The sequence below is a fragment of the Mytilus trossulus genome, unplaced genomic scaffold, assembly GCF_036588685.1.
Source record: "Mytilus trossulus isolate FHL-02 unplaced genomic scaffold, PNRI_Mtr1.1.1.hap1 h1tg000103l__unscaffolded, whole genome shotgun sequence".
NCBI lineage: Eukaryota > Metazoa > Mollusca > Bivalvia > Mytilida > Mytilidae > Mytilus > Mytilus trossulus.
Window position 1 is genome coordinate 115286 of NW_026963296.1, and position 144179 is coordinate 259464.

The 144179-nt window shown below is 31.7% G+C and overlaps 4 protein-coding genes across 6 annotated transcripts; 1 reads left to right on the forward strand and 3 right to left on the reverse strand.

Annotated features, from left to right (window-relative positions):
- Nucleotides 1-22311: 22311 nt before the first annotated feature.
- Nucleotides 22312-32382, reverse strand: LOC134699886 (adhesive plaque matrix protein 2-like). The gene is made up of 6 exons (XM_063561287.1): nt 32373-32382; nt 28762-28869; nt 27697-27804; nt 25309-25416; nt 23405-23512; nt 22312-22334 (listed from the first exon to the last, which is right to left on the reverse strand). Exons 1-6 carry the CDS (start codon nt 32380-32382, stop codon nt 22312-22314), a joined length of 465 nt encoding a protein of 154 aa, XP_063417357.1.
- Nucleotides 32383-36528: 4146 nt separating this feature from the next.
- Nucleotides 36529-87101, reverse strand: LOC134699982 (uncharacterized). 3 transcript variants are annotated; one of them, XM_063561385.1, is made up of 8 exons: nt 87074-87101; nt 62266-62345; nt 59286-59861; nt 58644-58736; nt 53574-53930; nt 39915-39941; nt 38871-39406; nt 36529-36993 (listed from the first exon to the last, which is right to left on the reverse strand). In XM_063561385.1, the coding sequence occupies exons 3-8, from the start codon at nt 59851-59853 to the stop codon at nt 36958-36960; spliced, it is 1617 nt and encodes a 538-aa protein (XP_063417455.1). In that variant the 5' UTR covers nt 59854-59861; nt 62266-62345; nt 87074-87101; the 3' UTR covers nt 36529-36957. The 3 variants fall into 3 exon arrangements, with proteins under 3 accessions (XP_063417455.1, XP_063417454.1, XP_063417453.1); XM_063561384.1 differs by lacking the exon at nt 87074-87101 and adding an exon at nt 83538-83589; XM_063561383.1 differs by lacking the exon at nt 87074-87101 and adding an exon at nt 81659-81814.
- A 10802-nt stretch (nt 87102-97903) lies between these two features.
- On the forward strand, nt 97904-104952 carry LOC134699887 (uncharacterized). The gene is made up of 5 exons (XM_063561288.1): nt 97904-98097; nt 100024-100046; nt 102177-102257; nt 103360-103440; nt 104585-104952. The coding sequence occupies exons 1-5, from the start codon at nt 97904-97906 to the stop codon at nt 104755-104757; spliced, it is 552 nt and encodes a 183-aa protein (XP_063417358.1). The 3' UTR covers nt 104758-104952.
- A 76-nt stretch (nt 104953-105028) lies between these two features.
- LOC134699888 (putative nuclease HARBI1) lies at nt 105029-111131 on the reverse strand. The gene is made up of 3 exons (XM_063561289.1): nt 110989-111131; nt 106198-106455; nt 105029-105260 (listed from the first exon to the last, which is right to left on the reverse strand). The coding sequence occupies exons 1-3, from the start codon at nt 111129-111131 to the stop codon at nt 105029-105031; spliced, it is 633 nt and encodes a 210-aa protein (XP_063417359.1).
- Nucleotides 111132-144179: the final 33048 nt, after the last annotated feature.

Here is a 144179-nt window from a genome sequence, read left to right on the forward strand (position 1 = left end):
TTAAATAATAAAGTAGTTTATTTATGCATATTATTTGTTTACTCTATTTATGCCATTTATCGGTAAGTTGTGAATTATTTCTTTGAGGAGTACTCGTTGATAATGTCAGGACTCGTCGTGATACAACACGTATTGAGTTAGTTCGCAATTGACATGCACAAATGCACCGCGGAAGGATCTACTTTTTCATTCATTCACATAAACGTACGTCATTTTTTTAGCATACAAACAGTTTTTTTTTTTGAATGAAAAATATGTTTGAAACTTTTAGTAATCTGAGTTTAGCCTTTTTGTACGGTTATGTCAAATTTGAACAGAAAATGTACAAAACAAACTGTAAAGTTGTAAAAATTGCGTTATAAGCAGAATTATCATTATTTTCATGGATAGCTAACTATAATAATTCAAAAGCACCTTATCTAGCTTGTTCATGCTATTTCGATCTGACGCGATTTACTTACATATCATGGTGCTGTTCCAAGATGTCTTCTTTTCTTCTTTTTTTGAGAAGTATTTGTTAAACTGGTTCAGTCATATCTAGAACCAAAACACATAAATAATGACCAAAAAGGTGTTTAATGTTTTCAAGTCCTGTTTAAAATAGATAACATGGCACCTTAGTCGTATTTTGCACAACTTTTGTTGAATTTAGGGTCCTAAATGCTTTTCAAATTTATACTTGTTTGGCTTTCTAACTTTTTTTTATCTGAACGTCGCTGGTGAGCCTGAACCCTTTCCCTTTCACGCCGGTACAGCTTACCAGTGAATCTAATTTCAAGAGTCTTTTGGGGGAATTTAGACTTGTTCCATCGCTATTTGCTGACTTACAAATTTGGTTAAGAGCTCAAATTAATCCTCAGATAACCAGCAATGCGATTTGAAGGGTATCAAACCTCTATCATTATTTAATTTAGTTCCTCCTAGATTTGTGTAAAAATCATATATTTGGCAACCAAAAGTTTGCATATGAGCACATAATCCAAAAAGAAAACAAACTGGCTGAGCATCTTTATATTTTTTTTATTTTTTTATTTCTTCCGTAGTAGTAGACTTAAGTACTTAAATTTCAATATATGGATTACAATGCCAGTGGCACAGGGGTACGATGATTTAGCCAAAGGCGCTAAGATTGAGAGTTCGAATCTCACTGCCGGAGTTGGAAAAATAATTTCCTATATAAAATGTAACTTATTTTAACTTTACTTTCAATTTCAAAAAGAAAACCTACGATATTTTTTTAAAAGAATGTGTATGCCAAATTGCCCCCTCCTCCATTTTTTACCCCCTTTGACCCTTCGGGCTCGGTCAAGGGTATCTCCCAGATCAAGCTAGCATTGGTAATTTAATGAACTTTCTCTTGTAAAAACAAAGTTTAGGTTGCTGATTGATTGAAAACAAATTAGACAAATAACTAGGGTCCAAGTTTGAAATCGGACAAAAATGGCGTCTAAAATCAGTTATTTTGAATTTTACGGACATCTATATTTCAAGGCCTATAACACGTTATGCGTCTATTTATACCACTATGATAACTTATATGGCTTCAACAGACTGGAGGCATTGTGTTTTCATCAAAACCTGGCCTTATTTACCCACCAATATGTCACTGCACGACTTTTTGTCCAAGGATTTCGTTTATTTCATTTTTTTTCTCAAACAGTCACGCGACTTTTGAAAGTATTCCACGTGACAAAAAATGACGAATTTTCTTCAAGCTGAATTTTTTGACATATATTTTACCAATTATCTTTCATTTGAGCCCAACATGGCATGTGTATGACCATTGCAGTGAATGTAGTATTCATTTAAACTCCGATAACGTCTTTTCGATAAGTAAAGGTCTAAAATGCCTGCAAGGGAAGGGGTTAAGTAGACGAGACCTGTCGTTTTAAGTTCTAAGCAGGATACATTTGATAATTAGTTATTATAAACGGTCACCGATTTAATAGTTTAGATCTTTGTATTTGCATTTAAAAACTTTTTTTTTGTACATAACATTTGGGAGACTTTAAATAATAATTAATTTATGCCAAAGTTACCAACTGTAGGTCATCATGAGAGTTATGATCAACATTCATACCGCTTAACAACCAATTAAAGTCTCCCAAATGACAAATTTCAAACATTTCAAACAAGAAAAATAACAGTCTGACTTATGCATGTAGGACTTGAAAATGCTTGATCTGGTTCTTAAATTATGGTAATATTATATTTCCTTACTTATTCAATAAATAGGCCTTATGTTGAAAATTGTGTTATCATACCCCCATCGCTTTATTTTAAAGTTCAAGTTCACACACACATAAAGAACATGGAGGAGAGTCAATAAGAAATGTTTTACACATACATGTACATCTACTTTTAATTGCGGTTAAAAACACGTTATTCAAAAAGTTAGTGCTATGTGAAAAAGAAGGAAATATAATATTACAATAATTTATGAACCAGATAAAGCATTTTCAAGTTCTACAAGAATTAGGAAATTTTAACTACAAAATTAAGGCACTGGCTACGGTTACATGTAAATGTAACAATAATAAAAATATTATTGTTACATTGGAGTCTAAATGCCGGAATGCAAAGTTGAGTAAGGAACCGATTAATTACGTATGTAACTATAATTATTAACTTGGAATGCGTTTGAAATGAAACTGAAACAATACCAAGACACAAACTTTACACAGCTTTAACAAACACTGTTTTGAAAAAAATATGTACAGTGAACTTCTATACTGGGAACATTTGTATACATGTATCTATGGAGGACGAAAATTCGTTCATTTAAAATGTATAGGACTTACACTTGCTTTAAAAATCACTTACTGGATGTAGAAACTGTTCAATATTGTTAATAAAAAATAAAAGAAATTGTATTTATAAATGAACATGTTGAATGTATTGTAAATATAAAATAAATGTCTTTAAACTGTTATTATTTAATACATATTGATAGTGACATCGTACATTGCTGTTTTTCATGAAACAATAACGCAATGTAACCGTAGCCTCAAAAGTTATTGTTACATTCGTTTTAGTATTCACCGCAGATACTAACAAAATCTTTAAATAGACTTATTAAGAAGGGATATAGTTACGATACTGTTGTTAGGTCATTAAAGATTGCATATTTTGGCGTTAATATTGATTCAGTTATAGGGTCTTTGCATCGGAACTAAACACAATTATTAAAAAAAACAGTTGTTTGCAGAACACGGTTATATTCTTCTCATATATGTTATGATGGTATGATACTAAACCCCTAGCAGGAAGGATTATGCCTGATATTCATATGATGAAATCATAATCTTTCAATCAGTTTAATTGAAGTCTGGAGCTGGCATGTCAGTTAACTGCTAGTAGTCTGTTGTTACATATGGGTGCACTCCTAACCTGTACAGCAAGTTAACTTGATAACCAGTCATTTGGACTGGTCAAAGTTAACCCGTGACCGAATATAGGACTGCTCTGACCAGTCCTAGGACCAAAATCTAGTTAACTTGAAAAGCGGACTTGGTCCTAGGACTGTTTTGATGTCTGCCAAAAAGTTAACTTGGAAACAGTGTATATGTATAGTTGTCATTTTGTTTATTTTCTTTGGTTACATCTTCTGACATCAGACTCAGACTTCTCTTGAATTGAATTTTGAATGTACGTATTGTTATGCGTTTACTTTTTACCTTGACTAGAGGTATAGGGGGAGGGTTGAGATCTCATAAACATGTTAAACCCTGTCGCATTTTTGCGCCTGTCCCAAGTCAGGAGCCTCTGGTCTTTGTTAGTCTTGTATTATTTTAATTTTAGTTTCTTGTGTACAATTTGGAAATTAGTATGGCGTTCATTAACATTGAACTAGTATATATTTGTTAAGGGGCAAGCTGAAGGACACCTCCGGGTGCGGGAATTATTCGTTACATTGAAGACCTGTTGGTGACCTTCCGCTGTTGTTTTTTCTATGGTCGGGTTGTTGTCTCTTTCATACATTCCCCATTTCCATTCTCAATTTTATTTACAAAAATTTCGAGCAACTGTGCAACTCCCCATATCTGGAATTAGATAAGCTTCGACCCACTTAGTAAAATAGTCCATAAGTACGAATACATACATATTTTTAAACTTTGTAATGGGAAAAGGACCCGTAATATCCAAAGCTACTCTTTCTAAAGGTTTCTCTACCCTGATATTCTCCATTTCTGCCTTATTTTTCCTTGGTTTTTTTTTCCTAGCACAACAACTCGGGCAACCTTTTATCCAATCAGTTACATCACTTTGATATTAACCGAATAAAATCGTTGACGTACTTTCTGGCCAGTTTTTGTTATACCCAAGTGACCAACCGAAACGTCACCATGCGCTAGAGTCAGAATTTTCTGTTTCAACTCCTTAGGGGCAATCACTATACCAGATATTTCATCTATCTTTAATCTAAACCACTTTCTATAGAGAACATCATCAACAAATTCGAGCTGTGCCCACATATTCCAGTAGGCTTTAACAACGTTATTTTGACCAGATACATGAGAAAAGAGAGGCTTCTCCACATGAGACTTAAACATAGATATAACAAATTCTAGTTCAGAATCTGCACGTTGGGCCTCAATGACTTTTTGTGCAGTGAATCCTTGTATCTGAATACTAGAAACTTTAGGATATCTAGAGAGGGCATCTGCATTCTGATGGTGGACCCCAGGTCTTTATTAAAATTGAATATCATAGTTTGTTAAAAAATTCTAACCACCTAGCTACCTGACCATGAGGTTCTTTAAAGTTTCGCAACCAGGTTAGTGACCATGGTCAGATATTACGACACATTTTTGACCATATAGATAATGCTTAAAATGTTTAATGGACTTAATCACAGCCAGTAGTTCCTTACGAGTTGTATTATAGTTAATCTCTTGTGGAGAATGATTTGTGCTATAAAATGCAACCACTCGCACCTAACCCATCCTCAAAAAATATTTAAGAGTTTATTAGGTATAATTTTTACAGGTCTATGGCACCTGTTTATAATTTATTTAAATATGTGTTCTAGAACCAGATGTCTGACGTTCAGTACTCTCCAAGTCTCAGTTAAGAGTTACTGCTGGATTCTATCACCAATGTTAAATAAAGAAGGTCTAGTCTACTTTTAGGGCCAACCAGACTCTTCTAACCTTTGACCTTGACCGCAGTCATGCTATCCTAGTGTAAGACTAAATGAACAACTCAAATGAAAATCTGGACTATTACCAAATATAGGATCTGGCAATACCAGTTTACCAGAGAAATCACAGTCCCAACACTATAGTTTGGGTAGTAGTCCGGAAATATACTGCACCTCTATTATAAGTATGTCTAGGTATTTTTATTGCGCAAATATGTAGTACCGGCCTACGCTAATTCTATATTACAGATATGTATGGATTAGAGTAAAACTAACACATTTCCCATAAACCTGAAGGAGGTGAACAATAAATAAAGGGCAGACAGACAGACGGACTAAATGTAAATAGCCCGACCAAACAATTGTGGTCGTTTCATGTACGACACCACAAATATAACACAGAATTTTCAAACCAAACTAGTTCAGGATTTCTAAACACGTAATTAGATTTATATACCAGCAAGTGTTATTTTGCTAGTGTCACACAAATTTGAGGATAAGGAAAAACTGTTGATTGATATAAAATGGATATTATACCGGTTCAATATTAATAACAAACAACCAATCTCAAAGTCTGGAGATGACATGAATGAGAACGTTAAAAAGTATCAAACTGTGTTCAACTAACCAATTAGAGAGACTAGAGTTAATTTCTATTTTTTTTTTATATGCATAGAGTTGTGTTTTCTACCTGTCTACGGAATAAAAGATAATTTTATGTACAACAAATCATAGAGAAGAAAATTAATGTATTTTCCGTAACATGCCACCTGATAATATGTTGATTTTAAAATCTTTAATGAGTTCTTTAAAAAAATTATGTCGTCATGAGCATGTGATATGATTCAAAAGACGAGGTAAAAGATACTAAACAGGATGATTGAACTCAAGAGTAGAAATACACTGACAAACCATGTCAAAAGAAAGAAAGAAAGATTTCCAAGAAGTCTAATACTTATTAAAACATAACACAGAAAACTAATCACTTTGCAATAAATAATTATTAATAAATAATGTGTTTATTAAAGTGTCACATATTGATTGTAATAAAAATAATTCATACACAATATACATACATAATAAAACAACCAATATTCAGCCAAATACTGACTATAGCAATACTACCCCATCAATAAAACGATGGTTACATCTAGTTTTACTGGTGGGGTAAGCATATCCTGTGCCACATGTTACTAAATATTTCGCAAGTAAGTAAAAATCGGTGAAAATTCTTATAATGTGGTAAGTCCCGTTTGAGGAAAGTAAGACGGTATTGTGGAAACGTCCACTTGAACAAACATCTTTAAACGGTCATCAAATTTTGATGGGATCGAATTCTTTTTCGGATGGACGATTTTAATTGCATCTATAGAAACCCTTGGTTTATATGCTTCCTTGAAAGCAGTAATCCTCTATTTATTAAAGATAAGGGTATATAAATAAAGGCAACAGTCGTATACCTCTGTTCAAAACTCATAAATCCATGGCACAAAACTAAATCGGGGTAACAAACTAAAACTGAGGGAAATCCATTATCTATAAGAGGAGAACAACGACACAACATTAAAATGAAGCACACACAGAAACGGACTAAACACTAGACAAAATCCTATGAAAATAACAAATATAACATCAAAACCAAATACATCAATTTGGAATAGATAAGTACCGTGACACGTCGTATAGTAATGTGAGTTCACACTCCAAAAATAGAGAAAACAAACGACAAAACGGTAACACAACGTTAAAATGTACACACACAGAAACGAACTATAATATAAGAATTGCCATGATATAAAAAACATGCCATATAAAAAGTGATATGAATATTACAAAAAATGTAATTCATATTGAAATCACGCCTGCATGTTTAAAATCTGTTTACATAACTTATCGTCACAAACTATTTAGTGGTTGCGCAAAACTAAATATTTATCATGCATTGAAATACTGTACATTAGGACCACATAGTCCGGCAGCTGTTAGCAATAACAGATACCACAGCTACACAATACAATATAATGACCATGATGATTGGTAGAGATAACTTCAAAATTTAAAAAAATAATTTATATGGGGAAGACAATTTTTCAGTTACAAAAGATGGAGGAAATAAAAAAAAACATGCCACTTCTGGTTAATGCACAGGTCAGTATCGTTAGAGCGGAAACGTGGCATATTTAAAAAAAGGAACGAAAATACCAGAGAGACATTCAAACTCATAGATTGAAAATAAACTGACAAGGTCATGACTAAAAACAAAACGACAAACAGTTTAATGATATTACAGACGATACAACATAAAAACTCAAGATTAGGCAACACCAACCAAATTAAAAACTCGGGTTGATATCAAGTGATCCGGATGTGTGAGCAGATCGTGCTCCACATGTCACTTCTGGTTGAATGCATAGGGGTGTATTTACCGTAAGAGCGGAAACACGTATTGTTTTAAATGCGAGATCATCCTCTTAATGAAAAAGTGTAAATTGGTTAACTCGATTTGGTATATTTTTCATTCCCTTGACTATTTACACAACAAGATTGAAGTATTTATTTTAAATAAAGAAAATGAAAAAAACTAAACTAAAATAACAAAGACAAAAATGCATATATAAGGCTGTGTTTGAATGTTTCTTACATAATGACATACGTAAAGTAATAAATATGTCTTTAGATCAAAATCTCGTATTTATTTACCATGAAATCCTCGTTTATTGATATGAATCAAGATTCAACTGCGTAATTATCACATACATTTCAATTCTTTCAACTAATAATGTTCTGAACCATACGAGTATTTTGACCATATAAGTATCTTAGTGATTGTATGCGTATATGCATGTACTCATATATTCCGACCAGGTAATAAGAAACACGGAGAAAGTCACTTTAACTGTTGATGATAAAATCAAGTTTGACTCGTTTATTCATATTCTGATTTATCGAGAAATGTTCAAAAAAACATTACTGATTTTTTATAACGAAATATGATATCAAAGACAAATAATACATTATATATATATATATATATATATACAGTATATGTACATTGTATTATTTCAAATACTAGTGTGAAACCATTCAAAGTTCTTTACCGTTTTTTTTTAACGGAACATAATATCAGAGACAAATAAAACATTTTATTGTATATGTACCTTGTATCATTTGGTATTTACAAATGTACTAATTGACAAAATGTGTCAGGTATTGTTGGGTAATCACCCCCTACTTATTTTTAAAAATATAAATAATTTAAGTTAATAATTTGCGTCGATTTTGGTTCGAATGTCCTGCGGAGGAAGTTATAATCAACAGCATTTGTTAAGAATAATTTTATATAACTAAATACTCCTATGGTCTGACCCGTTAACAATTAACCAATTATATTCTCATATGGTCGACAAAAACGTATGGTCGACACAAGCGTATGGTCGAACCATATGAGTATAAGTATATGGTCCATCGACCCCATGATCCAGAACATAAACATTGTTATTATAAATTAGTGTCAAGAGACGATAATTCGTCTGTTTTTATTACATATAATAAATTGAAAACCTTTATAAATTAACTAATCATAGAAACCAGGAATATATTTTTACATCCGATTTTCTTTTAGCCTACAAAAGACTCATGAGTGTACACTGGAATGCGCAACTGGAATCAAAAACGATCAAAAGGCAAAATAAATTAAAAAGTTGAAAAACGTTCAGGGCTAACATTAGAATAAAAAAAAACTGTGTGGTGATTGTCAGTAGTGGAAACCCCAGTAGTAGTGAAACCCCCATCATGCAGTAGTGACATTGACAGTGTGGTTGTACACATGATTAGTTTACCAATGTGATCAGGGTTAGAAAAGTATGGTTTCCCCGGCCGGGTAATACTGCCATAAATGGGTAATACTTGGCATTACTGGGCAATATGATTTTTTTAGCTCATTTAACATAAAATAATAAAGAATTAGTGTTGTTTAATATTATAACTTCAAACTATATACTCTTTATACAGATATCTTTTGACAGTCATTTCTTGAAGAATGAAAAGATAAATTTCAATCTCTTTTTTTGTAGACAGAATACTAAGATTTGAACATTTAAGGACACCTTGTTAATTACCAAACATTGTTTCAAAAATCAAAACTTTGAAAAAGATGCATTTATTGCAGTGTTAAAGTTAACTGTTAAGTTTAGATATTATACATTCATATTGCTAAATAAACACCTAAAGGGGTCATGCCATTAATACTTATAGAATATAATGGGCAGATAATTGTTATTTAAACAAATCTATATTATAATCTGAATAATTACTTACTAATTAGTGACAGTACATATACATCATTTAAATGTTATTTTTCTTACATGTGGAAATTCTTAATTAATCGGAGTTATATTTATTTGAAAAATAACTTTTTTATGCTTTATATTTCCAGTTTTACCAATCAACATGATCAAGACAAACACAATAGATAATAAATATCTTAACTTAAGGCAACAGTAGTATACCGCTGTTCAAAACTCATAAATCCATGGACAAAAACTATAATATTTTTTAAATGTATAAAAACATTTATGTTTAATTACTGAAACCTTTATAAAATTCAAATAGTATTTTACATTACCCAGTAATGCCCAGTAAAACCCACTAAAACTCAGTTAAACCGGGGTTTCCCAGTATTTTCAACGGGGCTGGGCAATACTCATAAAACTCACGGTTTTGCAAGTCCTGAATGTGATGTCATCTGATTGGCCGGAGCATGCGTTTAAATTTGCAGAAAGACAGTCTATTTGATGATGTGTGCGATAAGGATAAATGCCGTTATCATAATTAGTGATTCTAATTACCTTCTAGTGTCAACGAACGGATAAACAAAATGACTGAGTGTATGATATGAGACGAATAACTGGACACTTCATTGATGAATTTATCCCAAAACACTTGTCTACACAAAGGAAATTAACTGGTCTTTAATTAGCGATCCGGTTATACACCGCCCAGTCAAGTGAAATAAGTCAAGAAATATAAACGTTTACGTTGAAAAGTTTTGTTAACCAGACAAGATAGGAAGTTGCTTGTTTATGGATATATTATGTAGACTTACGTTCCTGTGAAAGGTAAAATTTCCAACCTTCCGCTGAAGATGACATCACAGTATAGGTAAACAGATCTGAGTGTAAAACACACATCCCTGTAAGATTGTTGTAGAAGAATGATAAACAGCGCGCATTTGATATACATTGCATACCGCATAGCCCAACAGATCGAACATGATAGGTGTCAATGGCGTTCTCTTCTTCATACTTGTTGTCATAATCAGGTTTATGGTGCGCTGAGATCAATCTCATTCTTGGTTCACTAAGGACAGCAACGAACATCGTATGCATACATAGAAATACAATAGATATATCCATTCTCCTCAGTACGTAAAGCATTCCGATATAATTTCCTTAATAGTTTGTGCTTTTACATACTTAGATGGGTACTATACAAAGACGTCATATAATGCGTAGTATGTGTTGATTGGTCTATTCCCCCTTGGAAATAATCGAAGCTTTGTTTTAAGAAGAAGAAAAAAATATTGAACATAATAACAAAGAGATTGATAATATGACGTCATCATATGACTGCATGGTAATTCGAGTTGCAGATAGTACACTTATTGAATGGGAATATTAAATGCTGCTCTTGTGAGAATATCAAAGCATTTTACAAATCAGAGGAAAACTTTCAGGCGACTGACGATTAAGGCAATAATTTCAGTGAAAATATTTTCTTCTGCAAATCATACATTTGATGCAAATATTCAAAAATACTGTCACTATAAAACAACTAATAATATGAGACAACTATCCACTATCCACCAAAGACCAAAATTACACACACTTTAACAATTATAGGTCACCATACGGCCTTCAACAATGAGCAAAGCCCATACCGCATATAGTCAGCTATAAAGGCCCCGATAAGACAATGTAAAACAGTTCAAAGGAGAAAACTAACGGCCTCATTTATTAAAATAAATGAACGAAAATCAAATATGTAACATATAAAAAAAACGACAACCACTGAATTACAGGCTCCTGACTAAGGACAGGCACATATGTAAATAATGTGGTCAATCCTGCTAAAATGACATAATTTTTAAAGCAAAAATCTACCTTGTAATTTTAGATATTTGTCGCTTATAAGATCAGTTTTCTCAAATCCAGAGACTGAAACTCATTAAAAGTTTTGCTGTTTTATAGAGTATTAAAATCATGTCATTATTGTTTTCAATTTATTCCTACGAAATCATTCCGTGTAGACTATCATAAGTTAAAAGCGTTGAAAGTTCAAATCCACATCACACATGAAAGTCAGGATGTATGAAGACATTTTACAAGGTATTTCTGGACATCGGTTCAAACCCAATAAAGATTTTCTTTATAGACAAAAGATGTCATTTCGGGGCCTTATAGCTGTCTATGCTGTATGGGTTTTGTTCATTGTTTTAGTCCGTACGTTGACCTAAAGTTGGTAAGTTCTGTGTGATGTCGTCTATTTGGCAATCATAACACTAAATTTTACTTGTATAATCATAGCATCAGGTTTGAGTTTCTTCTGAAAGAAATATTGTCGCAGATGCTTTTATGATTGCTGAGTCAATTGATTCGTCTTATTTGAAGGATAAGACATTTAGTTTTCCTAACAGTAAACTTGCTATACGATTTAAACTGATGTATCATGCATGATTGGATGCGGTCCATAGTTGTTAGTATTGCCTGCATCGTTCAATGAATACTGTGGATTCATTTATTTTCGAGGGTTCCAATTTCCGTGGATTACGGAAAACTTGCATGTCTGTGGATATTTGATTTCGTGGTTTTGCAGAATTCTCCATATAAGCCTATAGAAATTTTGTTATTCGTTGAACATTTAAATTCGTGGTTCACCTTACCCAAGAAAGCCACGAAAATTGGTATCCAACGAATAATAATGAATCCACAGTATTCTCTTTAATACAAATGATAAAATGAAAAGCCCCTTCTACACTAGTATCAGTAGACTACGACATAGTAGAAAATCTGATATTATAAAAAAAACATAACATCAAAGTACTAATTAATAAAATGTTTTTATACCTATTCATATGAGTTAAAACATTTTTTTGTATAGTGCACTGGGAAACAAGTTGTTACAACTTATTTTAATCCATTTCTACATTTCGGGTGGAAGTGCTGCCTTGTATCGGCTCTAGTCTTCTCTTTATCAAAATCTACAAGAGTGTTTTTTATATTTCAACTCAAGTCCCCCAGATTTTCTCCTAGAATGATTAAATTATAGGCACGAACAAACATGTCTGAGAAGGTATATGTACGAAAATCAACTGTATATATTATCTCCTTTAAGCTTAACACAGTATATTACTACCCCTACTGTTGTCATTCTGAAATAAAATCTATTGCTTATTTAACTCAAGTTAGATGGTTAGTACAAATAAACATTAGCCTTTTTCAATTAATTTTTATAGTTCGTTCTTATGTTGTACTGTTATACCACTGTCCCAGGTTAGGGGAAGGGTTATGATCCTGCCTACATGTTTAACCCCGCCACATTATTTATGTATGTGCCTGTCCCAAGTCGGGAGCTTGTAATTCAGTGGTTGTCGTTTGTTTATGTGTTACATATGTGTTTTTCGTTAATTTTTTTTACATAAATAAGGCCGTTAGTTTTCTCGTTTGAATTGTTTTTCATTGTCTGATCGGGGCCTTTTATAGCTGACTATGCGGTATGGGCTTTGTTCATTGTTGAAGGCCGTACGGTGACCTATATATGTTAACGTTAGTATCATTTTGGTCTTTGGTGAATAGTTGTATCATTGGCAAACATACCACATTTTCTTTTTTATATTAAACAAAAATGAAAAACATAGTATACACCAACAAACGACAAACACTGAATATCAAGATCCTTACTTCATACAATCAAATACATTATGGTAAAGATTGCCCCGTAGTAAAAGGGACTTATAGTTGTTAAGGTTTGTGTCATTTTGTCTTTTGTGAAGAGTTGTCTTATTTGCAAAAATACCACATCTCCTTTTTTATACTGCTTGCTCCGACATATAGGTAGTGCTCTAAAAAATTAATATGTTGTGTGATCGATACTTAAAAAAATACATATTTTGTTGTGCAAATGATGTGTGCAAAATATAAATATATTCTGAACACAAATTCATTTTAAGTTTTCATTTGATAGTGCTGTCTACCAGCTCCATTCCAAAGATATTCATCAGTCATGCTAACTAGATACAGTTTTATTTTGACACCAGGTTAGATAACAGAAAAAAACAATTTTACTTCCGGCAAAATGTATTCAAATTTTTGACAGCTTTTAAACTGACACATGAACTAACATTAATCTTTATTTTGACATGAGGTTAGATTAACGAGAATCATCTCAATTGTCGCAAAATGGCATCAATTATGTACAGGTTTTTAATTGCTACGTAACACGATTTTCCGGAAGCTACTTTTTAATATATTCCTTAGACTATACTATGTTTCACATGAATATTTCGATGCATATACAAAAGAAAAACATTTCGATCCAGAAACAAATTTCTGTCTTTTGGAAAATACATAGTATTGCTGAATTCAATTGTGGTTTTTTGAAAAAAGTATGATTGGATAAAAATGTCAGGTTTTATATGAACAGTGCAACAGCTCTCCACAAGCGAACAAATTTAATATAAGTTGACAATAGATTTAAGAAGATGTTGTATGAATGCCAATAAAACAACTTTATATCTAAGTCACAATAAATTTGTAAAAGTAAACCATTATAAGTCAAAGTACGGTCTCAACACGGAGCATTGGCTGACACCGGACTTTAAATAAACTTTTTTAAAAGACTAAAAATTGACATGTTTTAGTGTATTCAAACGAGAAAACTTACGGTCTTGTCTATATAAAAATCGAGAAGCACAAAACATTCATAAACCATATAAAAACGATAACTACTGAACATCAGATTCCTGACAGGTGCAAACAAATGCAGCGAGTTTAAAAGTTTTAATATTTGCCATTCTTCGCTCTTATCTGTAACAATAGTGTAATATTATAACATATTAACCCACACTAAAAAATATGGGTAAGCTTAATCAAAAGACATATCAACATAAGCATTTTTTTTTTAAATGTAAACTTTTAGTTATTTATTGGAAAGTAGAATGCTTCTGCTACATGAATGTGGGCTGTTTGTGACAATACAATACACATATATCGGGTACTGGCATCATTCAGTCATGCTAAATAACTGAAATCTTTACAATTTTAGCATTTTAGTTAAAATTTAGACGGTGTCCGTCTTAAATGAAAGCGGCCTCATTCGTGTTCATTCTTAATATTGAAATTAGGGTTGTATTTGGTGATAATACATAACATATCTAAAGGTTGAGGATGAACACGGATGCATCCACTTTCATGTTTGACAAAAACTATCTGAAAAGTGACATTTTTTGCCATATTTGATTTTTTTTTGCAAAAGAATTGATTCTTGTTTTTCTATTTAACATGAAATTCTTGAAATTACCTGATAAACTTGCAACTTTTCCTTTAAAATTAAGGGTTTTCTTCGTAGTTGTTATGTTTTAAATCACAACGTCATCAATCTAAATGTGGTTACATTTTTATATTGACCACCAATATACGTAGAAATCGAAATATAGCGTCAATATATGTAAAAATGGAAACAAGGCTTCAGATACGTAAAATAACATTTGAATGCTACACCATATGTAATATTAGAACAGTATATCAAAATTTATTAATAAAAAACAAAAAAAAAACACATTCAAATCAAACACATATGTAACTTGAACAAAGAGTCATAAAATTACACAACTCGTGTATAACGATATTTCACGACCATGAACAGTTAAAGTATACTAATAAAAAAGATTCGGCAAGCCTTGCGCATTTAAAATCAAATTTTCAAAAAAATATATCGTAATACATCTTTATTTCCCTAACTGATGTATGCTTTTATCCATTTCTTGCATTTGTAGAGTGCAATAAAATAACGTGATACGAAAATCTGCGTTCATTTTTTAGGCTTATGCATTATCTTTAGCAAGTTCGAATGTCATGTTTAGGAATTTTTGTCAGATTTTCGGAATCCTCTGGTTTTACCCATTTAAATGACTTATCAAATTTTGCTCATTGAGCCCCATTTCTCTTTTTACATCTTTTACATGTATAATAAATCATCTGTTAAAGGGGCACAAGCTGTCAAATTCATGTTCACCAATTTGACTCAAATATCATATTTTATTTATCACATTATAAAATATTTTTCCAAACTGTCGAAAGTATCAAATAAGCAATTTAAAGGCCATGGTCTAAATAAAATTCTGCTTTTTTTGTGTAGATTTTAGCTATGACGTCAACTTACTTAATTTCGAGTTGACCTTCTATGACCATATAAGCGATGTAAACATTAACATAGATATAGATAGATTAAACAACTCGTCCTGTTTTATAGGTCTACTAAATTTTGTATTATAGATTAAAACAAAATTTTATCGTCGTTTTTTCCTAAATAAGAATGATTTTTGTGAATCGAATAAGTCAATTAAATTATTTAACTTTGTTTCGCTTTTATTGTTCACATTCTTTTCCTTTAAATAACCGTACACGGATTATGCATGCGTTATCCTATTACTTTCTACGGGGTGTATTAGAGTTCACATGAATACAATTTTAGTGAGGTCGAGTTATTCACTTGCAAGTGAATAATTCAATATCAATTTTTATTAGCTTAATTTGACAAAATTAAACTATTTTAGCTGCTAAAAGTGAATTATTATTTCACTATTTCTTTGTATATCTCGTAGCTAGTGCTCTTTTAGAGTGTAATAAAATCTTAATTACTTTTCAAGAGTTTTTGAGAAACTAAACTTGTCAATGATAAAGCTATGAAAAGTCAAGAGAAGACATTTGTCTGCAGAATTTTCAATGGCTAATATATCGAAAACAAGCACATTGATCTTCATAATATTGTTTGTTTTGCTCTTATTGTTCCTTTATTAATCACCTATTAATAAATGATAGTCTTTTAGAAAGTTAATTATTTTGAAACTGAGCAGCAAACTCCCTGAAGATGAAATTACGGCATTTCTATTGGGTATTTGTTAGGCCGTTAATGACTTTCAAAGGTTAAAACTTAGTATATTTCAATTCGTTCGTGAAATCGAAGATTTTTTCTTTTTTACTATGCAAAACACTTAAATTTCTAACCTGAAAACATTTTTTTCTCAAATTTTATAACATTTTCTGAAGCGTACAAAAAATCTTTAAATGTCTGATTTTTACAATAGAAACCAAGAAAAAATATTATGACGTCATACGTGAATGTGCAAAAGACAACACCAACGATAAACGAAATTTTAAATTCGACATAATGAGAGTGTAGATCATAAAAGTAAGAGGTTCAACAACTTGTCATAATTATATCTCGCTTAATATCAACTCTTGTTATTTAAGAATGTTCGCTTGTCATGTTTAGGGATTTTTGTCATATTTTCGGAATTCTCTAGTTTTATTCATTTGAATGATGTAAAGGTTTGACCAATGTCTCCAATTTTTCTTTTTTTTGATATCTTTTATATGTATAAGTATACGCCTTTTTTAAGGTCTTTTACAAATATTTTTGAATAGTTTTTGTGAATTTTAATTTGTCAATGATAAAGCTTTGAAAAGTCAAGAAAGTAAATTTCCCGCCAATATTTTAATGGCTTATATCTCGAAAACAATAACATTGACAAGTATATCATATTTTGCTATTTTGATTTCTTTATTAAATCCCTATCAATATATACTAGCGTTATGACAAGCTTGTTTTTTTGAAACTAAGTTGCAACCGTTCTTAATTCAAATAGCATTAATAATCGACTTCTTTATTATTATATCAAAATTAAATTACAAGAGTTGATATCAAGCATTATTTTACCTCAGTTATCATTTCTATATTAAAGAAGTACACAATATTTCGGCTACGCCTCAGGACAGTAGTTACACCTCGGGGACAATCAATGTACTATTCAACTCATACCCTGCAATAATTATTTTGTTGTCCATCTGTAGCACGGTTTTGATTGTGATAAAACTCATCTCTTGGTAAGAATTATTTTTAGAATGATTTAGATATCAGGTGCCCGTTATCTCCTGCCTATCAAATAATTCCTGCAAAGGCCAAACCAATTTAATTTCTCTACGCTTTTATATTCCAAAAATATGGGTGAAGGAGCGATTTGAACATTTTTATATCACAAAAAATAATTCGTAATTCTTTTAGACGAAGCTTTAAAATAAGGGCTAGCGATTATATATTTTGTTGGTAGACATAAAATATTAGATTTTGACCATATTAATAAAAAAACAAGATGGTATAACACTTGATATACAACTGGAACTTAGACGTGTCAATTAACAACCCTCCAAATGAGTGAGTCCTTAATGTAGGACTGGAGGTGAACACATTGTCAATTGTTCTGAAAGGAAAACGATGAGCAGTTCCTGCTTTTAACAAGACAGCTGCATGTTGTTTGTTTTAAGTCATGACAGATGAAAGAAACAAAAGATATTTATGACAATTCAATCATTTGAAGCAGTTAAAATAATTGTTCAATATTTTACCTCCAGTCCATCATTTAAGAGAATACTCATTTGGAGGGTTGTTCCCAACCTGATATTAATAACGTACAGTATTCAAAGTTAATACAATTACAGGTCATAGACATATCACGGCATTCAACACAGGACTTTGGCCTTCACCAAACAGCAAGCTAAAACAGAACCCAAAATTACAAGTATAAAATAATTCAAACAGGAAAATGATCTTGTCTATATACAAACGGAGACATATCTATGCACCACACCAACAAACGACAACGTCTGACGACAGGCACATAAACATACAGCAGGGATGGATATTAATGTTCCGGTGGTTATTCATATTGCAGTTGAAGGTAAGACTTCTCCGTCTGAGTACTTTATTGTAACAACGAACAACAATATGATTTTGCAGGGTTATGTAAGAAAGGGGGAACAAATTAATGTTAATATCTTAATGAAATGATTTTTAAAACATAATTCGGCGCAGTAAGTATACATTGTTAAAGTCATGTTCGAAACAGAACTAATAAAACTAACTCAATAAAAAATTTCAATACTTGTACAAGAGAACACCATTGTAAATATAACGGAATCTGATGACACTGTTATACAAAGTGAGAGGGTAAGCGCTATAAAACCAAGGTTAATCCCCTATTTTCTACATTTAAAAATTCCCGTACCAAGTCAGGAATATGAAAGTTGTTGCCCATTCGTTTTGTATGTGTTTTGTCGTTTGATTTTGCCATGTGATAAGACACTTTCCGATTTGAGTTCAGTATTTTTTAGACTTTACTTTTTATGTTGATTGTACTTGTATTTGTAAACTAAATTATCTGAAGAAGCTTAAATACATGTCACTCAATGTTGGGCTATTTACTTTCGCTTATAATTTTTTGTATTTCGAAAGTCATGTTATCTATGTTAAACAGAACTTGAAACATTAAACATCTTTCGGTCATTATTAATGTGTTTTGATTCTAGACATGGCTGAAAAAGTTTAACAAATTCTTCCAAAAAAGAAGAAAAGAAAACATCTTGGAACAGTACCATGATATGTCAGTATAGGGGTAAATTCAGTAAATAAATATACGTCATCAGGGACCACCCATTTAGGGGAGAGCTTTCTGTATAACACTGAAGTTATATGGTCTTCTTATTGGCAGATAATGTTTGTAATAAATATTTTTTGGTAGATGGATCAAAACTAGAGTTGAAAAAAATAAATGCTGAATGTACTATTTTTTTTCTTCAGGGTTGAAAAGTAATGGGGGTCAGTATGGGAATTCAGTGCGAATCTACATTGTTTGTAAACAAGGCCATGTGAATGCACAAAAATGCCGCATGACCCTAAATTTTATTGTTGCAAAAGATAGGGCTACATTTGTACTTTCATGAATGATATATGGAAGATTTTAATTTCTAAAGGTAAATCAGGTATAAATTTATTTCCACACATAGATTAGCATTAAAGTCAATGGAAATGTTTTACTGAATTTACCCCTATAACGCTTCAGATCGAAATAGCATGAACAAGCTAGTTAAGGTGCTTGTGAATAGTTAGTGAAGCTATCCATTAAAATAATAATAATTCTGCTGATAACGCAATTTTTAAAAGTTTATAGTTTTTTTCGTACATTTTCTGTTCAAATTTGACATAACCGTTCAAAAAGGCTAAACTAAGATTACTGAAAGTTTCAAACATATGTTTCATTCAGAAAACAAAAACCTGGTCGTATGCTTAAAAAATAACGTACGTTTTTGTGAATGAATGAAAAAGTAGATCCGTCCGCGGTGCATTTGTACATGTCAATTGCGAACTAACCCAAGTGTTGTATCACGACCTGTCCTGACATTATCAACGAGTACGCATAAAAAAAATCACAACTTACCGATAAATGGCATAAACAGAGTAAACAAATAATATTAACAGGTAAACTACTTTTAATTATTTAAGTAAGAAGTCGCTGTGAGAATGATATACATATCCTGACAAAGATAGCCGAATTATATAGTTGTTGTGATGTTTTTGTATGGGTATTCTGAATTGGATTTGACAGGTTCAAAAAGCCTTCCAAATATTGTTCTATGAATAAAGCAAGGAAGCAACCATTTAAATATCTCCTTATATTAGTTACACTAGTCATAGAAACAGCTCTTCAGACGATACATGTGATACAACTACAATCAGCCACAGTATATCACTTTGTCAACACAACAATTCCCATATGTTAAGCATTTGGCATCGCATTGACAATTGTACGAACCACTGACAGTTCCACACCGACCATGGCAGGAGTTTTTATTTTCTAAAAAAAAAATATTCAATTGGCTAATAAGAACTACATTATTATCGTAGATTACATTTCTACTTATATACATTTATGTTTTATATTTTCGTGCAATTATTTAAAATCAATGTAATTTAATTCAAGTAGCGTTTTTCTGTTTCGAAAATAATCTTGTTTGTCAAATGTATTAAACGTATTTAAAGGGGCACTAGCTACGATATATATACAAAAAAATCAAATTCGATTTTGTTTTGTTCTATCATTTATGAAAGTGTAATAGTGAAATAATGATTTGCTTTTAGCAGCCAGTATAGTTCAATGTTGCCAAATTTATCCTTTAAAAATCGTTGTAGTGCAAATCCAAAGGTGGAATTGTCTACCCAAAGGAAGGCATTACCTAAGATGAATTTGATTAAAAATTATACCATGCTTTGCCCTCTTGTTTTCCACATAATTAATACTACATGTAGTTCCGGGTCGAATTCGATACAATACCAATACTAAGTTTTACATATTACCTAATGTGTACGTTCAGATTCTGTCAGTCGTCAGTCGCTCCACCTAAAGATGGATTTGTTAATTGCAATATACAATGTACATTATTTTGGTTATGATAATTAATTACTTTCTTTCTATTCGTCTTGGAAAATTGCTAGCATAATGTCAGCCTCTATATGAATTAAAGTTTCCACAATATTTTGACATGTTTGATAAGGTTAAATTCCAAAACATGTACCTGAACGTTCTGGACAACAACAAAAAACCTACAATATGCTTTATATGCTTTTTTAAAAATGTCCGGAACGCAGGGTACAATAATCATACTCCTTAACGACAAATAAGAAGTTTAGCTAGCTTAACAAGGTTGTTCAATTCACAATGTTCTACATCAGAAAATGTTTCTACCAAGTCAGAAATATGACAGTTGTTATCTATTAGTTTGATGTCTTTGAATTTTTGATGTTGCCATTTGATTAGGGACGTCCTTTTTTGAATTTCCCTCGGAGTTCACTATTTTTGTGATTTTACTTTTCACGAGTATTTATAAAAATTAGGAAATGAAATGATTGCCAATGAGACAATAATACACCTAAGGAGAAACAAAACACTACAGCGAGATAACTCTGTAAAGTCAGCTAAACGTTTTAATTACTTTGTGTTGTAAAGAAAATATTAAGCTTCTCAATGATCAAAACTGGTGTTTGTCAAACTGCTATATCGAGTGTAATTTTTCTGACAAAACGGTTGGTTCAAAATTTTTGAAATTTTCATATTTTTGTTAAAGGATCAAGGTTAATACATTGCCAAAATTTTATGAAAATTAAAGGAGCCAAATTCATTTTAGTGAAAGTATTAAGTACCAACTTAAGGTGGTATGGGTGTCTTTCGCCATCTTGGATTGTAAAAAAACAGAGAATCTAAGGTCCATATTTTCTATCAAGTTAGCAAACTTTGATGCAGGAATGCAGATATTTAATGTGAATTTTCATTTAAAAGAACCAATTTATAAGAATATAACTTAGAAATATTAACAATTTTACAAAAGTAGATTATTTTTGGTTGATTTTGAATATTGGCATTTTAAGGGGAGGTAACTCTAAAACAGTGCATTTTCTGAAGGACTCTTCATGAAATTTTCCTATTTTGTCTTTTAGACTGAAAAAACGTACGGTGACCCTATCTTTTCTTTTGATATTCTCAAAGCATTGTCTGAAAGCAATCTTTTACTAATTTATTTTACAATTCTATCATTTTGTTTAGTTTCTATACACAAAATGTTATTTTTTCCTGTATAATCCATACAAAATTTGTCATTTTGTCACAACCTGTAGCTTGAGAAAATGCACGGTGACCTATCATTTTTACAATATTTTTGAACATGTATCAATAGATACTACATTTTGACAAAGTATGAACAAATTCAAGCATTTTTATTTTAGACTCCCATACCACCTTAACTGATCATTACTGAAATATACTTACTATTACAAAGTGTGCCATACCATCCAGATGAACACGCGCAGTTGTAGCTCGATCCACCGGAAGGATAACATACGCCTAGATTTTGACACGGGTTTGGTGAACATGCATTAACTGAAACAGAAGGTAATACATTTTGTCTTCATTAAAACTAATAAATCATTCGCAATCGAAAGTTTTGATAACCAAACATTCAACTAACTATATCAAAAATAGAAATGTTTTCTTTTACTCCCAAAGTTCAACTAGTGTAGTAGAACTGATCTAAAATATGTTCAAATGTAACATCAAACAATTGCATTGTCAAAATATATCAGAATCCATACAAATAAGTTAAATTGTCAAACAAATATTGGTATCCATCAAACCATCGCGGGATTTTTTAAATATCTAACGACCCAAAAAGTTAAATCTCTTAACGTTGATGTGTTTCCTTTGGTTAAAGTTTGTTACCCTGAAATGTTTTCTCTCAATCGATTTGGGACTCCTTAACAGTTGCATAATGTCATTGCCTTTATTTGATAAATCCATTGATTTCTAAAATTGACCAGCTAATTCATTGATTGATTGTTGGTTATGCCACTTTTCGGCGCCACGTTAATGCTTTTAATTGGCAACCAGTTTTCATATGTTGAGGAACCCGGAGTAAAAACCAATGACTTTGATAGGAACATTTTAAATCTTTGTCAATTAAGGTTGGAGGCGAGTGACGTGCACGAGAGGGGTTCAAACTCACAACCTCAGTGTTGACTGACAAGTGATTTTAGAAGTAGAACTACGCAAATCACTTTGCTACCAGGCATCATCCACCCTAAACCCACACCCCACTCCCTGACAATACAAATTCATGAAACTGACTGCTGGTATTGCAAACCATATCTTAATTCATTGTTTTGTTATTAACATTTAACAGTAAATATAGAATAAGTATGCATTGTATCGAAATATCAATGTTATTTGTACAAGACTTATAAACAGGTAGAAAGCGAGGTCGTGTCGATCATTTCTACATGTTTTGAGCCTAGAACAAATATCATTTATATTTCGAGACAACGTACGGTTATTCTTAATGAACTTCAACTCTATCAACTGTTCTCAGTGCAGTACTTAGGGTAAAAACCATCTTTCTAAATTTTGAACGAAAGACGTAGAATTTCCGAGAACTTGTATTGTTTTATTGACTTTATAAATTAAACTCTCCGGAAATGCATTGTCAACCCCATAAACAAGGCGATATACGGTCAGTGACTGTATATCACATATGAATATACGGTCAATGTAATTTGACTGCTCAAATAGTACAGCTACAGTATATAAACAATTATTGGGCTTACACTGGCACTGCGTTCCATAATATCCTTGTCTGCATGTACAAAAATACGTTGATCCAGATATACTACAGGTGCCTGCATTTCTACAAGGACTTGATGAACATGGGGTCACTGTAATACAAATGAATACGTGTCAATAAGTGAAATAGCCAAAATAAAATAACAAAAATAAAACGAACTCCAAAAAATTAAAAATTATAACGAAAAATCCGTTATCAAAGTACAAAATTAAAAACTCAAAAACATCAGACAATTGTCATATTCCGGACTTTTTTTCTAATATAAAAATGATACAATGCATTTCTACAAGGACATGATGAACATGGAGTCACTGTAATACAAATGAATACTTTTTATAAGTGAAAAAGCATAAAGTAAATAACAAAAAACCAGAACTGCAATTAAAGTTCAAAACGGATAATCCATCATCGGAGTGCAAAATTAAAAGCTCAAAAACAACAGATACATGTAACTGTCATATTCCAGACTAAGCTCATGCATTTTTGTCATGACCCCTATTTTCTCTTAAACAATCTTTTGCATTTATAATTATAAGTCAATTGTAAATGTTTTATAACATCTTATTCATTTTTTAATAGTTTTTGAGAACTTTAACTTGTGGATGATGAATCTAGTATAAGTCTAGAGAGAACATGTTTCCGCCAAATATTCAATGGGTAATATCACGAAAACAAGCACATTGACCTCTATATTTTTGTTGATTCGGAATTTTTAATTAATCCCTATCAATATATACTAGTTTTATGACAAAGCTATTTATGTTTAAACTGAGTGGAAAACTTTCTTGCGATCGATGAATAGCAATCAATCATGTAATCGATTGAATATTCCAAAAAATTTGAATTAAAATTAGAAAAAAAACGAAAAATTCATAATTTGAGACCGTGGTACAGCGAAATTCTAGTATAGAGACTTGAATAATTATTGGACAGAGCCTTCACCTAATTATATTTTTGCAATTCTTGTTTTTCTCTTATTTGTGTTACATTTATATTTCGAGACAATGTATGGATTCTTTTTATACTGCAACCCTTATAACTGTTCTAAATGAAAGTCCTTATGGTAAAAACTATTATTTCTTTATTTTGAGTATAGACTAGAATACTTATTGGACAGAGCATTTACCTAATCATATTTTTGCAATTCTGGTTTTTCTATTATTTGTGCTACATTTATATTTCGAGACAATAAAATTGAGAATGGAAATATGGAATGTGTCAAAGAGACAACAATCCGACCAAATAAAAAAACAACAGCAGAAGGTCACCAACAGGTCTTCAATGTAGCGAGAAATTCCCGCACCCGGAGGCGTCCTTCAGCTGGCCCCTAAACACATATATACTTGTTCAGTGATAATGAACGCCATACTAATTTCCAAATTGTACACAAGAACCAAAATTAAAATAATACAAGACTAACAAAGCCAGAGGCACCTGACTTTGGACAGGCGCAAAAAATGCGGTGGGGTTAAACATGTTTGTGAGATCTCAACCCTCCCCCATACCTCTAACCAATGTAGAAAAGTAAACGCATAACAATACGCACATTAAAATTCAGTTCAAGAGAAGTCCGAGTCTGATGTCAGAAGATGTAACCAAAGAAAATAAACAAAATGACAAAATGTATGGATTCTTTTTATACTGCAACCCTTATAACTGTTCTAAATGAAGTCCTTATTGTGAAAACTATTATTTCTTTATTTTAAGCGAAAAACGTAAAATTTCCGCGAACCTGTATCGTTTATTATCATGAATAAAACTCTACGGAAACGTCGTAAACAAGGCGATAAATGTTCAGTGATTGTATATCATATATAAATATACTTTCAATGCAAATTGACTGCTTAAGTAGCACAGCTGAAGTATATAAACAATTATTGGGCTCACACTGGAATTGCGTTCCATAATATCCATGTCTGCATGTACAAATATAAGTTGATCCAGATATACTGCAGGTGCCTGCATTTCTACAAGGACCTGATGAACATGGGGTTACTGTAATACAAATGAATACTTTTTTATAAGTGAAAAAGCATAAAGTAAATAACAAAAAAAACACCAGAACTGCAATGAAAGTTCAAAACGGAAAATTCGTAATCGAAGTACAAAATTAAAAGCTCAAAACATCAGATAACTGTCAAATTCCTGACATAGCACATGTCTTCTTTATTGACCCCTGTTTTCTCTTTATAGATCTTTTGCATGTATTATTATAAGTCAATTGTAAATGTTTCATAACATCTTATTTATTTTTTAATAGTTTTTGAGAACTTATACTTGTGGATGATGAAGCTTGGATAAGTCTAGAGAGAACATTTTTCCGCCAAATATTCAATGGGTTATATCACGAAAACAGGCACATAGAAATCTATATATTTTTTTTTTATTCCTCAATTAATCCCCTATCAATATATACTAGTTTTATGAAAAAGCTATATATTTTTAAACTGAGTAGAAAGTTTTCTCAAGATCGATGAATAGCAATCAATCATGTAATCGATTGAATATATAAAATTTTTGAAATTAATTTGAAAACAAGCGAAAAAAATTCAAAACTTGAAGCCGTGAAACAGTGAAAATCTAGTATAGACTTGAATAAGTATTGGAAATAGCCGTCACCAAATTATATTTTTGCAATTCTTGTTTTTCTCTTATTTGTGTTACATTTATATTTCGAGACAATGTATGGATTATTTTTTATACTGCAACCCTTATGACTGTTCTAAATGAAGTCCTTATGGTAAAAACTATTATTTCTTTATTTTGAGCAAAAACGTTAAATTTCCGCAAAGCGGTATGTTTTATTGACGTCATAAATAAAACTCTACGAAAATGCATTTCCACCGTCGTAAACAAGGCAATATATGTTCAGTGACTGTATATCACAAATGAATATACGGTCAATGCAAATTGGCTGCACAAGTAGCACAGGTGCAGTATATAAACAATTATTGGGCTTACACTGGCATTGCGTTCCATAATATCCTTGTCTGCATATACAAGTGTTCGTTGATCCAGATATACTACAGGTGCCTGCATTGGTACAAGGACCTGATGAACATGGGGTCACTGTAATACCAATGAATACGTTTCAATAAGTGAAATAGCCGAAAAGTAAATAACAAAAAACGAGCTCCAATGAAAGTTCAAAACGGAAATCCGTATTCGAAGTGCAAATTTAAAGCTCAAGAACATCAGATAACTGTCATATTCCTGACTTAGCACATGCCTTTTATTATTGACCACTTTTTTCTCTTAAAAAATCTGTTGCATGTATAATAATAAATCAATTGTAAATGTTTAAAAACATTTTATTCATTTTTTAATAGCTTTTGAGAACTTAAACTTGTGGATGATGCAGCTTGGATAAGTCTAGAGAGAACATTTTTCCGCCAAATATTCAATGGGTAATATCACGAAAACAAGCACATTAACCTTTTTTTTTTTTTTTTTTTTTTTTTGACTCCTCAATTAATCATGTATTCGATTGAATATTGAAAAAAATTGAAATAAATTAGAAAAAAACGTAGAAAAAAACGAAAAAACCGTGGTTCAGTGAAAATCTGGTATAAACTTGAATAATTATTGCTGCTCTGCTGGTGGACTGTTAGTCCCCGAGGGTATCACCAGCCCAATAGCAATGAAAATACGGATTTTTTGTGTTTTTAAAAATTGCTGTTACAAAATGTTAGAAATTATTATAAATTAAGGAATGTATCTCCTTCATGCAAAGCTCTGATTCCTTTCACGGTTTTGGCTTTACTTTTTGGACCTTTTGGATTATAGCTCTTCATCTTTTATACAAGCTTCGGATTTCAAAAAATTTGGCCACGAGCATCACTGAAGAGACATGTATTGTCGAAATGCGCATCTGGTGCAGGGAAATTGGTACCGTTAATGTTATTGAATAATAATTGGACATATCCTTCACCTAATTATATTTTTGCAATTCTTGTTTTTCTCTTATTTGTGTTACATTTATATTTCGAGACAATGTATGGATTCTTTTTATACTGCAACCCTTATAGCTGTTCTAAATGAAGTTCTTATGGTAAAAACTATTATTTCTTTATTTTGAGCGAAAAACGTAAATTTTCCGCGAACCTGTATGTTTTATTGACGTCATAAATAAAACTCTACGGAAACGCATTTCCAACGTCGTAAACAAGGCAATATATGTTCAGTGACTGTATATATCACAAATGAATATACGGTCAATGCAAATTAACTCCTCAAGTAGCACAGCTGCAGTATATAAACAATTATTGGGCTTACACTGGCATTGCGTTCCATAATATCCTTGTCTGCATGTACAAGTGTACGTTGATCCAGATATACTACAGGTGCCTGCATTGGTACAAGGACCTGATGAACATGGGGTCACTGTAATACAAATGAATACGTTTCAATAAGTGAAATAGCCGAAAAGTAAATAACAAAGAAACGAGCTCCAATGAAAGTTCAAAACGGAAATCCGTATTCGAAGTGCAAAATTAAAATCTCAAAAACATCAGATAACTGTCATATTCCTGACTTAGCACATGCCTTTTGTTATTGACACCTATTTTCTCTTAATAAATCTTTTGCATGTATAATTATAAGTCAATTGTAAATGTTTAAAAACATTTTATTCATTTTGTAATAGCTTTTGAGAACTTAAACTTGTGGATGATGCAGCTTGGATAAGTCTAGAGAGAACATTTGTCCGCCAAATATTCAATGGATAATATCACGAAAACAAGCACATTGACCTCTATATTTTTTTTTATTCGGAATCCTTTATTAATCCCTATCAATATATACTAGTTTTATGAAAAAGCTATTTATTTTAAAACGGAGTAGAAACTTTCTCAAGATTGATGAATAGCAATCAATCATGTAATCGATTGAATATTCAAATATTTTGAAATTAATAAGAAAAAAAAGAAAAATTCAAAACTTTAAACCGTGGTGCAGTGAAAATCTAGTATAGACTTGAATAGTTATTGGACAGAGCCTTCACCTAAATATATTTTTGCAACTCTTGTTTTTCTCTTATTTGTGTAACATTTATATTTCGAGACAATGTATGAGTCTTTTTAGACTGCAACCCTTATAACTGTTCTAAATAAAATCCTTAAGGTAAAAACTATTATTTCTTTATTTTGAGCAAAAACGTTAAATTTTTGTGAAGCTGTATGTTTTATTGACGTCATCAATAAAACTCTAAAAAACGCATTTCCAACGTCGTAAACAAGGCAATATATGTTCAGTGACTGTATATCATAATGAATATACGGTCAATGTAAATTAACTCCTCAAGTAGCACAGCTGCAGTATATAAACAATTATTAGGCTTACACTGGCATTGCGTTCCATAATATCCTTGTCTGCATGTACAATTATACGTTGATCCAGATATACTACAGGTGCCTGTATTTCTACAAGGACCTGGTGAACATGGGGTCACTGTAATACAAATGAGTACGTTTTAATAAGTGAAATAAAAAAAATTAAATAACAAAAAAAAACGAGCTCCAATGAAAATTCATAACGAAAAATCCGTAATCAAAGTGCAAAATTAAAAAAACTCAAAAACATCAGACAACCGTCATATTCCTGACTTAGTTCATATTTGTTTTTCTAATATAGAAATGAAACAATGTGGTGTACGTTCTCTTGTGTAAGATTGATGCATACCAATCAATAATGTAATCGATTGAATGTTAAAAAAAAAATGAAATTAATTAGAAAAAAAATTTAAGCCGTGGTACAGTGACAATCTAGTATAGACTTGAATAAGTATTGTAAATAGCTGTCACCAAATTATTTCGCAATTCTTGTTTTTGTCTTAATTGTGTTATAAAGTGAATACAAAATAACGTACATTCGCAGTATTGTCCACTGTATCCAGATAAGCAGCGACAGCTATAGTCTCTCACAGAGTTAATACACAAAGCGCCTTTATGACACTGATTATTATCACAAGGTGTATCTAAACATAAAATATAAGTGATACAGTTTATAACATTGGATTTATCATTAAAGTTAAGAATTTTACCAGAAAAGGGGATGGACGATTTATAATTAAATGAGTATAAAAATATACTTAAAGTTACACTGAATATTAGAATATTTATATTACATATCAATTGCTTAATAATTTAATTTTAAATGTAACGCGTCTTCTGATTGGCTGACGTTATTATACTATCAGGCCATAGACATAATTTAGTCATGAGACCGTGACATCATCAACGTTTTTTCATGTTTTTCTACGGTTTAAATCGGAATTAAGAATAAAATTATAAAAAATGACTGTTATATTTTTTCTGTCTATTCGAAATAACATAAAAATTTTGGTGCACACTGTTAGATAACCCGCTACGCGCGTTATTCAGTGTGCACCAACTTTTTTATGTTGTTTCGTCATAGTCAGAAACACTTTACCTTTACAGTCATTCCTTACATAATCCGTACTTTTGATTGAATACTGACAATCGATGAGGAGAATCGTTCTTTTATTCGATTGATTTCCGAAGAAAATACAAAACTCATAAATGCACGTGGTTCTAACGACAAAGTCAAATACAACTCAGGGAAAACAATTGATCTTAAAAATATTTCATGGTTGTTACATAAAAATCTATTAAAGAAATATATTTTTTGTTATTGTAAATCTATCAATTTGGGAAATAAAATTGAGAAAGGAAATAAGGCATGTGTCAAAGCGACAACAACCCGACCATAGAGCAGACAACAGCCGTAGGCCCCAAATGAGTCTTCAGTGTAGCAAGAAACTTCCACAACCGTCCCGGAGGCGTATTTTTCAAAGGGCTCCTAATGAAATATGCATACAAGTTCAGTGATAATGAACGACATACTAAAATCCAAATTGTATACAAGAAAAATAATAAAACACTAACAAAGGCCAACTTTTAGCGTAACTTCTACAAATGATATATTGATATATTTCTTATAACTATTTAATAGTTTTTCTCTTATTCACAATTGCATAAAGCCAAACAGATAATTGTCCATTTTATAAGTTGCATTTCTGTAAATACATACAATATAATTTCCCAATAGGAACCCCCTTTACCATGTTTACACTTATAACTGTGCAACTTTTGATATGAAATTTCGTCATTATTTTTGTTTTTTTACCTAGAACGGAAAGTTGATATAGTATACTATTCTATTGAAAGTTTTCAACATTTATTTGCACAGAATTTCTAAGTGTTTAAACTTCTACCAAAAGAGGGACGAAAGGTACCAAAGGGACAATTAAACTCATAAATCTAAAACAAACTGACAACGCCATGGCTAAAAATGAAAAAAAGACAAACAGAAAAACAATAGCACACATGACACAACATAGAAAAGTAAAGAATAAACAACACGAACCCCACCAAAAACTATGGGTGATCTCAGGTGCTCCGGAAGGGTAAGCAGATCCTGCTCCACATGTGGCACCCGTCGTGTTGCTTATGTGATTATAAATCCGGTAAATACCAACTGTGTATACTACCACTTCCTAGTTAAGGTTTTCTATAGTATTCAAAATTTGCGACAACTATATTCTGGTAACATTCCAAAAGTATATCTCTACGAGATAAAACATAGAGATCATATATGGGAAACAGAACGAAAACAAAACAAAATATCTGAATAAAAAGTAAAATCATTAAAATACTGAACTCTAGCTAAACCTCTCACTTATATGACAGTCGCATCAAATTTCATTACATTGAAAATACCTTTTTGATATCCATACAATAGATATTGTTTGTGTATGTGTGTTGCTCCTTCAAAATGAAAATAAACTATAAAGTTGTGCTTTAAAAAGAACGTTAAACTACCAATAACGGCATGTCTATGTATAAAAAAAAATCAAGTTTATAAACATGATCATCTAGCGAAACTTGCAATATAACTCACCAAAAGGTAAACAAAGACGTTCGTTTCTATAGGCAACAATACATCTAGTTTTAGGTGGACACGTTTTCGGCCAGCAAGCATCATTATCCTGTCGAATGTAAAAGATCTGGTTACAGTATTACAAGATAATAAAACATTCAATTTAAAGTCATTTACTCTTTAGAATGCAGGATGACCACCGAAACAAACCAAATAAAGCATTCGTCAAGAAGTTAAGAGTCTCTGCAACTCGTGTTCCTTAGAACATTTATATTAGAAAAATTGACGAAAATTACAACCCGTCAAAATTACTGCTTTGAATTTCGTACCTTCAATGATGCTCGGAGTCAAACTATTTAAAAACCTAAAATCTTATAATCATGATAAGGGCTTTTTAAAATATTTATTTCAGCATGGGCGATTCGGCAACAAGTGAAAGGTTTCAACATGTAAATATGATTGACTCAATGACGAATCTTGTTAGTCTAAAACTTGATTAAGAGTTGCCGTTATTTTTTGATAGACCTCTGAAATATATAAACGGAAGCCAACCAATTTTAATTTCGATAAAAACAGGATGAAGGCTCAGCAAATGATATGAACACTAGAAGACCTTCTGTTGATCTCTATAAAATTATTTTTTCCCCGTTTTCATTTTCATTTGCCTAGTTTCCTAGGGTAAATTGGTAATAGAAGTAAGGTTACCATTCTTCTTCCTCGACGACAGTAAATTCCTCGCCAAAATTGGCCACGAAAAGGGACGTAATTCCGATAACTCTTGTAAAGAGAGTGCCGTGGTTTTTGCCCGTTTATAACACTTTCTACAACATTTTAAGGGATTTGTTAGAGACTTGTTGCAAATTCAATATCTGTCCTTATCCAATACTCCTTCATTCTGGAGGCAGTCTAGTTTTCGATCTGTATCCCGGATGTCTCCATTACAGAACCTACATATTTTATTTTTTTTGTTCTCATTCGGTATCTGCATGAAATATTTGTCACTGAACGTTTACCAACCAACAATGAATAAAGCAACCATTTTCCTAACTTACCTTTGTCCATTTTGAGATATTTGTGAAATAAACTCCATATCTATTTTCTGCATCTTGCTCAGAATAAGAATCACCTAATAGTTCACAATAAGACCTGTCCTTATGAAAATTCACTGCATAACAATCCGTATACATCATACAATCTTTGACGCACCCCTTTGGACCAATCATTTCACTAGCCTTTATCACATGAGATTTTGAAATTTTATTCTTTTGGTAAACACCTCCAGTAACATTTATAATTTTACACATTGAAGCCAAATTAATATTAAACAATAAAACATAACAAAATGTAGTTAGTTTTGAAATCATTGCAAATATGTCTAACAGTCAATTTTGAATATGTGTCGTAGTCGTAAACGCACGCGTGAAATTTAAAAAAAGGCTTTGATAAAAAATATTGTTTTTTCTTAATTTGGTTTTTGACAAATTGTCTGATTTGCAATTATTAACATACAGTTTTAATTACCACGATACTACACCTCCGTGTGTTTCAAATTAAATGTCTCAAATAACATTGTGATTTTAAACAGATTAGGTGAATATTGCAGTGATTACTGATTTCCTGGTAATATCAATATTGAGGTCAAGGCACTTGATATATGCAAATATATAACTGCTTATGTTGCCAGGAACATGTTGATTAATACATGATTAAATGAACTAAGTTATTTAAATCCATTTACATATTTAATATATTTAATTTCATTTTTAATAAGAACATGTAAAGCATATAGCAACCTCAACATGTTTGTCAATCTGTTCTTCAAAAAGATTATATAATAAAGTGAAAATGTTCCAACTTCCCTTTTCTGTTAAATGTAAATATGAAAATTCAAATGAAAGAGATCCGGTTTTTGATTATAAAAGAGAATTAAGTTTTGGTTTAAGGGTATTGTCAATACTTTGCAACTAATTTGGTATTAAATATAAGTGTATACCTCATGTTCATTTAATTTTTCAAATATATGGTTGATAGTTAATTGTGTTTTGTTTCAGAAAAAAACAATATTTTATATAAGAAAATACTATATTAGAAGCTATATGCACTTTCATATACTAGTTTGTTAAAGTTTTTGATGTGGCTAAATATATGTTTTTTTTTCTCGATTGTATAAATACTTAGTCCAATTTTGTTTCGTTTTCGTTCGTCCTTTATTGTTTTATTTTTCTTTTTTTCCCTCTTTTTTTTAATGTGTATGTGTTTTAAAAGAATGAACGTAGGTCTTGTACAAACAGAACTTATATTTACATACTCCCGAAAGGAATATAAAGTAGTTTAATTGGTGTATACACAAAACTTACCTTAATGTACTAAAGAGCTTCAACAGCATAGCATTTACATCATATCAACAGTTTATGATGATCTCGCACTAATATTGAGGCTGGACGTCTATCAACAATTTATTTTCATCATTGTTTTGCAGATAACGTTTTAGAAATGGTAAGCTTGCTTTAAACGTGCCTTATTATATCTCACGAAAATCTTAGAAATATAATTCCCATCCATTCTACCGAAATGCATTATTACAGGAAATTGAATACGCCACAAATAGGTGTGGTATGATAACAATAAGACGACTCTTGATCTAAGTATTTCTAAACAGTATCTAATAAAATATGAAATATTACACAGAATGTTTATTTTCGAATGCAAACTTGAAATATACATCTATATCATTATATTTTCCAGAAAGGATAGAGTTGGAAGGACATGTATATGACTGGTATTCCAAACTATAATTGCAGTATTGTAACAGTGTGGCGGAATAGGATAAAGAACATGTATATACAGTTTTTTCGTGGACTATAAAGAAATAAATGATTTTTTCCGTGTATATTCTTGTGAAATATTTTGATGTACATTTCATAATACAAACGATTGTTTTCTTTAGTTATTGTTTTAAGTAACTGGTTATATCTATTCAATCCAAACAGTTCAGTATTCAGATGTTTAGTCAGACTTCATCGGTCGTAAAACTTGGTCTTGTACACCAGGAAATAAGACTTTAGATGTTGGATTTGCTTTTTCGTAGTGAACTGATCATTGGTATTTTGGGTGTCAATTTGTTTATTCATTATGCAGATGCGTAGAAATATGTCTATGGTAAAAACTATATCTATTGTTTACTACATCGGTTACTTTCGTAGCAGATCAATATCTGTTAAACAAGAACATGATATTTTATTGGTTCAGATCTTGGTTTTTTGTTGTTTTATATCAAACATAATTGTTTTAAGTTTAAGGTTTGACTTCATTGAAAGTCAATCTATTGTAGCCCGATGTATACGATGTTACCTATGGGCATGCGCAGTAAGGTATTACCTGGATTGTAACATTTTTTATTCAGAGGTGTACTTTAAAGAGCTGTTATTTGATTAGAATTGAAGGTCAATGCATTATTATACCTCACTCTAATCGCTTTGCGCCGTCATAAAATCTGAAATTTCAACGTCCTATGACATTGGTCCTGATAATACTAAGAGTTATCGACCAGTACTTACAATCGTCGTGATCAGGCTGAACAGCTGATCGACTTTGCCTTAATAGCAGCCATGTGAAAGGCAGTAAAATAAACCCGAACAACGAACATAGCAAAAAATTTTCATAAAACGTTCTCGTGCACCGCACCGATTGTGTAAGTTCTGACCAGCTAGTCATGGTCGTTGAAAAATTCTAGTTAATTGATATGTTATTGTTTAAATCCACCGACTCGTGTTCTGATAAAACACTTAAAATTGCTCAGATGTATATCTTCAAACGAATTCGTTGGAAAAAGAAACATTTTGTGTTTTTAATCTGCACCATGATGACGTTAGGCTTCCTACCTTGGAATAACAAAGAAAGGTGTTACCGGAATAGTGATGCACATTGCAAATGCGTTATAAAATACTTGTGTGATGATCTGGTCAGCTTATACGGATGTAGTATAAATTATGGCGTCCTACATCCATGTGTTAGGGATTGGACATTTTCTATTCAGGAACCTGTCTTCCATGCATTTACCAGATGCTATACTGTGTCATTGTTCGCGGTAGAAGTAGCATGGGTTTGCATTTTTAAAAATCCAGACAAGTTTGTGAGAGAAATATCTACTATTGATTTTTATTTGGTGGATAGTTTTTATCTGCAATTAAACCACATGTCTTTATTTTAATATTATTTGCAAGGTTTGTTTTAGTGCTGATTTGATGTTTTCGAATGTATCCCTGTTATGTAAATGCTTGCCTTAATATTTTACAGCTATGTTTGTTTTTGCTTCTGAGAGAGCTGTCTACTAATACTTTTTGAACTTTGATGTATGGCTGTTGCATTATCAATATAACCAATGTTTTTATAAAGGACTATAAATGTCGAAACCATTGTGCTATGAAACGAACGGTTCGCTGTTCTGAGGTATACCAAGGAGTGCAAATAAGACATAGAATTATCGTTTAGTTTAAAAAAAAATCTATTGAAGGTATTCTGCCAACAAAATTAGGCCTTCTCTAACAAATCAATCGTTTTATTAATGAAGGAATGTGTGGATGGATGTTTCAACTTGGAACCGCTATTGCCTAGACGAAACTGATTGTCATTTCAGAAAATCTAGGAATACTCCCAGTTTTTTTGGCGGGCTCTGTCTTTCCTTTTATGGTATTATTTGTTTGTGTGCATAAACGTACTATAATGTGTCTGTTATAATTTTTTTAATTTTCTTTTATTGTTTTGATCAATTTATTTTCGACTAATGAGTTTAAATAGCCCACTGTTATCTTTCTGCTTTATCTTTCTTGTCCAAATGCATTTGGTTTGACAAAAATAAAAGCGATCAAATACCAATATGTCAAATGAATCATATTCCTGTCAAGAGTGGATTCGCTGTGAATGCGAATGGGTATAATGTTGTCGTTACAGGTGTGGACAGTCTGAGCTCACATGTACTGACATGTTGATTCTTCATGATATGGCTTTTAATATATCTAATTGACAAAACAGAGTTTGATAGAACATACATTGCCTATTTTGAATAACCATATTATGTATGTTGTCCTTAAATTGTGTTTTAGTGATCTATTTGACAGGAAATGACACGATTCTGAATAAAATGTTACGATTTTATGAAGAACATGATAATTTTTATTAAATCAGATTTACACTATAATATTAAGGTACTTAAGCTACAGATTATGAAAAATAAATAACAATATTCAGTTATCAAATTATTAACATGTCCACCATTTTGAAGATACAACCAGAAGTTAATAAAATCAACATTGTCTTCATATCTTGTTTTTGTTAATAACGAATCACATTAGCTTTGTTTAAAATGTCAGGTTTTGTCCAAAGTGCACAAGAAATAATTGCTTGACTATAACACCAATGTTATATCTATATTGTTATGTATTAAAGCCCATAAAGAATTAAAACAGTGTGAAAAATAATCACAATACAAAAAAAATCAAATTCGTACATGCAACACTTCTGAAAGCCTCCATAACTCACAAAAAAAGCATGTTGATTTAAATAACACATGTTGTATGCAAATACATTAAGAAGTGACAATATATGTAAAAGATATGTTCATGTTCATGTGTATGTCTTTTAAGGCATTGCATATTTTCCTTGGACCTCCTCAACCTGGAAAAGAAAATTATACTAAGTATTGATTCAGACATCTTACAATAGAATACCGTTGATCGTTTGTTAATTATATAGTAAGTGAAAATAAAAAAAAAAGATATCTATTCAACGTTACATGTATTTCAAATTGTATTAACGCCCATCGGAAAAGAAGCTTTTAAATGTTAAAGTCCTTTCCAAGTTTTTTTTAGTTTTTTTCCTGAAAAAACAGTTTTAAGGTCTCAAGGTGCCAAAACACATCTGAATTTGAGAACAACATACTGCTTTACATTGTCTTATCGGGGTCTTTTAAAGCTGACTATGCGGTATGGGCTTTGCTCATTTTGAAGGCCTTACGGTGACCTATTGTTGTTAATGTCTGTGTCATTTTGGTCTTTTGTGAATAGTTGTCGCATTGGCAATCATTCCACATCTTTTTTTTATATACTATTTTACAAGAAAGCAGGACGGTATGTACAATAAAGCAACATAAATTGTCATGAGTGTCTAAAAGCTCGCCAAACTGCACCGATTCTTTATTACAATACAGTTTTTATTCCAAATACATTAAATGCTAATCTTGCTAAAACATATGTTAAAAGTAAAATCACAAAAATAATGAACTCCGAGGAAAATTCAAAATGGAAAGTCCTTAATCAAATGGCAAATTCTAAAGCTCAAACACATCAAACGAATGATCAAATAATTTTCGTATGTTATGCATGATTAGCACCTGTTTGTTTTTAAATTATAGTCCATCATTGACAAAATTTAAAGTATATCATGCAGTTACATATATTATAACTGTTTAGTGTCTTTAAATATCAGCTGAATTTGTACGAGGCTAGGAAAAAGGTCTATTCGAGCTTTTAGCGAGCTATTACACCTGTTCCGCGCCGAGTACGAATACAGCTGATATTAAAAGACACTAAATTGCTATTGTCTTTATCCTACAATTAATTCTGTATATTATTTGTGTTTTGAAAGACACAAACACACATTTGCATTTATTTTCGATTTAAAATCCCTTGAAGCCCGTGTAGTAATAGGATACAATAATCACACATTCGGCTGAAGACGGTTTGGCAAAAAAAGAATCTCGAATGGTCAACAATAATACATCGCTCAAAGTCAATAATTATCCATTTTAACATAACAACTAATTTCAACAGTAAAAACAAATAACAAAACATTGTCCAATTTGAAACAGGAGTGTGCAAGTTGTCCTACGCTTTCGACTCGACATTCACTAAACATGCATGCTGAAATGACATGGTTGTTTTTGTTACACATTCAAGTTTTGAAATCGATAGTTGTCATCGTAGAAAAGACTGCTGTTCATGTGTGTATGTTATCAGAAAATTAGTGTGATTCTTATTGCTCTAAAGAAATGTTTGAAAACATACAAAACGTATAAAAGTAATGCGTTAATTCGCATTTGATACGTCATTGGAATGAATTTGCAATACACATTCTGAGGTCACACAGGTTCATACAATACTCAGTCCGGCAGTGGGCGGAGCTTTTAAGCGATATCTGTATAGTATACAGATACAGCATAGCGATATCTGTAGGGCTGTAACTGTATAGTAGAACACCCAATTGCAGGATAAATGTTATAACTGGTCACAAGGTGCGAATTTTATCAGGATATTGCTTAATAACATTATATGACAAAGGCCGCCGCCAGAAAGGCATAAATAGTTCTATGAGATGTTGAATACCTATCCTAAAAATTTATTAATAGGTCAGTCCGTATCAACCTACATTCTCGCAAATTGTTGATTTATGTCTTCTATGAATCAGAAGCACACGATTCAAATAGAATTTAAATCGTTCACGGATACATCCATTAATAATTAATTCTATACATGTGATATATTGTTTGTACTTACGGTTTTAAGTTCCATTTCTAAATTATTGATGTAGGTATCTAGTGTGGTAATTGCATTTAATAAAGAGGTACTTTCAGTTCCAGCCCAACTTTGGAGAAAAGACCACAGTGACTTTTCAGTTAAATTGATGATGGTGTCAAGATTAATTGTAAATAATTCTTCGGCAAATGGAGAGCTCTCATTGCCCTGAAAAGCTGTTACTCTCTGACGTAGTCGGACGGTTTCCGTTTTATCTCTGTTAACACCGGCCTGTGTTGTTTGAATAACACTCTTTTCGATGATAGTTTCAAAAACTAACGTGATACCAGCAACACCAGTCGTCATCGCAGCAGCCCCAACTAAAGACGCACCCCCTGTAAAAGGGGCCAACAATGCTCCAATAAGTAATGATGTACCAGTTGTTACATTTCTCGCTGTTCTTGCGAATCGTATTTTGTCATTTGCCCTTTGGAGTTCTCGTTTTAAATCGTTCAGTCTTGGAAGGGTTTCGTGTCTTATTTTCTTCCAACATTTCACATCTTCATTAAGCTCTTCATCTGCAAAATGGTTATCGCTTCTGAGTTTGTATATTATGATGCATTTTGCAAACAATTGTAAAAAAATATATTATTAAAAATAAAAAATCTTGCTTAAAACAGGATATGTCAATTAGAATTTAATAGAATTGAGTAATAAAGTTGGAATCACAATACAAAAAAATAATGTTTGAATTTTAAAATGAACAAATAATTTGATTTAAATTTTTGAATATTTTATTTAATCGACGGTTCAATGTGTGTAAAATTTATAATTAACTAGTCAATATCACGCAATTACAAGTTAGTAACTGACATGTAGTACACTATTTATGATTGGTATTGTATACTTTAATTGAACCATACCATACTACATGTATCTCCAAGTCATAATTACATGTCATAATTACATTACATATAATGTCAATCCTACCTGGTTTTCTTAAGAAGCAGGAAAAACATCAATAAAACAATAATCACATATACAAATAACAAAATATTTTTAAGAATAAACTGTTGTTTAAAATACCTCTTTGTCTTTTTCGGTTTTCTGTTTCTGAAAGAAAACACCCAAATTGTAAGAACATGCATATAGATTTACTACTAGTAAATAAATGATATACGACGCCATTCTAACCATCTGTTTCACAACCGATAGTTTTTATGATATACAAAATCATATACGACGACAAAGTTTTGTAAGGAGTTATCAAATCAACAAAGACATAAACATAGATTTGTATCGCTGTAGGCAAAAGAAAAATTCAAATGCTCAGGAAACATAAGCAGTTATTGCTTCACTTAAGCCGTGGCGATTGACTCTTGATAGTTCAATATCGAATATAAAATCACAATCCGTTACGTTAATATCTTTGATAATAAGGAACGATTTGAAGGAACAAAGGTTCTAGGTTTCTTTTAAAAAATCTTCGGTGTAACCCAAAGATATAAACTTATATTGGCAAAAGATTAAGAAATGTGATGGTTTCTGATATCGACATAAATGTAATTATATATGTCATGTTCATAAATAAATGTTCAGAACATAGGACATTATGATATAGATATAGCTAAACTAGGCTGTTTCATTTGGGTGGTTGACACGATGCATAAAAGAACAATTTATAGAAAGATAAACATATTTTGTTATCCATGCACGATATGAGTAAAACATTTTTTGGCAGGAATTTGCCCCAAAGTGGGTCAACAGGTGCATAAAGCGTCAATTTTGCCGATTTTTCACCGCTTCTCTTGACCCAGAAGACCCAGGGTTGCTGGTTAAGGTATCCAGCTGTAGCCTGCGTGCAGAGTGGACCCTAGTGAACAAATTGACCCCAACAGTTGTTAGGTCGGAGTGAATCTGATATTGATGCATCAGTCTACAGAAGGTCATTTGGACCCAAAATACTGAATTTCACGATTTTTGCCGATTTTTGACTTCGAATGGACCCAAAACCGGAAGTAGTTGTTTCCTAAGCGTATTTCAATAATAATTATGATCAGCAGTTATATGGCTGTGGGTTTGCACTATCTTTGCCAGTTTTATGCCTCTGAACTTCTTGTGTAAGATACAGATGTGAAGCCTACCCCTCCAGAAAACCGATTTTTAGCCAATTTCAATTTTCCAAGTCCGTAGTTGTGCTCAAAATGCTACTTATACATGAGAAACGTGAATATGGATAGCCTGAGGTTGACGGAACATGCATAACTTTTAAAATAAGTATCATAAAGTGGACTTCTAAAAGTATGGAACGCCATTGGAGCCAAATAACGGTTATTAGGGTCCGCCCGTCAAAAGACGGGTACCGCATGGTAAGGGTTAAACCTGTTAAATTTAAACTTATGGGGATAATACATGAATCGTAGAATACTTAAAATGAAAGCCCTTAATGAAGATTTTATTATCATATTTTTTTTTAAACCAGCGTAAGATAATGTTCTCCATCTAAAATATATTTTGTTGGACAAAATCTTATACCATTTTTTTGTCTTCAGCCGATATTTAACCGACATACTAGCAGGAAAAATACATCATTATGAAATAGTAGGTTAATTCTTAATATTTTTCAACAATAGTTCATTAAAAAATACTATCCATGAAAATATCTTATTGCAGATATCTATCCATGATAATAATTTACAACGAATCAAAATATATTCTTATTGTAATTTGTCTTCCCTAACGAGGTCTACGCAACTAAATTGTTAGAAAAAATTTGGAATACTTTTCATAAACAGTTAAGGTGTAACTGAGAAATAATGCGTCCAACAATTCTCATTTGAGATAGACAAGCACGAAGCATGTAAATATTTAAATTCATAACTAGAAATATGTTGTCATCTACAATAAGGCTATTTCAAATTTGCATTTATAATTGATAACAATCAAACATTCGTATTGTGCCATATTAAACTGTACATTAATTGTGCCAAATTGAATTGTATACATAATTTAGATATAAGTAAAGTTGTAACAATAACTTGTTTTATATGTACAACAACCGCGGAAACTTATCGAACCCTTAAACAAACTCATAAGAACATTTTTTTTTACATCTGTTGTAATTATATATTTGAATATAGTTTACATTGTCATACATTTGTCAGCATGAATTTAAATCATTTGTATTCTTTCAAAAGGGTTGTACAAACACACATCCATGTTATTTTTTCTTATTTATTTACGGGTAAATTCCTAACTATCATACAGCCTGTCGATACTTTTATTTGGCCAAAGTAATGTCTTCTTTGACTGTTCAAGACGTTAAAATGTTAAATCAATGGAATGTGTTTAACTTCATTTAAGTCTCTTATTCATGTTTTTTATATTATTAATTGTTTTATCTTTTAAGGGAGTTCCTTAATCAGTTTCAAAATAATAAGCTTTTTATAACACTAGTATATATAGATAGGGTGTTAAGAAAGGAAGCAAAAAAGCAAAAACAAATATATAGGTTAATATGTTTGTTTTCGAAATCTGCCTATTAATAACTAAATAAAATTATTTAAGACTTTCACAGATGGCTTGTCATTATACCATCTAAACGATTTATAAGAAGACAAATAGGGATCAATAGGAAATCATTGTCAAAGCATTCAAATGAATAAAACCAGAGGATTCCAAAATTCTGAAAAAAATCCCAAAACATGAAAACCGAACATCCTTAACTAGCTTTCAGTAACTTCGAGTACTCTCGAATCGTAATTTCTTGTTTGCATATTTTGTGTAATATCTCGTTTTATGTTTTCAATACATATCAGCGTTAATAATTGTTTGGTATGACGTTTGTTACTATGATATTATTAAAAAAAAAATTTAATTCGTTCATATGCTGTTTTATTAAATCTCTTTCATGAAAAATAATTGCATTGTCCTTTATCTATAAAACATCACCTATATAAAAACAAAACTTATATGGAAATTTGTCGTTCTTGAAAAAATATCATGAATCGGAACACAATATGATTTACGTAATCGTTAAAATATCGTCTTGAGGACACTTTTTCATAAGACATCATATTTTGCTTTATACTGGTGAACTATTAAATTTATGAGGGTTTTTGTTCAATCATTTATGAAAACTAAAATTATAGTGAAATAACAATAAAACAATATAAGATAAGGAACATGTCTTTGAGTGAAGAAATATTCACTTGCAGGTGAATAATTTGACCCATTGATTCCGTTTAGATGTGAACTACTATGTAACCCCTAAGCTAGAGATTGGTTACGCATGCATTAGGTGTGTTCATTTGTTAAAAGGAAAGTAATGTCAATGTTAACGGTAAAAAAGGGCAAACACTTTCATTGACTGATTCGATCCATAAAACATTTACCTATACAGGATATATATAAATGTTTAATCTGTAATATGAAATCAAACAGACATATACGAATCAATTTCCACGAGCTGGCTATCTATTTATATCAATATATATTTTTTTAAATCGAGTTATATGACGGTTGAAAGTCACATTGATTGTATATTGTATGGCGTTTAGATAAGAATATACTTTTATCGAACCCTTGCATTGAAAATTCTATATTTTAGACTTTTTGTACTTTGGATATATGTTTTACTTTGTTATAAATCAAAAATAAGAATTTCAAACAAACTAGTGAACATGAATTTGACAGTAAATGCCCTTTTAGGTAAACGGCTTTCTCGTTTTGGTTTAAAAATTAATAATATGCTGAAATTATAAGATTTTGATACATATAACACGAAAAACTAAAGAGATTATATTATCTTTATTTGAAATAACGTACAAAAAGATTAAAAAAAAACTATGATCGAGTGAAAAACGACTCAAGTGTATGGAGTATTTAAAAATTATTTCATCATTTTTTTTTTATTATGAGTTGAACAAAAAGAGACAAGACCTGCCAATGACAGTCATCATTGTTTCTTTTTTAAATAAACAAATTCAAATTTCAAGAAATATTTTCTAATTTATGCAGGGGTCACTTAATCAGTTCAATGTTATATTGCAACACATATTTATAACGATTAATCGCTAAGTTAACAAATCAAAATCGAAATGTAAGAGAAAGAAAATTAGAGGCTTTCCGCTCAAACAAATATTTCTCACTGTGCAGGTTCTATATAATGCCGAAATTGCCCTTTACTGTTTTTATGGAACACCTTTGATAACAAAAATGGCAGGGGTTCCCCTGACCTCACCTAGCACATCAGGCATTCATCTAATACATATGTATTGAAAGAAAATGAACACTATTGGTTTAAAGAAATACTATAAGTAAATAGTTCGGAAAATGGAATAAATCATGAAAAAATAATTAGCACCCCCTGATAAATTGGACATCCTAAAAAAATCAATTCATCCAATTAACCCCGTATAACCCCGATAAAAATGAATCCTGACGTTGACGCGTTCGAAGCGATAATAAAGACAACATTTGGGATGACAACAATTTCGAATGCCTCTCTAGAACTTATTTGAGTATATATATATATGTCAATGTGCATGTTAGTTTATTTATTCAATTATACAGTTGTTGTAAGTTTTAGATATTGTATAAAACGTTTGATAAAACAGCTAGATGCAAAACGCACAGACATGGAGCAATTTCATACGGTTTATGATATAAACAATGCTGAATATCTTTTCGTGTATACACCTTTACGTATTAATACCTTAAGCAATACTAAAAAACTATCCATTGAATTACTACGTGCATTCAAATGTGCCCTAGAACTTAGAATAAACGCAATATCATACAAAATACTGTTTCTCTTACTGTATTGTTTGTTCCATCAAATGTGTCGCGTTCGTTGTGCGTTTTGAAATAATCACTGTACAGTTCGTTGACAAAACCCGGCAAAAATCACTTTCTTGTCAAGGTTTTCGAGATGGTGTCGGCGACCCTTTTTCTGTATTTTAATTTATTGTAAATGTTTTTCTTTTAACCATGTTAACTTAGTCAAAGTAGTTAAACTTAAAATATCTATCATACAAAGCCAAAATTGAAATATTTAACTAGCATACATCTGCTAGGAATGTTTCTATTGAAAATTGAGACTTTCATTGTTATTCTAGATGAAATAAACAGTTAATAAGTATATTCCAGAGGAAATGGAGTTTCAAAAAGTATAGTACAGTCATTAAAACTTTAATGACTTCCTTTTCACAATTTGAGGCTCTTCCAAATGTCGATGTTGGTCCAAATTCGCCTAGACGAAAGCAAACATATATGTAGGAGCTCGTTTAACTTAATTTGCCGAATGCCATAGATGGCATTCCAACTGCTTTATTTTTTTATTATTTTTTTTACATATAAAGCTTTGTAGATGTGGTATGATGACCAGTGAGACAACTTTCCACCAAAGTTTAAATGAAGTGGGTGTATAAACCAATTATAATGGTCCAATGCACAATATTTAACAATGAGGAAAACGTATACCACACAGTCCGCTAAAAAAGGCCCCGATATAAAAAAAAAAAAACAATAAAAATTTAAACGATAAAACTAACGGTTATTAATTTATAACTTATGAATTATGTATTAAAGAAGAAAAAAGGACAGATCTATATAATCAATGTACTACAGGATCCTGACGTTGGACCGACAAAAAAAAGTGCGACGATCGAAATTAAACGTGTGAGCACCAACCCTTTCTTTTACCTAGAACACTGGTGTAACAGCACAACATGATAAAAAAGTTCAGTTACAATTGGCTAAACTCATAATGTCGGTACAAGGCTCAAAAACCATATACATAAAATATCGACAAAGGAGTAATTGTGGTAACTGATAGTTATTTCAAAGCGAATTACATCTAAGAAGTAAATCATGTATCTAAAGTGTTAATCAGTATATCTATGCTTTTAGGTAAAGACGTAATCAAACGCATGAACTTGTGCAATGCCAAATATAAACAGTATCGATAGGATGTACGGTATTATGAGTTCTCATAAGTGTGTATAAATTGTAATAATGTTAAGTGATGTTTTGATTTAACAGGTACAGCAAAACTTTCAATATTGTGGCCAATTTGTTTTATTTATGAAAGAATTTGGTGAAGGGTGACTGGGAAATATACTATTAGATATGATCATTTTGGTATTTTTCCGACCGGCTATAAAAACGGACCAAAGTTGGCCACCCGTTTAGTTGTGTGGGAAGTAAAAGTACACAGTCACGTCCAGTCCGAATGGGAATATAAATTCCAATGTCTCGTGTAAAGAGATTACCACGCTAACTTCACTGTACGAACCCTTGCAAAGACTTCAAGAGAGATCCATAAATAGCCTGTTAAGGGCACCATTTGTGTCCTTATAAAATATACATCATCAGTGGCAGTCCAAACGTCCCTGACGTAATTCCGGAGGGCCCCCTTCCAGGACTTACATGTAGTATTTGTTGCTACTTTGTGCTTATCCTGATCATGCATGACATATTTGCAAGTGAACGTTAAGCAACCAACAATCAGCCATTACATACGCGTGTCATAAACAAAAACAAGGGTCCATAAATTGTTAAGTACCAACATGAAAGAAGAAACACAACAAATGTCTAAGGTTAGGTTGGTGATGGATGCTTTGCTCAACCCATAATTAACCAATGACGACAAGGGTAACTGTGGAATATAAATATGGTCCGTGTGGTCTTCTGCGAAATTAATCAAAATTTGAATGAAATGCATATGGGTGGGTATTTAGGGTGCTTATAATAACCAGAATGACCTGACCAATCATTTAGATTTTTGCACCACAATAGAAAGACCTTAATGTTCGAGGAATTTAAGCATAATTTTTATACCTTAAAAATTAAACAAACACAAAAACAGAATTGAAGGAAGCAAACCAGTTAATATTTAGAATTGTCTCTTCATCTTTATAATCCTGATTTAAAAGTGTATTTTGTTTTTGTTTCTAGGTACTACATTAACAAACGATCTTTATAAGTTTCTTAATTTATACTATGAAGTTTTCAAAAATGTATGTTTTAAAAACTATGAGGTACGAGAAAAATTAAGTTTTGAATGTTTAAAAATACAAAGCACGTTTTATCATTGATATCGTCGTGCGTTTTTGGGTGTTTGTATATATAAATGTCACATTTTTGAAAAACCTTCTAGTGACTAATGAGTTTTATGGCAAAGAATATATTGGAGGAAAATATCCGAATAATAAATATTGGATTGTCTTTAAAAGTATGAATTTCTTACTGTCTGAACTCAGTGTTACACGGTGTGTTCGATTCAAACGCGTCAACGTCCGGTTTCATCTGTATCGGGGTTATACAGGGTGCAATTGTAATCTAAAGATAATAACTGAAGACCACTTGTCATTATCTGAATTAGTTTTAAAGTAATGCATATTTGAAATAGCTTGTAAACATGTTACCCATATACTTTAATTATAGTAAACCCTTGTGTTCAATTGTTACAAATGAGGATCATTTTGGTTGTAGGAAAAGGTGCACACATTTTTTAAGCCAGATATCCTCATAATAATTGTGGCTTATTAAAAAGAAGATGTGGTTTGATTGCCAATAAGACAACTGTCCACAAGAGACCACAATGACACAGAAATAAACACATATAGGTCACCGTTCGGCCTTCTGCAATAAGCAAAGCCTACAATTTAATTTCACTTAACCAAGTAGATTAAGAGAAGATTTTTGTTATAGATTAAAAAAAAAATGAACGTTAAGAAAAAAAACACAAATACTTTAAAGAGCAATATTTCCTGAAGGAGTCAATTGACAATTTTGGTCCTAAAAATAATTTTATGCCCTTTATATTTACTCCAAATTTAAGCTGTGTTGCTTAACTTTGCCGCCAACTTAACAATACTTTCAGAGGAGATAATGTTTGTTAAAGATAACACAAATTTACGAACAATTGTGAAAATTTGACTTAAAGGATGAACGTAGGTGATCTAAGGTAAAATTAATTCAATCAAGAATTCAAAGTTGACACTTAAAGCTGGAAGAGTATTAGTTTAGGATCGAAAGACGCTAAAAATATTGATACATATAGTTCATGGAGCTCCATTTCGAGATAATAGATTAATAAAATGTGGCGAAAGGCTGACTCGGTCTTTTACCTTATATTTCCATTCAAATTTTGGTATTATTTGAGTCTCAAATCAAAAGAAAATCAAGAATCTACTTAAATTTTGTCAAATGACCTTTTATGAGCTTATGATGAAAGATAAAAAAGTTTTATGGGGCGAAATATTTTACCTTGCATCGTATGGAAAAACAACAAGGAGTCCGAACATTTGATCAAAAACTTTACCTAAGTGCATTCTAAAGCAGTACTTTATAGAGGCGTTCAATTGACAATTATTTGAAGATCCTACTTTGCTTAATATTTTTGCTGTTTACAGTTTATCTCTATCTCTTATATTTTTCAAGATAGTAACAACACACTTTAAAATTTCCTTAAAATTACCAATTCAGGGGCCACAACCTATAACAGGATGTCTGAATTTCCTGAAAATTTCAAGGGAGATAAATCTTGACTTGATGTTTAAGGACAATAATTCCTATAATAAGACGTATGCTCTTTTTAGGTATCAGGACAGAAAATAAATCTCATTTGAATTTATCATACATCAGATTTGTCTATATTTAGTGATTATCAAGATAAGAACTTGTTTTAACCCTAGGTTAAATTTTAGCCAAGTCAACTTATTGGTTGCCATGCTAGGTCATCAAACATTTTTTAAATTATATCCCTTATAGCGCGGTGACTGAAGGTAGATTTTTTTTAATTTAATCTCCCCAACGAACACACACCTATATAATATATCGTTGGAAAGAGAAAATCGTTTACTATAATAATATGCCTGTCGTCAGGACTTGGTATGGTCACATTTTTTTTTAAATTGAGGTCAAAGGTCATATGTGAAAATCTGTGAAAATTTTGGAGGGTTTCAATTTTGACATTTTTTTCTATTTCTAAACTCTACATAAATACAAACGATACTGTTTTGGCTTTATTAATGTTTGTTATTATACATAAACCTTAATCATTAAGATTTATTTTATCAAAAAAATCCTAAAACGACGTTTTATAAACAAAACTTCAAAAAATAAGTTTTCAACCTATAAAATGTTTAGAGCATCTTAACCTTTTGAAAAATTTCAATTTCAGGTAAAAATCAAGTGTCATGCAGGACAATACTTTATAATTATTTTTTAAACTATAATATTGGGTGAGGTATCAAATCAAAGCAATCGAACACTAAGGTCAAATATGACCTCAAATTGAATTGCGGATACTTCAGGTTTTATTATAGACTATTCGTTGCTTTTGGTTTTTTTTCTCTCTATTATTACTGCTTCCATATAGTTTTATCTGTTGTTGCGTATTTTACTCTGGTTAATATCTATTACATTATAGGTTTTGTACCTTTACCCCCCCCCCCTTTTTTTTCCCTTGCAACGTACCATAAACTTCAAAAGTATTCCATATAAAAAAAGATGTGATATGATTGCAAATGAGGCAACCCTCCAAATGAGACATAAATTACCAATACGTCCAGTACGGGCTTCAACAATGAGTAAAATTTATACTGCATAGTCTTCAATTCACGAAATGAATATTGTAAAACAAACGAAAAATCTCTCGACCTGATTAATGTACAAAATGAATAGGAAACAAAAAAATATAGTATATAGACACATACGACAAACACTGCATTACCGTCTCGTGACTTGAAACAGACACAAACAGAATGTGGCGGGGTTTGACTTTTTTAAGGGCACGCTAACACTCCCCAAACCCGGGAGCTGGGACCGTGTGTTTCAGTTCAACAAGCTCTGTACCTAATCAACCGTTATCTCCATCATCTTCATTTTCACCAACCGTCACAAGACATGTTTTTAATATTTCTATACATTTCACTCATGGCCACAGGTATGCACATGAAAGGTTCTGCTCAAAGCAAACACGTTATTTTGAGTTTTTCTTTACAAGTACTGACAAGGTATTGTAGGAAGTCCGAAGACATTTGTTCCCAAAGAAATACCAGCTTCAAACCATCCCTTTCAATTCATCCACCTTTGAAGATTTAACAGAGATCTAAAATGGGGTTAAGATGACATCCATATGCTTGTTTGCAAAGATGATGGGGAAACATTATGCATGAGACATACACACTATCTTGATTTCGCTCAATTTCATGGTTGGAAACACATTAGATGTAGCGTCGCACTTTACTTTAAGAAGCATAAAATCCATTGGCATTCAATATTTCAACAAGGTGTTTCGAACCAAAATCATGGTACATTTGTAAAGCCAATCCTAAATGAAAAGGAGTTAAAAAAAAATGGTCACACAAACGGTTGACCCAACAATTGCTGCAATTACGCAATTTCTGTGATGCCATTTCCTGAGAATAGTCTTGGCTATGCAGTTTCATCGAGTTACCATAAAATGAATTGCAATAAAGACGAAGGCATTGACTGAATTGAAGAAGAAAGAGACAATTCATCCGAAGTTGGGTATACTTCTGTAGAGTTTGTAGAGCTGTCTTTTCTATTGTATACTTGCAGTGGAATGACATATCTGTCCGTTATTTGTGTCTATAACATTTGACATAAAAATTTTGAGATCAGTTTTCAATCGACTCACAGCTGATATGGCATCTCAATTAGTCATTTGCTACAAAATATTGTTATATTTGCCTTGAACTTGTTGAAGTTGTTTGACAACTGAATTTCTATAGATATCAATGAGTTAAGACTGCATTTTAAGTAGAATATTCTAAATTAGAATCAGCTGGAAGAAAAGATCTACTACTAAGTAGTATATTTATCTAGTAGCGGTGTCATGAGGAATGACCATTACATCGTTGTCAATTGCCAAAATAAAATTATTAAAGCCATATCGTGATTTGAGATATCTGCTTTTTTTTCGTTTTTAGCAAATAATTTGTAATGCAACCAAAATGACAGAGTGCTCAAGAAGTTTAAAAAATGGACGGGAAACTATTTCAACTTTAACTTTATCTGACACGGTTAAAACATTCTTAATACGCTCATCTGATTCAAACTTGAGTAGTTTTTTTTATCTTTCTAAAATGATTTGCTGCAACAAAATATACAAGCGCTCCAGTTGAACGACTGCATTCTAGAACGCGTACACATACCCGAAACTGAGGGACAACAGTCCGATAATTGTATGTCGTCATTAAATATCAGATTACAAGCTTCCTCGCTCTAAAAGGGGGGACAAATATGTTTACTTGTGTAACTTTTGAAGCATGAACAATGATACACAGCCTGCACGGAGTTTTGTAAATTAACAGCTTTCGCATGAAACAGTTTGATGTTCACCTCATCTAATCTTTTATTCAATACAGATACAAAAATCGACTTTCCTATACTGGGAAATTGACTCAAAATTTTAGTCCATTTTTTCTTTTCTTTGCAAATTAAGCACTGCATAAAATTTAACAACTCTTGTCTTTTCTTTGGACTTAATGGAGCAAGTTGAAACATACTTGACATATCACGGAATATTTATTGAAACTATCCGTCAATTATTTTGATTTTACAATTAGACTTTTCTGACAAAGTATATTTAATGTTTTATAACAAAAAAACAGAGAATATAAACACATACAAACAAAGAATGTAGCATATATCAGTGCAAATATGTGTATATACTAGCGAAGAGGTAGTAATATCATATATCAGTTGAGAGCAAATTATTGACTAATATACAAAATGTGACGGAAGGCAAGTGATTAAGTTCCGCTTTGAAATTGAAGTTTTTTATTCCATTCTTTTTCCATTGATTTCTTAAGGTTTTTTTCATATTTTGGTTCCGAAATTTTTATCACTGATTAGTTTTATGAAATACTATATGCTAAAAATATTATGGAATAATTTGTATTGCTACTATGAAGAAGAAACTAAAGTTTGTGTCTGAATTTGCAATTAAAAATACCTCAATTTTTAACAGTCTTAACTTCGCAAATTTTATAGAGTATAAGAAAATGAAATACTAAATAGAATATTTCGATAAATGAAAATAGCTTCAGGAAAAACTAATTCAGTTAAATGTAAGTGAACATACACAATTTTTCATTTTGAAAAAGGGGTGTTGAAACTTTCCAATATACTACTAGTCATTAAAACGACTTTTTAGAAAAATGTGACCGTACGAAATTCTGACGACAGGGCAAAAACTTAAGAAGACATATTTGTCTTTAAGTTAAGACCATTTTTAGCCGTGTGTTATTTGGGGAGATTAAACTCGCGATCTAGACGACTTTTTACACTTCTGTCACCGCACTATTAGGATAATTGTAGCAACATTTGAGCTGGTTATTTCAGTTCCTATGTTTTTTGTAACGGAAGATGATAAACAATGTCATGCGACGGATGCTAGACATGTAAGAGTCTGACACAGGTTACTTGTTTTGAGGCCAGGTGATGTAACATTTAGAATCATATTTGAATTATATGGTCATACCGTTTTTACGAGCGCAGTTAGAAAAAAACCATGAAAATAAAATTGGTCGCTTGCATTCTTTGTAGACAATGATAGAGTTCTGATACATTTTTTGTTCACATTTTATAGTCTAACTAAATCAAAATTACTGAAAAAGGAATATACCTATATTTAATTTATCAGGATGAATGTGAACTTTCACTTTTTTATTGGGTGAATGTAAATCTCTCGTTGCCTGAATAATGCTACCAATAAAACCATGGACATTTTTCTTAAGCGATTCATGCGTTTTAAGCATGGATGAATCAACCGTAACTTTCATTTTCAACCAGGAGTCATCGTATTCATCATAAACCATCTCTTCTGCGAAAAAATGGCATAAGGTTAATTAGAATAATCATTAATTGAACATATAATTATATGAAGTGTGTGTTATTAATTTGCATTCACATAATATTCATTTGTGTTATCATCGCCAATCCCTAATTACCCGAAACGTGTGCAGATCGATATGTAATTCAAATGGGGGTAGTCAACCAAAAAAGACTATATAATCTAAAGAGGCATGATTTATGTATTCCAATTTGCAGATAGACAACCAGGTTTCCAAATTTCATTTAAATTATTAACATACTGAAAAACAAGCTACACACACGAGACATACCAGCACCATGAACACAGGACCTAAAGTGCATATATAAAAAAATGCCGAAATCTCACCTGCAAAGTCGCTTTATAACATAAAATTATGGGTGTGCACTTATATCTCCTATCATATACATGTATAAACAAAACATTCAACATCAAGGAAACTGATGAACAATTTGGTCAGTCTTACAATAGGCTTAAATAAATCTAACCAGTAATTATAGAACACATACAAGATGCCATAATGTGCACTATCATATCTACAGTAACATTTTCGGATAGTGAAATGACGTACTACGTACATCCTAAAACAAACTTGAAAAGAATATCCTTTAGTTGAACCTGGCAGTTTTAACTTATAACTGCTTGAGACTTTCTTCTCTAGAAATCTTTTGTATAGTTTTAACTTCAACTTATCTAAACGTTCCACCAAAGACCAGTACTGAGGAAGAACTACTAAAGTACAGTTAATTAGAGATTCATTACATAGAAGTTTGACTGGTCGTAATAGTGTCGAGAAATGATTAAAGCTGCAAATTAAACATGTTCAAAATACAGACGCTCACTTACTTTAAACGTGTCTATGAAAAAAAAGTTACCTTCCTCAACTATATCTGATGTTGCAAAGACGCACTCAACTTTAGTATTAAGTTGTTTCCTGGTAAATGACCACAGTGCAATATCGTGCTGCTCATTTGGACGTTTCATACAGGTTGGGTTGAGAATTGAAAATACCCTTTTGATGAACTTTTTCATTTCGCTCACCAATGCATCTTTTGTATCCATGTGTAAAGCAACTGCCGCCACGTGTAGTATTACAGACCCATTTTCAGCATATTTGAAAATGATCTTGTATTGACCTTTGTTGATTATTTCTTTCATTTCATTTAGTCTTTGTATTACAGCCTCCTTGTTTAAACACTTTGCTCTTACGTAAACTGTTAGTGGGATGTTTTCTAGAAAAAAACAAAAGATAAAATATTGTTATGCAAGTGTTACAATTGAATATATTCAAATATGAAAATAAAATGTTATATAAATGATAAAATGTCTGCAGATATATCAGAATTCAGAAGCATTGTACTTTTAACATTTTAATGATATATTACAAAAGAAAACTAACTACCCAGGAAAAACGTACAATGACGACATCACAACCTGTTCTAATAGTGGAAGATATTAGCAGGCCAAATCGAGGGAATTGTGCAAATGATGATACAAGCATGAAAATTACCACAAAGCATCATTATTTTTCACTTTTTAAGAAACAACTGCTGGCCATTAAAAAAAAACATTTTGAAAATACTGATTTTTTTTCTGGAAAACTTTTCTTTTACCTTCTTTTAGTGCAAAACAGCTGTCAGGTTTGGTAGCTACCTTCCTTATAAGTGAATAATTCACTAGACATTAGTATTTGACTTATACAGGGTTTGCACATGCGCGAAAATTTAACAAAATTCATTTAAAAACATTTTTAATGATATTATGATTTGGTTCGATAACATTTTTCAAGGTTATGACACACATGATTTAACAATTTTGCGCATGCGCAAACTATTTATATACATAATGAGTGATTTGTATGCACTACCAGGGCAAACTTGTATAGATCGTAGTTCATCTCATTGCTCTAAAAAGCAAGGCTCTTGTAGAGCTGTTCAAGTAAGTGTTAACTCTATGATGCCACTGTTTAAAAACAACCCCATTGTTGCAATGATCGGATATATGATGGATAAGACGGAACATGTGGTTAATACGAGAGAAACACCAATAGTAACAGCAGATCAGCTACTTTTGGTAATGGATATTCAGTGGGAATGGCCTGATTTGTACAGAGAAGATAAGTTTATCGTCATATGAGATAGATTGCACATTGAAATGCCTGGTTATAAAATTCTTGGTGGTATATTACGTGATAGTAGATGGACATGTGTCTTCACTTAAACCAATATTGCAACACCTGGAACGGTATATTCTTTGTATGAATGTTCAGATGTACCTAGGACTAGACACGCGCATCAGATAACTCTATGTGTGTTAGCTTGAATTGTATATATCGGCTTAAGAAAGCTAAACACATAAATTATAATCATGTCATGACTCTGTGACGTTCAATGATTTGATAGACTAGTGTAAGCAAATATAGTCATCTCGACCACAGTTTTATTCCTGGCGTTCAATTGTAAAATAATAGGAACTTCTTGTGAATTTGGTAGTATGCTCATTTCATGAGTCAGATTTTGTACACCCATCCATATAAAGCATGATACTGTTTTTATATAGGTCTTGATCGTATAACATATTCTCGATCGGTACCGACCTTCTCCGAGATCTGGCTTCCCTTCTCATACATCACCCACAGGTGGCAATTGATTTTGAAAATGATAATTTCACTGTACGTATGACCAGAAAATATTTTTCTTATAGCACCATTGATCAGGCAAAAAACCCAAAATAATGCAATTGTAAAGGGCGATGTTTTGTCATAGGTTTAACCGAAGACCCCATTTAGACATATTGATGGTAACTGCACTAGAAGTCAGTAGACTATCAGATGAATTTGGAAGATCTAGTGGTTTTAGGCAGATGAACGACTTAATGAACACAACAGAACTTCTTTAAAAAGATCAAATTCTGACGCATTTATCGTTGATGGGGCAGTAATGATTGATTCCAGGCCACCTTGTTGGGCAACAATATTGGATGATTTTGCAAATGTGTCATACTGCCTTAAAAAAATCTTTCATCGATAAGTATTTAAGAGTAGACATTGTGTTAGAAGTTTACTAAATGAATAATTTGAAGGCTAGATGTGACAAAACAAAAGTTGGTTCTGGAGTAGTTTTCTCTATGAAGATGACAACGAAACGAAATTTTTCAAGTGTCTTGCCGACAGAAATGCTTTTTTAGAGACTAATAAGGATACTTTCCAGCTACCCTTTGTAAGCATGGAAAAACAGATATAGGAATGTTTGTCAATGTTCCGAATGATTATGAAAATGAAGACGGTAAATTGAGGTACCGCCGACACAAATGTAGTATTGTTAAGAATTAGTTAAGAAAGAGTTATTGCCAAACATATGGTAGAACAAACTGTGAATAGGTTTTTGTAAGGAATGCAGACTTTTGATGGTTTCCTGTACGTGATACATCAAATGCGTTTGGTCCTCGTGTAGCTACTCTTCCTTTCATTCATACATTCATTGGATGTGACACTGTGTCGTATTTTCGTGGGAAAGGGAATAGGTCAGTTTGGATGACATGGGAAGTATTCCAACATGTAAAGGACGTATTTCTTTCTTTGCTGAAGTATAAAGACACATACACAGACATAATAGAAGCATTTGTGTGCATCATATAAGACAGAACAACTTCACCATTTGCTGTTAGTGAGGCACGATGAAACTTTTTACCCAGGAAGCAGCGGCATTGTGATGTAGTTCCGCCTATAAGAGTTTTTTTTCCGGAGCACATCAAAAGAGCAGCGTATCAAGGAGGACAAGTTTGGGCTCAGCCTGATTTATGTACCAATTCATGAACACTAGGGTTGGATAAAAGAAAAAAAAACGATGACAGTTGGAAACCAAAAAGGACTTCTTCGGCTGCCGTTAAAGTTGCATCCTCCTGTCGGGAACTTTTGAAATGAAGAGGCGATAATCCAGCTGTGTTGGTAAATGTAAATACTACCGTTCTCTCCTTCCTGGTATGTTTTTTTTATTGGCTACTGTCAGATAATTATAAGATTACCAACCTGTCTTTCTGACAAAACTAGGCATTTAATATTAACAAAGAATGTGATATCACTTGTTAAGTTGATGGAAATTATAGAAAAAATACATTTTTAAAAATGTTGCCGCCATTTTTGAACCGGAAGTCACTCTTTTTTGTCAATTAAGAGCTGTTTTTTTCGTACTTGAGGAACTGTTCTTCACGTTTAATAAAAACTAACATTGGATTATACCTATAACACAGCTTTCAAGGATTTACCAAATGTAGCTAACTGGATATGACGCCATTTGCAAAATGATCAGTGGCCATCTTGAAAAAATGGATTTTTTTATGGCCAGCACCTGATTTCTTTTAATTATCATTGAGTCCACTTTTATACCAAATTTCATGCTTGTATCACAATTTGCACAATTATGTCCATAATATGTCCAACTATAAGTATGAAAACGTCACACTACAAATCAGGTTGTATAGTACTCCTGATAATTTGGAAGATGACAATTTGAAAGCTCAAATCACCAGCATTCTGCTTTGAAGTCGTCTGACTAGCAGTGAATCTTGAGTATATTTGATGCATGTTATGTGCCGGTTCATGTTGTTTGTAATATATTTTTAGCATCTCTTGCATATGTTTTCAAAACTATGTATCTACATGCCAATCTATCATAGAGATACATCATTATGTAGTACTCACTGCCTTGTGTTTTTTTTGTGTTAATAGTTCATTTGCTAATTACTTATTTGATTTCTTAAGTAACACACTTGCTACTGCTTTTGACAAATTGAACAACTTAGAGATAGCATAAGTTACGAACATATGTTTTGCATCATCTATGGAAAGTAAAGTCCCTCTGAAAGATATCAACTCTAACAAATTCAGAATGAACGAACTGAACATGGACGACCAAATATGGAGGAAGCAAAACATTAGTTTAAGGTTTCAATTTAACATAAATGTTATATATTAAATGACAAAAACAATCAAAACCAAGGAGTAAACAAATACTCACAAAACCAAAGGACTTTTACTTCAACACAACAAAATAAGAACTCCACTAAAATAGTGAACTCATGTGCTTCGGAAGGGTAAGCATTTCCTGCACCGTATAAAGCACCCGTCGTGTTATATCTTTGTTTATTTTGACTATGAAGGAAGGTTATAATGACGGAGGAAGAATATCAGATATGATTTCTGACACACTTTTGTCATAATGACTAATCAGCTTATGATGGTGACCGTACAATTTCTTGAGTGATGTCCTTCGTTTGATTGATTCATATCCCTGTCTTAGTAACTTTTGAGAAAGCAGTATTTCTCGTTCAACAAAATCAACGTTATTCGGGGTAGCTCAAGAGTAACGTATCAAATAAGACACCTATACTCCATATGCTGGAGACGCTGGTATGTTTCTACACAGAAATGGAAAGGTGACTTATGGAAAATTAAGATCATAAAAACGATTTTAAATCTTAATTAGTTTCCTTATAACATCATAGCTTAGGCTATACCAAACTAAATAAATATGAGGTCACGTGCCACATAAAATGCTTATTATAACTGATAAAGAAATATTCAGAGAATTTCATATTGTAAGCCCTTTACAAAAATAAACCCATAGTTATGGATGCAATAGATATCCATGTACAATCGAGTTAATTACATGTAAGCATAAAGAATTTCGGTAACGAATCCAAAGCAAATATTGTTTACGTTAAAAACGTAATAGGTCTAATAATAATTATATTACTACAATTATAAATATAAATACTCCAATATCATAATGATGATTCACTTGGAGAGAATGTTGTTTATAAATAATCATTGAAAGTACTTAATTTACTGCACTCCTTCTGAAAATTTTATCTATGTTAAAAGGCAAAACAGTATACCCGCTAAGAAGGGATCAACTAAGAGTTAGATTATGCAATTGCGGACATACCCTCTGTTGTTTCTGAGCTTTGTGGATTCCAATGTAAGTCTTTTGCAATGAACATTGCTATTTCCCAACCATTCACAGTCTCAACTCCCAAGTCTGAAAAATAGACATTAATGCGATTTTAAGAAAAGAATGATAAATGCTAATAATAAAGCATGTAAAGGTTATACAATTTCACTATATTATTATTACTTAACAGGGAAGTCAAATTGTGAAAAGAAAGAAATAAGAAAAAATTAAAGATAAATGTAAATGTATATCAGGGAATCAACGTGTCCTAATTTTTAGATAATTATACTTATAAACTGAGAAAAACATAAATGATACCACTGCAGTTACATTCACTACTTGTGCATTTTTAACATATAAACTAGGGTATATCCTTAAAAGGCACATTTGGCCACAAATAATGACATAATGTCAAAATAATAGATCCGCTTAAATGAATTATTCAACAGATATATGGTTTTATGTTTACATTTTTTTCCAATTTATTCGATTGTGCTCATTATTTTAACTAAACTGAATATTCACTTTTATATCTTGTTCAAAGAAAAGGCAGACCAATCCGGTATTTCTCTTAAAAACAACTCGAATTAAAATTTGGATACATTCTGTTTTGTTTTGTTTGAAGTGAAATCATACCTTCCAATTCCAGTAATTTCTCAAGAGCACATATGTATTTCTCTCGTATCTCCTTCTCTGGATCCCATGATTGATGAGAGAGTATTTCATCCTCAAATGTGTCCGTTGTTTTATTTAAATAGCCATCGATAAATCTAGCAATATTAAGCGACTCGTTAAACACTCTCAGTTCTTTTCGCTTATCATATTTAGCATTTGGCCTATGCATTAAGTTGTTTCTAATGCGACGCAATCCTTCGACAGCATCTCCAGTGGATCTTAAGCCAAACACTTTCTTTCCCCATCCATTGGCTGGTACAGGTACAAGATTAAAATTTCGAATCACCTTATAAAGAAGGGACAAATCGCATGTTTGAAATGTTTGCTCTGTTGACAATTTTGATATCATATCTTTTTCCTCATCTGTAAGTCTCAGTTTTTTTACCAAATCTCTCGGGTTATTAATATATTGCTGATGTAATCTATGCGGTTTCATACCTTTTAATGACAATTCCTGTAGCATTTTGGGAAAAGAATCAAGTATGACGTACGAAATTCGAGCTGCGCACTTTCTTTCTTCACTAGTCATTTTAAAGTCTATATAAAGTAAAATAAAAAAATCAATTAAAGAGAATAAAACTTAAGTAACATATGCATATGTACTAACTTTGTAAGATATAAGTATAGTTGCATTAAGCAAAACGTGTTTTATAGATGTTCAAATTTTATAAGTTGATTGAGAAATAAATTAAAGTAACAAATTACACAAAACAACTGAAACCGACCGCATGAATTATAATCGTGAAACAATTCAAACGAAAAAACTAAGGAATTATAGATATATATTCATATATAATGTCAATACAAAACAATGAAAGAAATACAAATATGTTTAACAGCATATAACGTCAACCACTGAATTGCATACTCCTTATTTGGGACAGTGTAATTCCCAATGTGCTGCAATTAAGCAGCTCGTTGTAAGGCGCCAACCTCTTCTTTAACCAGGGACATTGATGTATCATTACATTTGACCTGACTTTGGCTTATATAAGTTCACTTAGGCATATATTCTACGCTTTTTCAATTACCTTTTTCTTACAAAATCGAACTAATATACCCAGAAGAGAACTGAATGATTTATTCTGATGTATATTTTAGTAACTCAATATCATTAAAATTATAATTTTGAACTTTTATGACAGTTTGTTTTTAATCTAAATATCTATCGTTAATTGTAACAAAGGCGCGGTGTACCTGTTTGAAAGATAACCATAGTTGAAATAGATCTTTTGATTTAAACAAATCCATTGTTTACCCGATTTGTTATTTTGTTTCTGTTGGCAAAGTTTCAAATATTATAAAAAAACTTATACATACGGAAATATTGCATGAACAAGTTTTGTAATTTGAAATAGGTTATTAGTGCGATATTGTTTCCGTCTCGATTAATGTCTTGCAGACAAAAAAAATTAAAATTATTTGTTACGGGTATGGTATTTGCAATAAATCATTATGCATCAAAAAGCTTTTGATAAAATATGCTTGGTTATCAATTTCAATATGTAGTGTTCATTAAATGGAACCATTTAATTTTTCCTTTGTTATTACACTGAATGATATTCAACTTATACTGATATATGACTTTCAGAAAATAAAGGCAAAGGAAAATGCTTAGTTATACTTTAAAGCAAGAACAGAAAGACAAGTTGAATTCAGTTTGCTCTTTGTTTAGATAGGAATCAAAGTAATGAAATTGAAAATCGAAACTTAAAATGAGTCATAGAGGCAAAAATTCACCCGAAGAGCAGAAAACAGTCCAACGCCAAACAGATGTTTTTATCGTCATTGTTTTCAACACTTTAAATAACCAAATTTATAAAGTTATGTGATTGAAACCTTGTAATGGGTCCTCCACAACTCTTCAACTGCAGGAAGAAGGCAGATTTTCAGGCTTAAAGAAGCAGGAATGTCGCTGTGACAACCGCACGTATTGTTGGTCATCACCATTCCACTATAAGTCGTTTTGATAATAAAAATCAGGCAAGACACGATGTTAAAGATCTTACGAGATTAACAAGACCCCCTATACCATCTGATAGGGAAAATCAAGCATAATGAAGATTGGTCAGAAGGAAACCCATTGCATACAATACAATACATTAAAAAGAGAGTGGTGGGCATACAGGAGCCTTTTAACAAGAGTTGTTCGAGAACGACTCATCGCTACTGGTTATCGTGCGATAAGAACATTTCGGAGACCTTTGTTTACGAACAGACACACAGTTGTCCGTATCCAATGTAGTGCAGAGCTCGCCAAAGTTGGAAATTAGCATCGTTTATGAAGATCCATTGTTCAAATGGAATTCGGTTCATTTTCCTTGGCACGACCGTACCCCGGATTTGAACCATATCAAGCATATATGGGACACTATTGGGCGTGAAGTACGCAAAAGGACACCCCAGTTTAAACATCGTCAAGAAATAAACAAAGCCCTTCATCAGAAACGGTTGCTGCTACCTTAGCAACACATTAGTCGATTTAAGGCAGGAATCTGAAGACGTTAAGAGGCGGTTATCCGTTTGAATGGAGGCTGCGCACAAAGTACTAGTTCTTTGACGCAGAACGATCGATCATGATGTGAACAACCATCTTAAGAATAATTTTGAAATGTCTGACATTGTAAAGTTCGATTACAGTAAAAGTTGTAAAATGCATTTTTTTTGTGCAAAAAACTCTTCATTTTGTTATTAAAGTTGTGGTTAGATAAATCTTTTTTTTTCAAACATTTTTTGATATAAGACCGCATGTTATGAAAGCAGATATTCGACCTGCAATGATATCAAATACTGATCACCAAGCCATTTCTTTACAAGTAAGACAAAATTCGGAAGAAAGAGGCAGGGGATTCTTTAAAATAAATAATAGAATACTTAAAAAGCAAAATTATATTGATCTCATAAACAAATTAATCGAAAACTATAAAAAACAAATACTCACCAAAAATTTGAAAACACTTTGGGATATGTTTACATCAGAGGTAAGCACCGCAACTCTTACTTACTGCAAACAAAGATCATCTGAAAATAAAAATGATATAAAAAATTTAGAAACAAAGTTAAGAAAATTAAATGAAAAAACAAATGTAAGCCCAACTATGGAAAAAGAAATTAAAACCATGGAAGAAAAACTTGAAAACCTCTACTTAAATAAAGTTAAAGGTGCACAAATAAGATCCCGAGTACAATGGTTAGAAGAAGGAGAGAAAAACACTAAATTATTCCTGGGCCTTGAAAAATCAAGACAAACCAAAAAGAGTATCACAGCGCTTAAAAATAAAGATGGGAAAATAGTCACAGAACACTCAGAAATTCTAAACATAGAAAGATCATACTATGAAAATCTATATAAAAGCACTTCTCCAAATTTAAAAGATATAACAAATTACATAAATGAAACCAACATTGATCACAAACTATCAGAAATAGAAAGTGAATCCTTGGGGGCCCTTTAACAGTAGAAGAATGCACTAAGGCAATATTTCAAATGAAATTAAATAAATCTCCAGGAATAGATGGGCTAAGTGTAGAATTTTAATGCACTTTTTGGAATAATCTAAAAGAATTTACTGTTGAAGTTTTTAACAAATGCTATGAAGAAGGAGAACTAACAACCATACAAAAAATAGGTATAATATCCTTAATTTACCAAAAAAAAGACCCTTTGTCACTGGATAACTATAGACCAATTACACTATTAAATGTAGATACTAAACTCATTGCATATGCAATAGCTCAACGTTTAAAACCAATACTGTTAAAAATAATTCATGGGGATCAAAATGGTTATATCAAAAATAGATATATTGGTTTTAATATACGCCAAATCCAAGACATTATTGATTATGCTGAAACCTTTCAAATTGATGGTGCATTACTTTTTATTGATTTTTCAAAAGCTTTTGATTCAATAGAATGGGACTTTATGTATGAAGCCCTTACAAAATTTGGTCTCCCAAACTCATTTATTAAATGGGTTAAAACATTATATAAAAATATTAAAGGCTGTATGCTAAATAATGGTTGGATTTCAGAAACCTACAATGTATATTGTGGGATACGACAAGGGTGTCCATGCAGTTCTCTAATTTTCACAATAGCAGTAGAAATTCTCGCATGCAGAATAAGACAAGATACTGGTATTAAGGGATTTCAAATTAAATTAGACTCCAAAACACATAGTCTGAAAATTTCACAACTAGCAGATGATACTACTCTCTTTTTAAAATGTAAGCAGGAAATAAGCTATGCTTTAAACTTGATTGAAATATTTGAAACACTCTCAGGTCTTAAACTTAACCGATCTAAAACAGAGGGCATATGGTTAGGCCAATTGAAAAGCTGCAAAGATAAATATGAAAATATCAACTGGAATAAAGAACCTATTAAAAGTCTAGGGGTATATTTTGGACTTAACAAAGATGAATGCGACAGATTAAATACAGAAAGAATTTTAAGAAAGTCTCAAGATGCAATCAATAGCTGGAACAGAAGAAATCTTACAATGATAGGTAAAATAACAGTAATAAAATCTCTTATTCTACCAAATTTAACTTTCTTGGCATCAGTGACAACTATATCCAAAAATTTTCTGAATGAATTCAAAAAACTAATTTACAACTTCATTTGGGGAAATAAAAAAGAAAAAGTTAAACGGATAACTTTATGTAAAGATTATTTGGAAGGAGGCCTAAAAATTATTAATATTGACAATTTTCTATCAGCTATACAATTATCCTGGGTCAAACGTTTAACATCAACACACTTTGCGAACTGTAAAGTTATTCCCCTTTTCTTTTTTAATATATTTGGAGAAAACTTTTCTCTATCACTAGTGGCACGATTTCAGTCTGAAACGGTCATTTTGGTCTGATCACATCTTGATTGACTGGATTTACCGCTAGAGGAAATCGTCGAGACTTTTTAGACCGTTTAAGACTCCGTTACGATCGATAGTCACATCAGGTAAATCAGTCCGTTAAGGCATGTCAAGATTATCAAGACTGAATCTCCTAGCGAGCTGTTAAGATCCGTTACGACAGTGTCAGACCGAAACAGACCATGGATACAAAATTACGTTAAGATGTTGTCAGACCGTGTTTAGTCGTGTTCAGATTTTATTAATTTGGACAGAAAACGGGTAAAACTTTCCCAGTGTTTATCAGGGGTTGCTCCCCTTTTAAGAATAAAATTAAAATTAAAAAGAAGACGGTTTATGTAAACTGAAAGTCTGCCATGTTTTAATTAAATAAAGAAAATAATCAATTCTAATTCATACCTCTTCCTATTTAATTATTTAACATTTTCTATATTAAAAAAAAACATAAGTGGTTCAAAGTCATACTGCTGCGCAAACCGTGGTGAATTGAGTTTAAAATCAACAGATTGCCGAAATTATATTTAATAATTATTCATTGAATATACACATCAAAAACTTTATATTTAATGGTTAACAAGTGATTGTAAATAAATATTTATGCAATTACAGACTGGTGCCGTGGGGGAAAATGTGTCAACTTGACGTTACAGATAATTTGTATACCCTTAAAAATTACGGATGTCGGGATTAACACTTGAAAACGTAATCTAAATATGTTTATCTAAATATGTTTAATTTATTAAATTGTTGATGTTACTTTTCTTTAATATTGTAAATAATATGCATTATCATTTAACTTTTCATGTTTTCTATATAAATTTCATTTAAGTTATTGTAAACTTAAGACAGGGAAAAACTATAACAGTACTATGTATGTCTTTTGTCGTTTTCTGTTTATTGTCATAGCATTGTCCGTTCATTTTTGTCAGACTTGTGCGTTTGATTTCCATATTTTTTTTATTGTGTCTATAATCCAAAAACCATTTATAACTTTCTTACATACCAGATTTAGAGGCGTTCGTTAAAAAATAAAGGTTAAATATTATTGCAAAAGTCTGTGAATTATTAAGTCGCTATATTAAATGCTTGTAAATCTCCATTACATGTGGTGCGCTTTTATTCAAATATCTTTCTGTTACATAAAAAAGTGTAAAAACAGTTATTGAAATCCAGCTGAAAAAAAGGGAAAACGAATAGTGTCTATCTAACTTATTTTTCAAATATATCGAATACACAAATAAATCTCTAACCATCAACGCTTGCAATTTGTTTTTACTGACAGGTGTCTGCTGGCATTCGATTGGATATCAGTTTTATGTAGGCGTAACAATTCATCACACTTATCCAATCAGCTGTATATGTGTGCGATCTCATAAGGTCCAAATAGTTTAGTTTTTTATACATGTAATGGTAGCGATAAAAAATAATCGTGCAGAATATACATATACTATGAAACAAACAATATCCTGTCCAAAAATGACTTACGTGACACCATATTATACCAAATAACTATTTAAAAACTGAGACAGCATACATACATGTATAAACTATTATCATTCATAACAATTACTATTTAAAAGTGAAATATTTTACTATTAGTATCATGGTCCTAGCAATTTAAAAAAAAATATCATAAAAGGACGTTGTTGCAATGGTGTGACAGGGACTTTACGGTGCGTCTAAAAACAACCTTGGCCGCCGTGGTGCACTAAGGTCTCGAAACTGCACTAAGACCATGATGGAACACTATAGCGAACTTTCTATACTTATGAAATGTCCATGTGTGGAAAAGATATCTTACTATACACTGTACGGACATTTAGACTTATTCACTAGCTGTGATATACAGCAAAAGATTTAACAAGGATAGCAAGGATTCAAAAAATACGATTTTAATAATGCTAGAAATTAAAAGGAAAGTGTACGGAATTCGCAAAAAAAAACGTATTTTAGAATCACGAAATAATTGAAATCGAATTTAGATTAGATTTCTGATCGTTGGAATTTATTAAAACTGTTTAAAATATCGATCTCTTTATAATTATCTTGTTTAGATCGAAATTAATGAGGTTCATAATATCATATATATATATATATATATAAGCGAGTCTAAATTGAAAACTACGTTCAAACCTATCACTGCGTTGGATAAAAACCGCAATTTTTATACGTGTGCATGTCAAACAAATTTCGTTGTAGAAGGGTCTAAAAACAGCACAAACAACATTTTCCAAAAGACCAAAAGAGTGAAAAGGTATATTTAAACAAAACGCATTTGACTAACAGGTCGAACAACTGATGTTCTTTAACCCTGCTGACTGCCATTGGCGATTGCCAAATAAAATTGATCACAGGTTGTAACAAAATGGATCTTATTATAAATTTAATACGTCACAGAAAGAAAAAAAATTGTTAACTTGTGGACAGGATGTTGTGCCACAAACATTCGGTGTCAATATTTCTTTAGTACACCATATCCGGATTTCGACAATAAATGTCTCTTCAGTGATGTTAGGGATCGAAACGGTATTTGGAAGGCCATATAAAAAGCACCCTCATTTTTAGAGAAAGTACCCTCATTTTTAGATTAACTCTTGAATTTTAAGAGTCAATATATAGGATGAACGGATCATATAAACCGGAGGGAAAATATGATACATGCCCAAACAAAAAATATAAACGAGTCTAAATTGAAAACTACGTTCAAACCTATCACTGCGTTGGATAAAAACCGCAATTTTTATACGTGTGCATGTCAAACAAATTTCGTTGTAGAAGGGTCTAAAAACAGCACAAACAACATTTTCCAAAAGACTAAAAGAGTGAAAAGGTATATTTAAACAAAACGCATTTGACTAACAGGTCGAACAACTGATGTTCTTTAACCCTGCTGACTGCCATTGGCGATTGCCAAATAAAATTGATCACAGGTTGTAACAAAATGGATCTTATTATAAATTTAATACGTCACAGAAAAAAAAAAATTGTTAACTTGTGGACAGGATGTTGTGCCACAAACATTCGGTGTCAATATTTCTTTAGTACACCATATCCGGATTTCGACAATAAATGTCTCTTCAGTGATGTTAGGGATCGAAACGGTATTTGGAAGGCCATATAAAAAGCACCCTCATTTTTAGAGAAAGTACCCTCATTTTTAGATTAACTCTTGAATTTTAAGAGTCAATATATAGGATGAACGGATCATATAAACCGGAGGGAAAATATGATACATGCCCAAACAAAAAATATAAACGAGTCTAAATTGAAAACTACGTTCAAACCTATCACTGCGTTGGATAAAAACCGCAATTTTTATACGTGTGCATGTCAAACAAATTTCGTTGTAGAAGGGTCTAAAAACAGCACAAACAACATTTTCCAAAAGACCAAAAGAGTGAAAAGGTATATTTAAACAAAACGCATTTGACTAACAGGTCGAACAACTGATGTTCTTAAACCCTGCTGACTGCCATTGGCGATTGCCAAATAAAATTGATCACAGGTTGTAACAAAATGGATCTTATTATAAATTTAATACGTCACAGAAAAAAAAAATTGTTAACTTGTGGACAGGATGTTGTGCCACAAACATTCGGTGTCAATATTTCTTTAGTACACCATATCCGGATTTCGACAATAAATGTCTCTTCAGTGATGTTAGGGATCGAAACGGTATTTGGAAGGCCATATAAAAAGCATACTCATTTTTAGAGAAAGTACCCTCATTTTTAGATTAACTCTTGAATTTTAAGAGTCAATATATAGGATGAACGGATCATATAAACCGGAGGGAAAATATGATACATGCCCAAACAAAAAATATAAACGAGTCTAAATTGAAAACTACGTTCAAACCTATCACTGCGTTGGATAAAAACCGCAATTTTTATACGTGTGCATGTCAAACAAATTTCGTTGTAGAAGGGTCTAAAAACAGCACAAACAACATTTTCCAAAAGACCAAAAGAGTGAAAAGGTATATTTAAACAAAACGCATTTGACTAACAGGTCGAACAACTGATGTTCTTAAACCCTGCTGACTGCCATTGGCGATTGCCAAATAAAATTGATCACAGGTTGTAACAAAATGGATCTTATTATAAATTTAATACGTCACAGAAAAAAAAAATTGTTAACTTGTGGACAGGATGTTGTGCCACAAACATTCGGTGTCAATATTTCTTTAGTACACCATATCCGGATTTCGACAATAAATGTCTCTTCAGTGATGTTAGGGATCGAAACGGTATTTGGAAGGCCATATAAAAAGCACCCTCATTTTTAGAGAAAGTACCCTCATTTTTAGATTAACTCTTGAATTTTAAGAGTCAATATATAGGATGAACGGATCATATAAACCGGAGGGAAAATATGATACATGCCCAAACAAAAAATATAAACGAGTCTAAATTGAAAACTACGTTCAAACCTATCACTGCGTTGGATAAAAACCGCAATTTTTATACGTGTGCATGTCAAACAAATTTCGTTGTAGAAGGGTCTAAAAACAACACAAACAACATTTTCCAAAAGACCAAAAGAGTGAAAAGGTATATTTAAACAAAACGCATTTGACTAACAGGTCGAACAACTGATGTTCTTTAACCCTGCTGACTGCCATTGGCGATTGCCAAATAAAATTGATCACAGGTTGTAACAAAATGGATCTTATTATAAATTTAATACGTCACAGAAAAAAAAAAAATTGTTAACTTGTGGACAGGATGTTGTGCCACAAACATTCGGTGTCAATATTTCTTTAGTACACCATATCCGGATTTCGACAATAAATGTCTCTTCAGTGATGTTAGAGATCGAAACGGTATTTGGAAGGCCATATAAAAAGCACCCTCATTTTTAGAGAAAGTACCCTCATTTTTAGATTAACTCTTGAATTTTAAGAGTCAATATATAGGATGAACGGATCATATAAACCGGAGGGAAAATATGATACATGCCCAAACAAAAAATATAAACGAGTCTAAATTGAAAACTACGTTCAAACCTATCACTGCGTTGGATAAAAACCGCAATTTTTATACGTGTGCATGTCAAACAAATTTCGTTGTAGAAGGGTCTAAAAACAGCACAAACAACATTTTCCAAAAGACCAAAAGAGTGAAAAGGTATATTTAAACAAAACGCATTTGACTAACAGGTCGAACAACTGATGTTCTTTAACCCTGCTGACTGCCATTGGCGATTGCCAAATAAAATTGATCACAGGTTGTAACAAAATGGATCTTATTATAAATTTAATACGTCACAGAAGAAAAAAAATTGTTAACTTGTATATATATATAAGTATATATTAGTATTGAATTGGTCTATACTCATGCAAATAACCCTTTCAATAAAAATACTTATAAACTGATTTTAAAGTAATCAAACGGAACACATACTACAGGAGATGTGGGATATATTTCAATTTGACAGCAACCAAACGACAAAAAACATAGATGAATCAAGAGCGCATGTTTAGTCTTCAACAAGAAACAGGTGTCTATGCAAAAGGTCACGGTCTGAATGATCAATCGTCATAAGTTTGTATAAAATTTGTAAATACAATAAATAAAAACAATTATATGAAATAGTCTTAACAACTTAATATCCATTATTTACACAAGTTCGAATGATCTAAATAATCTACATTGTTTTTATCGTTAGAGAGACGTTTGTAAAGCTCATTTTCTGTTCTCTTAATTTTTTTTTACGGTTTCTCTTTTTTCATTTATAACCCACAAAAGTTGCTCAACCTTTCATTCTGACAGCGTGAAAGACCAGAACCAAGGTAACACACTAATATAAGTTTTCACAAACCGGTAATTTCTTCGCCCAGGGATATGAATTTGACATTTAAAGTCCCTCAACAGCTTTACAATACCCGGCCGTGTCACTTCCGCGTATATTGTAGATGGAACGGATAATATACACAATGAATTTCATACACCAGAAATACTAATACAGGGGAATTTTACCTTTTTGGAGGACTCCGAAGAGGTGGTGCATTGCATGTGCGCTAATTTTGAACAAAAATCCAAATTTTTATTTGGGGTACGTCTAAACACCGGTAATGACCTCCTTAGTGCACTCAGGACATATAATGTACACTCAGGATCCTTCATATTCATCCTATTTGCACACGGGACGGGATGGGTGAATATATTTATTACACGCTGCTTATTTAAGAGTATAATAGATTTTTTTTTTATATAAGATGACCGATAGTGCTGTCTCAATTCAGAGATTGAACATTAAAAAACATGATTAAGTATGTATATAGTACAGAATAGTCTAGAACGTGAAAGCGATTCGTTTGATATAAAATTTCTTATTTTTGATATATTATCCAGTATAAAATGTCTGTCTATCTATAGCTACATCCAACGCTTTACATGTCATGATATAATGATATTCGTCAACTCTCAATCATTTTTTACAGCCTTTTTTTTTTATCATAATATAACTTCTATAATAACTTTATGGAATTATACTGAATATAAAAGGGAATTTAACGTATAATTTTTTCAAATTGTTTAAAGCCGTACGTGACTATAGATGTTAATATCTGTTTCAGTAAAGTTAATCTCTTTTCGTGCTTTTAGAGAGTTGTCTCTTTGGCAATCGTACCACATCTCGATCTTTTTTTTTTTTTTTTTATATATTTAAAGTTAGACTTCAACCCCCCCCCTCCCTCCCCCCCCCCCCCCCCATTTTTCATGAAACTCCTCATAGATTTATAATAGATAGCTTACATATAACATATGTTTTGATAGCTAATATAGATCTTATTTTAGTTTAAAAACTTTACGAATGCTCAGATTAAACGTGTTGCCGCATGATTCGAAGTGATCAGACTATCGCTAGGCCATTTCAACTCAAAATATATAAAAATATCAATGCATCGGTAAAACTTTGAATCTTTTTTGACAAAACTATTAGAACTTAAGGCTGCCCTGCTTTTATAATAACTGTTATCTTGTTATCATTTCAATGAATATCAAGTAATATTTGTCGATGAACGGTTGTTGAGTTAATGCACGGTATTGTGATTTTTTTTCACAATTGAATTTATAGAACCTTTTGTTAAGATTCATTGTCCTATGTATCAAATTAAAATAGCTTTCTATTATCAGTTCTTTGGCGTTGCAACACCACTGCATGGACATGCAATGAAAAAAGGAAAGTCATAATATTTATTTTATTAATAACATAATCTTTTATTCGTAAGCAATACAACTTACAGAAAATAATTATTACAAATATTCAATTACATCAGTGAAATATATTTATATTAGTCAAATAATCATATAAGTAAGTATACCCATTTATATAACAGTACAGCACAGTATGATCAAATATAACACATTTTCAAATGAATTTAATTTTGGGCCTTCACAGTCAAAAATAAAAATTTCCCTTTAATTGTTAAATAGAAACTTCGCAAAAAAATCAAAAATTGATATTATGTTCATTCTGTATAAAAATGCTCAAATTCATAGATATTAAAGTTTTATTCCGCTAGATAAGCGATCACCATCGATTTTAAATTTAGAGTATCAACTCTCTTTGATCCGCCATTTTGTCTTCTTTCCCGATAAATAAAAACGATCTGTCTATAAACCACAAAGAAACAAAACTACAGTAACCGATGTAGTCGTAATTGCGTTTCGATATCTTGTCAATCGTACGGTTGTTTTATCCGACTAACTAACTTGATACGGAAAATATTCTTACTTTTTTTTAAATTACCATGGTCTGTTGTTTTTAAACTGTTGATATTGGAATTAGGTGAAAAGTCAAAGTGTGAAATCATAAATAAGTGTTCCTTGAAAATTGTTTTCGAAAATCTAATTCGTTCATAATTCTTTAAAGTAAACCTTTTTTCAAATATATTTTGATCTTCCCTCATCTGATCACCAGCATGGCTAAAGGTATTACTTCCAAAGGTATTGTGAGGGGTGTGAGGCGACACGTCCAGGTATTCAAGCGATTTCCTGTCGGGCTTGCAAGTTCATGCATCGTTTCACTTCTGCAGGTATTGATCAGTGTACACGGCTGATAACTTATAACTTATAACTTTCCATTTTGAACTATCAGATGTATAATATACAACTCTGTCTTACTTGTCATTACTAAACTCATACGCTTGTTTATAAATAACATTTCTGGTGTAAAGAATATAATTCATAAAAATATAAATAATACCCAAAAAATAAGATTTTGATGAAATTAAAATCTATTTAAATATTTTTTCCAAGGGTGAATTTGGGAAAATGTAATATATAGTCATTGTCAATAGTGAAGGACAGATTGGAACAGACCAGAAATATTGATTTAAAAAAATGTACGCACTTGCCGACAATTCGTTTATACGACTGGATAGAAAGTTACGGAACTATAGCGCAATTTAAAATATATACATGTATACATTGAACATAAGAAAAAAACATATATTTTGAATAAATAGGGGTATTAAAAAGTGTTGTAAATAGACTAGTCCACGTATGCCAACAGTATGTAATCATCGAATGTCGATAGACTATTGTAGCAGAAGAAGAAGAGAACCAATTTGATTTAAATACAGGTCGATGTATAATTTTTGCTTTGGTTCATTGAAGCTGTGGACCTAGTAAAATCACAGATTTATATTTCACTAAGATTGTTCTCGAACAAAGGAAGGAATTCGTCATCACAATTGTTATATATGCAACTGGACGAACACTAACTATCCCCAGGGGATATGAATATTTTGCTGGGAAACTTTTGAGTATCAAAGTTTCAAATTAATTTCGGGATTTATTTTCCTTCTTGGTATTCAATACTAGAAAAAAGAATAAATTACTTGTTCGCTAAATAGTAGTATTCTTGTCAGATAAAAGACTTTTAGTTATATTTAAAAAATAGGGAAACATGACATTAAATTGGTTCTGTATTTTTTTTAAACATCGTTAAAAAGATGTGTGTCTAATGTGAACGCCACAAGAACCCTGTAATACTAGTACGAGATTATAGCATGTAAACATTCCTTCTCAATAATATGGTTGTATTGGAAATCTTTTCATACAGATTGACAACTCATTGTCCGATATGCATGTAATATTTGCCACATGACGCCCATAGTTCTTTCTACCATCATCATCTTATTCTTTGATATTGCTGTAAACATCGATGGTTCACACCCAAACAAAATGGGAGTAATGGACATTCAGAGCTTCTCCGTGTTAAACACTTGTGAAATATATAAAGACGAAATTTCTGTATTGAAATGAATCTACATCTCACAAACAGGATTTTCAAATAACGATTTTGAGTTATCACCTTACAAACCAATATAAACGTATGGCAAGATATAACCATGAAGGAATTAAGTTTTTGTCAGACGCAAGAACTCATCACTTTATCATAAACGTATACGTATATATATGCATACAGGTTCAAATATCAAGAACAAGTGGTCGATGTCGACAGTCTGTTTTCTAACTGTTCAGAGTTAGACATGTCACTTGTTCATTCTTGGAAGCCTTCATATTCCACGTCTAACGATGGTAACTCTTTCTGATTGTGTTGACTATAAATGCTTGTATGGTAATTCTGTCGTTTATCTGTACAAGCGGTTGCATTTCCTCTCCTTTCCCAACAAACAAACGAACGAAACGCCACTAGTCTGATTTCTCTGGAGCTCATCCTCAATGGCTCTTATACGTCAGAAAACTTACATGTATACTAATAATGATTGTTTCAAGAACAACGATGTATGGACGAACTATTATAAATTCGTCAATATCAGTTATGCATGACTAAAATATAACTTTTATTACAACTACTGTATTACTTATTTGGATTAATGACGGCTATCATGTTCATCATTGCACAAATATTACCATAGAATTTTAAAAAAAAAATCCTCAAAAATCCTCAAAAGAAATATTGCCTTAGCTTGGATAATTGGTATTCTTTTCACAAAAAGTTTGTGTAAATGATTGTCAAATGAATTTAATTATGTAAGAATAAAATGTTTAAAGAAACTAAAAAAAAAATCATGCATGTTGTATGTTGTATTTTTTTGTCAATGAAAAACTTCAAAATTGCAATAGTTTTATTAGCATTTAAACACAGCCAGATTTGAATACAAGTTAAGAAATTCCGGTAAAGTCAATGCTATCAAACAGATGTACAATGGTAAATCAAATTGGGTAATATTGCATTTAGTTTTTATTAAAGATTAAAACTACTATTTTTTGCTTCATATTTGAATCTTTACGCCAATTGCCGCTAAGAAAGTAATCAAAAATTGTTTCCTTTTATTTTTATACACTTTCGGAATTACGAATCTGAATTTTATTTTCAATTAATTTACACAATTTAATTATTGTATCTTTATTCTCATCGTGTATTAAATCTTAGTGTATTTACATCGTGACAGCATACTCTTTCTAATACTTTTTGTTTATCCTTTCCAAATAACAACATTTATACCTGTGTACGCTTGAATTCACACCTGCGGCTAAATAGCTACAAGGTAAACGAATTGACCTCAAGCCGAGAAATATACAGTGACCTTTACAAAATAATATACACACTCTGCTCACACATTAGTTGCATTGAAATGATTATCAAAACAATAACGGTAAATAGAACTGAAATATTTTCAGTTCAATATCATTAAAAATGTTCAATAAATATTTTATGAAAAAAAATTCAACAATAATTAATTAAATTTATTCAAAAACATTTACTAGAGATAATTTTATAGGAGTTTAATTCAATCAATACAAAACTGTATATGCATATTCATTTTCGTTTTTTCTTATATTGTGGTTAATAACTACGACCATTCGTCAGCTGTGCGCTTTTAATTACGTATATTGTCGATAAGTTAAACAGATTTAATTTTTTCCCAGAATTCAATAAATCGGGCTAATACGTCACGACCCACTCGAGAATTCAACCAAAAAAGTTACAAATACTTGATTTTCTCCGTTATTAGAAGGAATATAAATTTAAAACTTTGCAAATGTGTTTTTTATGTTAAGATGAACATAATTAGATGATAAGTAAAAAATCGCGGAATTTCCCTTTAAGTTGCTTTACATAATGAACAGATACTGGTGAGCACCAAGCCACTTTAAAAGGGGGTCACAACCGAGCATCAAAAAAAGGACGAACTATATGTCCCTATTCAAATGCATTGATCGTCTAAAAAGTCTAAGATTCAACGGTTTTCTTAAACAATATGGTTTGATAAATTTCTTTCGAAAACTCATTATACTTTTCACATACTAAAATAAAATGATATTCATTTCCAAATACTTGTTTATCACACATATTACAAAATTTTTGATATCTCTCAATATTATAAAATCGACAAGTTTCTATATTCAAACGGTGAGCAGATGTATGCGGTATTTTCAAATAAATGATTCTATAAATATAATTTTAATACAGCATGATCTAAATAAAATTGTTGGGGTCAAATACATCTATGCAACACACATTTAGGCGAGTCTTCAAAAAGTTAGTTCATTTCACTATTAAAGCTACCGTTTAATCTATCTTTGAATTCAATTAATAACAAATTCACATTTTTTACACCCTGATGTAACCGTACTTTTAAAGCGTAGTCATCCGTATCAATAAATTGTTTAATATCAAAATTGAAGTGCATGAGTATTATTAACGTCTGGGATGAGTGTGAGAAATCTCTGTTGATGGGAATAAACAAAATTTAGCTGAATTTGTATTATTCAAATTAATGAAAAGGCAAGCTAGTGTGTGTTTAAAATGATATTGTTGGAATGGATTTATAACATGAAAAATGTGTGTAACCGATTTAACGTTGACTTGGACTGCGAATTTGAAAATAATATATTTGTGAAATCACATTCTACAAGATGACATATTTTGTAAGTACTTTAACCTTTGATTCTAATAATTCTAATACTAGTATCTTTGACATGCATTTTATAGCTGACTATGCGGTATGGGCTTTGCTCAATGTTGACCTCCGTACGGTGACATATAGTTGTAAATGTCTGTGTCATTTTGGTCTCTTGTGGACAGTTGTCTCATTCGCAATCATACCACATCTTCTCTTTTATATTTATATAGCTATTACTTAAAACTGTCATATGTACATGTTCCAGGCTCCTGCCGCTGAAAGAGGTCTCCTTTCAAGTTTGAAAATATGTTAATAGGTCGGAAAAACTATCAGAAATATATATGATAAAATAAATCAGTAAAGTTCCCAATACTCTTTTTGTGAACTTTCCTGCTATTCCCGAGTGTGTTTTAATCAAAGAATTTTCTCTCTAATGACACTATGGTTATGTTAACCAGGATTGCAATTTAATATTTACGGAAGACTTGCGTTTCGTTTTAAAAAAAGGCTCATTAGACTAGTGCGCTCGAATCAAAAAATTAAAAAAAAGGCAAAATAAAGTACGAAGTTGAAGAGAATTGAGGACCAACATACCTAAAAGTTTTCCCAATTTCATCCTCCGTAAGGTTATCTATTCCCGAGATAAAAAGCCTTAGTGTTTCAAAAATACAAAATTTTGTTAACTATAAATTTATAATTATGAACATATCAATGATAACTCTTCCATCCTTCAATTGCAAACCACATAAAACCTAAACAATTCAAGTGCACTTATAAATTAAATGATGAAATGATGTAAAGCAAGACTTTAGTTAGCGTGCTTGCTTTGGTTTTTTTTTTATTGTACAATCATTATGATAACACCAAATTTAATTCAAATATAATAATTATGTTCCGGACCATATGAGTATCTGGACCATACGCGTATGGTCATGACCATATGGGTATATATTCATATGGTCCGACCATACGCGTATGGTCGGACCGTACGCGTATGGTCGGGGTAATCAACACGTGTACTTTTAAACTCTTCATTAGGTGTGACCCTTCTGGTTGTTACGTCACTAAAATGCGATTTTATTATATATTAAAAAAACTAAAAAAAACAAAAAAAACAGTTTCACACAGTTAATATTACTTACTATTATTTGTAAGTACAATTATAAGATGTCAAAATCGAATGAACATATTGTGAAAAGGAATTTTATTGTTTAAAGTAGGTGACATCTCCGGCAAGGATCATGATATTTTTTAAAGATCATGATATTTATTAAAAAGTAAAATATTAAAAGTGTACGTACTACAGTATGTTTACTTTTTTTTTTTCTATTCTTTATTTCTATACTTCTATTTTAATCTTAATTACAAAAAATGTATAAGACCGGTAAAATAGCATTTAAGAGCCATGAAATAGCTACTTCCTTTATTTAATTTGATCTGTCATATTCATTTTACAATATTGAAGATCTACACGATCAAGAGTTTCTAAAAAAAAACGTAGACACATCGGAATTGTCCGAGTCGATATCACTGCACGCAGCCAAAACAAGCAATCCGCGCAGAAAAGTTACAGGTATGGTACCGTGTGAATGTCATTCTAAGTATACAAAAGCATACACGAATACAATTAGCGATGAAAACTAAGATCAACTGACTGTGCCATTAATATTTAATGTTTATGTAGCTTTTGAAATGTAAAATTAATATGTATTATTTCTATTATATATTTCAAAAAATACCTATATGGTCCAAATACTCATATGGTCCGGACCGTTAATAACCAAACGAGTATAATACTCATATGGTCCGACCATACGCGTATGGTCGGACCATATGAGTATACGCATATGGTCATGACCATACGCGTATGGTCCAAATACTCATATGGTCCGGAACAATTATATAAATACAGGTTAAACTATGCCGATACATATTGTTTAAAGATGTCAATCTTATTAACAAAATTAGTATAATCAATCATACAAACAAAGCAAGCAAGTAAACCAAAGTTTTGCTTTACATGCATTAGGAAACTAGCTGTAAAGCCTTAATTTAGCCGACTTGCTCAAACAATAGATAAAGTAAGAGACGGATTTGATAAAATTTAACATATGAAGGAAAGTTTGGGTTTAAAACACTCTAAATAAATTCAATAGAAATTTCATTTATTTCAAATGTATTTCATTTAATTTCTTATAAATCGTATAGGGATCTTTATCCTTGTTTTTTTATCCATTTCCATATCCTTGTATTTTTTTTATCCATTTCCATGACACTTCACCACTAATTACGTACATCTTGATAAAGATTGAATCGTTGGTTTTCCCGTTTAAAAGGTTTTACACTGGGGCCCTTTATAACTTGCTGTTCGGTGTCAGCCAAGACTCCATGATGAAGACCGTATTTTGACTTATTTTTATTATATACTATTATAAATTCTGACTCGGATGGAGAGTTGTCTCATTGTCACATACGACATCTTATCTATCTATGACTACACCAGTGAGTTCCATATATGTCATAAACTTACAGCTGGTCCTGAATATGCATGAAGTATTTGCCACTGGACTTTAAACAACCAACAATCAATCACACTACAACTTATAGTATATATAGTTGTGAAATACAAAATGTATATTATAATTATACAATTAGCCAAATAAATAGAATACAATGATACACACTACTTTATATACTAAGTAACTGACATAATTTAAAGGAATAATCTCTAAACTATACAAGTAGAGAAGCGAAAAGTTTCTTTTGAATAGTAAACAAACTTCCGAACAGTACATGTTTTTTAATGATTTTCCATACGGCGCTCAAATATTTTGCATGGTCTTTTAGTGTTTAGACATATGACATTGTAAGAACCTTTAACGTATAATAGATTCAAATTCGTTATTTTGTTCAATATAAGAAAAACAAAGACATGTATATTTAAAACTGACGGTCAGACATCACTATTTAAATACGTGTATACACAAATTCATTAGTTCTTTATTAACGTTTAGCCCTACGGCACCTTTTTATTAAGAATGATGATGAGAGTAATTGGAAAATATAATAGGCATGTTCTTCCTTACGTTATGGATCATTGATTTTGTTACCTGTTGACCCGGTTGATTACTAGCACGTGCCATTGAACTCGACCATTTTAACTAACACAGATTTTTTTTTAAATTAACGCCATACATATATCATGTATATACTAAGTGCTATATACATATTATATGAATTAGAAAATACATTTTATAAGGATACAACATTGTTTGAATGAACATTTTTATACGGTGATACTTTAACACGGTCCCGACAGAGACTGAATGCAGTATCATGATCAGCTTTCGGGATCCGGGAAGTCTTTTTTTTGAATTTCCGGATGTCGAGAATAGTTTAATAGAGTAACTCGCACGAAAAAAACATAAAAAAGCAACAGCTTCCACGGTAAACTATGACATATATCAACAGATAACGAATTAAAGCAACTGTAATACATAAAACAAAAATATGCATGTGTTAATTTGCCTCCGTTGCATTTCTGTGGATTGTCTCATTGGCAATCATACCGCATTTCCTTAACTTTTTAAGGTAACGTTTAGGATTTTCCGTTACTTTTTAATCTTCAAATACGAAACACATTTTCACTGGTGTTCACATTTTAAGGTTAAATTGATGGCATACATTTTGGTGTGTATACAATAAACATACGTCCTTGCATTTAATTATCAATATATATATTCATATAAACTAACATTTATTAAAAAATAAACAATTATATAGGCGAATAATTTAGTAGTTCCTCAACAAAACAAGAAAAGAAATAAAGAATCAACAGAAGATTTAATCCTTATTTATCTTTTAATTAACCAAAATATACTTCAAATTATAATTATATTAAAATACATGTATATTAATCTAAAATGCATTATCGAGTAGAAGGGGCGCAACTCGTGGTATCAAACCGATATACTGAACGGATCTAAACAGGGTCTGAAAATGTTGAACGTAATTTTGTATCCATGGTCTGTTTTGGTCTGACACTGTCTTAACGGGTCTAAACAGCCCGCTAGACGATTCAGTCTTTTCCGTCTGGACATGCCTTAACGAACTGATTTACCTGATGCGGCTATCGATTGTAACGCAGTCTTAACGGTCTAAAATGTCTCGACGATTTCCTCTAGCGGTAAATCCAGTCAATCAAGATGTGATCAGACCAAAATGACCGTTTCAGACTGAAATCGTGCTACTAGTGTATTCAACATGAATCCAGGTAGCATAAAAGCAATCCCAAACCTTAGTAAAACACTCCCTCTTTTTTACTTAGAAATAATAAAAAGTAGGTTTAAAATAAAAAATATCTCAAACAAAAACAATACAACTTTTATTAACATAAGACAACAATATATTTGGGGCAATAAGCATATAAAATTTCAAAACAAATGCTAAATATTTTCAAATTGGATAACAAATGGGATACTTTTTATTAATGATATAATCGACAAAGAAGGAAACATTTCACAAAAGATTGTATTAGATAAACTAACAATCAAATCAAATTGGATATCAGAACTATCGAGAATAAAAAATGCAATACCAAAAAAGTGGCAAATGGAAATGAAATCAGATAAATCATGCTGTACTCAAGTTAAAACAGATACAAAACTATACTTAAAATTGATCTGCATTGAAAACCTTCCATCAAAAGAAATATATAAAAGCATTAATTCATGTAATATAGAGGAAGAAACACCAATTGGCTTTCTAAAATGGAAAACACAATTTAAATTAGAATCGTCAAGCTACTTGTACAAAATGCCTAACTTTATATTTTACAGCTTAGAAGTTAACAAGTTAAAAATATTCAGGTAGAAGCTACTTCACTATATCCTTCCTTGTAAACAGCTATTGCACATCTGGCAACTGAAAAGTGATGACCAATGCCATATTTGCAACCAATTAGTAAACTATGAACACTTTTTCATCACATGCCAATTCTTTCAAACTTTTTGGGAAAAAGTCAAATTACTGCTTGACAAAATAAAAATGGGGTCACATATAATCTCATTCAAAAATCTAATACTTGGATATAAAATATATGATAAAAACTTCTATGACATCAATCTATTTCTGACTGTATTAATGTTCTCTATTCATAAATCTACATATGCATCAGAGTATAAACAAAAAAAATGTTGATGTTTACAGAATTTTTAAGTTAGAATTTCAACAATACTTTGATAGTATGAAAACTCTTGATAAAAAACAAGTAGGTTTTTGTGTGATGTTTATAAAAATATATAATAACTATGTTTATATTATAAATCATAAAATGAATTTTTATTTAATATCATTACACATATCATGTAGAATGACTCATAGGCAATGTAAACAAATTCCATGTGTGTATTTAAATGTGACAAATGATCAAGGTTTACATGTTCAACAATCAGCATGCTTACTGAACATTGACCTTGTACTATCTAATGTCAGAATAGAAATTCTTTGATATTTTAAGATAAATCATGAAGCTTTCAATAAATTATAAAACGAAATATTTCCAAAACTCACCATTATAGACACTTAAATTAGATGAGAGCCTTCTGCTCATCAATACACGTGGCATTCTTTAATTATCCGATCATCTCTACTTTCACGTGATCTTGATTTGATCAAAAGGTAAGGTTTACGATAAACCTAAAATCAATAGCGGACAATAGATAGTACAAATCCGTAATCACGTAATATGAGGAAATTGCAAAAGACAAATTGTCAAAATCAATGTATCTATATATTATTATTGTATAACTAATCATAATTAATAGTTAATATTTTTACTGTATAATCTCCCTGATTAAACAGTAACTAATTTACAGGGATACTCGACTGAATGCTGTGAGTCGAGTAAGTTGTAAACAGCAGAGAAATGTGCAATAAAAGATTTATTTTATTAAAAAAAAAAGTATTTAAAAAAAAAACAAAAAAAAAATTTTTTTGTTCGTTTAAATGCCAATTTTATCATTACCTATGTTTCAATATTATTTTACAAATATTTTATCATATTCCATCCAAAATTAGAGGTTGAATTTTCAAGTTTTATTAACCAAGGTGTTGCAATACTTTTTTCCATGTGTATATATCATAATCCAGCGTCTTTGATAAGATGATAACTTTGCAAATAATTTTCCTTTTAGAAATAAAAAGTTTGCAAGACATTAATAAAAGAAAAAGAAAACAAATCTTAGCCTCAGCTGACATTGTTTCTCGTAGTTACAATCTCATTCCTTTTAACGGACTTTCATTAAATTATAATTCAATCGACCCTTCGTGCCCCTATTGCCATCGTGTAAAATAACACTTGTCTTCATGTCCACTTCAAATGGGTTTTTTTTATCGACGCGTCAACAAAATGGAGGGAGAGTCGTGTAGTGGTACCGTCTTTCTGTTCTTCCGTCCGTTTTTTTCCCGCTAAACCCATGATAAAGGGGTCAAAAGATACCAGAAAGGCATTCAAACTCATAAATCGAAAATAGACAACGCAAAATTCATAAAACAGGAAAAGAAAAATAGTACACAAACACAACATAGACAATTAAAGACTTAGCAACCCGGACTCCACCGAAAACTGGCGATAATCTCAGATGCTCAGAAAAGGTAAACAGATTCTGCTCGACATGTTGCACCCATTGTGTTGATAATCTTAGCGAAACCCGGCAATAAGACTAATTCGGTAGGTCACAACACTCTAGACTCGTGAAATTCGACATATATTGACCTAACTTGGTATATACTTAACCCGTATAAATATATATAACCCAATTCATTTTCAGGTTCACAAGTCGAAGGTAAATTTAGCACCAATTGTTACACAATAAAAATTAATAAAGTGTTAGACAAAAAACACCGAGAAAAAAACGAACTAACTCAGATTGTTGAATTGTGAACTGGACTCGTTTTCGTATTAAACAAATGCTTCCCATTCATACAATTATTATGTTTTTATGTAAATGGACACAAACTCACAAATTTGCATCCTTAGAATAATTTATCATTACAAGTATTTGTCTTAAGTAACAGGGGTCTTGTGATTTCCTAAAAAATATTTTAATTTTTTTTTTCAAAATCGTTCTAGAATGAGAGTCAAATGATATTCAAGGCGAGAAAAAAACTATTGTTCCTTTATTTTTTGCAAGAATTTGTTGATTCTGAAAATAAAATAAAGCATGTCTCCCCTTTTTCCACAAAAGATAAAGATTGCATTATGATTTTTTTTAACTTTTTGCTACATGTATTGGTTATTACTATCTTCAATATACCACGCAATTGATTTAAATCTCACATTTAGAAACTAATTTTGGATCTTTGAAAATTGATTGATTATGACTTGAATACTATAAAGCACGTATTTTTAGTTGGCATACATGTAATATAAAAAAACGAGTATTCATACCTTTGGAGATGATCCCAAATTCATATTGTATTCATCTTCCGTCCAACACGAGTGCCAACAGTAGTATCGACTTTCCTAACACGTCTATTATGATATTTGATAATAAACTACTACAATCTGCACGAATGACACAGTACTATAAATTAATAGATTAAAACTTGATTGATAATAGTATGGCACGAGTCATGATGTTATGTGGTCTGCCATTAATGTCTCTTTATTTTGTATAAGTTAATCCATGGTTAAGAGGTGCACATAGTTATGCTATAATGTTATATTAATATCATTCATGTTAACATATGTTATAATGACACATTATTTATTACTAGTATTACATTCTACAAAGTATTTCGTTTACATTCATTGTCATATAATTACATTAGATGTAGTGGGTAACAGCAATATCTTGTCATTCTTCATTTCAAAACGAATTGCATGACTTGATAAATACATGATGACACACATTTCCACATAAAGTGCACAGGTAAAGAAATTAAAACTGGGTAGTAATAGTGTTTTCATGGTCATAGCTTAAAAACGTAATTAAAAGTATTGGATGCTTCTATTAGTAATTTCATAGGGTTTTAAACGCGTTGATCATGCGTACATGTTAGGAAAGTAGCGCCTTGTGCTCCATACAAAATATACTTCGGTCTAGGCTTTTACACCCAAATGAATAAACAAAAAAAAGCTTTCAATTCTTAAATACAAAAATAATAAGTACTATTTTACTACTTTTTCTGGTAATATAATGCACATGTTTTAGCCTTTTGCTTCCCGAACTGTTGGTTTTAAATAGGAATCCCCATTTTGCATCCTTGACAACTGAGGAAATTGTCAATATGATTTTTTGGAATAAACATGTATCTATATATCTTCCGTTTTAGCACTATACACGAAATTTACATGTTGGCCCTGAGCAAAAAATATATAAAAACACTTTGAGAGGCTACTTATGGTATTTTTAAAATCTCTTACATTTGATGTGTTTTCTCTCAGTTTTAGTTTGTAACTCGAATTTGTCTTTTTCTCTATCGATTTCTGAATTTCGAACAACGGTATACTACTGTTGCCTTTATTTATTAAATCCTTGTTATTTGTTTTTACAGTTTTTGGTAGAATTAAATAAATTAGCATATTATGTTAAATGTATCAACAAGAAAAAAAAAAGATTCATTTTCCGCAATTTTTTTCAATGATTAAATCTAACAAACAAATACAGAGATCTTTAATTAGTTTCTAATTTCAAGTTCATTCATTCACATTCTTTCAATTTATAACAGTCTTTTTAAAAGCTTGTAATTTTAAAACAGAGTATCACATCTTAATTATTATGTCAGCACTAGAATACCAAAGATCTGCAATATCATCTACGACTTATATCTCATGCAAAATGTACGGGGTTTGATTGAATACACTATTTACTAATGAAACTTTGCTAATAAATTGTGCCTGTCGATTGGAGGAAAGTCGTGACCATCGAACCACTGTTCTGTGAAATCTATACTTGTTACTGAACACTTCGGGAAAAGCGCACGTATAAATACCATCAATCAATTTTAACAAATAGATTTTCATTCACAAAATGACAACAATTCGATCATCCTTCAACAACCTCCACGCCTGTTGGTCACTTGTGGAAAGTTGACCTATACATATGCATACTGCATCTAATTATTTAAAGATACATATTTCTTGTGTATTAAAACTGACTCTTTCAGCTGTTTAATATACAATGTTTTCAAATCACTTTAATGTAAAGTTCACTGTTAACTAGCTATAATAAGATGTGTTATGAGCGCCAATGATACAACTCTCTATATAAGTCACTAATCATTAAAGTAAAACATTAAAGGTCCAAGTACGGTGTTCAACACGAAGCCTTGGTTCACACGGAATAGCAAGATATACAGAGCCCCAGAAATAACTAATGTAAAACTATTCAAACGAAAAAAAACAACAGATTTGTATCTGACTTGTACGACGTTTCAATAAAGAAGTAGTACATTTTACAATGCTGAACATTTCAGAAACCTAAATGGCCATAAAGCAGAAAATGTAAGTCATATTGTAAACACATGTTTGTTTCATTTCCCTTCAACCGAGAGTTTTTTAAAACAGGAATTAAATGCATTTGATAAAAAAAAAAAAACAACGGGCTATGGTATTTTGATGAAAAAAATGCAGGATGTGCCATTCCATCCCCCCATTCCTCCCTTTAAAAAAATCGTAAAAATCGCACGTTTGCGGGCAAATACATATATTCAATATTCAGGGTGTGTGTGCGTGGCGGAAGCTATATTTTTTTTATGACAATCAATGCATTTTAATGGGGAATAATGGTGGCCCCCCTCCCAAAACCTTTTTTCCCTGGGTTGGGAACCCTAATTTTTTTCAATTTTAAATTCAATAACAATATCCATAAAAAAAAATGGATTTTGCCTCGTTATAAGATATATTACATTGATTTTTTTTAAAATTCATGACTGTCTCTGCAAGCGTTGATCGGGATTAAATACGTGTTACTAAATTGTTCAATCGCATCTAACTGTCCAAAATTGATGACATGTATATAATAAAGTGAATGATTTTCTTCAGGATTTGTTGCTTATTTGGACATGCAGTACACGAACACTTTTTATTGATAGGATCAATCGTGCATTAGGTGAGTTGATATATGAGTCTTTTTTTTATTGAAATATAAACGTCGGTATCATCATTTCTTTAACTTTTAGCATTTTCAAAAATACTATTCATGTCCATATATCATGTTTATTTGTATATTGAAGAAAATATGTTTAATGACCGATTTTTTTTACTTCATAAAGGGTTGCGGTATATTCTTTTCTGAGTGCTTTAATTGTTAAGTTTTCCAAAGCCATCATCCAGATACATGTTTTTTTTAATAAGCACTATACGGTATTCAGAAAATCAGGAAAAATGTAGAACATAAATTTGTCATTTGCTTGACCATGTTAATATTTTATCTTATTGAAATTTGGGATCAAAATATTTTTTTAGGAGAAATCCATACTCCTTTTTTTTAATTAAATAGGCAAATCCTTTAGTGCACTGATACGAATGGTATTTAATGGATTTTTTTTTTTAAATATATTGATGCTGACGTAAATATTCTATTTAAAAAACAAAAGGAAATATGTCGGTAAAACCAAAAGTTCAAATATAATTGAAAGTTAAAGTGCCCTTGAACTCTCTGACCATGCACGAGTGCTTCTATTCATAAAAAGTGTCCGTGTAACAACTTAAATTAATGTACTGTTTTTTCTCTAGCTTTGCCGGTGGCAAAGTCGTACAACAAGGTATACAGGTATTTACATAAGTAAATGCAAATAAATTTGTTTTCAGGTATACAGTTTGAATGCAGAAAAGAAATATTTTTACAAAATAAATAACGTTAACGTCTACAGTATTTAATCTTATAAAATTATTATATTATGAATGTGAGCACAATACCAGCCGTGAATAGTTGGCAGTGCAGTAGTTGAAAACGCAATAATTATATTATCAAATATTACCTCAGCAGTCTTTTGCTCAGTGTCCGTTGATCTACTACTCATAATATAATTATATGTGCGTGCGCATATTTTGTTATATGTGAATTTAGAAAAAAACAACCTATATGCTAGTTTTTAATGCGCAAATTTGATTGTTTGACGTATTATTTAATTGGTCAATACATATTAAGAATACAATAACCTTGAACCTGACTAATCATTTGAAATAGAAACAAACAAATAAATAATCAGAAGATTACAGTTTCATGTATCGATTAAAACTATACATAATTGATGATATTTTGCGAGAAGAGTGTTAAGTTTTTTGTTAATTTGATATTATGTCAAAGCAAAACCTTTTAAAAATCGATAATAACTTATTAATCTCTCAAAGCTGGAGACAATAGACATTACTGCCACGTGTTTCAATTTTTTTTTTTTTTTTTGTACTAAGATGTAGCAAAGAACATATACAATTATCAATCCCCCGATATACTGTATGTATTTCAAATACACAAAATAATAATGTGTCGCATTATACATTGTATTTAATACTGATCGATCAACATATAAATTGAGTCTACCTTTACTTTCAGTTTTCATTTTTATCGGTCAGAAATTTAAACCTTGCCAAAGAACGAAACGTGACACAAGCGATTGTCTTATTCGTAACTTGGTTCTATAATTTTCTATAGAAAAAAACTGGTTAAAGATAATAGTAGATTAAACGTTGTTTTATGAGTTTGAGAAAATAAATCTGCAACCAGTAATTGTTTTACCCCCATTCAGATGAATGAGTAAACTGGCAATTGAAAAGACCATCAAAAGCAAGTAATGTATCCTACACATATAACTATTTTATTGACACACCTAGAATAGTATATTTTATTATTTCCGTATGCTTTGTTACACAAAACTAATTGGTTCATCAACATAATTAAGGATGTTTGCTTGTCCTGTTTTAGAATGTTTTTTTTTCAGATTTTCGAGATCCTCTGGTTTTGTCCATTTGAATACCTTAAAATATTTTGCCCATGGACTCCTATTTTCTTTATGAATCTTTTAAGTGTATTTTTTATAATCCATTTGTAAAAGACTTATATAATCTTATTTATATCTAAGTAATTTTTGAAAACTTTAACTTGTCAATGATAAAGCTATGAAACGTCATGAGATAACATTTTCACGCGAAAATTCCAATGGCCAATATCTAGAAATCAAGCACCTTAATCCCTATATTTGATTTGCTTTCAGATTCCTCATTTAGTTCACTATCAATATATACTAGTGCTATGGAAAGCTATTTATTTTGAAACTGAGCAGCGAATTTCCTTAAGTGACATAATTACCAGTACAAAAAATAATAAGGGTTGCGGTATATTCTTTTCTGAGTGCTTTAATTGTTAAGTTTTCCAAAGCCATCATCCAGATACATGTTTTTTTTAATAAGCACTATACGGTATTCAGAAAATCAGGAAAAATGTAGAACATAAATTTGTCATTTGCTTGACCATGTTAATATTTTATCTTATTGAAATTTGGGATCAAAATATTTTTTTAGGAGAAATCCATACTCCTTTTTTTTTAATTAAATAGGCAAATCCTTTAGTGCACTGATACGAATGGTATTTAATGGATTTTTTTTTTAAATATATTGATGCTGACGTAAATATTCTATTTAAAAAACAAAAGGAAATATGTCGGTAAAACCAAAAGTTCAAATCTAATTGAAAGTTAAAGTGCCCTTGAACTCTCTGACCATGCACGAGTGCTTCTATTCATAAAAAGTGTCCGTGTAACAACTTAAATTAATGTACTGTTTTTTCTCTAGCTTTGCCGGTGGCAAAGTCGTACAACAAGGTATACAGGTATTTACATAAGTAAATGCAAATAAGTTTGTTTTCAGGTATACAGTTTGAATGCAGAAAAGAAATATTTTTACAAAATAAATAACGTTAACGTCTACAGTATTTAATCTTATAAAATTATTATATTATGAATGTGAGCACAATACCAGCCGTGAATAGTTGGCAGTGCAGTAGTTGAAAACGCAATAATTATATTATCAAATATTACCTCAGCAGTCTTTTGCTCAGTGTCCGTTGATCTACTACTCATAATATAATTATATGTGCGTGCGCATATTTTGTTATATGTGAATTTAGAAAAAAACAACCTATATGCTAGTTTTTAATGCGCAAATTTGATTGTTTGACGTATTATTTAATTGGTCAATACATATTAAGAATACAATAACCTTGAACCTGACTAATCATTTGAAATAGAAACAAACAAATAAATAATCGGAAGATTACAGTTTCATGTATCGATTAAAACTATACATAATTGATGATATTTTGCGAGAAGAGTGTTAAGTTTTTTGTTAATTTGATATTATGTCAAAGCAAAACCTTTTAAAAATCGATAATAACTTATTAATCTCTCAAAGCTGGAGACAATAGACATTACTGCCACGTGTTTCAATTTTTTTTATATTTTTTGTACTAAGATGTAGCAAAGAACATATACAATTATCAATCCCCCGATATACTGTATGTATTTCAAATACACAAAATAATAATGTGTCGCATTATGCATTGTATTTAATACTGATCGATCAACATATAAATTGAGTCTACCTTTACTTTCAGTTTTCATTTTTATCGGTCAGAAATTTAAACCTTGCCAAAGAACGAAACGTGACACAAGCGATTGTCTTATTCGTAACTTGGTTCTATAATTTTCTATAGAAAAAAACTGGTTAAAGATAATAGTAGATTAAACGTTGTTTTATGAGTTTGAGAAAATAAATCTGCAACCAGTAATTGTTTTACCCCCATTCAGATGAATGAGTAAACTGGCAATTGAAAAGACCATCAAAAGCAAGTAATGTATCCTACACATATAACTATTTTATTGACACACCTAGAATAGTATATTTTATTATTTCCGTATGCTTTGTTACACAAAACTAATTGGTTCATCAACATAATTAAGGATGTTTGCTTGTCCTGTTTTAGAATGGTTTTTTTCAGATTTTCGAGATCCTCTGGTTTTGTCCATTTGAATACCTTAAAATATTTTGCCCATGGACTCCTATTTTCTTTATGAATCTTTTAAGTGTATTTTTTATAATCCATTTGTAAAAGACTTATATAATCTTATTTATATCTAAATAATTTTTGAAAACTTTAACTTGTCAATGATAAAGCTATGAAACGTCATGAGATAACATTTTCACGCGAAAATTCCAATGGCCAATATCTAGAAATCAAGCACCTTAATCCCTATATTTGATTTGCTTTCAGATTCCTCATTTAGTTCACTATCAATATATACTAGTGCTATGGAAAGCTATTTATTTTGAAACTGAGCAGCGAATTTCCTTAAGTGACATAATTACCAATACAAAAAATAATAATCGTTAAACAGGCTATCTTTAACTTTTGACAATGTTTTTAAAGGCTGAAAAATCTGCAGATATTTTTCAAATTCACCCTTCATCGCTTTTTGTGGGTTTTATTTTACAACAGAGGAGGCCTAACAACCATATGATTAAGATACACAACCATATGATTAAGATGCTCATTTTATAACAAATCCGGTAAATAGTCTAATTCGGTAGGTCACATTCATAAAAGGGATCGGGATTGTATTTACGACGTAAGGAACATATCTGACATCATTTGTGAAACTGTTATGCTATAACGGTCCACAAAATTATGAAGGCGTCCGTAAAATTGAGGGAGAGATGATTTCAACTTCACCACTTGGAACTCTTGGTTTAATAATAATAATAATTTCCGTTAGAAAATACAGCTTATTGGATTTACAAAATATAAATATCGAATAAATGTATACACAAATTATACAAATCAATGAAAGAATTACGCGGAGTATGACATATAGACATATCAAACTAAAAATAAACATTTGAATAATTAACCATTACGTGCTTTTTCTGCAGAAAATAAATATTTTCCTAGGTTTTTTGTAGCTCTTTGACATTTCTTACAGATAACAGTTGTACTTATTTAAAAGTAGGTGGTCTCTCATAATAATAACTCTTTATATATTTACATCTGATGTCTTTATATTTATCACATTTTAAAATAAAATTATACTCATCTTCAATAGCATTTATATTACACATACTATAGCTACACAAACGTTCATTTCTGGCTATACTATAGTATATACTTGTTTCTATACATAGTGCATGAGCATAAATTTTATATCTAGTAATATAAGATATATACAAACTGTTTAATGGACGACTAAGATAAAATTGCATAGTGTGGCCGTCGTGTAAAAAATGATACAAAGTACTTTTCAGCGAATTTTGAAAAAATGATTAACCTTTAAATATATAATTATCTATTACTCTTTGTTTAAATTCACTCAAAAATAATTGACTGTTAATCTCTGTGAAAAGCAAAATCACTAAAACCATATTCACATAATAAATCTCGTACTTTACAAGACCAATTAGCTTGTCATTTGGCTTCACACAACTAGATTCGTACATACATGTATATTCATTTGCATGTTTTAAAATACAGTTCTCTGTGTCTGACAATCTCAACAACGCGGGCATCATTTTCACATATCTATTTACAGACACGGGCACTCTGCCCAACTCAAAATATTAACAGTAATTAACAGTTCCTTGTCTAACTTTTAATTATTTTTTTCAAATAATATAAATGCCATGTTTCTATATCTTCGCAATTATAGAAGCCCAATATTTCACTGGCATAATTCATTATACTTGTAACATAAGTATCAAATAAAGATAGTAAGGTTTCTATATTAAAAAAATCATCATAAGTTTTACTAAGTAAGTTGAAAGTAGCTTTGTACCCTGTTCAGTTTGTGTTACAGTAAATATACCGTTACAATTAAATAATAAACCCAGGTAAACAAATTCATTACATACCTCTACTACTTTTCCATTTAAATACCATTTTTTTTTATCTTTTTTTTACTTCTATTACAAAAAATTACAATGTTTGTCTTACTTAGATTATATGTAGCCCATACTATGTTGAACACTCATTCACAGTATCTATAATGTTTTGTTACTCAATAACCCTTTCACTAAAAAGGACTGTATCGTTTGCGTACATGAACAAATATAGATTTAACATTCTGACTTAATATGGCTAAATATCCTGTTTGATTAACTCCATTTCTATATCACTTACATAGAGAAAATATAAAAAAAGGGATAATGACTCCCCTTGCATCAATCCTTCGTTTCAACTAAAAATCTCTGAAAACTGAAAAAATCTCTGAAAAACTTAACACATGTTTTTAATTTAAAATGCATAGCTTTAATTAAACACAATAGATTACCAGTTATTCCATATTTTAGCATCTTTTGCCATAGAATAAGATGTGAAACGCTATCAAAAGCTTTAACATAATCGACAAAGCAACAATATTAACGTTTCCCTTGACGTAAAGGTTTAGTTATAAAAGAATGAAGAGCAACGATTGCGTCATTTGTACTATATAATAGGTACCTTGTGAGCAGCAACCCTCTATCAAAAAAGTCATGATAGGAAATGCAAGCACGGAAATATCGTATGAATTTGGAGATATATAACCCGTATGCAGGTGCTGCTGGATTGTTGCTACTTAGAAATGGAAAGTTCACAATTGGAAAACTGAAATGATCTCTTTTGTTGTATAGTTTTGTTTTCAACCGACCCTCATTGTCAATGTCTATATGTCAGTCAAGATATGAGGCCGACTTAACTGTATCTGCTGACTCCTTTATCTCTATTTCGATGGGATTGATGCATTCTACATAGTCATTAAATTATTTAATGAAAGAACAACATCTTTATAGCGGAAAGTACAGTTAAGGGCTATTACTATCTTCTTAGCCTTTAACTCTACTTACTTGCTTAAACCGACATCTGAGTATTCAAACATCCTGTTTGAATCGACACATTTTCATGGTTCCAAAATAAGCGTATCCTTGCAGAAAAAAACATCTTTGTACCAAGTCAGGAATATGACAGTTATTGTCCATTCGTTTATGATGCGTTTTGTTATTTGATTTTGCCATGTTATTATTGACTTTCTAAATTGATTTTCCTCTGAGGTTAGTATTTTTGTGATTTAACATCTTATTCCGACTTTTTTTTTCTTATCCCCCAGTGTGTCTTATTACACTAGTTACACTGAATATAAAAACCCATAACTAATCCGACCCTGTATTATTTCTCATTGACATGAATAATATTCCCTTTAGCATTGCTCACATATGAACGTAAACAGCACATAACCAAGTTCAATTCACCATTTTCCACTTTGAAAATGCCTGTACCAAGTCTGCAATATGAAAGTTGTTATCCATTTATTTGATTTTTCCATTTAATTTTGAATTTTCCGTTTGGAATTTTTCACGGAGTTCAGTATTTTTGTGTTATATATGCGTTATTTCCGAATAGCTTTTGAATTCAAGTTTTGCAATAAAGGGTGTCACAGTCAGTTGCAGTAAGTGTGTAAAAAAGCTATTGGAAAACATATCTTGCAAACGTAGCAGTAAGCTGTTTTGCAAGTAGTAAAATTATTTTGACTCTTTTAATTTTCAATAAACGTAAATTATTTACTTTTACCTTTGACCAAAATAGAATATTTTCAAAAATTTTATCGGTAAAATTTCTTTAGATGTATAGAAGTTTGATAAACATTAACGTTGATCATTGATATCTTAATATATCAATATGTACTACATGTACTGGTGCCTGCATTTCTACAAGGACCTGATGAACATGGGGTCACTGTAATACATATGAATACTTTTTAAGAAGTGAAAAAGCAAAAAGTAAATAACAAAAAAAACGAGCTCCAATGAAAGTTCAAAACGGAAATCCGTATTCGAAGTGCAAAATTAAAAGCTCAAAAACATCAGATAACTGTCATATTCCTGACTTAGCACATGCCTTTTTTTATTGACCCCTATTTTCTCTTAATTCTAGTAGAACTTTTGCATATATAAGTATAAGTCAATTGTAAATGTTTATAACATCTTATTCATTTTTTAATAGTTTTTGAGAATTTAAACTTGTGAATGATGAAGCTTGGATAAGTCTAGAGAGAACATTTTCCCGCCATTTCAATGGGTTATATCACGAAAACAAGCTAATAATATTTTTTTGATTCTTCAATTAATTCCCTATCAATATATACTAGTTTTATGAAAAAGCTATTTACTTTTAAACTGAGTAGAAAACTTTCTCAAGATAGATAAATAGCAAACAATCTTGTAATTGATTGAATATTCAAAAATTTAAGAATAAATTAGAAAGAAACGAAAAATTCAAAACTTGAAACCGTGGTACAAAAAAAATATAGTATAGACTTCAATTATTATTGGACAGAGCCTTCACCTAATTATAGTTTTGCAATCCTTGTTTTTCTCTTATTTGTGTTACATTTATATTTCGAGACAATGTATGGATTCTTTTTATACTGAAACCCTATAGGTAGCACTTTGTAAAAACAGCTGTTTCTGAAAACACGCCTCTTTTTGGGAGAAATTAAATATTCATAGAAAATTGTTTACATACTGGTTCCCGGTTATGCTCTCTGTGTTCCATATTGAAAAAACAGAACTTGGGAATGTTACCGGTAAATAAACACGTGCATATTGTTTACATTGAAATCTGTGGTAACTTTCATTCGAGGTAGGGGTAGTTAAGAAACTTAGTTTAAGTTTAAACTTTGAGAAGTTCAGGGCATATAAACGTTGAAAATATGACGCACAGCCCTATATTTTAACCTTTGAACAAAATTGTGGTGCAAATGAACTTTCAATTCTAGGATAAGATCTTTTGCAAAACTTCATAGTGAAAGTGGTACAGTTCAAGCCGTAAAAGGAGTTCCTATAGGAAATTGCATTGTCAATATTTACAGAAATGCAACCTATACCTAGGTATAGGAAGATGTGGTGTTAGTGCCAATGAGACAACTCTTCATTCAAATAACAATTTAAAAAGTAAACCATTATAGGTTAAAGTAATGGCCTTCAACACGGAGCCTTGGCTCACACCGAACAACAAGCTATAAAGGGCCCAAAAATTACTTGTGTAAAACCATTCAAACGACAAAAACCAACGGTCTAATCTATATAAAAATCATTATGAAGTCCTTATGGTGAAAAGTGTTATTTCTTTATTTTGAGTGAAAAACGTAACATTTCTGCGAACCTGACTGCCGTTTCATAAAACAATCGCTAATAACGACTAACGTTAATTTAAGCGTGTAACTAACGACTACATAACGATGACGTCTACGTGTGTTTCATAAACCGTACGCAGAAGAATCGTTAGAATTTTTGATCGCTAGACAATCGCTATTTATTTATAGCACGGGAATCCCCGAAAGCAGCACTCTTTTTCATTGAAGGTATGTAACATAGAAATAAGCAGACGAAAATAACAATATCTGAGAGTCACAATATGGAAAAAAAAATCAGTGCGAGAAAACCTCACTTTTCCAGTGAGGAGGTAGATGTTATTGTGGAGGGAGTGCAAGACAATTATTCGAATCTTTTTGGAGCACTCTCTCCATATTTAGACCAGCATAAAAAGAAGGCTCTTTGGACAAGTATTGTTCAAAAGTATGTGTACACACCACTGAATATTTTAAACAGACACAAATTGAATTAAACCAACAATTCAGTAACAAAAAGAGTGAACTTTTAATAATTTGTCAGATGAATGCAAACACTATTAGTAAACCGAAATCAGTCAAGTAGACCTACCTGTTCGTTCCCCACAATATATATTCTGTATCATGGTCATTTTTTTTTCCTATCCTAAATATCGGAAACGGGAAGGATCACTAACCGCTTTTGATATGTATTTTAAATATGCACACTTCCTGTTTCCTGTTTTAATTTCTAGAACACAATTTACCTCGACACTATTAGGCTTACATTTTAAAGGATAAGTACTATTACAATAAGCACATGTAGCACTACAGTAACAGCGGACACTTTAATCAAATAGTCGTTGAGGTGTCCCGTAAAAAAAGAGAGCCGAGGAATCAGGAACACCAAACGGTCAAACCTGTTCACACTCCTGACATAAGTCTAAATATAAAAAACTACTAAAACGCAAATTATAGCTAGAAAGGAAAAAGTATGAAAAGGGTAAACAGACAAAACAACAGTTCACTAGTAGACAAATGCTAGACTATAATAATCAGTTAATAAAACTATTTTTTGACTCATCACATTGAATAATCTGTGTATGGTTATCAAATGGTAACAACCGGTATCTGAGGATCATTCACCATGATAACATGTTCGCCCTAGGTTCGTTCACACTGAGTTTGTTCGCCCTGATAGTCCGTTCGCCCTGGGTTCGTTCGCCCTACATTCATTTATGATATGTATATGTTACATCATACAAACTATATCATTGTATATATACATGTATATTAAAATTTATGTATATCTATTAAAAGTTAAATTGCCAAATTTATATTAATTAAATAAAATTCTTGGCTGCATTGTTACACTTTATTTTATTATTACTATTAATTACTGTTGATTGAATTTTGATTGCTGATTAGGTATCATTTAAAATCTTTGATATCAATTGTAGGAATTGTCTTTGATGGATTAATAATGAAAATTACATTTTTCTCAAATAAAATAGTCAGCTTGGATTGGTAAAAACACTGATGACAAGTGATCAATGTACAGCAGTGACTGTGTTTTTGGTGTTTGTTACACTAATAGTAATTCTATTTAATAGTACTTTTAAATATTCGTTTAGGAAATAAATGTAACCTAGTAGCAGCTAGCTTTAGACAAGTTAACATGATACATTGTTAATATCTGGCGAAATTGTAGACTGACTTCAACATATTCAATTATATAAACAGAACGAAACACTATATTAAAAAATTAAATCAGGGCGAACGGACTCTGGGCGAAGAGGTATTAGGGCGAACAGAAACTAGGGCAAACCAGAATCAGGGCGGACCTGGATTCGTTACAACCATAACACTGTTAAATTTTTCGGTCTTTTAATTGTAAGAGATACAACATTAAGGAGAAGCTTGCAAGAATTTGGCAATGGACAAACATTTGTATGTGTCCCTACGTCCTGATATAGCCAATATCTGAACAGAAAATAATGTTTGAAAAATTGAGAATGGAAATGGGGAATGTGTCAAAGAGACAACAATTCAGCCATAGAACAATCAACAGCCAAAGGTCACCAATAGATCTTCAATGCATCGAGAAACTCCAGCATTTGTTTACCTTGTTGAACTGTATCCATTAAAAAAAATACCAAGTTAACAAATAAATCTGTGACAATCACAGTGGTGCATGTGGTGACAATACTGGTTGTATTATGTAATCATGTTGGTACAAAATTGCTTAAAGCTCCAAATATATCAGAGTATTATTATACTTGTACATGTACCTATCAGAGACATGTATTCTTAATATTTATATGTCTCGGTACATATTCACATTAACTTGCAAAAGGTCAATTTCTACCAGACACATCTGATATGTTTAAATACACCTTCAGTGTTACTGTAAGCCTGAATTAATGTTACTCATTTACACCATGGTATTATTAATTTATTATAAATTCAGGTTAATTGTTTTCAATTAACTTAATAGCAGGATGTGTTCCACAGATATTATATGGTTGAATCTTTGAAACACATGATATATAATTAAAAGCATGAATTGATAAATATAGGATATCCAATTTCATTTGACAATATCTTGGTTTAAACCTATATATGTTATTTTTAATCAAGAAATATTTGTTATATTAAAGCAAATACTTTTTTATTTACTATATGGAAGTAACAGCTCTTTTTTTCTCTCATCTAAATAGAGTCAATTCAATTAGTTCTGTTGTACGAACTATAACAGAGGTGAAGCACAAATGGCAGGATCTTCAGCTGAAATCAAAGAAGAAGGAGTCAGAAAGAAATAGGCTCCAGAATCTGACAGGTGGTGGACCAGCACCACCTGCTTTAACACCACTGGAGTTAAAGGTTGAATTATTTTGTTGTTTTATTATTGTTGTAATTTAAACATTATTGTTATTAATATATGAATATAAAGGACATATAATGACAAATTTTATTGACATTGAAATATTCAATACGTAATAATCTGACACAAATAGTAGTTTCAATCCTTACATATATATATGTATATATTGTACTAGTACATCAATTCAATTTGTGTGATTTTAGTGCTCATGAGAATAATATTGCGATGGATTCTAAGACTTCACAATTATATAAACATGTCATGCATGTTGTACCAGCTTTTTAAAAAGTAAAATTAATGTATATGAAAATTTTATAACAGATTTCTTATTACAGTACATACATGACATATACATGTATTTAAAATAAGACCCATTACAGTACAATATCTTGCTTACTTTCAAATTAATTCGAACAAGTTCCATCTTACATTTTTATGAATCATTTATTAAACATTGAAGTACAGATACAGTTAAATTGATCCCCTTGAGAAAAATCCCAATTTGAAAAAAAAAACTTTTAATTATTTCCAAAAAGATTTGTTTAATATCGGTAATAATTGTGCATGAAAACAAACTGAAAAACACACATTTAAACATTTTTTATGCCGAAAAGACAATGTGTCTGATTTGAGGGTCTATGAGTGTACATGTATCATCACTGATAATAAGGGGTTCAACTTGAACTTCCAGTCAAATTCATGGTTTATTATAAATTTTTCAATTTGATAATATTTACCCAATAAAAAAGGATAGAGGTAGCTGTGAAGAAAAAAAACAACAATAGCACTTATCTGATATGACGTATATACATGTAGCAATTGAATTGAACATAGTGATAAAAGATAAATTACAATAGAAATTAGATAGTTACTTAAATAAATGTATGTATGGGATACCATCACGCCTATGGAGAACTTTTATGAACCATCCTATTTTGAAATACTAGACAAAATGTGATTATTCATATTGAAAATAAATATTTGGTCACTTTCAGCCTTATTTTTGTATTATGTACACATTTTAAATCTGTTCAACGTATATATATATATAAACATTTATTTACAGATAATTTCTATCATTCCCAAAGTTGCATGCTATGGAATTACTGCTGGTATTGACACTGACAGTGGTAAGTTAAACTTAAACATGATACATGAATCAATTTTCAATTAACTTAACCCTTACCATGCGGAATTGTTTTTAGAAAATGTCTAATTTTTGTTTATTTGCCAAAATATGCAAATGAGCTTAGCCCTGTTGCTGTAGCATATTGATTTCTTTAAATCTAATATAGGTGATCACGGGTCGGGGTGAGGAGGCTTTGTTTTCGCCAATTTCAATTTTCCAAGTCCGTATTTGTGCTCAAACTGCTACTTATACATGAGAAACGTGAATATGGATAGCCTCAGGATGACGGAACATGCATAACTTTTAAAATGAGTATCATAAAGTGGACTTCTAAAAGTATGGAATGCCATTGGAGCCAAATAACGGTTATTAGGGTCCGCCCGCATGGTAAGGGTTAAGACGAATACAATAATAAGTGTCTTTCCTACATCTTTGAATCAGGTTATTTGTAAATTAGACAGAAACCCAACAATACAAGGTTTAAAATTTATATTAAAGGTAAGAAAGATAAAATGACCATTTTAAAATTAATGACTTTTGAGTTTTGTAGCACTCATTTTGGTAAAAAAAGGAAGGTATTTCTAAACTATAAATACAATCACATTTTTTTTCAGTATACATATATGTAACAAATAATACAATTCGTTTACAAAACAAATACCTTCATGTACAATATTTAAACATAAGTTTATTTTGTCAATTCTAATAATCATATCTTTTTGTTTTAAATTGATATCATTAGAGTCCTCAGTACAGATTCCAGACATGACCAACATCCCAACATTACAGTTACATTGTACCTGTTTCTCAGAGTAAGTATCAACATGAACTTGTACAATTTCACTGCTGAATATAAAATGACAAATCTGGCATACATTTCATTTAGGGTTTATTAAGTCCTGTACAATTTAAGAGATGTGCTTTATTCCAAAACTTGTTTGTTGTTTAAAAAAAACATAACAGTGTGTTACAAAATAAAATCACTTTCTTTTAAAAAGTAACTTAGGCCACACCAATTTAATTTCTTGTTCTACGGATTTTTGGACTCCAAAAATTGGGGCGAGCGAGCGATTTGAAAATTTTAATAAAAAAATATTTAATTTGCAAATTTTTGAGGCGAAGCTTAAAAGTAAAGGCGAGCGATTATAATTTTTTTTTGTAAACATAAAATAGTAGGTTTTGACTATATTAAAACTTGATGTATCACTTGTACCTTGACATTTCTTTAATTTATGAAGTGTGTTTTCCCTGTTCAACAAGAAATAATTGAATAATTAAATCTGGACTATGTATATGTGACTGACAATGAGACAATTCTCCATCCAAGTCATAATCATGTTATGAATATCCCTTTTATGAGGGGTCAAAATATTAAAGTTATATTTTTTTTGTAAAAACACTTTAAGTACAAAAGGGCTTATATTTTCCCCAAAGAACTATAATATTTGGTATTAAATGGTCAAAACATGTCTAAGAATTTTGTAATATTCCTGGACTTTAAAAATGTTAACACATTTACTTTAACAGTTTAATATTATTCAAAATAAGTGGACCCATCCCTCTGTTAGAAAAGTTGTTCAAAATATAATGTATTTCTCCTCTTTTTGAGTAAAAAATTATAAGTTGTCAAAGGTTTTGTATAGTAGCACTGTACAAATCCTTAGTATTTCTTTTTTCTTTTCTACAACAGACTGAACAGTAAACATGGTAAAATGACCCCTTCAATGCCCTTGTCTGAGGGAGGGTTGGTCCCAACCTGATAATAACAAACATAGGTCAAATTACGGCCTTTACACAGTGCTTTGATCAAGACCAACCAGCAAGCTATAAGGAACCACAACTTAGTATTGTACACAATTCGAACAGGAAAACCAACGATCTAAATTATATTTCCAAACGGGAAAATACCAATGAACCACATCAACAAACGATAACTGCTGAACGACAGGTCTCTGAATCAACCAGAACAGGTGCACAAACATACATTATAATTGCAGTTGAAGGCAAATCCTTCAGAAGTTCTATGTACTTTATTCTAACAACGAACATTTTTTTAAGGGAATATAAGTTAGGGGGAAAGAAACCAACGTTTTGTTCTGTACTGGTATTTCTATTTATATCGGAGACCTCCCGTTTGGAATAAATTGGTTTCATGCTGAAACAAATATTCTCTCAGATATTTACAGTGTTGAGGGGTGCTGATATGTTTAAAATCGTTATATAAAGGCTAGACTGTGATTTTAAAAAACAAATGTTGAGATCTAAGCCTCGATCTTCAAATAATATTTACAAAAAAACGGTGCGGGAAATGGACATGATTTCATTTCCGGATGCGGGAAGCGGGAATATAATAAAAATAAAAAAAATCTGTTTTTAAAAAAAATAGGTGCGGGCGGGTCCGTCGAACAAGGAATTAAATTGGTGTGGCCTTAAGGTATAGTCAAATCATTACTAGAAATATAAATCTATGTTCAAGTTAAAGAAGACCACGTCAATAAGATATTTAGCAAAAAAAAAACATGATTGCAAACCAGCAAATACAAACACTTATAGTATAACTAATCGCCGTATTTGAATATAAAAAATAAGACAACGCGTGGATTAACCGAGTAAGGCGTTCGGTCACAAGTTGTCTTATTTTTGAAATTCAAATACGGCAATTAGTTATACTTTTTATTACATTGTCAAATTGCTTTTTTTATGAAATTAATATAGAAAATGTAAGGAACTATATGGTTTTCCTACGCATGTTTTGTTTCGACGTTATCAACGTCTTGACAGCGCTTATTGTTGTTTTACGTCAGAGAGTGAAATAACCATGTTTATTTCACATGTGAAATTATCAGATTTATCTAACTGGGAAATCAATGTAATTCGTTGCAACAAATGTAATAAATTGATTTAATTGTAGTAATTTATCATAATTTTGATTATTTTAATAGATGAACAAACAGATCCAATTGGAAGTGCTGATGACAATGTTAATATTTTGATAGACTTGTCGACTGGAAAGGAAATCAGAAGTAATTCTTAATTACATATATATATTTTCCTACTTAATGGGTCAAAGTCATGGTCACCGATTTAAGTCAAATTTTCATATCTTATTGATAACTGTGTATAGCATTTATCCAAACTATCATAAGTGTAGTTTACAGAGGATAGGGTCAATAATATGAAGTTTGGTTTCTTGTGTATTTTAGTCTAGACTCCATCAAATTAAATATTGAGTTGTTCTCAGATGACCATATAAGAGAAGTAAACATAAATATACCAATGATTAGATATAAATAGATTAAGCCAACATGTGCATTTGAATTTTTATATGTCTGTTTAATTTCATTTTATAGATTAAAAATATATGTTTCTTGTCGTTTTAACATGTAGAAGAAAGATTTTTGGTGAATTGAATCAGTCATCAAATGATTTACCTTTGTTTCACTTTCAATGTTTACATTCCTTTCCTTTAAATAAACAGTACACATACAAAACATGCATTGTCCATCTCTAGTTAAGGGGTTAATTGAAGTTAACATGAATACGGATTTAATGAGGTTGACTTATTCACTTGCAAGTGAATAAGTCATTATCAATATTATATAGATTTATTTGACCAAATTCAATCATTTTGGCAACTAAAAGCGAATTATTATTTCACCATTTCACTTTTATCATTGATTGAACAAAAACATATCTTACTTTCAATTTTTAGGCATCTTGAAGCTAGTGCCCCTTTAAAGAAAAATTCTTTAATACTATTACTTCATTAAATTATAAAATGTCATAAAGGCTTCCACATTTCTTTGATACAGTAGAAACCCTTTTTGTTTTAATTTAGAAAAAAAACAAGTTTAATTTAAGGTTTGTGCTTGGACTATTGGTTTTAAGTCACAAGTATGAGTGCAAAATGTTATGTTACTGTTGACAATAAAATTAGAGAAGAAAATTTTTCAGAGGCATAGGAAATATTGAATTAATTATAAATACATAATCTTCAAGCTAGTTATTATGACATGTAACTTTATATCTGCACTAGTTCATGTTTGCGATTAAGTAGCTTATGAATATACTTTATAGTATGGAAGCTTAAAAATAGTTTCATTGGTTTTTATTTTCATTTCTCAGTTAACGAAAATGAAGAGACACTTTGTGGTATTGAGAGCAGACCCAAGGAACAAACATCACCACCATCAAAGAATAGGACTGGTATGCCTAGTATATAGTTTCTATTATATCAGCTTTATTCTAAATTCAGAATGTTAATGTTATTTTTTTCAGTGAAATTTTAAATAATATTTTTTTTTAGTTATTTTTATGAAATATTGGTTTCAATACTAGTATAATATTTGAAGCAATGCATAAACTGGAATTATATTTCATATAATGACAATATAAAAAAAGAAGATTGCAAATAACACAACTATCCACCAAAGTTTTAATAATAGGGATGTATAAAGCAATAATAGGCAATTTACAGTTGTCTATTAAGAGCCAGTCTGTGATAAAACCATGCAAAACGGTCCCAATCCAAAATATTCCAATCAGGCTGATATTTTGTATTGTAGATACCTTATATGTAATAACTATTTGTGCAAAATATTTTGAAAAAATATTCAGCCATTATTTGTGTATGCTGAACATTCAAAAATTGTCCATTTCTGTACTGACAAATGGCCATTTTAAGCCTATTTTAGGGTATTTTGACCTGATTTGTTTTTGTTTTATAGAGAAAATTTAGCTTAAAGATAACATATAACGAACAACTTGAAATGAAAGGAAATTATGATAATTCAAAAAGTTGTGAGATTTCTCAATACCCCTACTGACAGGATGAAATTGCATGGTTTTGAAAAAATGCTGATTCAGCAAAATTTGTATATTTTTAAAGGCTTTAATCTTGTAAGATCATGTTTTATTTTCAATAAAATGAAATATTTCATGAAGCTTATATATTCATCTACAAAATGCTAGAAAATGGTGCTCAGCAAATGATACCTTATTACGATAAAATAATAATTAAAGATAGGGGTGATGGCCATTTTGCCTATTTTTTATTTTTCAAAACTAAATCCCAGCCTCCCCATTGTTATATGGAGTATTGTGGTACAGTTTAAAAGAGATCCATACAATAACACACAAGTTGAAAAAAAGCTTGTTTTGGGCCCCTTTTTTGGCCCTTTATTACTAACTTTGATTCCATGACCCATTTAAAGGAATCCAAACCTTCTACTTGTGGTTTTAAACATTATGATACAATATCAGAGCCAAAAAAAAATAAAATAATTTTCAATGTAGGAAGTAGAATATTTTTAAATCAATAATTTGTTGAATAGTATACCATTATTTTTAGGAAAGACAGTGGAAAGTGATTCTACCAGTAAATTGTTGATAATAGAACAGGTAAAGTTACAGTTGAAAAAAAGAAAAATAGAGTTGATGGAGGAAAGAAATGATTTGGAAAGAAAGAAACTGAAATTTTTTGAACTTATAGCAGAAAAGTTATCTGTAGTTAATGAGCAATAGGTCAAATTTATCCCTACTCTGTGTACAAGCAAATTGATTATTCATTATTGTATCATGTATAAGTTTTATTTTTAAGTATTTTTCCAGGATAATTGTTCATACTCAAAAACAGATAAGTAATAAAAGGTCCATCTATTCACAAGCATTTTATTACCGTTTATTAATTCTATTGAAGACTAATGAGATAATGTCACTCTATATACATTTTGTATATCCTTAAACTAGCATTTAAAATTAAATGATGGTTGAACACTATGTGTAACTGACATGTTCAGTTGAACCTTTGTCTCACAAGGGAGGCACGTGTGTTAAAACCATCACGGAAAACATTGAAAACCTCTGGTTGCTCATGGTCATTCTCGTGATTGTCATCTTCCAGTAGTTCATCCAGCTGTGGAATAGACTTGTCTATGCAAATGTTGTGAAGTATGAAGCATGCTACAACAATGTTGGTACACTTTTTTGGGATGAAGTGTAGGCATCCTGTGGTTTTGTGTAAGCACCTGGAATAATGAATTAAATCATTTACTTAAAATTGTAAAGCATATTTTGTAAAGAAAATATGATGGTTTCTTTCAATTTACATGTATAACAGGTTAGTCACAACAGTTTTGGTTTTACGCACATTTTCTGTTTGTGTAATAAAACTTACATTTTTTTATGCAACACAACTCTTTACATCCGATGTTTTGCCTAATATATAGCAAATTTGTAAGTCATTTTAAATACTTTGAATTCATTCTGTATAATACATGTTTTTATAATTGATTAATGTACTTGACAATAAAAGTAAAAGAATTGTATTGATGCAATATTTGTGACAGTTTTATTCCTTTGCTTTCCTCTATGTTTTTACTGTGCAAATACTGATTAAGTGTGATGTTAAGATACCCTATATATCCTTAAGTTTCTTGTTTGAGAAAACTGTAAATTTAGAAATAAGTGTATGCATTTATAATTGTGATCTAATTTTGGACTAAAATTATGATCTGATTTTGAACTTAAATTAGATCACAATTTGCAGTATTGAGACAATTTCTGTTTAGTTCATATAAGAAATTTAAAAATGTAATAAAATCATTGCAATAATTTCTCAAATTACAGTTGTACCAGTATAGTTCGTCAATTATTGACTCTTTTAAGTATAATCCAAATAAGTTCCAAAACTGGTGTTTTTACGTGGGAGGTATATTGTAACATCCGTTAATATGTATATCACTGAGTCTGCGCTAAGTATATATATATTGAAAATAGAATTATATAACGATGTTGTATACAAAGCAAAAGAAGCAGGTCATATTAGAATAACTGGTAGATGTAGGTGAATCATTTTTGACTTGGTTATGATTTTGTATACTTATATAAAGAAATAAGTCATCATTTCTTTTTATTAATTGTACATGTAGTACCACAGGCTGTGCATTTGAACAATTTGTATACCTGAACCTGGATTTCAGAAGTCCAAAGGCTCTCTCAATTACATTCCTGGTACTTTTATGACATCTGTTGTATTTTTCTTCTCCATTTGATGATGGATTTAAGAAGGGTGTCAACAGCCATGGTTTCAGGGGATACCCTGAATCACCCAAAAGCCAGCCGTCTATCTGCTTGTTCTCGAATTTTTCACTTAAAGAGCAATTCTGCATTATGAAGCTGTCATGTGTGTTTCCAGGCCATTTTGCAACTACATTGGTAAATCTGAAATAAGAAGGCCATATGTCATACTTATACTTAAAAACAAGCTAATCAAAGTCTTGATATACATTCATTAGAATATTAGCTGTAAATCAACAAAATCAGCTGATAAATAGCAATCATGTGTCATGTTTGCTTTGATTATTAAAAGGCACTAGCTGTAGTTATTTGGAAATGTAACAAATACAAATATTAGTGCACAAATCTGATAATGGGTCACATTATGTTGCAGAATATCTGAAAAGGTAAAAGTCATTTAATCACCAATATAATGTGCTATGTATTTAGTCCTATACTCAAAGTAATTGTTTTCTAATTTTTAGAGCTGTTGAAAATCTATATCTTACTTTTATTTAATGTGAAAAATATTTTTGATGTTCATAACCAGTGTCCTTATTTGCTTCAAAATACCGATTCAGGGGCAGATCCAGCCTTTTAAAAAATGGGGGTGTTCGATACAGGGGCGGATCCAGCCATTTTAAAAGGGGGTCCCAACCCAGGACTAAAAGGGGTGTGTGTTCCAATTATATGTCCCCATTCAAATGCATTGATCGGCCAAAAAAAGGGGAGGTCCATACCTGGAACCCCCCTGGATTTGCCAATGCAGATACCAGTTCAAATTGAGTAGAATAATTGGTGTGTATATTGTTTACAAGAACAACCTTAACACACTATTATCATGTGTTTGGACTGTTGATTTTCCCTTTTGAATTTTGATTTTCCTTTTTTAATTTTCCTCTGGATCAGTATTTTTGTGTTTTTACTTTCTATCTGCTTTGTATTTTTATTTGTCGAGCCTGCAACTTTTGTAGCAGAAAGCTTTACATAGGCGTTAGCTAACTTGTTAAAAGCTTTATATTTAAAAGGTGGAAGACCTGGATGTTTCATACTTTGTATATAGATGCCTTATGTTACGAAGTTTCTGTCAGTCTAATGTCAAATGTCCTTGACCTCATTTTCATAGTTCAGCGACCACTTTAAAAAAAAGTTCAGATTTTTTCATTGTTGAAATATCTCTAATTATAAGTAATAGGATAATTATATTTGGTATGTGGGTACCTTGCAAGGTCCTCATGCCTGTCTGACAGTTTTCACTTGACCTCGACCTCATTTCATGGATTAGTGAATAAAGTAAAGTTTTGGTGGTCAAGTCCATATCTCAGATACTATAAGCAATAGGACTAGTATATTCGGTGTATGGAAGGACTATAAGGTGTACATGTCCAACTGGCAGATGTCATATGACCTTGACCTCATTTTCATGGTTCAGTGGTTATAGTTTAGTCTTTTGTGTTGTGGTGTGTTTTTCTCATACTTTATGCAATAGATCTACTATATTATGATCTTTATGTCAGTCGCGCAGGTTTTATTTTGACCTTGATCTATTTTTCATGGTTCATTGCTCAGTGTTAAGGTTTAGTTTTTTGGTCTATTTTTCTGAAACTATAAGTAATAGGTCAACTATATTTGTTGTATGGAAGCGTTGTTAGCTGTACATGTCTGATTGGCATTGCTCCTCTGACTTTGACCTCATTTTTATGGTTCATTGGTCTTTGTTTTGTTATCTTTGTTAATGTTAAGTAATGTGACAGTTTTAAGCTTTATATTTAGGACTATCAACCTAATATCAATGACAAGTAAAGAAGGCGAGACACTTCAGTGTGTGCACTCTTGTTTGCAAATAGTAATAAATAAAATACATAAATATTGTTCTCAAATCTATCAGTATGTTCCCTGTGTGAATAAACAATGATTTTCGTATGGAACGCCGGAACTGCCTTAGTTTTCTTTGTCTTATCGGGGCCTTTCATAGCTGACTATGCGATATGGGCTTTGCTCATTGTGAAGCCTGTACGGTGACCTATAGTTGTTAATGTCTGTGTCATTTTGGTCTTTTGCGGATAGTTTTCTCATTGGAAATCATCTTACATCTTCTATTTTATATTATGGTAAAAACTTTCATTTTACGGTGGTATTTTGACATACGATTATACTTTGACCTTATACTATGGTACTTTGACATTATATGATTGTACTTTAGAATTATATGATAGTACTTTGACCTTGTACGATGTTACTTTGACATTATACGATGGTACTTCAGAATTATATGATGGTACTTTTACATTATACGATGGTACTTTGACATTATGCCATGGTACTTTAACATAATATGATGGTACTTTGACATGATACAATGATACTTTGTCATTTTGTAAAGACAATCATGGGAAATGAGAAAAAAAACAGAATGTGCACCCATTACACGGATGCCCCATCCGCACTATCGTTTTAGTTAAGTGGACTGTGAAAATGGGGGAAAATCTCTAATGAGGAATTAAAATTTGAAAGATTATATGATAGGGAACATGTATACAAAGTTTCAAGTTGATTGGATTTCCACTTCATCAAATACTACCGCGACCAAAAACTTGAACCTGAAGCGGGACGAAGGGACGGACGGACGGACAGACCAGAAAACCTAATGCCCATAAATGGGGCATAAAAACACAATGCAAGAATCACTCATGTTGAGAGAAATACTGAAGGTTGATTTGAAGCATGCGTTTGTACATTTTTAAAGAGTAAAGTTAACACCGAACATTGTGGGTATGCTCACGAGACACAAAAGAGTGGACGGGCCACCCCCACCCCTATATTCGCAAGCGGATATGACATTGTAACGATGCCATATGCCTGTCCGAAACGTGTCCAAAGAATGTGCTCCAATGTTATTTTATTTCACCCGCCGCATGTGTCATGTCACTTTATTCAACCTGGAATATGTTGGCCAATGGTCAATTCAAATGTTATATAGTACGACTGATAATTGGGAGGAATAAGATTGTATATTCTTTTCGCGGTAGAATTTATGTTTATACGATATTCGTCTTGAACATGTATGAAATATTTGCCACTGGATGTTAAGCAACCAAAAATAAACCAGTTTGCGATTTTATTTATTTCGTTGTAGCATCATATGATGTTATATACCATGTGCAGTAATGTGCCATCCTTGTGAAACTAAATGAAATAGTTATTTGTTTACATAATTATTTCTCACTGCTAAAAATACAGAATATAACAATAAATATTTCCCTTCTATTCCTTCATGATAGTCCACATGAGGATCTCTTAAAATTTTGAATTCTTATCTTTCTAAGGTTGTTTTTTTCCGTTTAAATATTTTTTCCATTATTCTCTATTCTGTATTTTATGTTAAAAACTGTTCTCTACAGTCTGATCATTATCATAATTTGGCACCCCTATATTTCTTTAGAGAAAGAAGGTGAGACATTTTTGCGTGTGTCGTGTTTTTTTTTCTTTTTTCTTTCTTAAAATAATAGCAATAGATCAACTTTATTTGTTGCATGGAAGCTGTATTTGTCTGTTTATTGGTATCACTTCAATTTAAGTAAACCAAAGAAGTAAGGTTGGGATTGATTTTGTCGGTTGTGTTCCCAACAGTTTATAAAGGGGTCCAAATAAGCTTTTTCCTAGTTTCAAATAACTTAAGTGTAATGTATGGATCATTCTGAAATTCTTGAATTAGGGGCCAAAAATTCCGTGCTCCAAAACAAGCAATTTACTTTATACTATTTAGTACATAATTTTTTTTTTACTAATTTAGAGATTTTTTACCATATTAATATCTGAGTAAACTTATTTACCTTTTAAAGTAAGAGATAACTGTATTGTATTTTACGCTACGACGGTATCAGTTGGGGATTTGAAGATCGCAAATGTATTTTCGATTTATGAGTTTGACTGTTCCTCTGATATCGTTCGTCTCTCTTTTGTAGTGATAGAAACATTTGACATTCCGGTATATATATGTATATTTTTTTTTAGTCAATTTTTTTTCCCGGACAATGTGCAATCATAGTATCAGTTTAGTTTTTCGACACAATCAGTCAAACATTTTTTTTTTTAATTTATAAGACCTAGGTAGTGAGAAAATATTAATATTTGTTTATTTATTATTATCCAAAAAAAAAAGAAAATTTGATAGTGTCATACCTAATGAAAAATTAATTATTTTATTATAAGTCAACGTGTTAATTATATACTCCAACGGTCCATTCTCAATTTTATGACTATACGCGTATGGTCAAAATATCCATATGGTCCTCATACACATGAATGTTTATATTAAGACCGGAGTACATTTGTTTTGACAATCAAACATTCCCTGTTAAAACACGCGGACGTGACAGAAGACACCATTATGTAGCGTCAACAGTAAATAATGGATCGAAATATTTGGTAAACGATTTTTTTAACATAACTTGATATTAAAACATGATTTAAGTCTAGATATATATGTTTTTTATACTAGATAATTCATCTTTTAAGTCCATAGCACTCTCAGTCTATAAGAAAGACAGTATATTATTGCTGAAAGACATAATCTTCCGTCTTATCATATAATGGTTATCTGATGGAAGATGCACGTTAATTTAGAAGCTTTTTTTATTCTATGTCTCCATACAATAAAGGAGATATTTGTGGAAGAGTTGATTTTCGTATACTTACTTCATCTTGGCATCACAAATGGCTTGCACATTTAAGCTGTGGTAATTTTTTCTGCACACAAATATCTGTTCATCCTCACTTGGTCTTATTATTGGAATCAAAGTTCCATCAACTGCCCCAACAACATTTGGCATTCCAGACATATTATGAAAATCCTGCTTTATTTCTCTTAAAGAAGGCTGGTCAAGTGGGAATTTTATTTTGTATATGAGAGAAGAAACCAAAGAAGTGGTAACTGACGATATTATCCTGCTTACAAAAGACCGGCTTATACCATGGATGTCCCCTATCTCGGACAGGAATCCCCCCTTTGCATAGTACCTTAAAGTTGTCAAAACTTGATGCAAAGGGGGAATGGCGAAGTTTCTAAGGGTTGGCCTCTCTAAATGAGGGGCTAGTACATCTACCAAGTCGAAAATACTCCGCCTATCTAAGCGATATCTTTATATCAGTTCAATATCATTCAAACTGTCCATGATATTGGTCCTGTCTCTAAACACTCTCTCCCTCCGCATTGCTCTGCGTTCATTATGTCGGATAATATGTAATGCGACGGCCATCTTTGCAGACGCTGCGATTAATCTGCGATAGGTTCAAGTACACGCTAATAACGTTAGCGATTTGCACGCAATGTACGACCATCGCAAAGTACGTTTGTTTTATGAAACGGAATTTTAGCGTTACGTTTGGTTAACGTTCAAACGTACGCTAACGATCGTTTTATGAAACGGCAGCCTGTATGTTTTATTGACGTCATAAATAAAACTCTACGGAAACGCATTTCCAACGTCGTAAACAAGGCAATATATGTTCAGTGACTGTTTATCACAAATGAATATACGGTCAATGCAAATTAACTCCTCAAGTATCACAGATGCAATATATAAACAATTATTGGGCTTACACTGGCATTGCGTTCCATAATATCCTTGTCTGCATGTACAAGTGTACGCTGATCCAGATATACTACAGGTGCCTGCATTGGTACAAGGACCTGATGAACATGGGGTCACTGTAATACAAATGAATACGTTTCAATAAGTGAAATAGCCAAAAAATAAATAACAAAAAAAACAAGCTCCAATGAAAGTTCAAAACGGAAATCCGTATTCGAAGTGCAAAATTAAAAGCTCAAAAACATCAGATAACTGTCATATTCCTGACGTAGCACATGCCTTTTGTTATTGACCCCTATTTTCTCTTAATAAATCTTGTGCATGTATAATTATAAGTCAATTGTAAATGTTTAAAACCATTTTATTCATTTTTTAATAGTTTTTGAAAACTTCAACTTGTGAAAGATGACAAAATTTCAATAGGGAATATCACGAAAACAAGCACATTGACCTGTATATTTTTTTGGATTCGGAATCCTTAATAAATCCCTATCAATACATACTAGTTTTAGGATATAGCTATTTACTTTTAAACGGAGTAGAAATCTTTCACAAGATCGATGAAAAGCAATCAATCATGTAATCGATTGAAAATTCAAAAAAATTTGAATTTAATTAGAAAAAAACGAAAAATTCAAAACTTGAAACCGTGGTACAATAAAATCTAGTATAGACTTGAATAATTATTGGACAGAGCCTTCACCTAATTATATTTTTGCAATTCTTGTTTTTCTCTTATTTGTGTTACATTTATATTTCGAGACAATGTATGGATTCTATTTATACTGCAACCCTTATAACTGTTCTAAATAAAATCCTTATGGTAAAAACTATTAATTCTTTATTTTGAGCGAAAACGTAACATTTCCGCGAACCTGTATGTTTTATTGACGTCATAAATAAAACTCTACGGAAACGCATTTCTAACGTCGTAAACAAAGCAATATATGTTCAGTGCCTGTATATCACAAATGAATATACGGTCAATGTATTTTGACTGCTCAAATAGTAAAGCTGCAGTATATAAACAACAATTGGGCTTACACTGGCATTGCGTTCCATGATGTCCTTGTCTGCATGTACAAGTGTACGTTGATCCAGATATACTACAGGTACCTGCATTGGTACAAGGACCTAATGAACATGGGGTCACTGTAATACAAATGAATACGTTTCAATAAGTGAAATAGCCAAAAAGTAAATAACAAAAAAAACGAGCTCCAATGAAAGTTCAAAACGGAAATCTGTATTCGAAGTGCAAAATTAAAAGCTCAGAAAACATCAGATAACTGTCAAATTCCTGACTTAGCACATGCCTTTTGTTATTGATCCCTATTTTCTCTTAATAAATCTTTTGCATGTATACTTATAAGTCAATTGTAAATGTTTAGAAATATTTTATTCATTTTTTAATAGCTTTTGAGAACTTAAACTTGTGGATGATGCAGCTTGGATAAGTCTAGAGAGAAAATTTTTCCGCCAAATATTCAATGGAAAATATCACGAAAACGAGCACATTGACCTCTATATTTTTCTTTATTTTTTTTTTTGATTCCTCAATTAATCATGTTTTCGATTGAATGTTAAAAAAAATTGAAATTAATTAGAAAAAAATGAAAAATTCAAAACTTGAAACCGAGGTTTAGTGTGGAGAAGGTTTGGATCCATTAAAACGTTTAATCCCGCTGCAAATGTTTGCACCTGTCCTAAGTCAGGAATCTGATGTACAGTAGTTGTCGTTTGTTTTTGACATATATACGTGTTTCTCGTTTTTCGTTTTGTTTATATAGATTAGACCGTTGGTTTTCCCGTTTGAATGGTTTTACACTAGTAATTTTGGGGCCCTTTATAGCTTGTTGTTCGGTGTGAGCCAAGGCTCCGTGTTGAACGCCGTACTTCAACCTATAATGGTTTCCTTTTTAATTTGTTACTTGGATGGAGAGTTGTCTCATTGGCACTCACAACACATCTTCCTATACCTATTTAGTGAAAATCTAGTTTAGACTTGAATAATTATTGGACAGAGCCTTCACCTTCACCTAATTATATTTTTGCAATTCTTGTTTTTCTCTTATTTGTGTTACATTTATATTTCGAGACAATGTATGGATTCTTTTTATAACTGTTCCAAATGAAGTCCTTAGGGTAAAAACTATTATTTCTTTATTTTGAGCAAAAACGTTAATTTTTTCTGAAGCTGTATGTTTTATTGACGTCATAAATAAAAATCTACGGAAACGCATTTCCAACATCGTAAACAAGGCAATATATGTTCAGTGACTGTATATCACAAATGAATATACGGTCAATGCAAATTAACTCCTCAAGTAGCACAGCTGCAGTATATAAACAATTATTGGGCTTACACTGGCATTGCGTTCCATAATATCCTTGTCTGCATGTACAAGTGTACGTTGATCCAGATATACTGCAGTTGCCTGCATTTCTACAAGGACCTGATGAACATGGGGTCACTGTAATACAAATGAATACATTTCAATAAGTTAAATAGCCAAAAAGTAAATTACAAAAAAAAACGAGCTCCAATGAAAGTTCCAAACGGAAATCCGTATTCGAAGTGCAAAATTAAAAGCTCAAAAACATCAGATAACTGTCATATTCCTGACTTAGCACATGCCTTTTGTTATTGACCACTTTTTTCTCTTAAAAAATCTGTTGCATGTATAATAATAAATCAATTGTAAATGTTTAAAAACATTTTATTCATTTTTTAATAGCTTTTGAGAACTTAAACTTGCGAATGATGCAGCTTGGATAAGTCTAGAGAGAACATTTTTCCGCCAAATATTCAATGGGTAATATCACGAAAACAAGCACATTAACCTTTTTTTTTTTTTTTTTTTTTACTCCTCAATTAATCATGTATTCGATTGGATATTGAAAAAAAATTGAAATAGATTAGAAAAAAACGTAGAAAAAAACGAAAAAACCGTGGTTTAGTGAAAATTTAGTATAGACTTGAATAATTATGCTGCTCTGCTGGTGGACTGTTAGTCCCCGAGGGTATCACCAGCCCAGTAGCCAGTACTTCGGTACTGGCATGAAAATACGGATTTTTTGTGTTTTTAAAAATTGCTGTTACAAAATGTTAGAAATTATTATAAATTAAGGAATGTATCTCCCTCATGCAAAGCTCTGATTCCTTTCACGGTTTTGGCTTTACTTTTTGGACCTTTTGGATTATAGCTCTTCATCTTTTATACAAGATTTGGATTTCAAAAATTTTGGCCACGAGCATCACTGTTTGCAATGCTTGTTTTTCTCTTATTTGTGTTACATTTATATTTCGAGACAATGTATGGATTCTTTTTATACTGTAACCCTTATAACTGTTCTAAATAAAGTCCTTATGGTAAAAACTATTATTTCTTTATTTTGAGCTAAAATGTTAAATTTTCGCGAAGCTGTATGTTTTATTGACGTCATAAATAAAACACTAAAAAACGCATTTCCAACGTCGTAAACAAGGCAATATATGTTCAGTGACTGTATATCATATATGAATATACGGTCAATGTAAGTTGGCTGCTCAAGTAGCACAGCTGCAGTATATAAACAATTATTGGGCTTACACTGGCATTGCGTTCCATAATATCCTTGTCTGCATGTACAATTATACGTTGATCCAGATATACTACAGGTGCCTGTATTTCTACAAGGACCTGGTGAACATGGGGTCACTGTAATACAAATGAATACGTTTAAATAAGTGAAATAACAAAAATAAAAATAACAAAAAAAAACGAGCTCCAATGAAAATTCATAACGAAAAATCCGTAATCAAAGTGCAAAATTAAAAACTCAAAAACATCAGACAACCGTCATATTCCTGACTTAGTTCATATTTGTGTTTCTAATATAGAAATGAAAAAATGTGGTATACGTTCTCTTGTGTAAGATTGATGCATACCAATCAATAATGTAATCGATTGAATATTAAAAAAAATGAAATTAATTAGAAAAAAACGAAAAATATTCAAAATTTGAAGCCGTGGTACAGTGACAATCTAGTAAAGACCTGAATAAATATTGGAAATTGCCGTCACAAACTTATTTTGCAATTTTTGTTTTTGTCTTAATTGTGCTATAAAGTGAATACAAAATAACGTACCTTCGCAGTGTTGTCCACTGTATCCAGCTAGGCAGCGACAGCTATGGTTTTTCACAGAGTTAATACACAAAGCGCCATTTTGACACTGATTATTATCACAAGGTGTATCTAAACATAACATATAAGTGATACAGTTTATAACATTGGATTTATAATTAACGTTAAGAATTTTACCAGAAAAGGGGATGGACAATTTATAATAAAATTAGTATAAAAATATACTTGAATGTAACGCGTCTTCTGATTGGCTGACGTTATTATGATATCAGGCTAAAGACATAATTTAGTCATGAGACCGTGACATCATCAACATTTTTTCATGTTTTTCTACGGTTTAAAATGGAATTTAGAATTAAATTATAAAAAAATGACTAATATTTTTTCTGTCTATTCCAAATAGCATAAAAAATTTGGTGCACACTGTTAAATAATCGATGAGGAGAATCGTTCTTTTATTCGATTGATTTCCGAAGAAAAAAAAAACTCATAAATGCACGTGGTTCTAATGACAACGTCAAATAAAACTCAGGGAAAACAATTGATCTTAACAATATTTAATGGTTGTTACATAAAAATCTATTACAGAAATATATGTTTTGTTATTGTAAATCTATCAATTTGGGAAATAAAATTGAAAATAGAAATAAGGCATATGTCAAAGCGACAACAACCCGACCATAGAGCAGACAATAGCCGAAGGCCGCCAGTGGGTCTTCAGTGTAGCAAGAAACTCCTGCAACCGTCCCGGAGGCGTATTTTTCAGATGGCTCCTAATGAAATATGCATACTAGTTCAGTGATAATGAACGCCATACTAAACTCCAAATTGTACACAAGAAACTTAAATTTAAAAATAATACAAGACTAACAAAGGCCAACTGTTAGAATAACTTCTACAAATGATATATTGATATATTTCTTATAACTATTTAATAGTTTTATCTGTTATTCACAATTGCATAAAGCCAAACAGATAGTTGTCCATTTTATAAATTGTATTTCTTTAAACACAGGCAATGTTATTTCCCAATAGGAACCCCGTTTACCATGTTTAAACTTATAACTGTGCAACTTTCAATATGAAGTTTCTTCATTGTTTTGTTTATACCTAGAACGGAAACTGGATATAGTATACTATTTTATTCAAAGTGTTCAACATTTATTTGCACAGAACTTCTAAGAGTTTGAACTTATACCAAAAGAGGGACGAAAGATACCAAAGGGACAGTGAAACTCATAAATCTAAAACAAACTGACAACGACATGGCTAAAAATGAAAAAAGACAAACCGAAAAACAATAGTACACATGACACAACATAGAAAAGTAAAGAATAAACAACACGAACCCCACTAAAAACTAGGGGTGATCTCAGGTGCTCCGGAATGGTAAGCAGATCCTGCTACACATGTGGCACCCGTCGTGTTGCTTATGTGATTATAAATCCGGTAAATACTTACTGTGTATACTACCACTTCCTAGTTAAAGTTTTCTATAGAATTCAAAATTTGCTATATACTGGTTACATTTCCAAAATTATATCTCTACGAAATTAAACATAGAGATCATATATGGCAAACAGAACGAAAACAAAACAAAATATCTGAATAAAAAGTAAAATCATAAAAATACTGAACTCTAGCTAAACCTCTCACTTATATGACAGTCGCATCAAATTTCATTACATTGAAAATACCTTTTTGATATTCATACAATATATATTGTTTGTGTATTAGTGTTGTTCCTTCAAAATGAAAATAAACTATAAAGTTGTGTTTTAAAAAAACTTTGAACTACCAATAACGGCATGTATAAAAAAAATCAAATTTATAAACATGAACATATAGCGAAACTTGCAATATAACTCACCAAAAGGTAAACAAAGACGTTCGTTTCTATAGGCAACAATACATCTAGTTTTAGGTGGACACGTTTTCGGCCAGCAAGCATCATTATCCTGTCGAATGTAAAATTTCTGGTTACAGTATTACAAGATAATAAAACATTCAATTTAAAGTCATTTACTCTTTAGAATTCAGGATGACCACCGAAACAAACCAAATAAAGCAGTCGTCAAGAAGTTAAGAGTCTCTGCAACTCGTGTTCCTTAGAACATTTATATCAGAAAAAATTACGAAAATTGCAACCCGTCAAAATTACTGCTTTGAATTTTGTACCTTCAATGATGCTCGGAGTCAAACTATTTAAAAACCTAAAATCTTATAATCATGATAAGGGCTTTTTTAAAATATTTATTTCAGCATGGGCGATTCAGCAACAAGTGAAAGGTTATAACATGTAAATATGATTGACTCAATACGAATCTTGTTAGTCTAAAACTTGATTAAGAGTTGACGTTATTTTTTGATAGACCTCTGAAATATATGAACGGAAGGAAACTAATTTTAATTTCGATAAAAACAGGATGAAGGTTGATCTCTATATAATTCTTTTTCCCCGTTTTTATGTTCATTTACCTAGTTTCCAAGGGTAAATGGGTAATAGAAGTAAGGTTACCATTGTTCTTCCTCGACGGCAGTTAAACCCTCGCCAACATTGGACGTGTATTTGGCTGTGTGGTGTGTTGAAATTTAAATCCACGAACAGGGATGCAATTCCGATGCCTCTTGTAAAAGAGAGTGCCATGGTTTTTGCCCGTTTATAACCATTTCTACAACATTTTAAGGGGTTCGTTAGAGACTTGTTGCAAGTTCAATATCTGTCCTTATCAAATACTCCTTCATTCTGGAGACAGTCTAATATTTTTCGATTTGTATCCCGGAAGCCTCAATTACAGAACCTACATATTTTTTGTTTGTGCAATTGTTCTCATCCGGAATCTGCATGAAATATTTGTCACTGAATGTTTACCAACCAACAATGAATGAATTATCCATTTTCCTAACTTACCTTTGTCCAATTTGAGATATTTGTGAAATAAACTCCATATTTATGTTCTGCATCTTGGTCAAAATAAGACTCATCTAATAGTTCACAATAAGACCTGTTCTTATGAAAATTCACCGCAGAACAATCCGTATACATCATACAATCTTTGACGCACCCTTTAGGACCAATCATTTCATTAGCCTTTATCACATGAGTATACGTATTTACAATTGTATTCTTTTGGTAAACACCACCAGTAACATTAATAATTTTTACCATTGAAGCCAAATTAATATTAAACAATAAAACATAACAAAATGTAGTTAGTTTTGAAATCATTGAAAATCTGTCTAACAGTCAATTTTGAATATGTGTCGTAGTCGTAAACACACGCGTGAAATTTAATAAAAAAGCTTCGATGAAAAATATTGTTTTTTAATTTGGTTTTTGATAAATTGTCTGATTTGCAATTATTAACATAGAATTTTAATGACCACGATACTACACCTCCGTGTGTTTCAAATAAAATGTTTAAAATAACCTCGTGATTTTAAACAGATTACGTGAATATTGCAGTGATTACTGATTTGCTGGTTTTGTTAACATTGAGATCGAGGCACTCGATATTTGCAAATATATAACTGCCTAAGTTGCCAGGAACATTTTGATTAATAAATGATTAAATGAACTAAGTGATTTAAATCAATTTACATATTTAATATATTTAATTTCATTTTTAATACGAACATGTAAAGCATATAGCAACTTCAACGTTTCTGTCAATCTGTTCTTCGAATAGATTATATAATAAAGTGAAAATGTGCAAACTTCCCTTTTCTGGTCAATGTAAATATGAAAATTCAAATAAAAGATATCCGGTTTTTGATTATGAAAGAGAAATACGTTTTGGTTTAAGTGTATTATCAATAATTTGCAAATAATTTGGTATTAGATATAAGTTCATTTAATTTTTCAAATATAAATTTATGGTTGATAGTTAATTGTGTTTTGATTCGAAAAAAAACTCTATATTTTGTATAATAAAATATTATCGTAGAAGCTATTTGCAATTTTACATACTAGTTTGTTAAGGTTTTGATGTTGTTAAATATCTGTCTTCTTTTTTTCTCGATTGTTTAAATATTTAGTCCAATTTTGTTTCATTTTCGTTCGTCCTTTTTTCTTTTTTTTCCACTTTTATTTTAATGTGTATGTGTTTGAAAAGAAATGAACGTAGGTCTTGTACAAACAGAACTTATATTTACATTCTCCCGAAAGGAATATAAAGTGGTTTAATTAGTGTATACATAAAACTTACCTTTATGTACTAAGGAGCTTCAACAGTATAGCATTTACATCATATTAACAGTTTATGATGATCTCGCACTAATATTTAGGCTCAACGTCTAACAACAATCCATTTTCATCATTTTCGATTTCAAAAACTGTTATAACTTGCAATTGTACGTTTAAAGGAAAAAGCATAGTGTTGAATTTGATCTGGCAATGCTTTTTCCATTTGTAAATGTTTAGTTCAAGTTGGGATTGATATTGTTGGTATACATTTTGAACTTTATTGCTTGTACCATTTTCATAATCATAAAAAACATACTATTCATTTAACTTTGCGACAGTATTGGTGAAATATACAGGCTAATGATGTCAGATAAAGTTTATATATATATATATATATATAACAATAACATCTTCATGCCTTATATATCATGTACTGTAGTACGCCGCTAGATTAAAACTGACGAGGAAAAGTAACACACGGCCAGCGAAAGCTCTATTATTTGTAGAGCCCAGGTGGTCGTGTGGTCTAGCGGGACGGCTGCAGTGCAGGCGATTTGGTGTCACGATATCACAGTAGCATGGGTTCGCATCCCGGCGAGGGAAGAACCAAAAATTTGCGAAAGCAAATTTACAGATCTAGCATTGTTGGGTTGATGTTTAGACGAGTTGTATATACATTATGTACACAGCCATGTATCACCATCATTGATGGCGATCCGATGGATACATCTGTTGTAGGGTTGTCACTTACTCAGATGTACTTATGAATATAATTATTTTCTGTGACTGTATCTTACATTAATTTGTAGGATCCTTTACTATAGATAATTTAGCTGATCTGTAACAATAACATCTTCATGCCTTACATATCATGTATGTAGTACGCCGCTAGATTAAAACTGACGTGGAAAGGTAAAATATGGCCACCGAAAGCTCTTTTTTTGAGAGCCCAGGTGGTCGTGTGGTCTAGCGGGACGGCTGCAGTGCAGGCGATTTGGTGTCACGATATCACAGTAGCATGGGTACGAATCCCGGCGAGGGAAGAATCAAAAATTTGCGAAAGCAAATTTACAGATCTTACATTTTGTGGTTGATGTTTAGACGAGTTGTATATACATTATGTACACAGCCATGTATCACCATCATTGATGGCGATCCGATGGATACATCTGTTGTAGGGTTGTCACTGACTCAGATGTACTTATGAATATAATTATTTTCTGTGACTGTATCTTACATTAATTTGTAGGATCCTTTACTATAGATGATTTAGCTGATCTGTAACAATAACATCTTTATGCCTTATTTATCATGTACTGTAGTACGCCGCTAGATTAAAACTGACGTGGAAAGGTAATATATGGCCACCAAAGCTCTTTTTTTGAGAGCCCAGGTGGTCGTGTGGTCTAGCGGGACGGCTGCAGTGCAGGCGATTTGGTGTCACGATATCACAGCAGCATGGGTTCGAATCCCGGCGAGGGAAGAACCAAAAATTCGCGAAAGAGAGTGGAAGAGAGTGAGATAGAGTGATAGACAGAGTGAGAGAGTGAGAGAGTGATAGAGAGAAAAAAGAGTGAGAGAGAGTGCGAGAGTGAAAGAGTGAGAGAGTGAGAGAGTGAGAGAGAGTGCGAGAGTGATAGAGAGTGGAAGAGAGTGAGAGAGAATGGAAGAGAGTGAGAGAGAATGGAAGACAGTGAGAGAGAGAGTGAGAGAGAGTGTGAGAGAGAGTGAGAGAGAGTGTGAGAGAGAGTGTGAGAGAGAGTGTGAGAGAGCGGAAGAGGGAGAGTGAGAGAGCGAGAGAGAGAGAGATTGAGAGAGTGCGAGAGAGGAAGAGGGAGAGTGGAAGAGAGTGAGAGAGCGGAAGAAAGTGGAAGAGAGGGAGTGAGAGAGGTTCAAAAAGGGTGAGACAGGATGTGAGAAAGTGAGCGAGGGTGAGAGTATGACAGAAACTGACAGAGAGAGCTGGAAAAGTGTGAAAGGGTGAGAGGAGTTGGCGAAAAGTTTAAACTTTTACCTTATATTTGCAATGGTATTATTGGGTCTTAAAACAAAAGGAAGAAAATTAAGAATCGTCTTAAATTTTAGTAATGACCTTTCATGAGGTATATAATCTTATATGAAAAAAATAAATTGGTGTTATGGGGCAAAATATTTTACATTGTGTTATATGGAAAAACACCAAGTAGTCCAAATATTTGATACAAATTCCAAAACCTCACTTAAGTACATCCTTTACATAAAGTTGGTATGTCCTGTGGTTCTTAGTGTAGACTCTACGTGAATAGAAGAAAAACACGTTTATTATGTGAAGTACATATATGAAACAACTAGAGTTACTTTTCCTTAATTTGTTCATTTCAATTATTTTGAAATATTTTTTCAAATAAAACAATATTACTGTATTTTTCTATAAATTCAATAGAGTGATAAAAAATGTAAAATACAAATGACAATAACATATCAACAAATTCCTTATCGAAAGTATAATTGCAAAAAGAAGAAATAAGAAATACCGCAACTTGCATTATTTTTAATTAGATAAAAGGACTCTTCTCGGTTTGTTCCCTGCGCTCTTACCTAATGAAGGGAACTGAAGGTAAGTGCGCCAACCTTACCAAAATTCTGGTAGGCAGTGGTGTTCTCGCCAATGGACTGTCATAATGTACAGCGCCGACGGAGGAGAACCCATTACTGCTTTAGCCGTGCACCTGTACAAGGTGTATTTTCTTATGGGTCTGAAATGGCCCTGAAGAATTTATTTTGGCAGGGATCTCTACCTATCTTTCTACTTGTTCATCTTTTCTCTTCAATATTCCTTCAATCTTCCTTTCAATCTGTATTCATTTTCTCTCACTATATCTTACACTCTAACACTATCTTTTTACTCTCTATCTTTCTCTTTTCCTTATTTTCTTTTTCTCTCAATCTTTCTTTATTTCTCTGTTTCTGTCACTTTATAACTTTCTTTTCTCCTTCTCTCTCTAGATAATAGGAGAGAGTATCGGAAAGATTGTAGAGAGTGAGAGATAATGGGAGATTGTGAGAGATTGATTGGGTGGGACGGGAAAACGTGGCAGAGAGTGGAAGAGAGTGGAAGAGAGAAGAAGAGAGTGGAAGAGTGTGAGATAGAGTGATAGACAGAGTGAGAGAGTGAGAGAGTGAGAGAGTGATAGAGAGAAAAAAGAGTGAGAGAGAGTGCGAGAGTGAAAGAGTGAGAGAGTGAGAGAGTGAGAGAGAGTGCGAGAGTGATAGAGAGTGGAAGAGAGTGAGAGAGAATGGAAGACAGTGAGAGAGAGAGTGAGAGAGAGTGTGAGAGAGAGTGAGAGAGAGTGTGAGAGAGAGTGTGAGAGAGCGGAAGAGGGAGAGTGAGAGAGCGAGAGAGAGAGATTGAGAGAGTGCGAGAGAGGAAGAGGGAGAGTGGAAGAGAGTGAGAGAGCGGAAGAAAGTGGAAGAGAGGGAGTGAGAGAGGTTCAAAAAGGGTGAGACAGGATGTGAGAAAGTGAGCGAGGGTGAGAGTATGACAGAAACTGACAGAGAGAGCTGGAAAAGTGTGTAAGGGTGAGAGGAGTTGGCGAAGATGGGAAAAACCGAAAGAAGGAAAGAAAGTATTAAAGGGTAAGTAATCGTAAATGAGAGAGTTTTAGTGAGAAGGTGAATGTGAGAGGGCCAGACAGTCCACAAAAATAAGATACAGAGTGTGATGGGGTGAGAGAGAGTGAGACACAATGTGAGTGTGTTTTGTGTGTTTTGTGTCTCTAGCATATTATTTGAGTTGAGGTAAGCTAACTGCACACGAACTTTACAGTTTGTTCTTATTGTGGGCTGGTACATCACTGTCCACGAATGAGCAATCATGTCTTTCATTTTAATGTCAATTAATGAAACACATGTATATCAATACAATAATCATTAAAGTGGATTTCACGTTGTCAAATTATGAATTTGTCGCTTTTGGACGGATAAATTGACACATCTCTTTACTCGTTTGTTTTCATCAATTAATAATAGTGTACCACAAACCCCGTAGTGTATTACCCTTTGTTTTACGAAATACAATGAACTGGTCGAACGTGATCGTAATGATATTGTAAAGTTGTGTATTTAGCTAAATCTATGGTATGTTATCCATTAATGATGAATTCTAAATGCATTCCATAATTTTTACGACTAATAGTTATTCACCTATCTCATGGAAGCTTGAGTGGGGACTCAGAATATTTTATGCGACATAGTTTCGGATTATCGTATTCTTTACAATTTAATATTAAGGTTGAAAAAGCGTTGACTGTGCGCAAATTTAAATGTACTTCGGACAACACTTTTACACCCCAATAACTTTATAAAATGAAACATTAAATTTCTTAGTTTTTCTCAAAAGCTAGTCGCATCTTAGCTGATATAATTGGAAAGTTTATGCAAAATTATAAAAGGCTAATATGATTTTACTTGTTTTGGGATAATGTGTCAACACTGGAATGGTAGGGGTGATGGGATAACTCGTGTCTCAATCGTTTGTACATTTGATCTTTTTTTCTAAACAGATATGTTGTTTTGGTTGTTTGTTTACCTCTTTGTGCTAAAAAAAAAAAAAGCGGCGCTTTCACCTCAATGTTTTTTGTTCATGAAACATCGTTAAATTTAAACACATAAGAACACAAGTAATATATTTCCAAGGATTTTGAGATTTTTAATATTATGATAATGTCTTTGGTTTTACTTATAAACATGATAAAGAAGGTAATAAGTTCTGCAGTGCTATTTTAGATGTCAAACACGTTATCAGACATTATACCGTTTGATACTGTATCATATTTTTTTATTGTTTTACTTGTACATGTCTTCACATCTTTTTACTCTACTGTTAATATTGGGTGCCAAAAAAGGTCATTATCGTACTTAACCTTCAAAGTTTAACATACTGAATTGATACTATTTTTCATGAGAAGCCAGTCACCTGTAAAAGAGCGACGAAAAATACCAAAGAGACAGTCAAACTCATCAATTGAAAATCAACTGACAACGCCATGGCTAAAAATGAAAAAGACAAACAGACAATAGTACACATGACTCAACATAAAAAAACTAAAAGAATAAACAACACGAACCCCACCAAAAACTAGGGGTGATATCAGTTACTCCGTAAGGGTAAGCAGATCCTGCTCCACATGTGGCTACCGTCGTGTTGCTTATGTGATAACAAATTCGGTAAATAGTCTTAGTCGATTCATTCGAGGTCACATTCATGAAAGGGCAGGGGACTATAGTTAAGACGTAAGGAACATATCCGATATCATTTTTGAAACGGTAATTCCATAACTGTTAACGGTCAACCAACTCGTGATGGCGTCCTTAAAATTTACGAAGGGATGATTTCAACTTCACCATTTGGAACTCTTGGTTTAATAGCTTCCTTGTGAGCAGCAACCCTCTATAAAAAAATCATGATAGGAAATGCAAGCACGGGAATATCGTATTAATTGGGAGATATATACTCCGCATGCAGATGCTGCTGGAATGTTGCTACTTAGAAAAAGAAAGTTCTTAATTGGAAAGCTTAAATCATCTCTTTTGTCGTAAAGTTTTATTTTCAACCGACCCTCATTGTAAAATTCTAGATGTAAGACAAGATATGAGGCCGACTTATCTGTCTCTGTAGTATCCTTTATCTCTAGGTCGATGGGATAGATGCGTTCCAAATAGTCACCAAATTTTGAATTATTTAATGAAAGAACATAATCTATATAGCGAAAAGTAGAGTTAACGGATATCGCTAACTTCTTATCTTTCTTCCTAAGAAGTTCCTACATGCTGTCAGCCTCATAATAATAAAGAAACAAGTCGACAAGAAAAGGGGCACAATTTCTTCCCATTGGAATACCGACAGTCTGTTGCAAAACACGTCATCTGAACGTTACAAATATGTTGTCAATCAGGAAATCAAGCATCTTGATATTGGCAGTTTCAGAGAACTTTTTGTTTGAATCAGAGTCATCCTTTACAAAGTAGGATTTATCAAGACAAAATACTTGTATCTACGTTGACCATTCTTTTTTATGAAGCAAAGCAATACCAACTCTTTCAATTTGTCTCTTAGTTTGGAATGTGAAATACTTGTATAAAGAGTAGAAAATTCAAATGTTTTAATACTGTTACAAGATGAAAGAGAGTTATATTGTATGTAGTCTAAAAGATCTTTGGAATTTTTAAGTATCCACATCTGATTCACGCCATCTCTAGAATAGGCAGTTTCGCAATAACTTTGAAGCCCGTTTTTGGTTGTCTTTTTGTTTTGCGATCATAGTCTCTGTATGTTTATACTTGTTTTCAATTCTGTCATTTAAATAGTATAAATATTAAAAATAAAGCTCAAATCAACTATCAAACGTTTGTTCTTAATCCTGTACATTGTTTCAAGTGATATGTATTTTTTTTGCTAATAAGATACATTTTTACATGTATGATTAACAAATATTCTATATATCTAATGGGAAGATTAACAACTTCAAAAACAATGTTGTAATGACATGTCCATTATAGAAGACCGTTGGTTGAACGTTAGAATTAAATTGGTTTGTTTATTGTTTAATTGGGTTGTTATCTCAATTAATTACGTATACTTCATATCTCTTTTTAAATCGTTGATAGAAATTAAGCATTGCTGAAATATGATAGCATACATGTATTATTGCTCTCATCGTCTTAGAGTAGTTTTATTTTCTTCTTATATAATATTTTGGCCTTTCGATTATTTGGTCTCCTATTCTTCCTCGTCTGCTATTTTGATAGGAAGAGCTAGGGAGGTCTAGACAACGTTCAACCCAGTCAAATATTTCTCTAAAGATCGGGGGACCTAAAATAATAATCATTTGTAGTGAGAGGTAGAGGTGAGCCGTTAGAATTGGCCTTTATTTTAATTTTCATGATATTTGATGAGGTCGAAAAATGCAGGTTGAAGATTGAATCTGGAACTAATCAGATGTCGATACCTTTCAAGACATGCAATTTAATCAACTGTCGTTAAGGCTTTACATATTTGTAAAAAAAAATGGTTTATAGCTGCTATTCCTACATTTGATAATTTTGTTTAAAAATGTAAGAAATCAATGAAGGAATAGAAGGAATGCTTGTATACAAACAAAGGATTAAGACGTATTAGGTTGATAAAACATGAAGCTAAATAACTTCAGGTAATTTAAACGAAATGTACTTATAGTGTTCAATTTATTTGCTATTTTAGTGTACTAACAGAAAAAAAATTTAAAAATATTAAAAGAAATATATTTTCTAGTGGTTTTTCTTTTGTACTGTAATTTTATGTATGTTTCCTGTTATAGCATTGAGAAACAATAATAAAACAAAATCCGCAAATATGCATTTATCAATTTTATCATGTTCATGAAAAAATTTAACTAGCACATTAATGAACACACTATTTATTCATCCTCAAATCTTTTAAGCACTACAATAGAAATTGTAACAAATTCATGAGATATAGAACATTATTTAGTCAGCATATTGGGAACAAATAATGAAAGGTAATTACAAAATACGTTGACGTGAAATCAAGAATGAAATTAGTCTATGTGAAGTAAGTGTGGTGCTGCATCTACGTACTGTACAAGAGAAAAATCATTATTTTGTAGTCTAGTCTTGAGTGTTCCAAGTCTGTCATCAATTTGTCGCTACTTTCTTTTTCTTGGTACACGCTTTCTCCTTCTGCATATTGGAGTAGTCCCGGCTGTTAACGTTGGAAGAGAGAAAATTATATAACACTTCCCAATCAGAGAGACCCGAGTAGTCCTTACTGTTAACGTTGGAAAAGAGTAAATTGTGTACCACTAACCATTCAGATAAATACGAGTTGTCCTGGCTGTTAACATTGGAAGAGAGTAAATTGTGTACCAGTAACCAATCAGAAAGAGCAGGATTGTCCTGACTATTAACGTTGGAAGAGAGTAAATAATTTACCACCAACCAATCCGAGAGACCCGAATAGTCCAGACTGTTAACGTTTGAAGAGAGTAAATTGTGCACCACTATCCAATCAGAGAGACCCGAGTTGTTCTGACTGTTAACAGCGGAAGAGATTAAAATGTGGACCACTTACCAATCAGAGAGACCCGAGTAGTCCTGACTGTTAACGTTGGAAAAGAGTAAACTGTGCAACAGTAACCAATCAGAGAGACTCGAGTTGCTCTGACTGTTAACGTTGGAAGAGAGTAAACTGTGCAACAGTAACCAATCAGACAGACCAGAGTTGTCCTGACTGTTAACGTTTAAAGTGAGTAAATTGTGTACCACTAACCAATCAGAGAGACCAGAGTTGTACTGACTGTTAACGTTGGAAAAGTATAAATTATGTTCCACTAACCAATCAGAGAGACCCGAGTTGTCATGACTGTTAACGTTTGAAGAGAGTAAATTGTGAACCACTAACCAATCAGAGAGACCCGAGTTGTCCTGGCTGTTAACGTTAGAAGAGAGTTAATTGTGTACCACTAACCAATCAGAGAGACCCGAGTTATCCTGACTGTTAATGTTGGAAGAGAGTAAATGTGTATACCACTAACCAATCAGAGAGACACGAGTACTCCTGACTGTTAACGTTGGAAAAGAGTAAATTGTGTACCACTAACCAATCAGAGAGACCCGTGTTGTCCAGGCTGTTAACGTTGGAAGAGAGTAAATTGTGTACCACTAACAAATCAGAGAGACCCGAGTAGTCCTGACTGTTAACCTAGGTTGAGATTAAATTATGTAACACTATTTTATCATAGAGAACCGAGTTGTCCGGACTGCTAACGTAGGACGAGAATAGATTGTGTACCACTAACCAATCAGAAAGACCCGAGTAGTCCTGACTGTTAACGTAGGACGAGATTAAAATGTGTTCCATTAACCAATCAGAGAGACTCGAGTTGTCCTGACTGTTATCGTAGGACAAGAATAAATTGTGTACCACTAACCACTCAGAAAGACCCGAGTAGTCCTGACTGTTAACGTAGGACGATATTAAATTGTGTACCACTAATTTATCAGAGAGACCCGAGTTGTCATGGCTGTTAAGGTAGTAAGAGATTAAATTGTGTACCACTAACTAATCAGAGAGACCAGAGTTAAAATTATGTGTTTCTGTATTTGCTTGGAATTATGTTTTCTACCTGTCTATATAATAATTAAAAGATAAGGTTTTGTTCAACAAATCACCCAGAAGTTTTAAATACAGTTTTACTATCATCATGATCATGTTATATGATTCAAAAAAAGAATTGAAAGATATTTAAAGGATCTTTAAACTCATTCGTAGAAAACAAACTGACAAGTCATGGCAGAAGAAAAGAATGAAAGTTTTCAAAGAAAGGTAACTTTATACTTGACTAACGATAGACGATGACGGACAACACACTGCAAATAAACAGTTCTTGGCCATGTGAGCTCCAAACGTGAAACGAAAACAACACCTACACAATATGGAAAACTAAATACTAAGCAATAGAGATAGAATGCTTAAATTTTAAAGCTAGGTCTATTAATTATAATAGTTTATATAATTAGTTTCATTGGGAATAACACTTTTTCTGAAATAATCCATAATCCTTCAATTTTCAAAAAAATAAATAAAAACAATTGGTAAACATTCATATTTTTTGTTAGTTTTGATGCAAAATACAAACGATTATAGTTAAACCCTGTCGTCTCCTAGTCCCTTTTTTGCGCTTATGTACCGACACAAAACAAATTTAAATATTGTTTTGTTTGAACGTTTTGATTAAACTGATTATGTGGTGGTTATGTGGAGGTGGCTTTGTCGAATCAGTATCAAGATAAATATCAAATAATTATTGATTGACAATTAGAAAGCCAATAGTGTCATGCAACTAAAACACTCTTTTCTAAAAACCAATTAATGAACATAATTAAAATGCAAAACCAGTCCATGACGAAAATTTTGTTTAAAAGTCATTAAAAGATATTAAAATGTGATTGATAAATATTACGTATGAACTTCACAAAGAATTTATTATGATCTTGCTATATCTATTTTAGGTGCTAACACTGTTTGTCTTTCTAATTAGATGTCATCATTTTCTTTTATTTGTCTCATTGTATTTCTTACATTTACCATGTTTACTGTTAACTCCATGTTTGCTACTAGGAAAGTACTTTTATTCGTGGGTACCATTTTTAGGGTTTGATCAACAATCTTAAATTCGTGTAATTAAGTAGCCTAAAGAAAACAACAATTAAGCGTAGAAATTGAAGGAATCAAAAACAATTTTCATAAAAATACTTAACTGTTTTATATTGATTTGTGGGACAAAATAATCAAACGTGTGACATTAAGCATAACATTTTATTTTTAATGCACAGACCTAACATACGGGTAAATCATATACCATTCGAAAGCATATCATCTGTACCATCTTTTTTGCGCGGTCTCGTCAAGTACTCGTACGGTGCAATTTCTGTCATATCCCGATGAAAGGTCAATGTTGCACACTTTCTAATTTTATAATATGTCAGCATTTTTGCACACTATGTCTTCTATGGATTTGGAGGGGGGGGGGGGGGGGGGCATTGCAAAATAAGATGTTTTTCGTCTTTTATTAATGACAACAATCATTAGATATTTAATAAAATGATAGCTTTCGAATATAAGCTATGTTTACGAATTGTCTCGGTAAACATGTTAAATGTTGCATACTTGAAATCAGACGTACTGACTCCAATTAACCTGATATCAACAAATAAACGATCATCTAAGGTGTTAAATGGACCATACACATGTCAGTTACAAATACCCTTACAAGATGTCCTACACATGTACTTTGTATTGCAGATTTTATTTCTTTTTCAATTTAAAAGCAAATATGACTTTTTCTTGTATGAGAATTATGAGGGGATCAAACTGCTTCAATATATCAGCCGGCATAGCTGACCCGAAATCTGACTCTCATCGATTAAATATATACATCAGGTAAAATCCTCTCTGAAGTTTGAAATAAAGGTCATAGTGTTTTTGCTCATATTTGATGTATTCTATAAACTATGTCCGTAAACATGAAGTCAATAAAATTGAGAAAGGAAATGGGGGACGTGTTACAGAGACAACTACCCGACCAAATAGCAGAACATGACCGAATGCCACCAATGGGCCTTCATACAGCGAGGAAATCCCGAACCCGGAGACTTGCTTCAGCTGGCCCCTAAACAAAATTATGCACTAATTCAGTGATAATGAACGTCATACTATACCCTAAAACATATAAAAGAAACTAAAATTAAGATTCATACATTTGTAATTTCGAGGCCTATTAAAACTGACTATGCTGTGTCATTTGGATTCTGGTGAAGATTTATTTCATTGACAACTATACTTCATCTTCTATTTTTTTTTTATGTCGACGCACCATGTACTCTTAAGTTAAGGAATATGGCAGTTATTATCAAATACTAATAGTTTGTTTGTATGTATGTTGACGTTTGTTTGTATTGCACTTCAGTTTCCTGTTGGTCCTTTGTTTTCCCGTTATAGTTGATGTGTTCTCTTAGGTTTTAGTTTGTAACCCGGATTTGTTTTCTTCAATCTATTCTGCCTTTTGAACACCGATATACTACTGTTGTCTTTATTTGTTGATTTTCGCCGTGTTGAAGTTAAAAATAAAAAAAAAAACCTATTGAACTTTTTATACCAATGCATAACAAACGATATAATGCGGCAGAGCTTTGAAAAATGTTTAAAATTCATATGAAATAATATTGCGCGAAATTCCATAAATTGTTTTTACCACCGGATAACCATCATGGCAAAACATGATGTTATAATGCAGTAAATCTTCAAAAAAATATTTCTTTATAATGGAGTTTTGAGGTTTCTTTCAATTTTTTGGGGGCATAATTCGCACAATGCTGGTTATCAGCAAGTAAAATAGTTACTCACGTTAACTGTTAATTCGATGGCAAGCGAAGATAAATTGTAAATTGCAATGTCTGCTTTAGGAATAATCAAGATAAATCAAGATTTCATATGAACTAGAGACTAATTTGAATTTATAAGTCTTGAACTTATCATACAGGGTAAATTATTTTATGGCGGCATGTTTGCTCATTTAAGGTACAAGTACACACTTTACCAACGATACCAGTTAGTTTATTCAGTATATGAATGGAGTATAATAGATACATATTATATATCAGGTTATTCTAAATTAATTTATCTGATTATCATGACAATGAAAAGTACAAAAGTAAAATTAAAAAAAAAGAAACGTTTTCCCTATCGCGAATAGCGTCACCATCTTTTAATTTTGCAATCTATATTCACACATGTAGGTACAATTTTTTTCGGGATTAGAAGACTTCCAACCGTAGTTTTGAGCCCGAAGCATGCGAATAACATTTGATGCTCCACTTGGTTGATTTGGTAGCCACCTGAAATAATCCATCTTAGATCCATCGATATAAGTCCAGTTTCCTTGTGTCTCTCTACCTTGTATGCATATGCCAATATTATACACTCCTCCGATGTCAGCTGAAATAAATGTATGTCTGTAATAATTAAAGATAAAGGATAGAAATCCTTCATGAACCATTGTTTAATCCATGAAGGACTTAATTAAGTTGATGCACGTAAGAAAGTATGATCTTGACAAGCTACCCATACATTTTTTTTCTTGTTTGAATTCAGACAGTTCCTATACATGCTTCCCAGAGGATAAAAACGTGTCGTCTAATTTAGTAAGAAATTTAAGAACGTTAAAGTTATATCAAACAAAATTAAATAACAACAGAAGCACCATAATTACATAACCCGATATCCGAACTTCGTGGACTCGACGAATCAACCGTTATTTGCATAGATTTTATTTTAATACTTCCTTTTTTGATCTTCCCTTTTACAAATTTGCCTCACAATAAATAACTACTAGTTTCTTTAACTAACAATAAATATCCAAAACAAATTGAGGACATTAGTAATAACCAATAAAAGTGTTACCGAGACATTATACCAAAGTTAAGTGTTTATTCAATGAACGGTTCAGAAGATGTTATCCGAAAACATGTAAGTGATGCTTCTGAAACTTTAACTTTGACATTCGATCTAATGACTTCAGTTTAGATCTCTGATAAACCACATGACCTATACTTATTTTGCTAAAACAAAAAAGAGTCCTGGCATAGTCACTGTCACCGTGATCTTTGTACAAATGTTTCTTAGATTAATAAAATCGATATAATAAATATTGATTACTTCTTCGTGTAAATGTTCTCAGGTACTTATATCTTAATGACGGTATGCTTATGCTAAGGATATTTTAGTTTTAATTTGGAAAGCTTGGATCAAGTATATGGCACTGTCGAGATAAAGTTGTTGTAGGAGTATCTGATATTATTCTGATTAAACATTATAGGAAAAGAACTACCGATATATTAAGATGATCAAGGTTGTATAGGACATTCTATCGTTTTAGTAAAACAACTTCTGATATATTTCGAATGTCAAGATTGTCTAGGATATTCTATCGGTCAAGCGTTTGACTGCAATTGATTGAAACTGAATCATTTTGGAAATATTATGAATTAAGAGATAACTGTATTGTATTTGAAGCTTTAAGGACGTCCATCGGTAGTTTTACTGTCGCAAATTTAGTTTACCTGGCGACAGTAAAACTACCGATGGACGTCCGAAAAGCTTCAAATACAATACAGTTATCTCTATTCTAATGCAAAACAAGTTTATAATTAAATTTCAATCATTATTTCAGTGTAAAATCTTTAAAAAGAAAATTCCGCGAAATTTGTTTATCTTTTTTGGTCCCTACACTAGATGATGTCATAGGTATGCTTCCGGCGTCAAACATAAACACCGGGCGTTTTCTGGCTTCTTTGCCGCTTCAGAATGTAATAAAATTTGATAAAAAGAAGAGTTTTAGACGCAACAAGTGAGTGGTTTTTATTATTGTAGAAATAACATGTCAATATATTCCGAAATTCAAAATGTCGGCTTCCTTAGTTACAGACAAGGAGATAGAGAATTTTACGCTTCCTGTCATCCAATCAGAACAATTGTTACAAAATAATTGCATTATAATTTCTATTTTAAGACATACTTGTTTGTGTGGATTTCCTTCAATTTAAAAAGAAACAGCCATCCAGTTTGATTGACTCTATAACATGTCATATTGGCAATGAAGGATATATTATCAGATTATTACATGACATTTTTCATATAGCATGTTTTATCAACTCTTGGTTTAATATCAGCCCAAGAGCTGCGTGACTCGACGGCCGATATTGATCGAGGGCTGATTATTCATGCGATATGAAAAATTACATGTTATGATCTTTCTATCATTTGCTTCCACAATGGAGAAAAATTAAAGATTCAAAGAGTGAAAAGTGCACGGACGTCGGACCCTAAATGGTGTAATTTCGATATCAAATCTTTTTAGCATATGCTTCAACAGAGAAAAAAGACAAGCAGTATAATATATTTTGATAAGGACGATACAAAATATAAGTCAACAATATACATAATAAGCCCTGTTTTGAAAAATCAATATTGTTAATAACTTTATATAAATGCATGTATTTAATCATTTGTTTGTTTTCTTTTGTTTGTTTTTTTCTTTTTACACAATATACTTTCAGTATCCAAGCTATTGTATTGTACCCTTCTTTGTAATGTTTTTCACAGAAAACAAACACTTGAGATGATTTTTTTTAAAACTCTTAGTAACTGTTCGTAATGGTTAATCATTTGCTCTCAATTATTCGGCATTGGTGGTCTTGACGCATAACAATTTGAAACTAATAGCTATACTCTTTTAGTTTTTTATTACCTTTAACTAGCTTGATATAATCTTGTCTTGCGTCAGAATCAATACGCATAAGCTCAGTTCCTTTACACACGTACTCTTCATAAACCTTAGATGCTTGAATTGGTGGTTCAAAATTATAACATAAGTCTAACTCTCTGTAGTAGAAGAAGTTGACCAAACACCGACCAGAACCTGGTAAAATAGTTATAAACTGTGGTTATTGTATTATGGAACAAATGCTGATAGCTGAATTAGTTTCGAAACCAAGTTCATATTAATTTAAAGAATTTAAGAACTATTTCTAGACGAAAAAGTCACAAAACACACTATATTGCAGAACAATTTTTCGATAAGTGTAATTTTGCTAGGGTCACAACAATTTATACAATTACTTAAGTAAAAACAACCAACCAATCTCAGGGTCTCGAGTTGTCTTACCTGCTAATTTTAGACACATTTAATTGTGTACCACTAACTAATCAGAGAAACTCGATCTTTTCTGACTGTAAACGTTGAAAGAAGGCAAATTTTGTGCCAATGACCTATCATGGAGACCCGAGTAGTCCTGACTGTTAACGTTTAAAGAGAGTAAATTGTGTACCCCTAAACAATCAGAGAGAATCGAATTGTTCTGACTGTTGACGTTGGAAGAGAGTAAATTATGTACCACAAATCAATCAGAGAGACCCGAGTAGTCCTGACCGGTAGACTTTGAAAGAGAGTGCATTGTGTTTCATTAACCTATTACAGAGACCCGAGTAGTTCTGACTATTAACTTTGAAAGAGAAGAAATTATGCACCACTTACTTTTTACAGAGACCCTTCTTGTCGCGACTTTTATCATAAGAAAAGATTCAATCGTGTACGACCAACCATTTAGAGAGACATAAGAAGTTCTGACTGTTACCTTTGAAGGAGAAAAAAATGTGCACCACTTACCAATCAGAGATATCTGAGTAGTCCTGGCTGTTAATATTAGAAAATATTAATTTGTGTTCCACTCATCAATCAGAAAGACCCGAGTAACAATATTATTTTCCTGTGTAATCATATAATTGTCTGCTTGGATATTTTATAATTTCAGACAGTACATACGTTTATAAACTTACGTTCCAGTGAAAGGTAAAATTTCCATCCTTTCTCTGAGAATGACATCACAGTATAGGTGAACGGATCTGAGTGTAAAATACACATTCCTGTAAGATTGTTGTAGAAAAATGATAAACAAAGCGCATTTGACAAGCACTTCAGACCGCATGCAGGTACAAATTTAACAAGATAGGTTTCAATGGCGTTTTGTACTTCGTACAAGTTGTCATATTCAGGTTTATGGTGCGCTGATATCAATCTGGTTTTTGCTTCACTCAGAACAACAATGGACATTATTTGAATATATACAATTATGATTGGTGTGATCATGTTTTGCATGTTAAAGAATAATCCTAGTAGATTGATTTCAATAGCTTGAGTAGCTTGTTCTTCAGTAAATTATCAATAAGTAGTTTCTATGGGCTGAAATTATAATGATGCATATTATGTCATGAACATGGTGATTGGTCGGTTTCAATATTATATCACGTACGTGTTGGTTGGTCTGTTTCCACACTATGTCATGTACGTGTTGATTGGTCTGTTTCTACATTTGTAATGTTTCGTTATAAGCATTTTCTTCGTTAATTGCTGAAGCGTATGAGTTTGTTAAGTTGTATTCCGATACGCGTATACAGATACAAATCTTATTAATTAATGAGCTTTAAGAATTAGTTAAATACTCCCTGGCTGCATTTTAAAAGCATGGTTTTATTATTCGTAGAGAATACTTACTTTAACATCAAAGTTAAAACAACTGATTGAAGTTCATCTGCTATGATCAACGGACCAGCATGTATAAAAAAGAAATAAACAGAGCAATTGCAATAATAAATAGGTGAAAAAAGGTTAAACATTCTTCGGCCTGACGGAAGGCTAGAAAATACGGATGTCTTTAAAATTGAAAGACTCATGTAGGATATATCAACAAGAGCATTTTGTCCTAGGCATACTCTTTAAGTTAATCTTAGTAACTCCGCCTCGGTACCGTACATGTACGTGTATATATTTTCATCAGCAGGACTGTTAGTAACTTTCAAATCTGAAAAATCGCTAGAAAATGTGACAGGATAATATCTTTTTAAAACGATACACATTTATTACACCCTGTGTCGACCCTCCGAAAATGATTATTTACATTAGTATTTCTAATCATCTACACAAAATGTACCATTAATTGACCATTAAATGTCTTGTTTTTCGGTTCCCTCATTTTGGTGTTTTTTTTAAAGTAAAAAAAATCTATAGATCTCATGAGATGATTGCCAGTAAACATACTTAGCGCATGTAGTTAGTTATGGTTTAAAGTTCCTTGGACTTTTATCTAGTCCTAGGTAAAAAAAATATATCACCATATACCATATATATATACAAAAATACATGATGTTACATCTCAAAATTATTAAGAGTTATAAAAGAGGGACGAATGATACAAGAGTGACAGTCAAACTCTGAGATCGAAATAAAAAAAACAAAACAAACAGACAGACAATTAAAAGTACACAAGACACAACTTAGAATACTCAAGACTGAGGAACACGAACCCAAGCAAAACATGGGGTGATCTTAGGAGCTCCGGTAGAGTACGCACATCAAGATCCACATGTTACACCCGTCTTGTTGCTCATGTTATTAAAACCCGTTAATATTTTAATTCGTTAGGTCATATTATTGAAAAGGGAGGTGTATTGTAGTTACGACACAAGGAACATAATCGATATCTCCTTTGAAACGGATATTTCATAACGTTCTACCAACTTTTAAATTACTACTGAAATATTACTTCAAATAAATGGAATTGGGAAGCTAATTAAAACACATATATAATATTGTATTATAATTATCAAGATGATATGCTGAAATATTTTTTTTTAAATTGACTGTTAACAAATGTTTAAAGGCAATAACTACTAGAATAATTCGTTTTACAGTGTGACGTAAAATTAAAGTAATTAATATGTAATAGGTCCTATCATATTTTGTCTCTTCGTAAAAATTCTTGAAATAGTTAAAAATTTTCCTAGTCGTTTTAGAAGAGAATATATTTGTATTACACGGACTGAGACGGACGGCGTTCGTATACAGACTTCGACTGATGACGACAGACGATGACGATGGAAGATGGAAGACGACTCACGACAGTCGACAATAAACGTCAAATGATGATACAAGTCCAGGTGACATAAATTTGGTTTCAAAGTCATTAGAAGATATCAAAATCTTATTTATTATTATTCCTTTTGAACATCATAAATTATTTATGGTCTTGTTATATATATTATATGTACTAATCTTATTTATCTTTTTAACAAGTTGTAATCAATTTTTTTTAATTGTGTTATTGTATTTCTAATATTTAATGTTAACTCCATTTTTGCTACGTGAAAAGTACTTGTATTCCCGGGTATCAATTTTCGGGTTTGATCAAAAGCTGTATGTTCGTGAAATATGGTAGTCTAAAGGGAAAAAAATAGCGTAAAAATTGAAGACATCGAAAATTATGTTCTTAACATTACTTAACTGTATTATATTGATGTGTGTGAGACATAGGAAAATTAGGTGTGTTTTCGTCTTGTATTATTGACAACATTAATTACATATTTAATAAAATAATAGCTTTCGGATCTAAGCTATGTTACGAATTGTCTCAGTAGACCTATTAAATGTTGCATACTTAAAATCAGACGTGCTGACTCAAATTAACATGAAATCAACAGGTAAACGAGCATCTAAGGTGTTAAATGGCCCATAAACATGTCAGTTACAAATGTCTTACAAAAGTTATTAGTATTATAGACTTTATTTGTTTTCAATTAAAAAGCAAATATGATTTTTCTTGTATAAGAATAATAAGGGGATCAAATTGCTTCAAAGTAGCAGCCGGCATAGCATTACACTAAATATGACTTGTATCGATTAAAGATATGAATTTTGGTAGATCTCAATGGTACAAAAACGGTAATGTCAGGTTTCTGTAAAGATTAGATGGGTAAATCTTCTCTGAAGTTTGCAATAAAGGACGAATTTGATGTTTTAGTTAACAATGCCCGTAAACATTAAGTCAACAAAATTGAAAATGTAAATGGGGGACGTGTTAAGAAGACATCTTCCCGACTAACCAGCAGGACACGGCCATATGCCACCAATGGGCCTTTATATAGCGAGGAAATCTCACATCCGGAAACTTGCTTCACCTGGATCCCAAACAAAATTATGCACTAATTCAGTATAACGGACGTGATTTAGCTATCTATGTAACAGTGGTGAGTCCATCATTTTCAACACAAGAAAATGCCTGTACCAAGTCAGGAATATGGGCGTTTTTCTATCCATTTGATGTGTTTGAACTGTCGAGTTGTCATTTAATAAAAGACTTCATTTTTTAATTTTCTTTTGAGTTCAGTATTTGTGTTATTTAACTTAAAGATTTGAAAGTACAGTTTATCGACAAATTGTAAGTGATTCTATGCATTCTACGGGCAACAATATATACTAGTCAACAAAAGAAACGATACAAGCCTTTTTTCAAAATAAAAATAAAGTTTTCCGTTCATTGGACCGATATTGAAGGTAGTAATACTTAATCATTATGGAAATATAAAGCCGTCTAAAACAAATGTTTTTTTTTGCTTTCGTGACGTTTTTTTTACAAAGTTACCTATGGAACGACCTCTTCGTATGTTCATATGAATCGGAGTTCCTTTAGACACTTGTCAAAAATAAGAAGATCAAAGAAGCCAGGTTATTTAATTTAACTCTCAGATATATTGAAGATGTTCTTTCCATTAACAATACGAACCTTTCTGATTGGGTTCCATAAATATACCCACCAGAACTAGAAATTGAAGAGACCACAGACACGGCTTCCTCCGCCTCATTTTTAGACTTATACCTCGAATTTGACATACACAGTCATCTCAGTACCGGAATCTATGGTGAACGAGACGATTTTGATTTTTAAATTATCAATTACCCCCACCTTAGTAGTTATATACCAACTTCACCTGCATATGAAATTTACATTTTCCAACATATTAGGTATTCAAGGGCTTGCAGCTCCTATTCAGACTTTGTAAAACGTCACCAGTGTCTGAGCAGAAAGTTGATGAACCAGGGGTATGACAAAGAACGTCTCGTCCTTTTTCTAAAAAAGTTCACCGGAAGATACCCAGAACTTGTTGATAAATATTCCGTATCAACTTCACAAATAATACAAGATGGTCTTGTAGTATAGAGTTTGCGTACTGACGTTGGTTATCATCTTAATAACGTGTTATAGTATTCTTTTATTTGTCTTTATTAATATTACTTGTACAGTTAAGTCAGTTTTTTAGATATTCTTTTGAAGTGACTCGGTGGTTATGTAAAACATCATACTTTGAACGACAAAATTATTTCATTTATTGATATTACTTTTACTTATGGATTTTGACATACTATGAACGACAAAACTATGTTATTCAATTTTACTACTTTTTCTGTTTAGTCTGTTTTTTATGATATACATTTGACGTGAAACTGTACTTGTGTATCCCGTCATACTTTGAACCACACACTTATTTTATTTATTATTATTACTTTATGTTAAGTCTGTTTTTTCGTTATATCTACTTTACGTGACTCTGCATGTATGTATGCCGTCATACTTTGAACGACAAAATCATATTTTATTCTTTTTGTGCGAATTTCAAACGCGCAATTTTACACCAGTTCTGAAAACCTTCTATCCTTTACGGGTAGACTTTACAAAGATAAAATAAGTCGTTTAAGAAAAGAAAAATGAGTATTTTAAATTTGATGCTTGAATTTTTGGGCCTCTTTGTTACATTTGTTGTTTTTATAGTCATATTAAGATGATAACACAATATACAAGTGAGAAGTTTAGCTAGCTATAAAACCAAGTTCAATCCACCATTTTTTACATTCGAAAATGCCTGTACCAAGTCAGGAATATGAAAGTTGTTATCCATTCGTTTAATGTCTTTGGACTTTTGAGTTTGCCTTTTGGTTTTGAATTTTCCTTTTTGAATTTCCCTCGGAGTTCATCATTTTTGTGTTTTTACTTTTTATAAACCGATTTTTTTAAGAAAAGAAGTTCCAACTAATGATGCCAACCTCTCATTTAAAGGTTCAGACAATGTTTGTCATCAATTTGTTTTTAAAAATCATACAGTTTCTTCGTTAATTTGTTAGGCAAAGTTAGGCCCCACAAGAAATCGTTAAACTGTGTACATTATCAACTGATTTACCATAGACAGTATGTGTAAAGTGATATTCAAAAAGCGGTAACAATCTTAAAACTAATCCGAAAGGTTCCAAATTTACTGTGTGTTGTTTTCATATCCAAAGCATTGATTTGAGACGAAATAAATTTTATTTTTGCATTTAGGACATTTAAAAAAAAAAAATCCCAAAAAAAATTTGATATTTTTTTTATTTGAACCCAATAGTTACATCATGAATATAACTTAATTAGCATATTGAATATTTTTGAACAAATTTGAAATTTTATTTAGTACTTAGAAAATTATGTGTCAATTTTTTATTCAACTATCCGCACAACTAATTTGCACCCTATGATCGTTTACACGGAATTTAGATACTTCCCGACAAGTTTTGGTTTTCATTATCACATGCACTACACGAAATCCCGGATTTGAAGAGGTACGCAAATGTTATGTAAATGTTTTCAGAGACCGACATTTACATATATTTACAAACCGCTGCATTTAGTTTATCTTGTCTTTACATGCAGTAAATATCAATATTTCTTGTACTATACCCTCCTATGGGCGGTTATGAGAGACCGCGGTTTATAAAATATATAAACACCTAATCAAACCATTTTGAAGTTTAGAATTTATATATATTTATGACCGTCGCAAAACTTTTTCAAACCTATGTATTTGTATACCTCTGCAAATGGAAATCTTTGTCGTGTATTTTTCTATTATGTAAATTTATCCGCAAATGTGTTTCTTTGTCCAGGTAGCAAAGTATCATCATTCAAATGATTTTAATGGGGTTATAAAGTGTAAGGTGCATTAACATTTTCCTGGTATGTAAACCAATTCAAAACGAGAACTTTATAGAGGGGTGTAAAGCATCAGTTCCTTCAATCTGCAGAGACTTGTCAAATGTATTGTAAAGAAATAATTTTGTTAGTCTTTATTGTCGACTGAAATGTATGTCACATCAGAACGTATCAAAAGCCTTTGAACATATTCCGAAATGTATGGTGAATACATAGATTTGCATACAATTTGTTGAACTGAGAAATGTGGTCAAATGATAATATCAATGACATGTGTAAATATATTGGGCATATGAAACTTTGAATACATATGCAAATAAATGATGAAGAAAGATATTTCAGACAGCTAGAAATGAATGGTAAATAGATATATTTGCTTTTAATTTGCTGATATATTTAGTCCGGCCGATTGGTGAAAAAATTGCTCAAATGATGAGGAAAGCACCAATTTTTGCATGATGGTTCAGTTTTATGTACTGAGCAATATTAGCTATGGACCCACTCTCAAAATTCAATATGGCGGCTTTTTTCAAGATGGCCGACATGGGTCCTAAAAAAAATCCAGTATTGCACAAATCGCAGTGTATTTGATGCTGGAAGCACACAATTTAACATATTTGAACTACTTGGAGTACTAAGCAAAAGTTTGTATTGATCTATCTTTGAAATTCAAAATGGCGTCTATTTTCAAAATGGCCACCTTGAAAAATAGGCAAATATTCAATTTTTGAGTTTTTGCTTTTTTTTGTAGGTAAAAAGGCAATACATTAGTTTAAAATCATTTAAGTAATAGTTAAATTGTATCAAAAGACTTAAATTTAGACCTGTCGTGACTTATTGTTGCTGGTAGTATAAGCCTAATAGAAGATTTAAAATGTCAAAAAGAGTAAAATTTCTAATAACAGATGCACAATCATCTTCGTCTGAAGCAATGAAAGAACTTTATTGGGAAGAATGTATTTTTTGCCAGGAAAAGACATCTGAATCTTTACAATGTCCAGCAAACATCAGGAGATCTGATATCGAAGTTGGAGCTGGATATAGGACACTGGAGTCTATGTTAAATCGATGTCAAAGTATCAACTGGTTTCCAACACATATCATGTTTGATCAATTAAATCATGAACAAGGTATAGCATTTAAGTTACAGCAAATGGAAGGCAAGTGGCACAAGACATGTAGAAACAAGTATACAGGAATGAAAATAGAAAGGCGTGAGAATATAAAGTGAAAACTTGAATCTGGCAGTGAAGAAACTTCAGGAAAGATAACTCGTCAAAGTCTTGGTCGCTCAACTGTGACAATGACACATGATTGTTTTTTCTGTGGAGAATCATCAGAAGAACTTCACAAAGTTGCAACATTTGGTATTGACAGCAACGTTAGGAAATATACTCTTGAAGTGCAAGACACAGTACTTTTAGCGAAATTGAGTGCAGGAGACATGATTTCGCAGGAAGCCATATACCACAAAAGATGTTACTCTAATCTTTTTAACAAAGCAAGGCCGCAAAAAATATGCGATGCGGAGGAAGATAATCAGTTTCATGGCATCGTTCTTGCTGAACTTGTGGCATATATAGAGGATTCAAGAATGGACACAGAAGTAGCTACTATATTCAGATTAGCAGACCTTTTGAATATGTACACGAATCGATTAGAACAATTTGGTATTGACACAAGTAAAAGGCTAAATTCAACCCACTTGAAAGACACAATTCTTTCAGCCATACCAGACTTAGAAGCTCATAAGCAAGGAAGAGATGTTCTGCTAATTTTCAATGAAGACATTGGTAAAGCTATTAAACAGGCACTTGCAAGTAACTATGACGATGAGGCAATAATTCTTTCAAAGGCTGCAAAAATTGTTCGAAAAGACATGATGGAAACAAACATTTCCTTCAAAGGATTTTTCGAAACTGACTGTCAGAAAAAAAACAGTTCCACAATCACTAAGGAGGCAAAGTCGGTTGCAATGATTCGCCATGCTATGAATGTTATTATGAGCAATGTAAACTTTCGAATCCTGGACAGT

Excerpts from the sequence above, each read along its gene's own strand:
- LOC134699886 (XM_063561287.1), bottom strand. Across the intron at positions 27,805-28,761 it reads TTATGGAACGCAATGCCAGT|TGACCCCATGTTCATCAGGT; the intron begins GTAAGCCTAATA and ends TTTGTATTACAG. Across the intron at positions 23,513-25,308 it reads TTATGGAACGCAATTCCAGT|TGACCCCATGTTCATCAAGT; the intron begins GTGAGCCCAATA and ends TTTGTATTACAG.
- LOC134699982 (XM_063561385.1), bottom strand. The coding sequence starts at position 59,853 with ATGACTAGTGAAGAAAGAAAGTGCGCAGCTCGAATTTCGTACGTCATA. Across the intron at positions 39,942-53,573 it reads ATCAGATATAGTTGAGGAAG|AAACAGAAAACCGAAAAAGA; the intron begins GTAACTTTTTTT and ends GTTTTCTTTCAG. Across the intron at positions 39,407-39,914 it reads AAACCGAAAAAGACAAAGAG|ATGAAGAGCTTAATGAAGAT; the intron begins GTATTTTAAACA and ends ACCATTTTGCAG.
- LOC134699887 (XM_063561288.1), top strand. The coding sequence starts at position 97,904 with ATGGAAGTAACAGCTCTTTTTTTCTCTCATCTAAATAGAGTCAATTCA. Across the intron at positions 98,098-100,023 it reads CCTGCTTTAACACCACTGGA|TTACATTGTACCTGTTTCTC; the intron begins GTTAAAGGTTGA and ends CCAACATTACAG. Across the intron at positions 103,441-104,584 it reads ACCATCAAAGAATAGGACTG|GAAAGACAGTGGAAAGTGAT; the intron begins GTATGCCTAGTA and ends CATTATTTTTAG.
- LOC134699888 (XM_063561289.1), bottom strand. The coding sequence starts at position 111,131 with ATGTCTGGAATGCCAAATGTTGTTGGGGCAGTTGATGGAACTTTGATT. Across the intron at positions 106,456-110,988 it reads ATTTGTGATGCCAAGATGAA|ATTTACCAATGTAGTTGCAA; the intron begins GTAAGTATACGA and ends TTCTTATTTCAG. Across the intron at positions 105,261-106,197 it reads CTTCTGAAATCCAGGTTCAG|GTGCTTACACAAAACCACAG; the intron begins GTATACAAATTG and ends TCATTATTCCAG.